We start from the raw sequence: 135,474 nt of genomic DNA, 5'->3' as shown, positions 1-135,474 counted from the left end.
GGAGCCGGCCTCAGAGCGAAACCAGCCCGGCTCCGGGAGCCTCATCTGGCCCGGGACTGGAGGGCAGCGAACCGGCGGTGCAACATCCTGGCCCCAGCCCAGGGACACACACCGGACGGGGGTCACCCCAGGGCCCCGGATCCCCCCCAGGGCCCCGGCTGCCGCGGGCCAGGAGCGGGCAGCCCACCGCTTCCCAGTTCACTCCCAGGGCGGGGCCTGGCCTCCCCCCTTCATTACCTGCTGTGAATGAGAAAGGGGCGCTGGGCCTGGATGAAATCCTGGGGCTCACCCCGCTCGCCCTCGCCTGCGCAGCATCCCACTGTCCCTAGGGCTTTCCAGGGAAATCACCCCAGAGACCCCAGTCCCAGCAGGCAGACTCTGCCCCTCCGGCCCGGGGCAGGAACAGGGGCTGCGACGATTTGGGGGCTCTGGCTTTGTACAACACTCTTCTGAAGTCTGGGCTTCTGGAGTCGCGGGGATGTTCTGGACTCTCTGAATGTGGATGCGGGTGGCTGCCGGCGCTGTGTTCCTCCGGCGCTGGGGGCCTGCTTCTGAGCGGCCTGGGGGTGAAGACCGGCAACAGAAGGGCTGAGCAGGCCCTGCCCTCCCAGAACAAAGGGTGGCTGTAGCAGCTTCCCTAGGGGAGAGGGAAGGCTGGACAGAGGTGTTCGTGCAGGCCCGTAAAAACGCAGACCTGGAGAAGTGAAAGGAGAGAGATGCCTCCTGAGCGAGGGCGACCCTTTGACTGCGGTGTCGTCCGAACTGGAGGAGGCTGTCTGGCTGTCCAGGTCAAAGAGGAGATTCTCGCCCGGGAGCTGGAAGAGTGAGGTCTAGGAGGGGGAGCTAGAAACCGGAGGGGACTCTGACCAAATCCCAGAGACCACTCAAGAGTGTTGAAGACACCAAGGCAGGATTTACTGTTTTGCCTAGATGAATATAAATCCGAAGGTAGGGGGTGTAGAAAATTGATTGGGGAAGCAAAAGGACACAGAAAGCTCTGGCCTGCAGAGTTAAGGAAAATGAGGAATTCTTAAAGTATTTTAGGAACAAAAAGAATCCTAGCAATTCTATTGGTGCATTACTAGAATGATCAATAATAATGCAGAAAAGGCAGATGTGTTCAATAAATATTTCTGTCCAGTATTGGGGGTGGGAGGAACAGACGATGTAGTTGTATAACAACACTGTTTCCATTCTACTAGCACCTCAGGGGGAATCTTAAAGAGCAGATTTAAAATTTTTAACGCTAATTTTAAAATCAAATTTACACAAGTTAAGAAGGAAAGTACTGTACATCTAGGGTCAAAATCAGCAGGTCTGGCTAACTTGCACTCAGGGGGTTAGAATATTTTAATGAAAGAATGAGGAGGACTTGTAGCACCTTAGAGACTAACAAATTTATTAGAGCATAAGCTTTCGTGGGCTACAGCTCACTTCATCGGATGCATTCAGTGGAAAATACAGTGGGGAGATAGATATAAATATATATACAGAGAACATGAAAAAATGGGGGTTGCCATACCAACTCTTAATGAGACCAATCGATTAAGGTGGGCTACTATCAGCAGGAGGGAAAAAAACTTTTGTAGTGATAATCAGGATGGCCTATCTCAAACAGTTGACAAGAAGGTGTGAGTAACAGTAGGGGGGAAATTAGCATGGGGACATAGTTTTTAGTTAGTGTAATGACTCATTTTTAATGTATTTTCATGTTGCAAGCAACAGGATTTGTGCTGCTCTCCTATGGACCAATTTGAGTCACACAAACCTCCTTAGGAGGGGAAGTTCCCTGCGTGTCCAGGTTAAATTTGTCTTTGCCCAGAATAATACACAATCCTAATGAGAACTCTTTGGACTATCCCAGGAAGAGCATCAGACCTGCCTAGTTCTATGTACTGCTTTGCACCACGATACCCAAGGCCCTCTCAGCATTACAGGCCTCAGGAAGCCATTCCAACCAGAAGCCCCAGCCCCCCAAACCTGCAGGCCTCAAGTGGGCCTCAAGTCCCTATTTAGACTCCTAAATTAGGGTCCTGCTCCGTGGAGTCAGTGGGAAATGGTCAATTCTCAGCACTTTCAAACATTTGGTCACTTCCTTGAGGTGCCTACTGATGGATTTAGGAGCCTAATTTTAGGCACTTAGGGGCTAGAAGCTTGGCCAGAGGTTTTAGTTCCCTCTCTCAGCAGGGGTCTGCAGTCACCCCATCTCCACTCTCTCCCTTGTCCTTTAACAGCTGCTGGGGGGTTGGAGCCAAATCCTGCCCTGGTTGCTGCAGCAAGGAGAAGCAGAGGAGTAGCTCCGGTCACTCTCTCCCCGAGATCCTGCTGCCAGGACCCTGTGGATTCAGGGAGCACTTTGCTGCTGCTCAAAACTGGGGCAGCGTGTGCATCACTACCCAGCGGTGCTGGAACAGGAGGGCCAGGGGGCAATGGCCCCTCCCACTTTTTACTGGCCATATGAGCGAGTGAATGGGGGGAGGGGTCTTGGGGGGAAGAGGTGGGGCAGGACCGTGGCTTCAGGGGAAGGGGCATTCCCAGGGCAGGGCCTCACGGAGAAGGGGTGCTGCAGGGGCAGGGCTTTGGGGGGCATGGTGGCACAGGGATAGGGCCACAGTTCAGGCACCAGTGCCCCCCCCCACCCACAGTTAGGGAACCTTCCTTTGGCCCTGGCTCTATCTGCAAACTCCGCATTTGCTGTTGATGGTAACATAGACACTAGTGCATGGGGGCTCAACCTGTTTTCCCATTTGCAAACCCCTTTGGAAATGTCAAGTGGAGGCGCGGCCCCCTCTGGAAATCTACTGTCTGTATATAGAGTTGATGTCTGTTCAGTCAGTCTGCAGACTAAGTCTATCGTGGACCCCTTAGACATAGTCTGTGGCCCCCTGGCAGTCCACGGAGCACAGGTTGAGAACCACTGCTCTGATGCAGCAGAACGAGATCTCCGGTCTCGAGCCCAGGGGTGAAAGTAAGTCGAGTGACTTACCAGGATGCTGGGGCCAGCTCTGGCCCCCAGAAGGGGCGGGATTGAGGGGGTCAGAGCCAGCCCCAGACCACCCTGTAAGGCAAGTGCCCCCCCACCCACCGGGGTAACAGCAGCAGCCCAGGGCTCCGGGAGCTATTTAAAGGGCCAGGGCGGTAGAAGCAGGGGAGCTCTGGGCTCTTTAAATAGCCACCGGAGCCCTGCAGCCGCTACCCCAGGGCTCCAGCAGCGGGGCTCTGGAGGCAATTTAATTGCCCCCGGGGAAGCCGGGCTGCCCCAGTACGGTGCACTGGCTCTTGCTGGTACGCGTACCGGGGCATACCAGCTACTTTCACCTCTGCTCGAGCCCCTAACAGGTGGGCCAGGGCCCTGCTACCTAGTCCCACTTTCTAATGCACTGTAGCAAGATCTGACTCTGCTGGGGACAAGACTCCTTATGGTCCCCCCCCACACACACACCCCAGCATGCTCAAGAGTGAAGCACAGGCCAGGACCAAGTCCTTTCTGCATGCTCAGCCACACCCACCAGAGCTAAGGTTACCAAAATTTCCATCAAAACCCCGTGTGCACACGCTGCTAACCTACTCCCTCCCCTGGGTCTAACGTTTTCCATGGTGGGGCTGTGCCTGAAGGAGAAATCGTTCTGGGAAGTTTGAGATAAATCCCATCCTCTGTTTTCCAGCGGCAGGGGAGGGAGAGGAAACTCTTCCAATTATACTACTGTCACGGAGTCCCCGGGCGATGCTCTGGAACTGCTCCCCATGAAGCCAGGCAGGACTCTGGTGGGGTCTCCTCTCTGGGAGCAGCCTGTCTGCAGGGCGCACAGCTCACACAGCTTCCACCTTCCTGGGTCTGACCTCGGAGCATTCAGCCTCCTCTGCCCCTCCGTGCGCTTCCCACAGCGAGTCCGCTCAGGCGGAGCTCCTGGGGAAGCCAGAGGGTCCTGCCCCCCAACTCCACAGTCAGACGGGACTCTCAGCCAGCCAATAAAACAGAAGGTTTATTAGACGACAGGAACATGGTCTAAAACAGAGCTTGTAGGTGCAGAAAACAGGACCCCTCAGCTGGGTCCATTTTTGGGGGCAGTGAGCCAGACAACCATGTCTGCACTTCACTTCATGTCCCCAGCCAGCCCCCAACTGACTCCCCCTCCAGCCCCTCCTCCTCTGGGCTTTGTCCCTTTCGCGGGCCAGGAGGTCACCAGATTCCTTTGTTCTCCAACCCTTTAGCTCTCACCTCGCAGGGGGGAAGGGCCAGGCCATCAGGTGCCAGGAAACAGGGTGTCAGCCATTCTCTGTGTCCAGACCCCTGCACACACCTGCCCTCTAAGGCTCTGCAATGATCAGACACCCTTATCCCACCACCTAGATACTTAAGAACTGCATAGGGGAAACTGAGGCACTCCCACACTATTCAGAGGAAACATTCAGAACAGTCCCGCTTCGTCACATGTGGCTCAGTCTATTACAGTGAATGCAGTAACACATAGAAATGGATCCCCTCAGAGAGAGAGCGGCGTGCGATTTTAAACACTGCATTACCGGAGGCTGTTTGCAGGAAGCACCCACAGCTTTTTGCAGGAAGGATTTCTCCTGGAAGTTTGAAAGTGTGTCACACATCACGACTCCAGCAAGTTCCTCTTCATAACAAAAAGCTTAATAGGCTCTAATGCAAGGCTGGAAGCATTCTCCATCCACTGTGTATTACCAAGCAGCCATAATCTAAGTAAATCCTGTTTTGATGATTTCATGATGGTATTTTACAGGAAGACAGGCCATTGGATGTACGTTCCCATCCCCACAGTGGAAAATATATTATTTATAGTGAAATAAGATAACTAGGCAGCATTAGGCTCTCACAAAGACTAGGCAATAACTCTCACAGCCCTGTTTGCTTTAGCCATGGGGATGCTGCATGATCCCAGCCAGCACTGGGGCTGAGCACAAGCCAACAGCTCTAGCCCGGCCCTTCTGTAACTAGTATTGCAACGCATTGTAATGGTGCTGGGGACAGCACGGGTACGATCCTGAAATCCTCACTCCGGCAAGGCTCCTGTCAGCAGCAGTGGGCCTGCTGTCCGAATCAGGGCCGCAAGGTGTGGCTCACACACAATCTAACGCCCGGGGGAGTAAGGAGGGACACTTTGCACGGTGGCACTTTCTTGATATAAAAGATGTTCAGGAAATTATTTAACACAATGGGCCTGATTCTGATCTCATTTACACCCACGTACATCTAGAAATAACTCCACTGACATCAATGGCGTTTCCCCAGGTTCCACCAGTGTAAGGGGTCAGAATCAGGCCCACTCAGGGGGCCTGACCTATAACTTCTGTCGACCTGCTCAAAAAAGGTAACGAAACCACAAATAGGAGCCTGCAGGCAAAATATCACCCATCTAAATACCAAGCTTCCTCTCCAAGTCACAGCTACTGTCTTCACGGCTATGATGGTCTCTGTTACTGCACAGGAATCCAAATGACATTTCCTCTCCCGCTGAACAGGCAGAATCAGATTATGTCAGGTATTGCTGAGAGATGACAGACACCTCCCCCCACTCTTCAAAGAGATTCTTCACTTTGGACTTGAAAATACAACAGTATTTCGTCACCCCTCGCTCAGTGGGATTTCTCCTGCAGGAGTGGCAAGAGTATTTTTCACATTACCACCCTGGAAGGCCAGGTCCCTGGAGGTCTGGCTAAAACAAGCGCTGTACTCTAGCCCGTGTAACTACTGACAGGGTGGTACCAACATTACAGATCAATAGGTTTAAAAAAATTCTGCATTCTGCAACGTTTTCCACATGTCAGAATAAATCTCCCATAAGAACAGACCAGATAGCATTGATCTCTACTCAGGTTCATTACTCCCTCTAGGATTTTGGGTGTCGGGGGCAGGAATCAAGTACAATAATTGATCATCCTGGCCAGCTTGTAGTTTTGTATCTTATGATGCTCAGACAGCTGGTTGCCGTTCAGAAGGTTCTTGCTTTGTAACATCAAAAGTGCAGCAGCAGCAAAGGCAGAGCTTAAGGAGTTCCCGGTGGATAGGTTCTTGGAACCTCGCCGCAGCCTGAGCAAGTTTAGGGAGATTTAAAGTTTTAAGCAGATTACGGCAAAACCTTGGGAGTCACTTGTCTCCGAACTTCAAGGGAGGCCTTAGCTGTAGAAAAGTGAGGGCATCTCCATTGCATCAGTCCCCTTGTGCAGGAATCCCACTAATTTTAAATCATTTCAATAGACTCCCACTTCAGTGGCGCATTTGCTGCACTTGACCAGATCACCGAATACGGGGGTGGAGGGCAGGGTCTAGCGAAAGCAGAAGCCTGCCCCGCATGTGCAGAGATTCAGAAGGCAGCGAGAATAAGTCTACGATCATGTGACTAGCTGCAGCTAGTGGCACACAGAGGAAAACTTCTCCCCAATCCTGGCAACAATCACTTTACAGCCAGAAACATGAGCATTGGTTGCCTTTAGCCAAGTACAATTGGAACAAGAAACCAGCAGTGTGGAACAAGCATATGGCAGTGTAGCCTCAAGCGATGGGCTGGGGCTCAGGAGACCCGCTTCTGGTCCTAGCTCTCCTGCTGGCCTACTGGGTGCCCTTGGAAAAGCCACGTCAACGCTCCATGCCTCAGTTTCCCCATCTGTAAAATCTGGATAATGATTCAATTATTGGATAATGATTCAATAATGGTTCAATAAGGATAAGTGCAGGGTCCTGCACTTAGGATGGAAGAATCCAATGCACCGCTACAGACTAGGGACCGAATGGCTAGGCAGCAGTTCTGCGGAAAAGGACCTAGGGGTGACAGTGGACGAGAAGCTGGATATGAGTCAACAGTGTGCCCTTGTTGCCAAGAAGGCCAATGGCATTTTGGGATGTATAAGTAGGGGCATAGCCAGCAGATCGAGGGATGTGATCGTTCCCCTCTATTCGACACTGGTGAGGCCTCATCTGGAGTACTGTGTCCAGTTTTGGGCCCCACACTACAAGAAGGATGTGGATAAATTGGAGAGAGTCCAGCGAAGGGCAACAAAAATGATTAGGGGTCTAGAGCACATGACTTATGAGGAGAGGCTGAGGGAGCTGGGATTGTTTAGTCTGCAGAAGAGAAGAATGAGGGGGGATTTGATAGCTGCTTTCAACTACCTGAAAGGGGGTTCCAAAGAGGATGGCTCTAGACTGTTCTCAATGGTAGCAGATGACAGAATGAGGAGTAATGGTCTCAAGTTGCAATGGGGGAGGTTTAGATTGGATATTAGGAAAAACTTTTTCACTAAGAGGGTGGTGAAACACTGGAATGCGTTACCTAGGGAGGTGGTAGAATCTCCTTCCTTAGAGGTTTTTAAGGTCAGGCTTGACAAAGCCCTGGCTGGGATGATTTAACTGGGAATTGGTCCTGCTTTGAGCAGGGGGTTGGACTAGATGACCTTCTGGGGTCCCTTCCAACCCTGATATTCTATGATTCTATTCTATGATTCTATGATGTTTACCTCTTCCGTAAAGCACTTTGAGATCAAAAGATGAGACATGCTTTACATGAGCTAGATATTATGATTATAATTTAATTAAGGTAATGGACAAAGCCTCCCAATAGGTGAGCGTATTGAATACCAGTAGGAATCCTTGTCCCTAGGTACTGAGAGCCCAGTCCTGCCAGGTGTTCTCTTACCTGGCTGGTCCGTACCTGCTGAGTGACATGCAGGGAGCATACATATTAACGGTCTGTCTTAGGAATCTGGATACCGACGTTGTATAATCACATGTAAATGGCCGAAACCTGCTAAGATCTTTTATTGCATAATCAAATGTCTTTAAATCATGCCCTGAAGAAGCAATGAGAGCATACATTTCCTCTTAAAGCTCTGAACATCTCCAGTTGTAGAGCCTGAATTAAGTTCCATTTCCTGATGATTTTCTGTCTCCACAGCATGATGATTAGTGGACAATAAGTCTTCCGTGCAGCTGGGCAAGCAGCCTCACAGAAACAGAAAGGGAAAATGGCAAAACTTCACTTTCCACCCTGATGGGAACTCACCAGTGAATGGGACCAGGCCCCGCCCCGCCCTCTGGTGCACTGACAGAGCCCTGCTTTAGCCAGTGAGGTCACCCAGCGCGGTCACCCAGCTATGAATAAAAAGAGCAAGGAGGCCTTGTGACACCTTAGAGACTAACAAATGTATTTGGGCACAAGCTTTCGTGGGCTAGAACCCACTTCATCAGATTCATGCAGTGAAAATACAGTAGGAAGATGGTTTTAGCCCACGAAAGCTCGTGCTCAAATACATTGGTTAGTCTCTAAGGTGCCACAAGTCCTCCTGTTCTTTTTGCGGATACAGACGAACACGGCTGCTGCTCTGAAACCAGCTATGAGTAAGAGCAGGATTTTCTTCCTTAATCCCACGCCTCTCTCAGCCAGGCACAGGTGGCAGGCATTCACAATACAAATAGGGTCCCTTTATCTGCCCATTCTGTATTTTGCTTTTCAAACCCGTGGGCACGCTTATGCCTGTTTCTAGTGATAATGGAACACCCACTGCAGCCTACTCTCGGGGCTGGAGCATTTCTTATTTCATTCAGTGACAGATTTCCCGCCCTCTTTCCAATTTCACAGGTGCAATGGATTCTGCTCACAATGTGCTCATCTGCAAAATGGATGAGCACCAATAATCATTTGCATATGCAAATCAGACAAGCGAGCTCCGAGCTGCACAATTTTCGTATGAAATTGAAAGCTTTGCGTGTGTAGCACTGGTGGGCATCCGCTTCTGAGTACGCAGGTAGCTGAGCTTGCGAAAGTGAGTGTGCAAAATCGGAAGCTGAATTTGAAACAGTCTAAATATTTGGACAAAAAATAGAAAACTTTTATGTTTGGAATCACGTTACCTGCAACTGAACTCAACTATGACTGCACAAGAAACTGAAATTCTCTTTGCTGCAACACACAACAGCATCCTTTCACACCAGACAAGGCTGTGCTCATGCTTCCAACGTCTTTCTCCCTATTGCAGTCAGTGTTGCTCAAAATTTCATTGCAGGAGGAAAACTGGAATCGCATCTTAACCGAGTAGCTGATTTATTTGTTATGCCTCTAAGTGCTGACAACAATTTTGTCCCTTAAATTCAGATTTCAGAATAATGTATAAGTTAATGGAGAAAAATCAGAAGCAGAATGAGATGCCATGCGCTGGGCTCAGCAATAAATAAAGACACTTAGCACCTTCCGAATGCTATCCAAGTGCAGGGCCAGAACCTCAGCTGGTGTAAACCAGCACAGATCCATTTTGCATGCGAATAACTAGGGCTCAGAAGGGGTAAGAGACTTCCACAAGATCACGCAGCCAGGCCGCTGTTCAGACGCCAGCTAACGACGTGAAAACAGCCCACACCCCTGAGAGCGTTACCCTGACCAAGTCGTCACTGACCTCCTTGTTCACACTGGGCATACCCAGTACAGCCCACCCCCCCACACACAGTTACTCACTTTCCAGCTCCGGCCTCCCTCACTCCGCTCACCCGCCAGCCGCGGCAATGGAAAGAGCAGGCCAAGGCCCAAACCTTTCACACCCACCAGACCTGGCAGCCACCTCTCATGTCCGCCTATCGCCTGGTATAGCGTCAGCCCAGAGAAATGCTCTTTCCCTACCAGTGGCCTCAAGCCCAAGAAGATATAGCTTTTAACAGTACGAAGAGGGCTCAGTGGACACAGGCCTTTTTGCAAAGCCGATTAGCATGGGCTCGGGTTAGTTTCTGCCTCTCTGTGCCCAGAACGGTGGATTGGTTTGTTCGTTTTTTCCCCGGGCAGAATAAATACCATTCAGACTGTCACTGGACCCGTTTCTGGTCCTTGTTTTGAATCTCGACAATCCCTGTTGGAAAGGTTCCTTCCACAGCTGAAGTGTGACAGTCGTGTGCTATTTGATTATTTGCCAAGGCCTGTGCGCATCGCAGGAAGGCACGTTACCACTATCTGTAAATAAGATATTTTATTACACAAACAGGTTATGACAATGATAACAGTACCATGGAGACGGCTTAGGGCTAATTTTAGTGATATCAGAAAATCAAAGGAGGGCTGTGTCGACAAGTCTGGGTACTTCCAGACAAGTGAGCACAGCCCAAAACACTCCGTGAAAAGTACAGGCGAGCGGTAGCTGTGTCTGGGAGAACACAGATTTCAATGTCAGTCAAGGGCGGGCACAGTCTCAGCATGGCATGATGAGAGTAGGGAATCAATTCAGAGGACCCAACTTCTACTCCCGGCTCTGCCACGGCTTACTCATGTGCCCATGGGCAAGTCCCTTACACCCATTCTACTGATCGGGGGAAAGGAGGAACAGTGAGGATCTCTCTCCTACCCACAGCATTACTAGGAGGGTCCGTGTCAGTAAAGCTCGTTGATCTCCTTGGAGGAAAGATGCTTTATAAACTCAGACACACAGGGCTGAACGGAGCCTTGGTTCGGGGAACAAAGCGCCAAGTGTCTGATCCAAGCCAGTTGAAGCCAATGGAAGGACGGACTCCTATTGACTGACCAGACTTTGAATAAGGGCCTCAGTGACCAATTGAGTGAACGAGTGAGGCAGCTGGGAGGGGAGGGACGTGCATCACTCTGCCTGGAGAAGCAACCCCCTGGGATCTGGCACTGACCCCAGGGAAGATAACTGGGCACTCACTGAAATCTAGGGGACTTCCCTTAGACAAGTATAAAGAGGAAAATGATTTATTGCTCCTACCAGTGCTGCAATGTCTGACCCTGCACTGCCATCTCCCTGCTGCCTGCAAACGGGCGTTGGGGTTCAGTATGGACTCCAGAGGAAAACTGCCCCTGCTAAGTCTCCCCCCGGCCCCACCATCCGGCAGTGTCTAGGCCTGGCCCTACTGTGAGGGGATGGGCTCACAGCCCAAGGTGGTATGACAGGAGGAAGAGATGCAGGAGTGCTCCACAACTGATTTACCGACTGTGTATTATAGAGCGAGCAGCAGGGCCATCGTTCGAGTAGCAACTTGTCTTCCAATATTAATCCAATGATCGACCCCCATAACGGGGAGAAGATCTCTGACCCAAGCCCATGCAGGAAAAAGTGCAGGGCCAAAGGAGGCTGCTGGTCTCTGTGTAAAGAAATGGACCAAGCTTTTCTGCGTTCTAGGGGAGAGAAAAGTCTCATGTTGCCAGCTTATGCGAGGAGTGCCCACTATTCCTCGGGAGAGGGGAAGGGCTCCTCTCTAGAGTCATTCTGCGCTTTGAAAGGACCCAAGACCATTGTCCTGAGCCCGCACCACTAGTAGGTGCTTGATAGAGAACTGAACAAAAAGAAATCCATAAATCCTGCGAGAGGAAGGACGGTCTTATAAGTAAGGCCCTCGTCTGGGACTCGGGATACCTGGGTTAAATTCTCTGCTCTGTTACAGTGTCCTTGTGTGACCTTGGACAAGTCACTTTCTCTGAGCTTCATTTCCCATCTGCAGCATGTTGTTAATACTTCCCTACCTCAGAGGGCTGAGGCGAGAGAGAATCATTAACTCTGCAAAGTGCTCACACACCGGGGTGGTGGAAACCAGCCAGCGGTACAGTTTCAGGTTGAAGGCCAGAGCCAGCAGATCCTTAAAGATTATGTCTTTGCTACGTGAACATTCGCCAGGAAAAGAGACAGCCAGATTAAAGTCTTCACAGCTGCCCTTTATCTAGCAACTGGAAGTCCCCAGACAGCTTGACAGAGACTGAGGCGTAAAGGGAGGAGCACACACGGTCTTACCACGTGTGCAAGTGCACCCCACTCTGGCCATAAAGGCTTCTCTACGTCTCACAGATCTGACTGGAGCAGCCCACCTCCCACGCAAGATTATCCAAACCCTAGAACGCTCCAGACAAAGAGGCCTTGGTAAAAGACCCTGCCTTTCTTTAGGGATGATTCAAGTTCATTTTCTGTCATTTAACTTCTTCTTCTCCAAAACCCACCATCAATGTCCCGGCAGAGAAAGGGCTGTCACGGGGTATCAGTGTCATTTCTAGGATTCTTTCATGTTTCCAGATCGTGATTTTAATGGCCAGAAATGAAACATGAAAGACTCTTCCTCCCTCCCCCCAGTGCCTTTTCTGGTTTATTTACTGCTGCTCAAGATCTCTTGGAAAAATCCCTAGTGTAAGTGACTGTTTGTACGTCAGAAGGTTTGGTTCTCAATTCTGACAGTGTCTCTTTGTATTTAGTGTTGCCTTGGTCCCTGTACAAGGATGCCAAAAAACATTCCTCAGTCATGATTTGTACTCATCTCACCCCATTTAGAGATGCTAGCAAGCTGTTCGGGGGAGCCCAGTCGGAGATGCATCCAGACCCTCGGTGAACTCGGCTATTACTGTTCTGTGCACACCAGGGTCCCCCTCAGAGCTTCTGCTGGGTTCCCTCTTGCAAGGAAATCAGAGAGGTTGGGTTGCTTTAATTTGAAGTCTTTCCAGGTGCCATTAGCTCGTCCTGTTGCTCAGTGAGAGATGCTCTAACCCAGCACTTATCAGACTCCAAGGTTGGCGTGTTCCAAAATGTCGGCCACTTGCTTTCACATAGGGAGTTGCACCCAGCCCGCGTTTGCCCGCAGGACCTTATGGCTTCCGTTGCCTAGACCCAGGCTCTGCATTGGCTCCCGTAGGAGCTGAGTCCGGCTAAGGATGGGTCTGTAGCACTGAATGCAAATGAGGCAGAAATTAAACATTAACAGCAGGCTCCCCACAGCCGCCACAATGGGGCTGGGGAAGCAGCTACTCCTCCCCTGCCCCCAATGTAATACCTCCTGTAGGCGTGGGGCACCACACCGGGAACACTGATCTCGTGTGACGTGCCATGTTCTGAACTGAATCGAAGTGTCCAGGGAGGAATGGGGCGGGAGGTCTCATGCCTCGGAAGGGGCGGTTGACGTCAGCTTGCAGGCAGGGCTCTACCGGTGGCCACGTGGAGCTGGGCTCTGGGGCTAAGATCACCCCCCATCTCGCCCGCCCGGCACCTCAACCAGCAAACCCTTATCCACGCTGCAAGCAGGTCACCTCACTGCCGTGGGGGAGCAAAGAGCCGGGGGCCGGGATAGCACTGGAGAGAGGCAGGGACAATCTGTTCCAGCAGAGCCCTTGTTTCCCCTCCAGCCGTCAGCAGCCAGAAAAGAGGCGGATTAGGGTCAGAGCTCCCCCAGCCCCGCCGAGAAGACTCCCACGGCCGAGAGCCAAGTGAGACGGCGCACAAAGCACCGTGCAGACTGCTTGCAGCAAGGCAGACCCTGCCCGTTAGCCTAGACTGTCCAGGCCGCCCCACCCCCGGGTCGCACCGCTTGGGCCTGTGGGTGGTGAAGGTAAGGATGTGTTCCCCGTAGCCCTCTACGCTGGGAGATGGGATACATACCTGCCCCTGGCACGGGGGCCTTGGGGAATGCTCTGACCTGGGGCAATTAACCCTCTTATCCGTCTAGTGGGGGCCTCAAAGCTGGCAAAGTGCTTTGAGATCCCTGCTCTGCAAATGCAGATTTATTCTCCCTGGGGCAGGAGGCGGCTCTTGGCCTTTGGAAGCCAGGTTGTGATAACTCCAGCCTTCCTTCCGCACGGGCACGCAGGGGCCCAAAGCGCTCTTCCAAAGCAGGCCCCGGCTGGCGGGACAGGGCGGGCAGGCCGCATGTTCTAGTCCCCTGCCTCGAGTGCGATTTAACCAGCTCCAGTGCGACAGAGCCCCACCCCCCAACTCCATGGCCAGAGCAGGCTGCAGGGCAGCTGGGTGGGCCCTGCCGTGCGGCAGACACGGCCAACCTCTCGCCCTGGAAGAGATTCCGAAGAACAAGGGCTACGGTGCTGGGGGGGTGGGGGGAAGGGCATCGCACCAGCCGCGGAGGCCCCCCGTCTCCCTTCTGCTCGAGTGTAAGGAGTTCCCTCACCTCCCAAATCACCACAAAGTGTCTCATCAATCATGTTCCCTCTAATTAACTTCCAATTTACCTCTTTAGTCAAGTCTGTTTACAATCGGAGACACGAAAACACGACCCAGAGCGAGGTGCAATAAATCGGTCTCTCTCCCCGCACGCTTCGCCGCCTCTATATTATAAATCAGCTCCAAGCTGTGCTGAGCCACTCCGGCTGGGGGGTGGGATGCCCCAGCCGGCTGGTCTTACCAGAGCTCCGTGCTGCTCGGCCTGTTCTCAACCCTCCGACCCCCTGCACAGTCGAAGGAACATGGAAAGGGATGGTCTGATCCCCGGGCACCAGCGAGCGAGCAGCAGCGAGCGCCGCGTTCTGAACGCCAAGCACGCGGCAGCGGACAGAGGCCCCGGATTCCGGAGCATGAATCCACGTGCCCCGGGCTAGCAGAGGCCCAGCTGCTTAGGACAGGAGCCCAGTGGATTTAAGTTACGCTGTCCACAGGAGTGTGGCGTGAAGGGAGGGGAGCAGTGCCAATGATGCTGCTCCCATCTGTGCCAGGATGAGCACGGCAACAGGTGCTTCTAGCCCGGGGCCCAGCACGGACAGCACAGAAAAGCGAGAGGAGTAATTTCCTTCCCTGGAGCCAGCACCGTTAGCCTGGCCTGGAAGGGTGCAATGCAGCCGCTCTACATCCCTCAGCCCACTCGGGTCCAGGCGTCTCCGGGCTCTGTTCCCAGCTCTGCTGTGACCTTGGCCAAGTCCCAGCCTCTCCATGCCTCAGCTTCCTCGTGTGCCGGGGGGGTTATTCCTACCCGCGTGGCAGGAGGTCGCTCGTTACTGAGCTGCTTCGACAGCTGGGCTGCTACCCTCTGTCCTGCAAGCAAGGGACTGCCCCTCGCGCACCCCTCCCAGAACCTGCCTCTGTCCAGGCAGGCTTCGGCCCAGACACACACCCGAGTGTCCCCTTCGCTCCAGCGTGGTGGGCTCAGGCTCAGCTGCTCTACAAGGCAGGGTGGCTTCCCACGGATTTCTAATCACGGAAATAAAGGGACCCTGCCCCCACCGCCGGGGCTGAGAATCCGAGGAAATGGTTCTGGCTGCTGGAATTGGACAGGAAGCCGGGGGGGTCAGGAGAAAGGAGGGAACTGCTCTGATCCCAGTATCGTTAGCCACGCTGGGGGGGGGGGGGGGGAATTCCCTCGTGCAGGTGAAAAGGGGAAAGCACAAGGACCAACCGAGCACACTACAGGTGGAAACCCCCACCCTACCCCTCTCCTGCAGTCCTCCGCCCCCAACAACTTGTGACCAAGAGTCCCAGAGCTTCCTGCTTCAGGGGCCTTGGGTTATAAACTGGGTGTGGAACTAGGTAACCAAAAACCAGCACGTTTGCACCAGTGGGAAGAGCAGAGCTTGGCTCAGCTCCCTTTATTTCTATGCTCCATTAGCCGCCTCCGGCGCTGCCTGGGTGGTGATTGTGCAGCGTGTTGGTTAAACTCCAAGAGACCAGGTCGGAGTCCCAAGGGATTATCCCTTACATGGCATCAGAAGTCCACCCCTTGCGAAGAGCAGGCGAGCTGGTTTACCGGCCCTCCCAGCCGGCCCTCCGCGCGACCCTGGTGCGTCACGGCTAGGGCTGTATTTAGGGCCGTGAGTGCAGCCAATGCAGTGGCTCGGTCCTACGCCCGGTCACGGTGCTACTTGCCCTAGCCACCCCGCTGTACTAAGGTCAGCACTAATCTTGCGATTCTAAAGCTCCAGATACATCAGGAACCCCAATGCATTTCCCAAACGAGATCCCCACTGTCCTGTGCAAAGCAGCCTCCTCTGGGGCTAGAGGGGGGCGGCAACCACCCAGCACGAAGCCTGCGCCAGAAAAGGAACTGTGGGATGGGAAGTCTAGGCCCAGACACCAGCACAAGGCCCTTACACAACAAGCTGGTGCAAAGCCTTCTGCTAGGAAGAGAGAAAAGTCCGTCTGCAGCCAGGTAACACGGCAGATGGCATTCCCATGCCACTGGACTTCCCTGGCATGGCACACCGAGGCAAGAGTTGCCCAGATGTTCAGGAAAGAGACAGGCCCTTCCGGCGTCTGTTCCAGGCAGGTGCGAGCCACCCGTGATCCCAGGTGCAGCACCCACCCCTGATTACAGGCAGCTGGCTCCGCAGCGTGACGCTGTCTCTGCCCTTTCCCCCAGGGGCGAGTGCCGTTTCTCTCATAGCTTTTGGCCGAGACGTCTGCGGATTCCGGACAGTCCGAGACGTCTCTCTCACGCTCCTTCCGCCTTGTTCTTGGGGCTTTCATGCTGCGCTGGTGGGGCGTGGCCACCTCCAGCAGGGTGGTCTTGAAATGTCTGCCAAAGGCCCATAAAGGAACGAGGCTCTTATTTCCTCTGTGAGGATAGGTTCTTCATCGTCTCCTGGGGCAGCTCACGCTGGGGGACAGTGGCTCTTCCCCTGCTTGGGACTTAAGTCCCTATTCACTCGTCACGATTAGCATAATGCATTTAACACACACAGCCCTGCTGTCCATTTATTTTTCGCACAGCTACTATTGCATTGCCCTCTGAACTTTAACCCAGGGTCAGCAGACCGAGACAAGTTGACTGGAGGACAAATCCCCGTCCTCAGCCCACGATTTTTCCATTAAGGAAGTTTACTATTAGCTCAACCCTTTAAACCCCCCAATGACGACAACAATATTTACCCCCAGCTGCGCAGACTCTTCGTGCCCGGCTTGCATCTCCACGGCTTTCCTGTGCCACTGAATGTGAGTGCAGAAGTGACCCGGCGTGCAGCTGGAGCCCGTTACGCTGCAGAATGATCTGAATTAATAACATGGGGCAGAGGAGCAGGCATCTCCCTCCTTGCCCTGTGGTAAGAGGCTGCATGCACGCCATGCCACGCCACTCCATGCACAGCAGCTTAGAGGGGGCTCTGGCATGTTGCTGGAGGGAATTCTCTTGGCTAGTCTATCACGGCCACTGGAAGTTGAAAGACGCAAGTGCCCAGGTGCTGCATGGGCAAATCCTGCGGGTGGAGAAGCTCAGCTCGCAGCAGGTCCCAAACTCAGACCACAATTTATTGCAGCCATTCCTCTCCCACTGCAGCTCCCTCGTCTAATGAAAATTTAGTGCAGGTGGGAAGATGACTTCCCAGCCCCACAAGACTCTATTTATTCACGAAGATATTTATGTGCCGGGTGGTTCTGCAGGCACAAATGCCAGCTAGCTGAAGAGAACCCAGAAATTAACTCAGCGGATACACACTGTCCTTTTAGCATATCTCGAGAAAGGAGCAAGGATCCTGTGACTTTATCTTCAAGAGGAATGGTGCCTAGTTGTACCAGATTTAGGAACCTCCTATGGCCTCACTGGAGTCCCCAACATTTCAGACACCTGGGGACATTTGTGCAAGATGGCTTCTCTCCGGTTTCCACCTTCCCAGGCTTTATGTGGGCTTCGCCAAGGCAATATAGCAACAGTCCTTCTCAGCAGAGAAGGAGCGTCTTGTTGCAATAGAATCACTCCACTGTTTTAAGAAAGCCTGTACCAAGATAACAAGCTCTGTGCTAATACCTCAGTGACATCTGGACCACTCTTCTCATCTATCACAAGGAAGAGACACTCCGATTGCTGTGTGTGCAGATAAGCACTGGCATTTTAACTTTTTATAATCCCCGCAGACATTTCTTTCACTGGGAAAAAGAGTGAAAAATCCGCAGAATTTACTCCTTTCTTGAAGTCCAGATTGGCCTGTTTGTGCCTCTATTGACTTCTAAATCAGGCTGCTTCTGAATCTCCCTGTAAGCACAAGTCCCTGTGATGGTTTTACAGGTCAGATAAGGGTGCTCCGTGACAGCCCGTGGTCTTGGCTAGCAGATCAGCAGACAATGCAGAAAGAGCGTATTACAGCTCTGGAGGATTTAGGCTGGAATAAGTGGTGTGATAAGGCTCCGACCTACCCCTTGGTCTGCGCCCTGATTCGCTATTCCAGCCAAACTAGTGCAAGAACTAGGGGCAGGGGGTGGAGGAGGAGGAAGGTGGAATTACACCTCCCCAGTTCTGGAGCTGGTTTGGCTCTGATGTAAGTCAGAGCAGCCTCAAGGCTGGTCTAATTTACTTTCTGCTGCAACCGTTGTCAAGAGGCTGTTGCAGCAGCTTGGAATGGACAGAGCCCCATGTGCTCCAGCCCCAGCTCCACACTTCCCAAGCCACAACCCTGCACTCAGGGTGCATGGGCGGGAGAGTGGGGGGCAGACTGCACGCCCTTTTGCTGCCTCTGCAGCACCCGGAGGGGAACCCCCTCCCCCCAACACTCCCCTTACGCCCTGCGTCTCTCAAGAGCCTGGTTCTGCCATCTTTTCAGCCCAGAACCAGGGTCTTAATCTCTAGCTGCTCCCACTTCCAAAGTGCCAGGTGCGCATCTGTGCCGAACCCTAGAGCTGTGAGAGCAGCTTCTGTACCTCAGCCAGCCACCAGGAGGCACACGAGGCAAAGCCTGAGCACTGACCTGCCAAGTCAGCTCCTCGGCACTCCCGGCTCTTCCCACCAACATTCACTCGAATGCAAAAATGAATTCCCTTTGCCCATCCCCCCCTCCATAAACATTCAGGGAAGGAATTCGCAGGCACGCCTGACTGTGGAGACAGCCCTGGGAGCAAAGGGAGAACACGCACCAGCGGGGGCTGTGAAAGCTCAAACACGAGTACTTGCACCAGACACCTGTTCTACGGGTGACTTTAATCTAGTCAGGGGACAGAACCCGTATCAGGTGGCCAAGCCACAGCAAACCCAGCTGGCTGCAGGAATTTGATATTGAGCCATTCGCAGACTGAAAGGTAGCTGGCAAATAGCTAATCAAGTCAAGAGAACGTTTCACAAAGAGAAAGGCTGTTTAATAAAACGGTCACTGCCCATGTTCTCCAAGTGCCACGAACAGCAGCACCTCTGCAAACACGGCAGCCAATAACCGACAGAGCAGATAGCCCTTTGGTATCTCCCAGTCCTGGGTCTCCACACTTGATGGCCCAGCTAAGGCCGTGGGTCTGGAAAGAGTTAAAGGAAACAAAATATTCGTTAGCTGTAAACTAAGGCCGCTCCACAGCAGTGAGATTGGAAAGCTGCCCTCATTCCTGCCACAGACATGGTGGACGAATCTTGCCCCTCTGGTAGGCAGCAGAGTTGAGAGGTGCGACAGCACAGAAGGCTACCTAGCTTGCACCCACAATTAGTGTGATTACAGGCACAACTTGGGTCACTGTGCACAGAAACAGCCAGTTCTGGTCATTTGTGCGCACAGCTCTCTCTTTTGGGAAGGCAGCTGCAGTAACTGAGTGCAAATTATGTGCACAATTGTATATCTAAACTAACAACCTGGCCTCTACTCAATGCTTCACGTTACTCTTTTCTACTAAGCATATTCAAAACCATGTCTCTCTCTCTCCTTTTTTTTTTTTTTTAAAACATGTAGCTCTTAGTTTTCAGACAGATTCCTTTCATTACTACTATCCCACGCCCCGCTACTCCACCCAGCTCTTTTCCCATCCCCTACCCCGTTGTTTCTCTGGTGCAAAATGCAGCTTAATGAAGGACCAACATGGTTTCCAGCAGGTCATCTTCCAGTATTAAATCCCAAAGCAGGAATTCGCCGCAGACAGGGAAGAATTCCAGGGCACAGCACTGTCAGGAACTGAAGCCACCTCTGAAAGGAGAAGGTTAAAGCTCCTCTTTTCTACAGGGGTCGAGGAGGAGGGAGGAAAACAGGCAGAACAGATCATTTCTGCACCACAAATGTTTTTTTGCAGCTTTGTGCAGCTGCTGCCACCCCGACTCCCATGCTGATCCCTAAGTAATGGCATTCAATACAGCCAGGCCAGTGGTGCCGCCTGGAGTCATGATTGAAGGAACCCTTTAAGCTTCCCTAACAAGACATTTTTCTGAGATAAAAAATGAATGCTGCCAGCATGCAAATCTCTCTAAATTAGGCACGGCCCAGCTTACTGGAGTTCTGCTGTTGTGTGATGACCGTCATTAACTCTAGCAGCACAGAAAAGCAAGAATGCTCTCAGCAGGCTCCTGTCCCAGCTGGGGGCCACGGCTCAGAGAAACACTTGGGTTTGGCTGGCTGACATCTGGAATTACACTGCTAGTGAAGAAGGGCAAGTGAGAAAAGGGCTTTGGTCAGCTTCTTTGTAATCAGCAATTCACAGGCAACCAACCTGCCGTGACTCCCTGGAAAGGAACGGAGACCTGCACAGTGCGGCTAGGACAATATGCATCTGGGGTTCTCCTTTCCACCAGCATTGCACTCATGGATGTGAAGTCCCAGATCGATAGCTCAGGGGCCCGAGTCCTGTTTATTTACAGATCAGGGGGGACAGTAGGTTGAAACAGGAGGGTGAGTTGTGGAGGGGCACCGTTTACCCAACTCAGAGCAAGTGCACTCTCCTCTGTTCCCCTTGGTTTAACCCCTGGTACAACCCAGGCAGGGCTCTCTAAGCCTCCCTAGGAGAGGAAAATTCTGTCTCCATGGCCCAGTGAGTCTGGCAACAAGAGCACCCAATCAGGGCCACTTATGGAAGCTTGCGTCCCACGGAACTTGTCTGAGACCATCCCACAAGCTGCTGAAATGTGGTAACATTCCTGACCAGTGTTGCCCTGGACTGGATTTGACTCTGCAACCTGGAGGTGAGCGTCTCACTACCAGTCCCCAGGGCTAACCAGGCTTCCCCTCTACTCTGCTGTCAACCCCCTCAGGCTGTGCTCATAGGATTGCTTTTCAACAGTATGCAGGAGAGAGGCCACAGGATGAAGCTGCACTAGTGTCTGCGATGCTCTCACACCCCTCTCCAAGGTTTCTTGGCAGAAAACATCAAACAAGAAATAAAAAAAATTAACTTTTAATGTCTCAGAAATCCCCATTAGAATGGGTTTAACCGAGAAGTCATTTCTGCTGGGTAGCTGATGGTGGAAAGGCTCAGTGTGCTGGCTGTGTCCTTGTTATGAGACACAGATTTCAAATCCAGAGTTCTCAGAAATTCTCCAACAGCTCCAGAATCCGCTTCTGCTCGCTCTCCCGGAATTCCTGGTTCTTCCCGTCCCCAATGTTCTCTGCATACTCTGCAGAAAAACAAAAACAAACCCTGAGCAAGATGCTGACATCAGTACCTGACAGGAGAGCTAGCCAAGGGACAGCGATGGACTCATTTTCCTGGTGACTAAAACTTTACATGTTAAACATCTACTGACTCCCCATTAAAAGATTTTTTTTTGAAAGGATGGGGCACTAGAATAGGTGCTCCTGCTCTTCTCCCTCATTCCTTAGCACGATGGACATCAGCAGGGAGACCAGAACTTTAGTCCAGAGTACATCCCCCGGCCTCATCATCTGGAGGGGAGACAGTTTAGGAATTGTCCCCAAGCCGCATTCAAAGCCCTCCCATTAGATCTGGGTCAGAGCCAGAGGCAGTTCACCCTGCATCTTTACAAATTATTACAAAACAAAAGGCAGATTTGGGGCTGAAGACATGAGCATCTTAGGGAATCAGAAGCTGTCTGCCTAGGAAGATGTTTTCCAGCCTCTGGCTCCTCTCATGCATCCCCTTTTTCCCAAACAAACAGAACAGCTTGTATTCAGTGTCTGAATGGCAACGCTGCAGAAGAAAGTTTGCTTTAATATTTATGTGTTCAGCATTGCTGCACATTTCTGAGCTCCATCAAAGCCCTCATTATAAGAGCACTGAAAAGGCTGAGGACAGGGAGAAGCTAGTTGGTGTGGGAGCCTTCTCTCATGCACACTCCCTGTCTCCACAAACAAAGCAGAGAGCTCTTTGCCAAAGCCCCTGGGATAAATCCATTTAATATTTATAAACTACTATAGTCTGTGCAATGGGAGATGCCCGGTGCCACCACCGTTTGCTGCTAGTGGGTCCATCGACTGGCATCCTGGAGACAAGGCGGTGGCAGGAGCACCCAGTGACAGAGGGCTCTTCTGCACAAAGCAGAGAACAGCCCCTCCCCCCCGGTGGTTAACAGCTCAGATCCTGTTCCAGCTGCCCTGAGCTTGCACACTGAGCCGCAAGGAGCCATTAGTGTAACGGTTGATGGAGTGAGGCTCCGGGCTCCCCGGCAGCCCATGCCCTCTCTCTGCTGCGAGGCTCTCAATCACATCCCGGCCTGGCTCAGCAGAGGGGTGCATCTTGAGCAGTGACAGCACAGCCCACTCTTAACACTCCTCTCCTGGAGGAGACCAACGCCAGGTGCTGAGCTGCGGAAAGCGGGCGGTTGCTTTCTCCAGGAGACAGTACCAACGGATGGCAGTGTGTAGCTCAGTATTCCTGAGTGCATTCCGCGTACCGGCCCCATCCCCTCAGGGCAATAAGCGGAGGTGCAGGTTCTGCCCTGAGCAGGCCATTTCGCTGGGCTTTGTGCCTCTCAGACAGACGCTGCAAGTGGCCTGGCCTTTGTTCACTAGCAGCCGAAGGGGAACTCTGCACCCTGTCTGAGTGCCAGGAGGGACTCCATCCCCGAGCGTACTGCCCGGTGGGGGAGCTGGGGGACAACACCAGGCTACTCAGATCCTCTCCCTTCAAGCAGGACCCTGTGGCCATTTTCTGCGGAGCGGGAGGCACTAGCAGAGCCGGACCATAGCTCGGTTAGATATTAAGGGTTGGTTCAAGGAAAAAGCATCTACAGCACTTGCCTCCCGCGATGCAATTGCCGCAGGGGTCGCTGACTGCCACCCCCACCCCCGCCCCGAGCCAGTGAAATCTCCCCTGTGGGAACAAGTCCGACATTTTCTGGGTTTTGCCCAAAGCTCGGCACTTTTTTCTTTTTTTCTCCTAAGCATTTAGCACTGTAAGAGGAAGCCTGACGACGACGGGCTGGGAAATTGTTTATGAGGTCACTAACAGCTGATGACACTAAGTGAAAAAAAGCAGATAAAAGAACCAGATTCAAGCTTTTTTTCTTTAATTACCCAAAGAGAGTGGGTTTTAATGTATTTATTTAAATGGCGTGTGTGAACTCCCGCCTCACCAGCGCTTACACAGAGCTGTACGCACTGCCATTGCTGCGCAAACGCAAAGTGCCTAAGATTGGCTTTTGCTTCATTAGACAAAAGAAAATACAATGGCTACAGAACGTCCAAAATCAAGAGGGAAATATTTCCAGGTTTATAAGAGGATACTGGAAACAGCAGAGAACATACACTGAGGGAACATGGGCCAAATTTTGTGCAGTTATAAAGCATTTGCTTTTCTCTTTGGTTTAACTTTTAATACACATTCCTCCCTCCCAGCTATCTTACTAGCGGGCCCATCACTAGCATCTAGGTGCTTTTGATGTCTCACTCACCAATCAGGACATCATTCTGAAACCATGATAGGGCCCACGGGGGGGGCTGGGGCAATGGCATGACAAGGGGGCAGAGGCAGGACAGAATGGCCCCTCTATGGGTCAGCAATCACCAGTCCATGTTCCTCCCTGTAAGGGCAAGTGTCCCTTTTTATACAATTGTTCTTCCAGGGGAGATCAGCTTAAATAACCACGATTTAATACAGCACTTTTCATCAGTATGTCTCAAAGTGCTTTACAAAGGGTCACGAATTCCACTTTACACATGGGAAAACTGGGGCAGGGGCAGGGCAGTGACTCAGCAAGGTCACCCAGCAGGCCAGTGGCAGAGGCATAAACACAACGCAGGCGTCCTGCGTCCCAGTCCAGTGCTCTATCTACTAGGCAAAACTTTCATTCCAAAAACTGCTCCCTCTCAGTCCACGTACTCCTGAAGACCTGAGGAGAATATGAATGCTCCAGCTGTAAGTGCGGCTCGATCTTCAGGAGAACAGGTTAGGGGGCTGCCTGATCAGTCTGCAGAGATTCACGTATCCCTTGCCCACTCCTCCCGCACTGAAAAACCACCGGAGGAAAAGAGGCCTACTGCTTCACTTGCATCATAAGCAATTTGCAGCAATCCCCAGAGACCCATCAGATGCCAGAGAAACATTGAGAATATGTAGGCCATAAAACCAAACTAAAAAGCAGGCACCTAATTAGTATGCATAAATAGAAAATAAAAATGGAACAAGAGAAACCCACGGAGTGGAGAGCAAGACTATGCAGGGAAGGGGGGATCCCAGACTTCGCCCATCCCGAGAGTGCACCAGACAGTGGGGGGGAAAGGGGGGGGGGAAGAGGAGAGAGAGGTGGGTGGGGGGCTTCAGCAAGGACTCAATCCACAGGGATGGTGCTGGAGTTACGCTACTTTGCAGTGCAGGATTCCTGCTCCCGCTGTGCCAAGGGCTAGAAATCCTCCCCCTCCCTGTCACTAGCCTCTCAAGGGGGACACGCAGGGCTAGTGTGTTGGACCCCCTGCAGACTAAACCCCGTACTCCAACTAGCAGGCAGCTTTCCCCAAGTTCATTCCTGCGGTAACTCCTGTTAAGTCAGTTGAGTGACACCAAGGATGAATTTGGCCCAAAGTGCATCTAAACACCAGCATGGAGTGCAGATTAGCTCCTGCTATTCCTACATGTGCGGCTTCTGCACCACGGCTGCCAGCACCCCAGCAGCTACACAGCATCCAGGGAGGAGTCCCTAATCGCCTCAATCTTTTCCCCACTGCACCAGTGCACTGCTCACTCCCTCGCCCTCCCCTCTGCACGGTAGGGAGGGGTGTGGGTGCAGAAACAGCTGCTCTCTCTCTTCCTGTCCGCACCGACACTGTCGGGTAGAAGGGACAGGCCAGCAGCTGTTCTTTGCTCTGGACTCAGAGCCAGGAGAGCCCAGATCAATGCACAACTCACAGCCCCACACCACGTTCGAGACACTCCCCCTCCCCTCAGAGGGAACAGACTCATCCCCCAGCACCCACAGATACCAACCCAGCTCCTCAGGACCAGCCAGCCATGGCCACGCTGTACAATAAGGAATTGCACCCTGGGCTGTCAGGGAATTTACAGCTGTTTTAGCCAACTCTTAACAGACCAGCCACCTGGAGTGGCAAGTCAGAGGAAATTTACTGCGGGGGATCATCTCTGCAGCCTGCTACGTGTCTCTGCCCTCCTACTCCTCAATTCAGTTGACTATTTATGTTGGAGAAGAGACGGAATGGCCTGGAGCTGACATGGTAGAGCCCAAATAAGCATTGCTTTAATTTAATGCAAGCATTATAAATTGCAAACACTCTATTAAAGCTAGGACTGCAAATCACAACAGCTACATCTTAAAACTGGAGAGCGATATTTTAACGCCCTAACCCATATTCCTCTTTCGCTAAGAGCAAGACGAACACGCCATGGACATGGATATGCTACAGATGGTGTGGGGCGGGGCAATGGGGACAAAAGATGAGACTCCACAACACTTCCAGGGACCCTTCCCAGGAGCTCTCAGATCTCACATGTCAGAGGGTGCTGTGGAGTCTCACCTTTCATCACCAGGGCGCAGCACTGCACGTAGATGCTTCTTCTTTCTCCCCTCCACGTTACAGTCACCACCAACAGACCTGGCTGGGACGCACTGCAGAGCGAGGCGTAGCTCTCACAAGAACAACTTTCTTCCTCCCCAGTTCACAGGGCTGCCACTCTGTAGCCCTCAGCTGCTGCCACCAAAGGATGCAAACAGCTCATGAACTCAACTAGAACTTTGCTAAGTCTGAACAAGCTCTGTCTAGTCCCTTGTTCTCAGGGAGGATGGCCCTGGGCAAAGGCACGTGACTAGGGTACTACAAACCAATGAGCAAGAGAAACTCACCCTTTATGATGTGCCGAACAATCTTGATGGAGCTGCCTCTCATGTTCAGAATCTGATGGACTCTCTGACGAATCTGGTAGGGAGAGAAGAGAGGACAAACAGACACCATTCCCAGCACAGAGACCATGAATGTCTTATTTTCTTGGCAGGAGCGCAGAAATCCTGAGTGTACTAAACTCCCATCTACCTTCAGAAGCCCACTTCTCACAGTGCACAGCCAGGCAAGTTTTGAAAGACTCACCCAATGGGTTTGCAAAACGTGTGCCCACCCCAGCCCACAAAGCTCTATATTTGTGTGCATCAAGGACCGTGGCATATCACATGGCTTGAGACCCCAAGCCAGAATCAGCTACGGTGGGAATTCACAGGAGACCTAGGTGGTGCCTACATGAGACTTTTGGGAAATTGCACTACCTCCAATGGTAAGACAGGGCACCAACATTTCTACCTCTGGGACTGCTGGCCCTACTCACAGCTGGTCTAGATGATGTGGTGGTAACAGTGCTGGTATTCTTGGCCCACTAGTGCAACTGTGATGGGAGATTTCTCAAAAAAAAGTCTAGTGAAGAGAAGTTCCTGTAGGGTTGAGGAGCAGTGGAGGGGATTCAGAGCCCTGTGTGTGTCATGGCTGGAAGCCCAGGTGAGCACGCCATCCTTCGCCTGAAGCAGGTGGTGTCTTTACCTGGGGGACACTGGCATTGCAGATCTCTGCCATGATGTAACAGATGAGCTGTAGAACGAAGAGACCAGCATCTAGGCGACGGAGGTAGAATTCATCCTCCATGTCATCGTCTATTATCTCCCCCCGGCGCACCATATCCTAAAGGATGGCACAAGGAGGAGTTATCAGGTGGATCAAGAGAGCGCCCTACCCCCATATTGCTATGGTCCATGTAACAGAAGACTCAAAGTATCTGGCATTTTTGTAATCTCACTATAGAAGGTTTATCTGCTTTGCCGTATATTCATAGCTTTCCCCCACTAGGATATGGAGTCTCTGACAGAGCTCCTAGGATCTGATCCCTCTGCTTTCCCACTCCCCAAACTCTTGAACTCAGCTGTTGTGTCCACCATCCTTCTCCAAGCCAAGACATTTCCCCATAAAACAGACTGTGCAAAACTAGGAAAAAGTGGGAGGTGGGTTCTTTAAACAAAAATAGTCCCAATTCCACTTCATAGGATTTTGCACTTGCAAAAATTTGCCAATACTCTTTCATTGAATATACTTTATGTATCAAAAACTGCAAGTTCTCATTTACTTCTCTTACAAAATTATACTTCTCTGGAAAATTAATTTAATTTCACTCAATTCCTTTCACTTCTGAGCAAACTTTCACCCTTTGTCTCTAAAATGTGCTCACCTACAAATGAGCACGTTTTTCTTTTTCAGTAACAAGTTTATAAGAATTTCAAAGTCAGGCTGATTTCTGATTCCACAACAAAATGGGGGAAAAATCAATTGCAACTGTTTCCAGTTTTGATGTGAAAAATGTGCATAGTTCTTTCACAAAGTCACTTTTTAGTGAAGGGCTGCTACTAATCCTCAGCAGATCAAAGACATATCTATTGGAGCTCCACGTCCTTATGGCCACATGAACAAGACAGAACCAAGCCTAGAGGTCCTACCCAGTATGCAGATTCACCACCACCAAACTGTTGGCTATTCCAGCTTCATTCACTGGGAACATTCAGGCAGCAGATCATCAGCTGGTATAAACAATCATAGCTCCACTGGCTTTCGTGACAGCTGCACCTGCTGAAGTTCTGCCAGATAGTCCTGGGACAGGACAATGACCACGGGGGGGGAAGAGGGGGGGTCGATGCAGAACAGCACAGTAAGGAATGCTATCCAAAGGACTCATTTCAGCATGATCAGGTCCTGTTCAGGACAGGAAGAGCGCCTGGCATAAGAGAAGAGTGGGGTTGGATTTTTTGAAGGGGCCGGAGGAGGATCCTTTGGGAACCTCTCTCATCCCCTTTTACTCCTCCTACTCTGAAAGGTTTTACAGCACAGTGATTTCCTGTCCTATAAGGAGGACCAGATAGAGCTTCCTCTCAAAGCCAGTCAGTGCCCCCTTCAGTCAATGGGGGTTACAGAGAGCAACTTGAGCACTACTTCTCCCTCTCTTCCCCAAGGCTAAGCATCTGGACCTGTAAGCAGACCTCTGTGGGCCCAGAGCATGTGTGCTGTGCAGACAATAGATTGCCAGGCCCAGGCAATAGCAATGTGTAGGGGAAGTTGCCAAAGGAAGCTCTCACTTTTCCTACACACAGGGTACGGATGTTAAAAGGAGGCAGCTGCCAGCATCTCACCCATCTCCATGGAAAGTCATCACAATGCGTATACAGAACATTTTCTCCACAGCACTGCCAAAGGATAACCCAGCAATAAACTCACACAGTCCCTGCCTGGGGAAGGCCCACCAAACCCATCCCCATATGTTGGTACCCTCCATTTTCAGAGAGACCAGCTGTAACTCATGTCTTGTGTGACCTTTCACAATCTTCACAGTAGAGGTTTTTTTTAGAAAATAAAGGAAGCAGCCTGTCAGGCCCTGCTAGCTCTCTGCAGCTCACTTGATTTATTATGCAGTGGTCTGGCAGGTGGGCACAAACCAGCAGAGCAATATTTCCTCATTAGAGCCGTCACCAGCGAGTACACTCTACCTGCAATGCTCAGCAAGGAGAACGTCCTCTGTGTGTGTGCCGCAGACAAAGATGCACACAAGGTCACAAGTGCCACAAGCTGATTTCGGCTACCAACTTTTTCTGGCTTTCTGAGCCTACCTCTGCAATGCAATTATAGGCAGAGTCCCCTAGTCACCAAGAGGAGAATTAACCCTTCCCACCTCTGCAACAGACTCTCACATTACAAACTCCTGAGCATAACTTCTGCAGGAAACGTGCTCAGATAGGACACAGACAGTTCTCAGGAGGTGTCCCTCAGCAGATGCCTCATGCATAGCCCCTCTCTAACACATCTATCGGGAAGCAGAGTGTGTGTCCTGGTGAGATATTTAACACCAGGCCAGCATCAGTGGATCAAGCTACCAGGGCCCCACAGAATCCTGTAATGGGTGTGGGGGGGCGGGGGGGGGGGCTAAGCTATCCATCTCACTCCTCCCCACTGCCCAAAATACTAATGGGATCCTAAGGTGTCTGTCCACAGGTTAAGTCCCTACCCTGCACTTAAGAGTCTTCCTCCAGGACCACCTCTGCCCTAGCTCCTTTGTTGTCTCTGGGCCCAAAGAGAGACTCCCTCCACCTTCAGTTCCCAGCTGGAGCTAACTGTGCCCACCTGTCAGACTGGCAGAGGCCTGGTGTGTACTAACCGATATTGCCAACATCTCTGTCACTTAAGAGTGTGGTTTAAAAAACATCACACTCCTGACGGAGATCTTTGTGCTAGACACGGTTACGATGGCAGTAACCACTTATTTTGTTCAGGGAACAGGTATAAGCTACACCAGCAACAGAGCTCTTGCCGGGATAAACTGTGTCTCTAGGAGCAGGGTTTGCCATCAGAGCTCTGCTGGCAGACCCTTGCTAGCACAGACAAGAGCTTAATATTTACCCTGCATCTTACCACAGGGTTTCAGCATCTTAATCTAGTGTGACTCGAAACCCAGCCCTGCTTTCCTACGCAGGGCCCTACAGTCTATTACCCTCTTAGTCTTCCTCTTCCAATAGTCAAGGGCTCTTCTCAGTGACTGCTCTACACGCCTTAGACACAGAACTAGGACAACTCAACTAATGCCTCCAAAACGGGGAAGGACGACAAATCTCCTGACTTGGCCATATGTGGGATGAAATAAGTTAGTCCTCTCTGACGGACTCAGTGTGTGAGACTCAGAACAGGCTTTAACATCGACTGGCTTATCGGCACCATAGGGATGCCCAAGGGGCAGTAAACCATGGACTCTAGCAGCCCCAGGTAACTTTAATACACTCCAGCTCCCTGAAGAACGGGCCCGGACACGGCTGTGCAGAGTTCAAAAGCAGGACGTTGCTGCCTGTGGAAAGGCTTCTGAACGTTATGCAAGCACCGAGTTCCCTCCCACTCGAGTTCAGGAAGTTGGCACTAGGACAGGCTTCCTGGCATCTTGCAAACACCTTCTGGAGAAGTCGACGGATGCCGCCAGGCCTCACAGGCCGAGAGCTCGTGACGCATGGCAGCACTGCGGAGTGGGGTGTTAAAGCTCTATCTGCTGCATGCAAGTCGTCACTCACTGGCAATCCCGCAAAGGAAAAACAACTATCCTCGAGCCCAACTAAAACAAGCCTGATCGGGAGATGGACAGCAAGACCGACTCATGCAGTGACAAGCCCATGCGGTAAGAGGCGCTCTGCGGCAGCCCCAGCAGGGGACGGAGAACTTTCCAGATTTAACGCTACGCTCCTATGGCAGCCTTTATTCCTGAGATCAGGGGAGAATCCCCAAACTGTCCTGAGGCAAACGCTTCTTCCTGTTTCCCCTCTACACTTGCCCACCACCCCACCAGCACAAAGGGCCCCAACAGCAGAACCAAAGTGAGTGCTCCTGTTTGAGGTGGGGGGGAGGGAGGAGTGGCAGTTATAGTGGGTTATAGACTGTGCTAGGGGCCTGGCCACCCCGAAATACAGCTCTTCAGGAACTCATTGTGCCACAGGACGTAGGGTCTTTGTGGGTGGGGAAAGCTTGTGGCTACACCACTGTGCAGCATGCCCAGACATTGCCCCCTGTATAGCAAGGGGTGCTGCAGCTCCAGGTTTACTGCACGCCTGTGGCTGGAGAGCAACTGTTGCCATTCAAATGTCTGGGATCCTAGAATCATAGAATATCAGGGTTGGAAGGGACCTCAGGAGGTTCTAGTCCAAGCCCCTGCTCAAAGCAGGAGATGCTCAGGGGGGACTCCTGACAGCCCGCTCACAGCTCCTATGAAACGTCCCAGGACGCCAACTGGCCACCTGAAGCATACATAGTCTGTTAGGGACGTGCTGGCCCTTTAATTGCTCTCAAAGTTCGGTTCACAGCAGCTCCTCCACCACCCCTGCAGCCTATCGCCCTTGACAGCACTTAATTCTCACATTGAGCACAAAGTAACGGGTAGGACTTTCAGATTGCCAGGGCTGCAGCCAGTCATGGATTTGCAGGGGTTCGACACCCCAGCCTCTACACAGTCTCTTTGGGAATACCCCATCATTCACTAGGACCTCGGTGCAGCTTTTTACAGGGGCAAGCCACAGGGCAACACCATGTGGGCGTTCGGACGACAGCGCCTGTTTCTCACATGACTCTCCACAGAGTCCAAAGGAGTTCAGATTCCTCACAGAGATCTGGTCCTTTTAGGGAGCAAGGCAACCAGTGTCTGCAAGGAGACAGAACAGCCTTTACAAAAAAAGGCAGCATTTATTAGCCAGCTGGACTACAGCATAGGAGGGTCCAGGTTAGAATGGCACAGTCAAGTGTAAATCAGAGTACATGATAACAGAATCATCTCCCCCACTCTCACGGAGCCTCCTGGGTTTCATCAGTCACTCTCTGACCCTCAATGTGCAGCAGCAGCAGCAGACTCTGTCTGGTCACTCCTGGACTCTGTGTCTCCAGTTGCAGCCACGCTCTGTTCATAGGGTCAGCTTCTTTGGCTCCCAGTCATTGAAAGCCACTGTTCAGTCACTGGAACGTCTGTTGTCGCTCCAGGACACACTATTCACCTGTGCTGATTCCAGTCAGTTCTTGACAAGGTAACTGGCTCCAGCCCAGCCAGGCGTACATGATATCCACCTGTTCACCTGCCCCATCCCGGAGAGAAATTAACCCCTAACATTCAGTGGGTAGGGATACAAAGTGAGCACGCAGTCCCACATTGTTCATGAAGGTATTTCAAAAATTCCCCTATTCTCCGCATAGAGGCAACCTCATTATTTCTCTTATGTACGTCACTAACAGGAAGACTTGCTCTGGGGAGCAGCATTCAGCTCTTTGCTGGATTATGCAGGCAGCAGCAAAGAAGATGGCTTGTCCCTTCCTTAGATATCACAGGCTCTGCAGCACAGACAGGGAGGCAAAATTGCTGGGTACCAGTAAATTAAGCAGATACAACTCATGAGACACATCGCAAGGAGATATGTACAGTACTAAGGTGCCATTTTTTTTACAGTCTTTTTTAACCACAGCCACCTTTAAATGTTAATCTGTTTCGCAGTACAACACCAAATAGCCACCTTTCCACTTTGTCCTTCTCTGAGCCGTCGAGTTGCTACCCTCCAAATGAGACTCAGATGCCATTTCTAATCTGCCACCAGTATTCACTGAGATGCCCCTTGCTGATGGGAGAAGACAGCAAGAAGATGGGCTCCTGTGAAACTAGAATGAGCTCCTCTCACACTAATGAGGGAGAACTGACAGGCCTAGAGTGTCACGTGAAGACTGAAAATCTAAAGAGGATGACGGATCTGCCACTACAATGTAGAGAGATCACATTTCTCTGCACAGTGTGGCAAAGTGGGCTTAAGAGATGCTCCACACTCTTCTCCTCACATGCGTGTCAGTTCATCTCTCTCATCCGAGGAGAGCCAGAACTGACGGTGCAGAGCAGTGTGGGAGAGAACCAGTTCAGACTGTCAGGAATGCCATCACACCATTCTGGAGGTCCGTCTACACTTAAACCGCTACAGTGCCTCAGTGTAGACACTAACCACACCAACAGGAGGGGTTCTCCCGTCAGCACAGCTAACTCACCCTCCCAAGAGGCGGTAGCTAGGACGATGGAAGAATTCTTCCACTGGCCTAGCACTGTCCACACCAGGGGGTAGGGTAGGTCAGGCTCAGTACAGGTACGTCTTTCAGGGGTGTTTATTTTTCACGCCCCTGAGAGATGTAACAATGCTGAGGTAAGTTCCCAGTGTAAACCAGACCTGAGTCAGCCCTGACCAGCCTAAGAAAAGTGTAGAGCTAAAAGCCAGAACATTATACATCACTTCAGGCACGGAGATGAAAACTGCTGTTAGGCCTTGGATCCTGCACTCATGTAGGCAGCTCATCCCCTCGTTCCCTTCACCCTGCTGTGTTGGGCAGGTTCACATGGGGAGAGGCGAAAGGCAAAGAAGAAGGATGTCTGCCGCACTCCTGAGGTGATTTCATGACTGAGGTACTTGGCATGTCCTGTGAGTCAGGTAACTCACTCACCATTAAATGTCTGATCCAGCCTAGCACAAAGAGACAAGCCTGTGGGATGGAGAGCAGAGTACATGCGTGTAGGTTTGGCAGGAGGAGCCAGCAGAGAACTGGGGTGTAAATCAGTCACCAGGAGGATCAGGAATGACCAGGACCAAGTGTAAAGATTTGCAATTTGCTCTCAAATCACAGCAGCCCAATTGCACAGTGACCTGGAACAATGTCCAAAGCGCAAGGAGAGCAGGGAAGGCAGATAATACTACAAAGACCTGGCATTCCATCCCCGCATCCCAGTAGGGCCCAGCTATGCTGCTGTGACCCACATGCACTAGAGGAGTCCTATAAGCCCTCTCTAAACTGAGATTTAAAGGTGAAAGGTTACGCTAATGCACACGTTCTAAAGCCAGGTGTAGTCAAAGCAGTGTGTTCTTTAACACATACTAAGGTGGCCAAGTGAAAGCCTAGACTTCCCCTATGGAGCCTCGTCCCCACTAGAGTTTGAGAATGTGTTACCTAACACATCTTTTATCTTGGTTTGGACGGAATGACGTGGTTTCAAAAGATTGCAAAGAAACAGTGTTAAGGGCCCTGGTAAATTCACTCAGAGTCCAAAAGGTGCTTGAGGCCCATACAGTGTTACCAAAGGAGAGTGACTTGTTCCATGCAGCCTGTGTTCTTGAACAATATGCCAAAGATGCATTGCGACTGTGTTTTATGCATCCTGTCATCTCAGTGAAAACAGACACTCTGATCTCCCAGCTGCTCACACACACTTATTTGCCATCATGTTCCTTGAAATGCAGGATTGGGACTGACTCCTGGATGGGGTCATAGCTCCTACTGCAGGAAAAAGAGAAGGTCTACATCTAGGTCATGTCAAGGTGACAGCTGAGTTCTCAAAACTGCATACAGAAAGCAACTGCACTGTCTTTTGTGAAGTTTTCATTTCTGCCTACATGCCAAGTCGTGCTTGTGCATCTGTAAACTGAGTGGTCAATCTGCAATAGCTGAAAAGCTCACTGTTTGCTACAATGCCTAGCACCTCCATGGAAATCAGTAAACATAAGGCTGCAACTACAGTAAGCTTTGGGAGCTAGAAATGGCAAGTGCGATGGCGCATTCAACATGACTTGACCCAGCAATCCCAGTAGGGGAGTTTATAAAGCTCACTTTAGCCTCCTGGCTTGCTCCTGAAGAAGCTCACAATACAGACAGCAAAAGACCAAACAACTGTGTAAATGTAGCCAGATTCTGCAATCTGCATGCCCTCCAGTGAACATAGTTACACTGCTTACACTTTACATTAACCCCCCTCATTATCTCTGGCCCTCAATTCAATTCCATGCAATTCAAACTGAACTCAAATGCCAGACTAATACAAATCCCCATTTAAGCTATCAAAGTCTGTGGGCACTGCCTCAGCTCTAGCTCAGTCCATCCTGTCCTTACAAGGGTGGAATGACTTAACTGTAGCACAATTAGCATGTAATGTGTAAGTCATTATAGTGCAAAGTATCTGGAGAGAACATTTTATTGAATAAACCTGCTGAGCATAATTTTCTGTGGAACTAAAAAAAAAAATTAAACCACCTCTTGCCTTTTTCTTCCCCTTTCAAAGCTCGCTGTGGTTACTGCTGCCTATAATTATATCTCCTTCTAGATTGAGCTAAGAGCCCAGGGGGTTCTGCACCTTTTCCTACAGAAGGGATTAAAGCGCTGGAGAGAGAACAAGATACTTCCCTCACGAGCCAAGGCTTCGATATTTTCTAGGCTTTATTTGCTAGAGACTCAGCTGAAAAGCACTAAGACGAACTGGTGTTGGAAAAGGAAGTTTGCGTGGACTGTACTCCCTGGCTTCACGTGGGTGTTGGGTGAATGCTGTTAACTCATCCCTGATCACTTCCAACCCCGCAGAAAGTGCATAGCTCCGCCATACTGACATGAAGCCAAGTCTCACACTGGGCCAAATTCGGCTCCACTAAGTCAGCCTCTCAAGCTCCCTGCATAATGTGGCTTTCATCCATCTACGGAAGGAGTAGATCGAAGTCTCATTTACCCCAGCCCAGGCGGTAGTGAACCTGTTGGGGGACCTGGACCTGTAGATCCAGATTCCCTGGGGACAGGGCCCTTCACTGCAGGAGATTAATCAGGAGCATGAGTGAAGCCCTGCCTAGGAAGTTACCAAGAAGGCAAAGCCCAAGAGGGCTAAGCCTTTTTAAGTATGGAATCCTAGCAAAACCTTAGGCAGCTCCCCTCATGCCGATCACCTCGGTGAAGGCCTCGGGCACTATGTTGACCCTGAGTGGCAGAGCAAGTACTGAAGGGCCAAGCACCAATGTCAGATGTTTGATGATTGATGTACAATAGGTACGTGCAGATACGTGTCCTGTGGGTATCAGTGTTAGGGGAGACTCTGTTCTCTTTGCCTACTTCTACAACAGTAAACTCCCTGAGACACTTCAGAGCCAAATGGGGCTTACAAAACAAAGCAAGCAAACACCTCTAAGCCTTTCCCAGTTCCCACTTCTGCAGATTTTAGTGTCCAATGCTCTTGTTTTTTTCTAGGCATCCAGAGGGAAGACAACTTATTTCTGGGAACCAGAAGGAGAGCAGAAACTTATTCCATAACCCCTGTGAATAACCACTAATGCGCACTGTGCCTGGGGTGACGGACTCACCTGCCTCCCTGGAAAGTGGGAGGGACACAAGAGGGCCATGAATTCAGAAACTGTCTGATGGGGGCATTTGCTGGCAGAATCATCTTGAAATGACCAGCTGAAGGAAGATGCATCTCTAACCTCTATCTACTGTCCCTCAGCACCTGGTCCAGAAGGGGAGGCAACTTTACACATAACTGGAAGTTTCCCATAGAGGGGTGGAGTCATAGTGCCCTTCTTGGGTTACTGCACGGCATGCCATAGTTTTTGCCAAAATCTACAGCCACCTTGAGCTGTCTTGTGAAGAAAAATGCTGGACAGGACTTTCTGGGAGGGGCTGCCGGGCTTCTGCTACTCAGTTATGAGCTTGGCAGCACAGAAAATGCACAGATTTAATATTACAGTAGCATCTACAGATCCCAGCCAGGATTGGGACCCACTGTGCTGGGACCTATAGGACACACTTATTAATGTAACAGATTCTACACAGCGTAAGGCCACAAGGGACCATTCGATCATTTAGTCTGCATAATACAGGCCAGTCAGTTTCACCTGGACACCCCTATGCTGAGCCCAATGACTTCAGTTAGACTAACGCATTGCAGTCCTCAGGAGACTAAACTTATGTCCATAGGCAGAGAACAGGAGGGACCGAGGTGCTACCAAGGTCTGAGGTCCCTACAATGGCAGAGAAATTGTTTAGGTGAGATGCCCACAGGAACCTAACAGGCAAACCACATTCACTGCTGCCAAGGAACCCAGTGTTGCAGCCAGCATGACCAGGGCAGGAGGGGAGAAGATTCCTTTCCCACCTCAAATCGGGTGACCAGTTTGACCTCAAGCAGGTGAGCAAGACACACAAGCCAGGCATCAAATAAAGGATTCTCTGTATACCTCAGAGAACTGGTCCACGCTGGCTTAGGCCGCATCTCCAACTTTGGCCAATCTTTGATGCTTCAGAAGAAAGTGAAAAAACCCCAGAATGCATTAAGGCAATCGTGCATATGAGGGTGGATTCCGTCCTGACCCCGCAGTATGAGATTTGGTTACAGTCATGGTCTTAATGCAGAGTTGCGAGGCTTATGAGCATGTTCGGGACAATGCAGGCAATCCTGTTCTCCCCGTGGCCCACGAAGGACAGGTATAAACAGGAGGATTCAGAGAGTCTCAGAATCCCAGGCTGAAGGGACCACCATGACCATCCAGCCTGACCCCCTGCACACATACGCCATAAACTTTTCCTAGAAGCTTACAGTATAAAATGTTGGAAAGATCTCTCATTTCAGGGACCTGGCTGCTGCCCAGAGGAGCTTACAATACAGCTTTCAGACCAATTATTTTAGCACTGTGAGTGCTGCAATTAGGACACCTCATAAGCCTCCACATGCTTCCACTGGGACCTGTCTCTACAAAGGAAAAGAGGAAATCTGAGCTGCTGAGAGCATGCAGAGGGTGCTAAAAATCTGTTAGGTACTTAGACCATCAGAACGGTCAGACCAAAGGCCCATCTAGCCCAGTGTCCTGTCTGCCGACAGTGGCCAGTGCCAGGTGCCCCAGAGGGAATGAACACAACAGGGAATCACCAAGTGAACCATCTCCCTTCTACGGCCCCCATCACCACAGGATCTGAGCCAGTCACAATCTTTAATGGATTGAGCTTCACAGCGCCCCTGGGAGGCAAGACAGAGCTATTCTCCCCATTACACAGAGGAGAACAGAGGCCCAGAGAGACTGAACCACTTGCCCGAGGGGACACACGATGTGTGTGGCAGAGCAGAAATTGGACCCTGGTCTCCCTCAGCCCAGACTAGTGCGCTAACCACTGGACCATCCCTCACCTGGTCACCTTTTGGCTCTGCTGCTGCCTGCCAGCCTTGAAGAGGTGCAAACTAGTGCCCCCTGGAGGCAGAACACATACCTATTGCACAGGGATGATCTGCAGCATAACTTAATACCCATAAACGGCTTTGCCATGCTCAGATGGAAGGTGCTGCAGAAGATCAAAGGCCATGGGGGACATTTCTGCTCTCTCCCAAACATCCCTAGAGCTAGGGGAGGCAGGGTAAGAAGGAACTATTTATTCTAGCCATTCCAAACTATGGGGAGCTGGCATGGGGGAGTGGTGAGAACACTGCAGGGAGGGTACAGTCTTTTGCTAACGGAGGATCTGAGCTGTAAGGGAGACCCCTTTTCCCATGCCCCTAACACAGGTAAGTCAAGCAGCAGAGAGAGTTGGACATAGCACAAATGGAACAGATCGGTCACAAACGTGCTGAGCTGGGTGAATACACAGGACTTCCTAATGCCACTCATCTCTACGTAGGAGAGGCCCAGACCTGGAACAGCAGGGAGTGGTGCACACATCAAAGGTGAAATATTAGTACCTTTGACAGGTTCAATTCAGCCCCTCATCATTACCATGTAAACGAAGTGAGTCCCGTGCAGTTTAGCTACAGGTGCTGGCTGCTCTCCATGGATGCTGAGGAACCCTGGTACTTTCTGTAAGGGAAAGGCCCCCACCCAAGTATCCTGGGCCCCAAGTTCCCCTCTCCCTTCATACCATGTGCTGACTGGCTGCTGCCCTCCAACTGAGGGCGAAAGGGATTCTGCAGGTGTAATATTCATGAAATGCTTTGAGATCCTTTTGGATGAAAGACTCTATAAATAGCTAACAGAGCCAGTGGGGGGAGGGAGGAGGAAGAGGACTAAGCAGCAGCTGCCCACACTCTGCTAGGCACCAGACAGTACCCTTAGCTCTGCTCTTTGAGCTCTGAAACCCACCCACCAACACTGAAATGTACAGAATCAATCATTTCTTGCTGCGTTTGAACAGGAGCAATGGGAAGGGCGGGGAAGGAAGGGAAAACACTGTTTTGCTGCAGGCCTCTGTTCATTTGTGAAGCTGCAGCTGTCCATATGGAGCTTGAACGCTGGCAGCGGATGTGATTCAATTAATCACTCACCCCTGTGCCTTTTTGAGCAGCCATGAAGCTGCTGAGCTCGAATGCCCTCAGAATGTTTGCCAGTGCCCAGTGAACTGGCCTCGGCATTGAGGAGACAGATGTTTGTCAGAGACTGGTGGGGGGTTTGCAGCCTGTGTCATGCAGAGCCAGCTCATGTGCTGGGGAGAGCCACAGCCGTGATTACTCTCCGTCAGTGCTAATCAATTTCACACCCTCTTCAGTGCTGATACCGATAATCTTGTGGGAAGCGGGCCAAACTCACTAACAGCTCTGCAAGCTGCTTCCTGACTCCAACAGCTCGTCCTCTCTTTCAGAAAAGTCTGTTTCAGCTTCAATTCCAAGAAAATACTACATGATACCAAAGCTCATGTCATTCAGAACGATCCACTGTAGGTATTTAGAGCAAACACCAGTCTTTGGCTACAGCCCCATCTAATCTGGATAGAGGCTCCCTCGCAGCTGATCAAGACTCTAAAGAGGCGGGATGGAGGCCTTGAATATTACCATGTCATTGTCACACTGCATTTCACTTACTCCCCCCATCTGCCAGCCCCAGTAATGTTTCAGACTAGTAAAAGTGAATGCAAAGAGAATCACAGCTACTGCAGTCCTAGACCCAGGAATCACTGTGTGTGTACACACATATTTACGCACACATACACAACTAAATAAATCCAAATATGTTAATTCAAAATCCTTTACACCTAGACCCTGCGCACGGTGGAAGCACTGCCAAGCTAGTTACACTTGTGTTGAAACGCAGCGCTTGCTACCAGGTCCTGCTATCACAGCTTCCCTCGCCAGTGAGGACAAGAATTGTCAGCAGAGAACTCTGCGAGACAGCTGTGCTGCAGAGTAGCCAACCCAGCCCAGCAGGCTGTAGCATGATTTTACCATATGGTTCTAACCTTGTTTCTCAGACAAAAATACCGCTGCCCCCCACTCAAAGTAGTCGTGCTGGGGCATTGCTAGCAGTAGCTGTGTGAGCACCGTGAGGATGCCTGTCTGGAGAAGGCTAATGAGGCAGGACGGAGAAATGCTGTGTTACAGAGCTGGAAGCGAATGAAAAGCAATGGTGGAGCCATAGTTGAGCAGGGAAAGGTGGCTGCCATTTGAACGGTGTGGTGACAGGCAGACAGTTAGAAGTTACAGGGGAACAGGGAGGAAGGGAGGCCGGGCACATTTTAGAGACAGGGTTAATCTAAAGCAGATATGGAACTTTTAAAAATATGGTAGAAACAAAAGAAAGTGACTCCAGGGCAGAGCTTTTGGTAAATGAAGACCTCCTCCCAAACACAGCACACTGTGGAGAGGAGGCAGAGGAAACCATGGTGAGAGCGGTCTCAAAGCCTAAGTCTCAGCACAGAAACGAAGGCTCAGTGCACAGCATTGACTTGGCTGAGCCAGGAATTCGTTGCTATGTTAGTCCCAGAAACAACATGCCTTCTCCCAGCAGGCAGAACGCGCTGAGCTCTCTTTCATTACCTGCACAGTACAAGCCCTTGGAATTACACAGCTAGAGTCTGTGTGAGTGACACAAAGTAGCCCACGAGGCACAAGCACAGGTGCCTGTCCTTTGAGTGGTGAATTGTGTTGCCAGAGCTCGGGGATTCACTGTGGTCTGGCTGGAATTCACCAATTTGGCTGCTGAGCATCTATAGACAGGAACATCTGCTGCTTACACAGAGATTCAGGTCTTCCTTGCCCAACAGCAGCGTGCCAGTCAACCCCTGTGTATAACCTTGTCCCAAAGGATACCCGCCCCGCCAGAAGAAACTCCTCTGCAGGCAAGCAGGCATTCAGCTGTTTGCAAGGGTGGGTAGAAGGCAGCCAAGTCAAAAACGTGCCATGTGCAGGACATTAAAAAAATACCTTCATGGCTGAGGGCTCAGAGTGGGAGGAAGAGGAGAAGTTAGAGACATGGGCTGGCAGCACAAGGAAGAGATACATACATGCTTTTCTCCTTCTATCTTCTTGTCAGCCACCTGCATTGCATCCAAATATTTAAAATGCAGTTCCATCAGCCTATCAACCTGTGAAGACAGGAGAGACACAGACCTAAGTGAGAGAAAGGCCCACTCCACTCAGTATTCAGCCCTTCCTACTTCACTGTTCATCCTCCCAGAAATCTCCCAAAGCAGCTTGCAGCTCTGCCACTCCCAGGAGAGACACGGGAATGAGTGAGAACGGGAAGGGGCCAATGCTGGACAGGTGAGTGCTTTGGATTGAAATGCCAGTGATCTCTACACCTTATCACAACGTGATCCAATCAGCTCCCACTAGAAGGTGGGCAACCAGGCCATGAGCTCAGCCCACTCTTCTGATCTGTCGTCCTCCAATTTTCCCAGCTCCCTAAATTCAGCTGCATAGACGGCAGGTATAATAGGCCAGGGAAGGCTAAGCTGCGGAGTGCCAGGTTGTGGGTTTTTACTTATAATTATGAGATATTGAGGTTCCAGGGCAGCTGAGGAGACGGTATCCGCTATTCAGCTTCCCGAGTTCATCAGTAATCTCCCTGGACTCGAGAGAGATTACTGATGAACCCTGGGAAGCTGAGTAGCAGATATCGGCTGCTCAGCCACCCTGGAACCTGCATGGCGCATATAAAAAGCTCAGCGTTCTTCTGCTGGACAGCTGGGAGGTCTCGGGAAGGGAGGCATGCCGCCTTTCCCATTCTCCGGGTGGCTCAGGCCAGCCCGGGGCTCAGGTGTGCTGGCTGGTGTGGCTGGAGCTGTTTGGGCCAGCACGGCTGGGGCTGGCCCGGGGCTCCTCTGACGGTGGAGGGGAGTGGGAGGGCTTGGGGTTCTGGGCAGCCCGGGGCTTCTCTGGCCGCAGGAGGGTGGGGGTGGAGGGCCTCAAGCGGAAGGCTGGGAGCTAGCCTCCCCAAAGGGAGGGTGTCCACCCGCCACCCACGTGTGGCTGTCTGTCCAGCCAGGCTGCGACCACTCAGACCACTGTTACACATTAGACGCTAAGGCTGCCCTCTCTCCGTTGTACTGGATTAAGCAATTAGACAAGGCCTTTCAATATGAGAGACTTTCTGGAGTTGCGAGAACCAGTTACGGGGACAGCATGTTGAGGATTTATGGTTGTGTTCTGCACAGAGAGACCAAGATAATCTGTAAGGGTGTGGTGGGCTGTGCGCTGAGGCAGTACTGGGAATTCCTAGATGCTTGGTGGGTGGCTCTTGCTCACATGCTCAGGCTCAGACCGATCGCCATTTTCAGAGTCAGAAGGAATCTTCCCCCAGATTAGACTGACAAGGACCATGGTTGTGTTGGGTGTGGGTCACTGGCTGGGATCAGCTGGGTATATCTTGCTGGGCCTTGGGCATTCGTGCACCTTCTTATTCTCCCCCTGGGGCACACATCAGTTTAGTCTCCTGAGGCCTGGCATGCTTTAGTCTAATCCAGGTTGCTAGGATCAATACAGGGGAACTGGGTGGGTTTTAGTGGCTGTGGAGTGCAGGAAGTCAGACCAGATGACCTGATGTTCCCTTCTGGCCGTAAATTCTGACTGAATTTACAATTCCCATTGGAAGAACTGGTTTGCAAAAGCTGCTTCTTTGCAGATGGCTACCCTGGCTACCTATCAGCTGGTGGTACTTCGGGGACAATTCCATGACCAAATGCCACTCCTGCTAAGAAGGATGAAGCACTCTATGGAAGGGGGGAGGGATACAAATGCAGAACCTGAGAGCACTATCCTATGTACTGGCCACCCGCTAGCACAAGTAACTCTGCTACTCGTAGGGTGTCACGGAGTGTGGGGGAGTCCAGGCCCTGCACCCCTCTTCCTGGGATTCACTGAGACTCTCAGCCAGCCAGTAAAACCGAAGGTTTATTGGACAACAGGAACACAGTCCAAAACAGAGCTTGTGGGTACACCCAGGACCCCTCAGTGAAGTCCTTCTGGGGGAGCAGGGAGCTTAGACCCCAGCCCTGGGGTTCCCTGTGTTCCTCCACCCAGCCCCAAACTGAAACTAAACCCACCGAGCAGGTTCCCTGCTGCAGCCTCCATCCACATTCCTGGGCAGAGGTGTTACCTCCCCCTCCCCCTCCTGGCTCAGGTGACAGGCTCTCAGGTCTCCCGTCCCCAGGGCACATTCCCAGGTCAACACTCCCCCCTCCCTGCTGCGTCACATCGTCACATCTCTCCCCCCTTCGAGACTGAACTGAGCGGGGTCACTGTGACCAGTGACCTGGGGAAGTTCGGGGCCCCCTCTCCGGGACAGCGCATCCGCTATCAGGTTGGCACTTCCCTTCACGTGGACCACGTCCATGTCGTAATCCTGCAGGAGCAGGCTCCACCTCAGGAGCTTGGCGTTGGCTCCTTTCATCTGGTGCAGCCAGGTCAGGGGAGAGTGGTCGGTGTAGACGGTGAAGTGTCGCCCGAAGAGATAGGGCTCTAGTTTCTTGAGGGCCCACACCATGGCCAGGCACTCCTTCTCGATGGCCGCGTAGTGTTGCTCCCGGGGTAGCAACTTCTTGCTCAGGTACACGATGGGGTGTCTCTCCCCCTTTTCATCCTCCTGCATTAGCACCGCCCCCAGTCCCGTGTCGGAGGCGTCGGTGAACACCACAAAGGGCTTGTCAAAGTCTGGGTTTGCTAGAACTGGGCCACTGACCAGAGCCTCCTTCAGCGCCCGGAAAGCCTCCTGGCACTGCTCGGTCCAGACCACCTTGTCTGGCTTCCCCTTCTTGCATAGCTCAGTGATGGGGGTGGCTATGGCGCTAAAGTGGGGCACAAATCTTCGGTAGTATCCTGCCATCCCAATAAAGGCTTGGACCTGCTTTTTGGTGTGGGGAGCGGGCCAGTCTCTGATCACCTCCACCTTGGCCGGTTCCGGCTTTAGGCGGCCGCTCCCCACCCGATGGCCCAGGTAAGATACTTCAGCCATCCCCACCTTGCACTTCTCCGCTTTGACAGTCAGCCCAGCCCCCTGGAGTCGGTCCAGCACTTGTCTAACCTGGGACACGTGGTCCTCCCAGGTCTGGCTAAAGACACAGATGTCGTCAATATACGCCACGGCAAAACTCTCCATCCCCCTCAGGAGCTGGTCCACCAGGCGCTGGAAGGTGGCCGGCGCTCCCTTGAGGCCGAAAGGCAGGGTCAGAAACTCATAGAGCCCCAGAGGGGTGATAAAGGCCGATTTCAGCCGGGCATCTGCATCCAGCGGCACTTGCCAGTAGCCCTTTGTAAGGTCCATGGTGGTAAGGTACCGAGCTCCTCCCAGCTTGTCTAGGAGCTCGTCCGGCCTGGGCATGGGGTAGGCATCCGATACAGTGATGGCATTGAGCTTCCGATAGTCCACACAGAACCGGACTGACCCATCCTTTTTGGGGACCAGCACCACCGGCGAGGCCCAAGGGCTGGCCGATGGCTGGATCACCCCCAAAGCCAGCATGTCCCGGACCTCTCTTTCCAGGTCCTGAGCAGTTTTCCCTGTGACTCGGAAGGGGGAGCATCTTATCGGCGGGTGCGACCCTGTCTGCACCCGGTGGACAGTCAGATTAGTGCGTCCAGGCTGGTTGGAAAACAGCTGTCGGTACGGATGCAGCACCCCCCTGACCTCAGCTTGCTGGGCAGGGGTGAGCTGATCCGAGAGGGGGATTGTTTCCAGGGGGGAACCAGCTCTGGTCCCAGGGAATAGATCTACTAAAGGGTCATCTCCCTGCTCCTCCCACTGACCACACACAGCTAACACCACATTCCCCCTGGCATAATATGGCTTCATCATATTCACATGGTACACCCGGCGGTGGTGGGCCCGGTTCGACAGCTCCACCACATAGTTTACCTCATTGAGCTGCTTGACGACCTTGAACGGGCCCTCCCAGGCGGCCTGTAGTTTGTTCTTTCTCACGGGGATGAGAACCATCACCTGATCCCCGGTGGCGTAGGCACGGGCCCGCGCCGTGCGGTCATACCAGACCTTCTGCTTCCTCTGGGCTCTGGCCAGATTCTCCCTGGCCAGGCCCATGAGTTCAGCCAGTCTCTCTCGGAAGGTCAGGACATACTCCACCACTGACTCTCCATCGGGAGTGGCCTTCCCCTCCCACTCGTCTCTCATCAGGTCCAGGGGGCCCCTCACCCTCCTTCCATATAACAGTTCGAAAGGCGAAAATCCGGTAGACTCCTGGGGCACCTCCCTGTACGCGAACAGCAGGTGAGGTAAGTACTTGTCCCAATCCTGCGGGTGCTGGTTCATAAAGGTTTTCAGCATCATCTTTAGCGTCCCGTTAAACCTCTCCACCAGCCCATTGGACTGGGGGTGATACGCTGAGGCCCAGTCATGCCGGACCCCACATTTCTCCCACAAGCACCGGAGCAGGGCCGACATGAAGTTGGAGCCTTGGTCTGTCAAGACTTCCCTGGGGAACCCCACTCGGCTGAAAATGGTCAGGAGCGCATCTGCCACGGTGTCTGCTTCAATGGAAGCTAAGGGCACTGCCTCGGGGTAGCGGGTGGCGAAATCTACCACCACCAGAATGTATTTCTTCCCCGACCGGGTCGTCTTGCTGAGAGGCCCCACGATGTCCATGGCCACCTTCTGGAAAGGCTCCTCTATGATGGGCAAAGGTCTCAACGCCGCTTTCCCCTTGTCCCGGGCCTTCCCCACCCTCTGACAGGGGTCACAGGATCGGCAATACTGCCGGACGGTGGTAAAGACCCCGGGCCAGTAAAAGTTCTGTAGCAACCTCTGCCGGGTGCGCCGGATTCCCTGGTGCCCTGCGAGGGGGATGTCATGGGCCAGGGACAGGAGCTTGCGGCGGTACTTCTGGGGGACCACCAGCTGCCTCCTGATCCCACAGGACTCCCCTTCCCCTGGGGGAGCCCATTCTCGGTACAGGAACCCCTTCTCCCACAGGAACCTCTCCTGGCAGCCTCTCCTCATGGTCCGTCCCTCACTGAGGTCGGCCAGGTCCCTGAGCTTCTGCAAGGAGGGATCTTTCCTCAACTCGGCCTGGAACTCAGCGGCTGGGGAAGGGATGGGGCCCGGTTCCCCCTCCGTGGCCAGGTCTGAGGCCGCAGCCTCTCTGAGCCGTGCCCCTCGGCGCTCCCTCCCCACCCGAGTAGGGTCTCGCGCCTCCAGTGTGGTACCCTCCCCAGGGTCAGGTCGCAGTGCCCCTCGCCGGCTCTGGCTACGGGTCACAACCAGGGCGGTCTGGGGGTCGCTTGGCCAGTCCTCTAGGTCTCCCCCCATCAAAACTTCAGTGGGCAAATGGTGGTGTACCCCCACATCCTTGGGGCCCTCCTTGGCCCCCCATTTCAGGTGTACCCTTGCCACGGGCACCTTAAATGGGGTTCCGCCCACCCCCGTCAGGGTCAGGTAGGTGTTGGGCACCACCCGATCTGGGGCCACCACCTCGGGCCGGGCCAGCGTCACCTCCGCGCCCGTATCCCAGTATCCATTGACCTTCCTCCCATCCACCTCCAGGGGAACAAGGCACTCTCTCCGGAGGGACAGCCCCGCACCCACCCTGTAAACCGAGCACCCTGAGTCCAGAGCCTCCAGCCCTCTGGCGGGGCTGGCTGGGGGTACTCTTCCCTCCTGAGCAGGTGGCAAACTGGTAGCCCCCCTTTCCTGGGTCGCCTGCCCCTCGTCCAGCTGAGTCCCTACCCAGTTAACCCTGGGTAGGTTGGGTCTGCTCAGTTTGTCCCTGAGCCCGGGGCACTGGGCCCGTACGTGGCCTCTCTGGCCACAGTGATAGCAGCTCAGGTCACGTTGGTCCCCTCGAACGGGTCGGAGGGGCCCGACACCAGGCGTTCCCCTTTGGAGGGGGTTCTCCCTATTTCCCCGCTGGGAGGCCCCATGGTGGCTCTCTCTCTGCATCGGGGGGGGCCTGTTCTTTTGGGACTCCTCCCGGCTACCCCCTGACCGACTGTTCACAAACTCGTCGGCCAGCTGCCCTGCATGCTGGGGGTTCGCGAGCTTTTTGTCCACCAGCCACAGCCTCAGGTCGGAAGGGCACTGTTCATACAGGTGCTCCAGTACAAACAGGTCAAGCAGGTCCTCTTTAGTTTGGGCCCCCGCTGTCCACTTGCGGGCATATCCCTGCATCCTGTTGACCAGTTGTAGGTAGGTGACCTCAGGCGTTTTACGCTGACTCCGGAACCTTCTCCGGTACATCTCGGGGGTCAGCCCAAACTCACGGAGCAGGGCCTGTTTGAACAGTTCATAGTCCCCTGCCTCTGCCCCTGTCATCCGGCTGTAGACCTCCACGGCTTTGGGGTCCAGTAAGGGGGTGAGGAACTGGAGCCTGTCTGCAGGGTCAACCCTGTGCAGCTCGCAGGCATTCTCAAAGGCCGTCAGGAAGCTATCTATGTCCTCCCCCTCCTTCCGCTGGGCCAGGAAGCACTTATCAAAGCTCCTTGCAGTCTTGGGTCCCCCCTCACTCACCGCAGCCGGGGCCCCACTGCTCCTCAGCCTGGCCAGCTCCAGTTCATGCTGTCTTTGTTTCTCCTTCTCCTGCTGCTCATGTTGACGTTCCCTCTCCTTCTCCTGACGCTCCCTCTCCTTCTCCTGACGTTCCCTCTCCTTCTCCTGACGCTCCCTCTCCTTCTCCTGACGCTCCCTCTCCTTCTCCTCCTGCTCATGTTGACGTTGTTTCTCCTTCTCCTCCTGCTCATGTTGACGTTGTTTCTCCTTCTCCTCCTGCTCATGTTGACGTTGTTTCTCCTCATGTTGACGTTGTTTTTCATGATCCTCCAGCTCCCTCATTTTCCTCTCCCTCTCCCATTCCAGCCGCATCCGCTCCAGGGATGGGGAGCTCCGCTGGGAGGATCCCCTGCTGGCTGCTGGGGTCAGGGGGCCCTCGGTATTCGCTGGGCTTCCCACAACCCCTCCCCCAGGCATAGGTAGGAAGGGTCTCGGGGTGTCCTGGGCAGCAGTCTGACCCCTCCCAGCCTGGTCAGGCCCCAGGGCCCACGCTGCGTCCGCCGGGCGGCTTCCCTCAGGGACAGGGATCGGGTCATCCAAGCGATCCCTCTCCTCCAGCTGGGCAATCAGCTGTTCCTTGGTGGACCTCCCGACGCGCAGCCCCCTCTGCCTGCACAGCTCCACCAGGTCGCTCTTAAGGCGTTTAGCGTACATCTCCCGGCTGGCCACTCGCAGGCCGGGCAGCTGTCCACGGTTTCCAGGAAAAGCCCCTAGTGTGCCAGTCCTTCTTGAGGTCACCACCTCTTTGCCAGGGTCGAGTTGCAGACTCCTCCGCCCCTGGGACCGCTCGCTGCAATCCCCCGGGGGACCCTGTTACTGCAAAAGTCCTTCTCTCTGGTCACACACTCCCAGGGGTTAACCGCCCCCTGAAACCGTCTCTCTCTCTGAATCTTCAGCACGCCTGGTCCCCGTCAATCCCCCTTCGTTTTACTGTTCCCCAGTCACTTACTGCAGGAAGCGCCGTTCACGGGGTGCAGTAGATCCCACCGCTGCCACCAGTTGTCACGGAGTGTGGGGGAGTCCAGGCCCTGCACCCCTCTTCCTGGGATTCACTGAGACTCTCAGCCAGCCAGTAAAACCGAAGGTTTATTGGACAACAGGAACACAGTCCAAAACAGAGCTTGTGGGTACACCCAGGACCCCTCAGTGAAGTCCTTCTGGGGGAGCAGGGAGCTTAGACCCCAGCCCTGGGGTTCCCTGTGTTCCTCCACCCAGCCCCAAACTGAAACTAAACCCACCGAGCAGGTTCCCTGCTGCAGCCTCCATCCACATTCCTGGGCAGAGGTGTTACCTCCCCCTCCCCCTCCTGGCTCAGGTGACAGGCTCTCAGGTCTCCCGTCCCCAGGGCACATTCCCAGGTCAACACTCCCCCCTCCCTGCTGCGTCACATCGTCACATCGGGTTTTTTTTCCCCCCACCCCCGGAGATACAGCAACTTAGACCCATTTTTCAGGCTGGCCCAAGGCCACTGAAACGCTGGCACCATGCCAGTTCTAACCATCTTCCCCTGCCCTGTGCTCCAACAGCGGGAGCACTGTTGGACATCCAGAGCACTAACCTTCTCACTGTCGTTCTCCGTGAATTTATTCAGCAGCCGCGTTCTCTGCTGCCCTCTCAGATTCCGCAGCAGGGAGGCCAGGATGGAACAGACGTGCTCTGGTGGTGAAGAGAGAGAGTTGCACACAGGTCAGGAGTATCAGGTCATTTCCTCTCTGGGACAAGGTGTAAAAGAGGCACACCTTCAGTTCCAGCTGCAGGGGTTTCCTGTCCATCACATGAGTGATCTGGGGTGTGGTTATAAAAGATGGGGAAGCTGTTGCAAGAAAGGGTCCCTAGGTGTCTCGTATCTTCTCCCAGCTAGCTGAAAGCTGGAAAGGCCTCTAGGCTTTTATCAAATTTTTGTGTTACTTTGAACCTATTTTGGAATCTTCTTGCTGTTAATTGCAGCTCTGAAAAAAAGGGATGTTATAAAATAAAGTCCAAACCCAGTTCAGTTTAACTCTCCTGGGTGAGGTATCTCTCAATGGTTTTCACTCTCCTTTTGGCACTTCCTATCCTAGCTAAGGGGACGGCTTTGCTGCTTCTTTCACGGCTAACGGCCATACTGGACCCAAACCAGGCTCCATTCAGAAGCTGGCACTGTCAGCTGAGTGACCCTTACGTTACCAAGCAGGGAGCAGTTGTTAGAACAGCATAGCTCAGAAGAGAAGCACGCCAGAATACAGCTCCTGCAGAGATTTAATTGGCATTAGCTAGAGCAAAACCTTCAAACAAACCTCTTATTTACAGAAAATCCTGTGTATGGAATACAAATTCAGCACAACACACAAGGAAATAATGAACAAATAAATCTGCTCTACAGCCTTCTAGATTCTACTTAGGGGTCAAAATTTTCACAGCCCAACCCTGGAACAGAATAAAATATTAACTGGGCAAGAACACAAGAGGCAACCCAAGTTCATGTTCAACCCCTCTAAATTTCAGAGTCTGAAGGGCAACTGAACTAAGTGCCTCAAATTTGTACTGATTCTTTTCTTGTGTGTGGCAGGTCACAGCTTCAAGGTGTTCTCTTTATGAATAGCCATGCAGATGTCCGAAAGATGCTATTCTCCAAAGCCACAGGAAGAATAGGGTTTTCAGTGATGGGGGAGAGCATGACATAATTTCTTTCATTCTTTACAAAATTTCCTTCAGAAGCTCTTTCCTGTCAAATGTTACAAAAGAATCTCCTCTCCAGATCCTTGCTAACAAGACATGGCAGCAGTCTCACTCCCAGGGCCTGATTCTGTAAAGCACTGGGCACCTTCCATGGGAATTCAGGTCACTCAGCATCTCACAGGAAGGGAAAGCTCTGTTCTAGGCCTCTTTGCTTCTAGGCTGTGTTGTGGCTCCCTAATGCTGGTTTTCAAGGCTTCCCAGGAGCTAAATTAAGTAGAAAAGAAAGACTCCCTGCTGGCCCTGGTTCCCTTAGAAGGAACACACATACGCAGCCCCAACCTTGCTTGAGGCAGAATCTGGTCTCACACAGAGCCTGGTTTTCAGCCTGACCTTAATTGGGCTTCCCTCTTTGTGCCTACAGTTTACTTCCTGTGGGTATTTAACTACTCAGTATGTACCTGCCTGAAAGACAGGTTGTGCTTGCATATGTGCAGAGGGCTGGACTAGATGATCTGACGAGATAACTGGCTCTGCAGATGAGGGAAAAGCAGTGGACGTGTTGTTCCTTGACTTTAGCAAAGCTTTTGACACCGTCTCCCACAGTATTCTTGCCAGTCAGTTAAAGAAGTATGGGCTAGATGAATGGACGATAAGGTGGATAGAAAGCTGGCTAGATTGTCGGGCTCAACGGGTAGTGATCAATGGCTCCATGTCTAGTTGGCAGCCGGTATCAAGTGGAGTGCCCCAAGGGTCGGTCCTTAGGCTGGTTTTGTTCAATATCTTCATAAATGATCTGGAGGATGGTGTGGATTGCACCCTCAGCTAGTTTGCAGATGACACTAAACTGGGAGGAGAGGTAGATACGCTGGAGGGTAGGGATAGGATACAGAGGGCCCTAGACAAATTAGAGGATTGGGCCAAAAGAAATCTGATGAGATTCAACAAGGACAAATGCAGAGTCCTGCACTTAGGATGGAAGAATCCCATGCACCGCTACAGACTAGGGACCAAATGGCTAGGCAGCAGTTCTGAAGAAAAGGACCAAAGGGTTACAGTGGACGAGAAGCTGGATATGAGTCAACAGTGTGCCCTTGCTGCCAAGAAGGCCAATGGCATTTTGGGATGTATAAGTAGGGGCATTGCCAGCAGATCGAGGGACGTGATCGTTCCCCTCTATTCAACATTGGTGAGGCCTCATCTGGAGTACTGTGTCCAGTTTTGGGCCCCACACTATAAGAAGGATGTGGAAAAATTGGAAAACGTCCAGCGGAGGGCAACAAAAATGATTAGGGGACTGGAACACCTGACTTATGAGGAGAGGCTGAGGGAACTGGGATTGTTTAGTCTGCGAAAGAGAAGAATGAGGGGGGGATTTGATAGCTGCTTTCAGCTACCTGAAAGGGGGTTCCAAAGAGAATGGATCTAGACTGTTCTCAGTGGTAGCAGATGACAGAACAAGGAGTAATGGTCTCAAGTTGCAGTGGGGGAGGTTTAGGTTGGATATTAGGAAAAACTTTTTCACTAGGAGGGTGGTGAAGCACTGGAATGCGTTACCTAGGCAGGTGGTAGAATCTCCTTCCTTAGAAGTTTTTAAGGTCAGGCTTGACAAAGCCCTGGCTGGGATGATTTAGTTGGGGATTGGTCCTGCTTTGAGCAGGGGGTTGGACTAGATGACCTCCTGAGGTCCCTTCCAACCCTGATATTCTATGATTCTATGATCTCTAGAGGTTCCTTCCAGTCCTACAATTCTGTGATAGAACCTGTGTTTTTAAATGTATTCCAAACTAAATGTGAATTAAACATCTCCATTCCTTTCTAGCCAAGTTCTCCAATTGTAACACTTTCCTCGGCTCCTCTGTCTTGCCCATCCTTTATTTCGCCCATTAACACATTGACAATGGCAGACTGCTGTGCTGACAGAGCCTGGATTCACATATATTTTGGGGCATAAAGGTGGGTGGAAGAGGAGACAGAGATTCATGGGAGGCTGTGAAAATAATAACAGTGGGGTACACACTGTATTGACTCACATGCCCTGCATCACCCTGCTAAAGGCCTGGTCATTGCAGAGGGTGCAAATCATTTGCAGAGTTTGTGCCAATGTCAAATATGGGGCAGTGCACCAAAGGGCAACATTTAAATAAGGGCAGATGAAACCAAGCACAAAGCCACAGAGCAAATGACAGCCTTCACCTGCTCTCCCTCACTGAATCATTTGTTATCGCTTCCTGCCTTCCAGTATGCATTAAGTACAGACTTCAGGTTTCACACATTTCAATGTATTCTAAACTAGAACTTCTCAATGATGTCTTTGCTTTAATCCTGTTGATTAAGATTGATGAGAAATAGTGGCAGTAAAAAATCTCCTCCGTTGCCTCACTGACGGGAGAGGGGTGTCAAGGTTTGTTATTTTCACAGAAGAAAATGCAATATACAGAGAAGAGGGATCGTCTTCTCATTGCCATCAAACCAGATTAACATGCATTTCCACAATTCTGCCTAGCCTGCAGCCAAGAGAAGCCTCACTCAATTGCGCTGGTGTACAAAGAACAAACGACAATTATCTGTTTGCATGGCACTTTCAAATAAACTGACAGCTCATCTTTTCATTAAAAGGCTGCAGTCACCTAAGCAATCAGTGTGCCATGCCCCAATCTGGGGCCTGCCCCTTTGTACCACAGGTTATCTGCGTGCCACATAAGGGCAACAAAACAATCACAAAAACACTAGATACACACAGTTTCATTTGCTACTAATAAATGTAGCTTCCTCAGGAACAGATTTCTGCCGGAGGTGGTGTCAGTTTTTCACGCACCAAGGAGATGTGGAGAGCTGCTGGCAGGAAGAGCAGAGGAGATAACAGGTTTATCTGGTGGCCGGCACCGTTCAGCTGCTCTGTCATTTCGACAGGATAAAATGGAGGTGAAGGATGGCCATGGATAAATCAGTGCAGCCTGTGTGAATGCAGGCTCACTGCAGAGGGGCCTTCAGGATAGCAGGAGCCAACTACACCACACACACTGTATCAAATGAGTTGTTCATGTAAAAAAAGGATTACAAAAAACCCCAAATGCCATTGAGCCCATATTTCCTTAAAATGAGGACGACGACGACGTTCAAAAAAGTTGTAAATGTCCTAGCAGCTTGTTCTGCTGGCTTGGAAGAAAGCCAGTGTTCCCAGGGTGCCAGAGTTCACCTGCTGCGTGGCTGAGAGGGGAGGTTAGGAGCGGGGCTGCCAGCGCAGTAAGAAGCTGCTCCACTCCTTGTTGTACTGGAGCTGCCTGATCTTTTCTAATATGAGGACCCCTCGCCCTCCACTCCTGCTTCCATGTACCAGTCTCACTCTCTCCTGTGCATCACCTCCCTCTTTAGGATTTGTAGTCAGTAATTGAACACAGAGCCAATTTCTTCAGGAATACAGACCAGGTGGATTTGTCACTGATACGCCCTAGGGTCTGTCTACCTAGCTTCACAGATGTATAGGCCAGAAGGGACTAGTATGATCCTTTGTCCAACCTCCTCCATAGCCCAGGCCATAGGACTTCACCCAGTGATTTCTGCATCAGGCCCATTATTTCTGGATGAGCTAGAGTACTTCTTTTAGAGACACATCCAGTCTGGATTTAAAGACTGTAAATGACAGACTCCACCACATCCCTTCATAGCTGGTCAATGGTTAGTTCCCCTCACTGTTAAAAATGTGATTTCCAGTTTGAATGTTTCTACCTTCAACTTCCAGTAGCTGGATCTTGTTGCTTTTGTCTGCTAGATTTAAGAGCCCTCTGTTATCAGCCCTCTCTAATGTAGGGTACTTACACACAAGGACCAGGTCATCTGTTACCCTTCTCGTTGATAACCTAAATAAGCTGATCTCTTCAAGTCATAAGGGAGGTTTTCCAGACTTCCCATCAATTCTTGCAGTTCTTCTCTGAGCTTTCCTTTTTTTTACAGTAGGGACACCGTATTCCAATAGTAGTGTAACCAACGTCATATGCAACTGAATGTCATCCCCCTTTTCCTCCTCAATATTCCTCCACTTAAAAATCTACATTTTAGCCACAGCACCTCCCTGCAAACTCACATTCAGTTGGTTATGTTTGAGGACCCATCAGACCTTTTCAGTCACTGAATTTATGGAGAACCGCAAGGACACTGAGTCATCTTAAGAATGCTTCAGTGTTTATTCTTTGGCTACACCACCTATCCTGTCCACTTTCTATAGCTTACTCTACAGACACATGGATGTGAAGTCCTATTTTACGATACAATGCATGAACAAACACTATGAGCCCAACCATACAAACACTTACTAGTGGGTGTAGTGTTTACTACTGGGAGCAGTCTCATTGACATTAATGGGCCTATTTTTAGTAGTGAACACTATGCCAGCACTGGCAGGATCTGGCCTTCTCTATTTAATCTCTCTTCCCAAATGATGGTACAATTATTCTCCAAGTCTAAAATATTTCTGAGCCAAAAGGAGGAGTCTTCACTTGCTTGGCCTATTTCCGATGAAAATGTTCCAATGTGCCCTACTGCCCAGTTAATACCAGTACCTATGGGCAGCACCAGAACACAGCTAATTGAATTGCCACAGACCGTTCCTGGCTTATTTTAACCCAAACTTGACATGAAGCTTGGCTGAATCCATTAATTAAATCAAGGTGCCTTCAGGAACAATGAGCAGTACTAGCCCAAACACATCTACATTTCTGGGCACCACAGGGTACATTCACAGCTTTCCAGGAACCTGCAGCACACTATACGTCACACCCATTGACATGTGTCTGTGTGTGAGAGAATGTTCTCACACTTGGTTCTTCCTTAAGAGATGATTAGAAACTGCTGCTGCTTTGAGTCCATCAATAGAGGACCCTGCAGCTGATCAGCTTTGTCCGCATCCTACATCTACTAGGCCATACTTCATCACTCCCTTGGTCACATATGGGCCTCAGACTACACCTAAGGCAGCTCAATCAACTCCATGTATAATGGTCCTGTTATCTGGAAGCTTTGCAAAGTCTGAACGGAAAATGTTGGTCCGGGGGAGGGAAACAAGAAGGTTAGAGGCCAAAGCTGCTACCTACCCTGATGCCACACCCAGAACAATCACCTTGCAAGACAGGCCTAGATGCTTCTCTTTTGAAAAAGTGTCAAACCCAGACCCACAAAAGCCTTGTATGCACCAGGGAAAAAAGGTGTGCGCTTACCATTACTAGCCAACCCACAATAAACAACAGGAGGTAAAATCAGAATGAAGATAAGGCCTGTTAGAAGGTTGAGGTAAATAGTAGGCTCACTTCTACTGTTTCCTTTGACCTGCTAACACATCAAAACTACCCACCTTTTTTCCTAGTGTGGATGCAACTGATTCCCAAGAGTCTGCAAAGACATGCATGAATGCAAGGCAGAGCTGGTCACCAAAAGCTTCTGCTTTGGACTCTCAGCTATCCTAGCAGATAATGTTGACTTCTCCAGTGTACTGGGCAAGATGTGATTAAACAGTCAAAGTCCTAACCAATGCTCTGACTTGCCTTTGTTTCTGAGCAACACACAAGGCCCATTAGTCTTCCTTTGTTCCAGGTAGGTCACATATGGAACATGGTTCCCCACTGCACCAGAGATTCTTCTCGGTCCAATATCACTTTAGAACCTCACAGACCTCCCTACTCCTCCCTAGACAGATGGACATGGAAGATTTAGGATGCAAGCAGTTCTTAAAATACCTAATTAGATCGATCTTGACTTTGGAAGTGGTGTGTTGGAATACAGATTAATCTAGTCCACGGCTGGCACTGGCATCTGCAGCAGCAGGAGGTCCTGTCAAACCAAGCCATAACATTACACTCTCTGCCTTTATTATTATTTCCCCCCCTTTTTAAATTTCATTAGAACGGACATCTGGCTAGCAGGGCAGGGAGCTGACAGACAGCCGCGCACAGACACAATCCAGTGGAATGCTGATGCAGATTAAACCAGCATCATACCAAAGACAGAGAGCTGTACGTTTTGGGGGTATCAAAGCACTGACAGCACCCACTTGGTGGAAGGGCGAGAAGAAAGGAAGGGGCAAGAGCCCTCTTGGCACTAATTCTGATGAACCAGTGGAACAGGTTTAACAGAGTTTTAAATCGTTTAAAATCAAAATTAGAAAGATCTACAGGATATGCTCTATTCAGTCACCAGTTATTGGACTCAGTGCAAGAATCACTGGGTGGAATTCTAGGGTATATGTTACGCAGTCACAAGGAGTCAGACTACATGACAATAATAGTCCCGTCTAGTCTTAACATTTATTCATTTATGTTAATACTTTGCACTTTTACAGAGCCCTCCAGCCACGATTCTGAAAACGGTACAAAGATGAATTACCCCTTGGAATCCCAGGGTGGAGGAGGGCATCACTGTGATTTTACTGATGGGCGAAGTGAGGCCCAGAGAGCCAGTTGTCCAGGGCACATGAGAGCCTGTAGCAAGACAGGATTAGAGCACCACACTAGGCAAAGTTCCCCTCACACACTTAGCAATGTTATTTTCCAGAACAATCTCTTTATTACAAGAACCTTAAACGAAGTTTTATCTTTAAAACTAATTAAACCCTATTTTAAAACCCTAATTTAAAACATTAAAACTAAGACTCATTCACATAAGAGGATCCTGTTGTATTCTGAAAAGTTGGTGGTAAAATAATAAATTGGTGCAATAAATTGGTTTAAACAGATTGATTTCCTTAGTAGGCATTTGCTTTGGCAGACCACCGTGTGAAAAACATTTTCTGCTGTCTCACAGATGATGTTCAGTTAGAAGAACTACCGGTAATCCTTATCAAGTCAGTTTTCTATTTGTATTTTACCCTTTCCATGCCCTGGGAATTTAGTCACATAGCAGATACTCATTTTAAAGGGTATTGCTACATTTCAGGGCATGTTACCATGGATCAAGAGAGCATTTTTAGTAAAAGAGCTATTCCTCTTAAGGAAAACTGAAAAGCTGCGTCACTCTAATTCACTTCTTTTTATTATGGGGCACACTGGCAAAATGCCCAAACTACAGATACTTGGTAAACAGGAAAGCGGGTGAACTTCTTCCAAAGTTAGAAAATAAATTACTCTTAAATAAAACTGACATTTGGGGAAAGTGAAGGCAGTTGAATTTGGATGACTTGGTATGAACTTCCTCCTAGCTCATTACGATCTCTTGGCGTGCAAGGAAGATATTGTTCTCTCTCAGGTTGGGCACACCAGCCAACAAGTGGGTCAAAAGATTTGCTTCCCTACAGGCAACCTGATGATCCACAGAGAGGAAGCCCTTGCCTCTCATACCTGAATTTGTGTTTCCTCCACTTTAACCCACTGAGTGCGTTCAGGAATTTTAAACCAGTAGATTGCTCCAAAAGCAACAGCCCAATAGCACAGTTTGAAGATCAGCATACAGGCCTCTCATCCATCCCTAGGGCATGCTAAGGTGTCCCATCAGACTCCTGGCTTTTTTTGCCAGATGAATACGCTATTTTATTCAGCTTTCTGAAATGTAGGAGTGTTGCTTTTTTTTTAAAATGTTAATGTTCTGCACTCACATACCCACATTTCAAAATCCAGTCCGTCGTCAACCTTCTTCACAGAATTACCAAACTCTGCCACATTCCATTTCATTCCTCAGCTCCCTTATACTCTTCAGGTATCAGACGTCACTGCATCTTCCTCTCGGTCTGTACACAGTGGTGGGGCATCAGTCCTCCTGTGACGACCCACCATCTGGAACAGAATTCCTGACTTTCCTTCACAATTTAAGTCTCACTTTAGCATCTTCGTCTCCTTGGTTTATGATTCATAGCCATCTTTTGATTCACAAAACAATCAAACCCTAATCTGAAATTCAGTTTGCTTCTGATCAATCAATTCCCCTCAACCCTGTCTACAGATGCTAGCTGTAGGGAATGTCATACTTAAACGTATTACTTGCATTTAGCTGAATAGATTAACAGCCTGAGAAAGGCCATTACCAACCCACACTGTGTTGTAAATCATGCATGGTATTCAGTCATCTACCGGGATGCTCATCTGGATTACACGTCTACAGGAATCGTAATCCTTAATCAAGAGGATTATGGCAAATAGCTAATCCTAAAGAACAAACACAAAGTGTCTAGTGGAATTAAACTTCTTTTCCTACAGAGCCCATTTCTCCTCCCTTTCCCTTCCTTGTGTCCTCAGTAATCTCAGACAATATCTGGAAGGGCTTGGTTAACTAGGTCCAAGAACATCAAGACCTTATCTACTATAGGGGAAACTCTCAAAAACATTGCTTTTTAGATAACAAGCACCAAACCAATATATTTCTATTTTTTGTGGCACTACAGCGAGTAGAGAGGGCACCTCAAATAAAAAATTCTCCACTTCCAGATGCGTTCCACCTCCCTTCATACCTCAAATACTCATCTGGATCTGGATACAAAAATCAGATCACATTAATACAGAAGTAGACTGGATTGCAGTGGCTTGCTTGCAATAATAAAATTCTAAGTGTTCGCTATGATCAAATATAGTCAGCACCTCTCCTTCACAGACTGAAGATGACTACATATACTATTGTCTTCAGTTTTAGCAAGACAGAAGAAATTTGTTTTCATTAAAGGCAGTTTTGTTTGTATGCAAAAATATCAAAGATAATGCAAACAGCAAGACTCTTGATAATGTAACGTCACCACACAACGTATTAACAAAATATCAAAACAACAACATGTAACAAAATAATCGAAAAGATAACAAAATACTTAAAAATTCATTGCATGAAGACTAAAAGTTTTGCCTCAGAAAAGCCTAAACTCAACACTATTCTGGTACCAAGACACACACACATGTAATATGGTTCATAGGAATAAGTTTTAAAGCAACCACAGGCCTTCGCCAAAACACAACATTAATGGTAGGCCTGCTGGATGAGGCAATAGCCCCCAAAGATCAGTTGGATTACATTGCAGGTGTGTTACAGTCAAAGTTACATATGATTATGTCCCAGAAACCTCAGTTGTAAGATCCACCGTATAAATCAGGAAAGCATATCCCATACCAGAATTTACTCTGGCAGAAAACTGGAGATTAGAACAAGAGTAAATCCAGTATAGTCAATTACACAACGTGGGTCAATCTTTGAAGTTTAAGTGATCCATCAGGACTGAAGTACAAGGGGTCTCTCATCATTAGGACCTATTTTTTTCCTTTTATCCCTTGTTATATAATGTATAAAAACCACACCTAACCCAAACTATGAATGAGACCCCTTACAATACAAATCACCCTTTAGGCACCATATAATTTTTATTGGTATCAATACTATAGAAAATTAGAGACAAAAACGTAGTTATCCCAATCACCAGAGTTGGCACCTTCATGCTAGTTTTTAAAGAGATAAATACATTATATGAAATTGTTCCTATAAAATTTAATTTGGACTATAAAATTTTCTGTAATGAATGAAAACTAGCCAAGTTGCACTGACAAAATAATAAATACTCTAGTAAAAATTCCATATCCAAAAGAAGAGTTTTTAGAGATGAGGATCAACACTATTTTACACATGAACTCCTAAGTGAAAAGCATATTACTAGTGTACCCATAAAAGTAAAGTGAACCTTCAATGAACATTGCGAAATATCCAGATACAATTCATGCAGAGTCCTCAGCCTGTGTGTCTTTCACACATCATAGGCAAAGCTTGCCATGTTCATTAACTCTGTGCTCCAAAGCCTGCAACAGAGAACTCTGAAGCACCATGAGACCAAGCCTTGAGGCAACATGCCAGGGTGTCAAAGCATCAGGACAAGGACATTGAGATGCCAGTGCCACAATTGTTATTTGTGTTACCATACCACCAAGGAGCGCTAGTCATGGACCAGGACCCCACTGCGCTAGGCACTGTACAAATACAGAACCAAGACAGTCCCTGCCCCAGAGAGATGACAATCTTAACACAAGACAAGACAAGAGATGACAGGTGGAGACAGACAGACAGGGGAGCACAAGGGAACAATGAGACGACACTAATCAGTATGATGGGCAGTGGTCTCAGCAAACTAGCGGCCTAGCCACCACAGAAAAGGAGTGTTTTAAGGAACCACAGAACTAAAGTTCCTGCAGAGTCCCTGGGAGGTGGGAGCCTGGGGCATTATTGGCGCTGCTAGAGCAAGTGGTCACCACAATAAAAAACAAAGGAAAAGAGGACCCAGGCCTAACTGGAAGGCTGGGAGGGAGCAGAAAAGATCCCAGGAAGATGTGCCAAGTGGGAAGGCGACGTACACCTACGCAGGTGCTGATCTCAGTCAAGGAGAAACAGACTGAAAGGGTCCAATGGCGAGAAAGTTACGCTTCATGGTGGCATGTGGCCATGGGAGGGAAGATGGCTTGGGCTCCTACTCACTACCACTGTCTTTTGGGACCTTCAGCACTTGGACAGTCCCACTCATCTCACGCCACAGAGCAGAGATACATCAAGGAGAACTCTGCACCCTGGGGTTTCTACTGTCCCAGGCAGAGAGAGAGAGACAAAGCTGAGGGGACAGAGGACAGATGATAGATGGGTCTGAGAAAAGAAGTGGATTCAGAAACCACACAGTAACAAGGTTTCCAAACAGCAAGAAAAGCATCAAACACACATTTTAATCCTTGTTTAACCAAGTGCTTGTTAGCGAATGGCTTAACCCATTCTTTAAATTAAATACCATTTACTCCTCCCACTGCTCATTGGTTAAGCTTCCACAGCAAGGCAGAAAAATCCCTTTTACAATTTCAGGCTCAGGAAAAACAAAATGGAGAGCAAACACATTCTCTGTGTAACATGTTTCACCAGGTGGTTTATTTTAGACCCTCAGATGTGTGCTAGATCCCTTGCAATACAGATACAACAGAATCCCAGCCCCAAGAAGTATCCAAACCCGCTTGAGACAAGATGCAATGGAGATGAAGGGTTAGAAATGTAGTAAGGATGGGTTGGAGGGTAAAGGACTCTGCAAAAGCCAGTGCACAACACAACAGAGCAAGGCATTTCTCTCTTAAATAAATGTTTTAATTTGCTAATTTCTTGAGGACATCACAAAGGAAGTGGGTTTTACGGAAGAGAGGACAGTGGCCTTTGGACCAGCTCAGAAAAGAAACCTCATGGATCGCTTGGAATAAAGCCCAGAGACCTTGCGGGAGAGGTAGACAAATGAGGTACCTAGACTGTCACTGTTTGCAGATGGATGGGATAAGTGACCAGGATGGTTAAGTAGGGAAGGACAAAGTAACGCAGGGCCTTGAAAGGGAGGAAAGGAAGCTTGGACTGGAGGTAGCGGGGAAAGAGGGACCAGAGTGATATGGCACAATGGTAGGCTACAAAGAAGCTCTTTGTACAAAAGCAGTTCTGTTCGGGATGGGGGGGCCCAGAGCATGTAGAGAGGTTAGCATGAGGTTGTAGGACAATCAGGATGGAAAGAGAGGAATGCTGGACAGAAGGAAAAAGGTCAGAGCTTAGAAATGCCATGGAGAAACATGCACTGAGCCTCATAAGTGTTGAAGCAGATCCTGCATCTGTCCTAAGGGCCCTCCTCCAAAAACCAGGAACTCTGTCTACAGGAGGAGTCTAAAACAAACCTACATCCAGGAGAAAAGTAAATTTAAGAGCTGTTTTTTACTCCATTTTACCCCCACTTGCAACCACAGCAGAGCTTGAGCCAAAACCCAACTGTAACGCTTCCCGTCCCAAACTGGATGTGGTGACTGCAACGTTCCTGACAAGGTGCAGCTTTCACCCCCACATCTTCAGGGACTCTCAAAATTACTACTAGCACAAACCTACAAACCCACCTTTCCATTCTATTGTCAACTACACTGCTAGGGCTCTGCCATAAGCTCCTGGCTCTTTTCTAATGGAAGAGCGGCTCCTATTCCTACTCTCCTGTTTGATCAGCTCCCACAGCAGAAACTTTCACCCCTGATAAAAACTCCATGATTGACATGTGCCAGCAAGCAAAAAGCCCTCAGAAATCAATACTTCTGAAAGCTGCCACTCCACTCCCAAGTGGCACAAAGATTATGAGAACACCACTGAGAAAAACATACTGCAGTGCCCTGAGCATGCCCGATAACTGTCCACTCCCATCTGGGCAAGCAGGGGGCACACAATGAGGCGGCATGGCTCAGGGATAACAGAGCATAGTGAAAAGAAAAGGAGTACTTGTGGCACCTTAGAGACTAACCAATTTATTTGAGCATGAGCTTTCGTGAGCTACAGCTCACTTCATCGGATGCATATCTGTTTGCATTTGGAAAGGAAGATGATGTCTGTCTGTATCTGTACAAGTTTTTTCATGCAGTTGATAGATTTCCACTCCATACGGCTAAATGCAGTGCCTTGCTTAATGACAGGTTTCATAGTAACAGCCGTGTTAGTCTGTATTCGCAAAAAGAAAAGGAGTACTTGTGGCACCTTAGAGACTAACCAATTTATTTGAGCATAAGTGAGAATCAGTCAGGGCACTAGGAGCGAGCACACTTCCCCCTAAGACTAGTGTGCGTGTGTGACATTATATACCTTGGGGGAGCGTACTGTAACCCCCATATTCCTCATTTTCATATAATTGTGATCTCACATATAAAGCATGCCTTCTAAAGTATCAGGAGAAAGGGTATGATCTGCTGAAAGTCATTTCTCTGTCCATATATGTGTATCATTAACGCATATGAAGTTATGAGAATTGTGTTGTATGGTGGTCACTAAAATACGCTGTAAATTGGGGAATCAGCCAGATATTAGCTCTATTAGGAAAGTAGCCAACACCCGGGCAAAAACAATGAGGAGTCCGGTGGCACCTTAAAGACTAACATTGATTTAGGCATAAGCTTTCATGGGTAAAAAACCCAGTTCTTCAGATGCATGGAGTGAAAATTACAGATATAGGCATAAATATACTGGCACATGAAGAGAAGGGAGTTACCTTAAAAGTGGAGAACCAGTGTTGACAAGGGCAATTCAGTCAGGGTGGATGTGGTCCACTCCCAATAATTGATGAGGTGGTGTCAATACCAAAGGAGGGAAATTGCTTTTGTAGTGAGCCAGCCACTCCCAGTCCCTATTCAAGCCCAAATTAATGGTGTTAAGTTTGCAAATGCCTGGACGGGGTGTCAAACAACCCATCAATAGCCACTGTCCAGCAAGGGAGCTACAATGCAATGACTCACCTGCATGAGGCCACATCAGGGGAATTGCTCAGCCTTGCTTGGAGAGACTCAACAATGCCCCCCTGACATGCCTGGATTTGTGGTCCCCAAGCACATGGACTGAGGGTATAAAACAGACAGAGTGGACACACACTAGGCCCTTCTCCTGCCCCCACCTACGCTGCAAACAACCAAGACACTGAGAAGAAGACAAGACTCCAACGCAGGAGATTGTTCTTTAAACCTGGGCCAAACCTGTATATTAAGGACTGCGATATCCAGTGGGGTGAGAAAAACTGCTTAATCTAGTTGCTGCCCAGTCTAATAGGATTGAGAGTTTAGACTGCGTGCTTATATTTTATTTTATTTTGGTAACCACTCTGACTTTTTGCCTATCACTTAATAACACTTAAAATCTACCTTTTATAGTCAATAAATTTGTTTATCTTTACCAGTGAGTTTGACTGAAGTATGTGGTAAATCTGCTCAGGTTTGACAAAGGCTGGTGTATGTCCACTTTCCATTGCTGAAGTGGTGAACCAATTAATAAATTTGCACTGCCCATCCTGAGCAGTACAAGATGGTATATTCCTGGGGTACAGTGCTGGGGGAATTTGGCTCTGGTGCCTCTCTCTGTGTGATGCATGAGTGGCTCTGGGAGCGTTCATGCAAGCCAGCCGGGTGTGGGGCTCGGCATGCGGTTGTGCCGAGTGATCACAGCGCCTGGAGGGGTTTGCTGCTGGTCACTAGCAAGGCATTGAGAGAGACAACCCAGGCTGGAGACAGTTAAGGGGGCATAGCGGTCCCGCGGTCCCACAGTCCCAGCTGCACCCCGGGGATCTCATCACAGCGTGGACACCACAAGATATTTCAGTATTCCCATTCTATCAGTGGCTCACAGTGTCTGTCCTCAAGCCGTGTTACCCCCAAAGCACAGAACCACTACTGGGTTGCACTGCTGCTGGCAAAACATTTGGCAAGGCACAGGCACATGTACACACCAGGACAATGGCCCTGACAGGATCCAGGGGAACCCTGTTACACATCTCACTTAACTTAAATTGCTATAAACCCAATAACTCACCTGCCCAATGATGCAAAACATAGAAAATTGGACTTATGGAAATAGGTTTTTTTAAAAAAATCTCTATAAAAATAATCTCTGGACTCTCATCTCTCTCTGTCCCTCATTTCCGCTGACCAATAATGATCTAGAATTATGTGAACAAGGAGCCCAGTACATGCTACTCCCCTTCCCCCAGAAGACAGAACTCTGCTTCACTTTAAAATATAAATAATAATTAATAACCTAGCCCTTTTGCAGGATTTGCAATACACTGGCTAATCCTCACAATACACCCATGAGGTAGGTAGACAGGCATTGTCCACAGACTGAAGAGGAAGAAACTGAGACGAAGGTTAAGTGACTTTCCCAAATGCACGAATCAAATCAGTGGCACAGCCAGCAGACCCAGGTCTCCCTATTCCAAATCGCACAACTTAGCATAGTGATTAAGGTTCCTCCATAAAGGGAATGCGGCAATTGTTATTTCCTCCTGGGAATAAGATTCCAAAACAGCATCAAATCGATCATCTGAGTGTCTCACCAGATCCCTCTCTCCAGTTTTATTACGCAAATCCAAGTAACAATGTAAAAGAGCATCTCTTCCTCACCACCATCTATGAAAAACAAGGACCATGTATATAAATAGCTAATGGAACCTGAATTGGCCAGCCTTCATATAAATCATAACTAGCCCTGGCACTGCTACGTTGGCCTGCAAGTAAGCATCCTCCCCACATCAGAGACAAGCAGCTAGGAAAGCAGCAGCCACACCAGGCCTGCATTTCTTGCTTTGTTTTATCATCTCCCTCTCCCAGTCCTGTTGTATTCAAGATGCAGAGCTCATCACAACAGCTATTACAGCCCAAACATGCCTTCCAGGAGCTGTCTTGCCAAGCCATTGCCTTCATTAATATAATGTTATCAAATTTCTAATGTTGGTGCTCTAAAGCAAATGTACTGTTACAGCTCACTCCTGGCACATTTTTCAGGAGGAAAACAGCTGCTCGTTGAATCTGTCGCTTTTATTCCCTGCCATCCAGACTCCCTCTCGAACACAAACAAGTACAGACTCCCCCCTACCTGGCTGCTTTTCAGCATTGCTATTCTGACCATAGTAAAAACTCTACCCTGACTAGAGATGGCTGAAGTTAGTTCAGTGTGGGGTCTGAGCCAGTAGCAGGTAATGTAACACAGTCTTGGAGGTGTCATGGTATTCTCCAAATCAAATTGAAAGAATGTGAAGAGCAATTAGATAAAGACAAAAAAACCAACAGCAAAAAATTTGTAAATACATCAGAAACAGGAAACCTGCAAAACAACCAGTGGGGCCACTGGCTAATCGAAAGGCTGAAGGAGCACTCAAGGAAGACAAGCCCATTGTGGAGAAGCTAAATGAATTCTTTGCATTGGTCTTCACTGCAGAGGTTGTAAGGGAGATCCCCACCCCCGAGTGATTCTTTTTAGGTGACAAATCTCAGGAACTGTCCAAGCCTGAAGTGTCAGTAGAGGTGGTTTTGGAACAAATTGACAAATTAAACAGTAATAAGTCACAGGATCAGCTGGTATTCACTCAAGAGTTCTGAAGGAAATCAAATATGAAACTGCAGAACTATTAACTATGGTATGTAACCTATCACTGAAGCCCCCCAACCTAAAGCAAATACTCACCAGCAACCACACACCACACAACAGAAACACTAACCCAGGAACCTATCCTTGCAACAAAGCCCGTTGCCAACTCTGTCCACATATTTATTCAGGGGACACCATCATAGGGCCTAATCATATCAGCGGCTCGTTCACCTGCACATCTACCAATGTGATATATGCCATCATGTACCAGCAATGCCCCTCTGCCATGTACACTGGCCAAACCAGACAGTCTCTACATAAAAGAATAAATGAACACAAATCAGATGTCAAGAATTATAACATTCAAAAATCAGTCGGAGAACACTTCAATCTCTTTGGTCACTCGATTACAGACCTAAAAGTGGCAATTCTTCAACAAAAAAAAAACTTCAAAAACAGACTCCAGCGAGAGACTGCTGAATTGGAATTAATTTGCAAACTGGATACAATTAACTTAGGCTTGAATAAAGACTGGGAGTGGATGGGTCATTACACAAAGTAAAACTATTTCCCCATGTTTATTCCTCTCTTCCCCTGCCCCCTCCCCCCACCGTTCCTCAGACGTTCTTGTCAACTGCTGGAAATGGCCCACCTTGATCATCACTACAAAAGGTTTCTCTCTCCTCCCACCCACCCCCAGCTCCGCTCTCCTGCTGGTAATAGCTCACCTTACCTGATCACTCTCGTTACAGTGTGTATGGTAATACCCATTGTTTCATGTTCTCTGTGTATATAAATCTCCCCACTGTATTTTCCACTGAATGCATCCGATGAAGTGAGCTGTAGCTCACGAAAGCTTATGCTCAAATAAATTTGTTAGTCTCTAAGGTGCCACAAGTCCTTCTTTTCTTTTTACTCAAGAAACAGTTTTTGGAGTCAGTATAGATAGCTCTCTGAAAACAGCTGCTCAATTTGCACCAGCAGACAAAAAAGCCAATAATATTAGGAAGCATTAGGAAAAGGATAGATAATAATACAGAAAATATCATAATGCCACTAGATAAATCCATAGCATGCCCACACCTTGAATACTGCATGCAGTTTTGGTTGCTCCATCTCAAAAAAGATGTATTAGACATGGAACAGGTACAGAGAAGGGCAACGAAAAGGATTAGGGGTATGAAACAGGTTGCGTATGATGAGAGATTAAAAAGAGACTACTAAGGGGAGATATGCTAAAGGCCTATAAAATCATAAATGATATGGAGAAAGAAAGAGGGAAGGCTTATTTACCCCTTTGTGTATCACAAGAACTAGAGGTCACACAACTAAATTAATCAGCAGCAGGTTTAAAACCAAACAAAAGCAACTACTTCTTCATACAATGCAGTCAACCCGTGGAACTCATTGGCATAGGATGTTGTGAAGGCCAAAATTATAACCAGGTTCAAAAAAGAATTAGATAAATTCATGGAGGATAGGTCCATCAATGACTATTAGCCAAGGTGCCTAAATCTCCAACTGCCAGAAGCTGGGACTGGACAACGGGATGGATCACTCAAAATAAGACAGTTACCTATTTAAGATCCACTCATACTCTTCACTGTTTTTTCCAACCGTTTGAATTGCCCCCTGGAAAGTTCAGCTAGGAAATCTCTGGTACAAAGCCCAAGCATCACTGTCAGTATTTACAGTTCTCCTGCAAGATGCATTTCAACTATATACAGTATACAGAAAAAAAATGACAACTGACAGCAGGAGGAGGACCAGACCCAGCTCAGGTTACAGGGTCCTGGAGTACTCTACTGAAGCATTCTGTAAAGCAGGGTCTCCCAGAGGAAAAAGGAAACAAAGAGAGGAACTTTAGCTGTTACTAGTTTATTTCTGCAATGCCTGATGTTCATTGAGTCACACTTCAACGCTCAGAGCCCTGAAAACACTGCTTTTGAGGTGACATTTGTAGTTGCCTCATTACTCTTTTCAAAAGAGTTTTGCATCAAAGAGACAGATCTTCAAACAGCAGACACATGTACACATATACAATAACTTATTAACAGCCACACGGGAAATGGAGCCACTCTGAGCTGCTGGTACTGAAATAAGCAAAGCATCTGTGTGAACAGCTAACACGGCACCAAGAAAAGGAGGACTTGTGGCACCTTAGAGACTAACCAATTTATTTGAGCATGAGCTTTCGTGAGCTACAGCTCACTTCATCGGATGCACACTGTGGAAAGTGTAGAAGATCTTTTTATATACACACAAAGCATGAAAAAATACCTCCTCCCACCCCACTCTCCTGCTGGTAATAGCTTATCTAAAGTGACCACTCTCCTTACAATGTGTATGATAATCAAGGTGGGCCATTTCCAGCACAAATCCAGGGTTTAATAAGAACGTCGGGGGGGGGGGGGGTAGGAAAAAACAAGGGGAAATAGGTTACCTTGCATAATGACTTAGCCACTCCCAGTCATTATGCAAGGTAACCTATTTCCCCTTGTTTTTTCCTACCCCCCCCCCCGCCCCCCAGACATTCTTGTTAAACCCTGGATTTGTGCTGGAAATGGCCCACCTTGATTATCATACACATTGTAAGGAGAGGTTTCAGAGTACTCCTTTTCTTTTTGCGAATACAGACTAACACGGCTGTTACTCTGAAACACGGCACCAAGGTGACTACACAGGCTGCTGTGTATGTTATGCTGCGGGGGAGCAACGAAAGGGCTGGTGTTCTATCCAGAAACCCGCATGGGCTTTTCAGAAATTTACTTTCCCCTTCCACCTCGTCCTGTAACAGGACAGACTCTGGCTGAGTCCTACCTTCGTGTTCCTTTTCAGTTGTTCCGACTTTTTTTATCTTCTTTGGAGACTTCATGAAGAGTGGGAAGATAGTCCTCAGACCCAGGATGTCTACAAACTTGTGACAGTTGTCTGTGCCCTCGGGTCCAATCATGGCATGGTCCAGTACCTTCAGAGCACTGCTGCGAGAAATCTTTTTTTCTCTGTGAAAAGAAAGTATCTGTGTTCAGGATGGGAGTGATGCATAGAGCTATGGAGTAAAGCTTCATTTATAGTCGTTGGAAGAAGTGGTGTGAAGAGGCAACATTAACATGGCAAAAACAAGTGAGAAGAGTCTATGCACAAATTCCTCTAAGTGCCTTGTTTTGCGATAAGCAGAACCGTTAGCTCCCTGGATCTCTCTCTTTCAAATCAACAATGAAGGCAAAACAGACTTCACGCTCTCTTCTGCTACGAGAGCAGTCTACCTCCAGGCTGTCTTAGAAGCGGCCACCCAAAGAGCATGGCGTTCCGTGTGCTACACCAAGTACGGTTAACCTTAGGGACCAGGATTCCAACTGAGCGTGAGGTCAGCTGAGAGGACATGAGCAGACTAACCTCCGTTGGGTTCCTGTTGGACAACAGGTTTCAGAGTAACAGCCGTGTCAGTCTGTATTCGCAAAAAGAACAGGAGGACTTGTGGCACCTTAGAGACTAACCAATTTATTTGAGCATAAGCTTTCGTGAGCTACAGCTCACTTCATCGGATGCATACTGTGGAAAGTGTAGAAGATCTTATTATATACACATAAAGCATGAAAAAATACCTCCTCCCACCCCACTCTCCTGCTGGTAACAGTCTATATCATGAAAGCAAGGAAGGGTTCCCGGTGATGTGAACAAAACCACCACTAAACCTGCCACATTCAGAGGCATATGGAAAAGGCATCTCTTTGTGCAGGTTTTCCTAAAATAGTATGCTCGTTTTGACAGCCTCATTTGCAGGCCAGCCAACAGAGGGGGCAATTGCCATGGGGCCCTGGCGATTTAAAAGGGCCCGGGGGCCCCCGGCAGCACAGCAGCCCTAAGGCAGGCTTCCTGCCTGCCCTCGCTCCACACAACTCCTGGAAGCAGCCAGCACATCCCTGCAGCCCCTGGGGAGGAGGTGTCTTCACACACTGCCCCCACCCTGAGCACCAACTCCGCAGCTCCCATTGGCTGGGAACTGTGGCCCATGGGAGCTGCGGGAGTAGGGCCTGTTGGCAGCGGCGTGTGGAGACCTTCTGGGCCACCCACCTAGGAGCCGCTGCCAGAGGGGTGTGCCAGTCTCTTTCGGGAGCCGCCCGAGGTAAATGCTGACCCCCGGACAACCTCCTGCACCTCAACACCCCCTGCCCCATCCTAGAATCTGCACCCCACACCCAAACTCCCTCCCATAGCCTGACCCCTAACCCCTTCCTACCCAAACTCCCTCCCAGAGCCTGTACTCCAACCCCCTGCCCCAGCCTGGTGAAAGTGAGTGAGTGTGGGGGAGACCAAGCAACGGAGGGAGGGAGGATGGAGTGAGCAGGGGTGGGGCCTCGGAGAAGGGGTGGGACGGGGGCATGGGCTCAGGGAAGGGCAGTGCAGGGGGCGGGGCCAGTGTCTTTGGATTTGCGCGATTAGACAGTTGACAACGCTACCAGGCGGGCATGGGGAGATAGATGTACCACAACTAAGGTACTGAAAAATAAACTGCCTTGCACAAATTGACCCAAAAAAATAACAGCTCTGTTAAATACATATTCTATGCAGAGTAACATTTAATAAGAGAGTCCAGGCCTCAAAGTATTATGCTAGGCACCTTAAAATGTCCCCTCAAGGATATAAACAGGCCTCTCTCTTAGCAACGAAGGAGGCTTGAAAACGCTAACACGTGCCACGCTCACCTGAGGTAGGAATCTGGCTCTCGCTATGATGAGATACTAAAGGCATGTTTAGGTGTCTGCATCTAGTATGTTCTGTTTACTCTAATAACCCTGTAAACACTTCGGAGCAGGGAGCATAGCTTGGGGAAAACTTCTGTTTCTTGGGGTACCACACACAGACCAAGTCAGCATTTAAATAATTAAAGAATAAACTTAAAGACGTTTCCCACACAACAGTGGTAGTGGAAAGAATAATGGTTACCATTCCATAAAGCAACTTTTTTGGCTAAAGCTGAATTAAGAGTCTTTACCACACATGCCAAGTTCCCAGTTTGGCCTTTCTATGACAACAGTTAACATCATCAATAGTGATGAACACACTAAATTTTTTCCCATTGGTGATGTCAAATGTAGCAGAGAAAACTCAGTCCCCTTAAATCATGTCTTGGAAGAAAGCAGATGGATTTTCAGCTATTTGGTTTTAATAGGAATTTGTAATTTTAACGTTTGCAATTCACATTGTAGGCAGGCACCTCAGAAGTAGTATTTTAAATTCTATGCATCTCACATCAGCAACATAATCGATCACAGCATATTTGGTGATACATTTTAAAAAACCTGTGAAACATGAACTGAGAAAGGAGCCATAGAAACATTCAGCTAGCAGACCAAGTGGATCAGATGAACACGTGCAGGGACAACACAACCTGAAGAACAAAAGAATCCATGCAGCCCCATCCAGCCCATGCTGCAGAACACTGAGGGGCTGGCAAGAATGCATACTCAGGGCCCAAGTCTGCATTCTTGTCATACCCCAAACCACAACGAAACCCGACAATGCAGGATCAAGCCCTTAACTGGTAAAATTCTCACTGCCTCTTAATAGACCCATACAAATGGCCAGAGCAGACCACGAGTCCATCTACTATATTATCCTCTCTCTGACAGCAGCCAGGATCAGATGCTTCAAAGAAAGGTGCAAGAAACCCCATTGTGGATAATTACAGAATAGTATGGCTACAATGGAAGCTTCTTCCTAACCTCTGTGAATTAGTGGTTAGTCTCTAAGGTGCCACAAGTACTCCTTTTCTTTTTTCTGAAACCTGTGAATTAGTGGTTATCTTATACCTGAAGCACAAAAGTATATAGCCCAACCAAAAAAAGTTACCCTGCCAAGTGTAACTGTGGATGTTTTCAATATCCAGTAAATGTCTTTTTTTAAATTCTGCTAAGACCTTGGCCTTACTCATGCTAGTTATGCATTAGATTAAATATATATATATAAAAATTGAGATTTGGGGGTTCAATCTTTTCCCTGTCCTGTTTGTTACCTGCACACCCTTCCCACTTCAAACTCTTCCTCGCATTCTGGGTCAAAGTAACAAAAAGCTAAAAAATAAAAGTCCTTTTTTTGGCTGAATAGCCTAAGAAATATTTTCAGAGGGAAGTAATTGCCTATTGATCAGCATTTAGGCAGGTTGCACAGAGCTATCTCTGGAATATTCATTGGATTTAAGTTCAGGCTTTTAGAGATCAATAGCTGTTTGACTGGACTGTCTAGGGTTGATTTTATTTGAAATATTTATTCTACTGGAGGGCAAGTAGTTTATCTTAGTCTCATCTGGGTTTATTGAAGTATCTTTTAGCTGAGCACTAATTCAAACACAAGCAGACGTGCAGCCCACCAAATAGAGAGTTATCTTAGTTTAAAAGAAGGACTCTGAAGCACTATAATGCATATAGCACCCTGTGGTTTATTCCTTTGATGCTGTTCGATATAAGAGAAGTATCCTTTGTAATGTCTATTTCTTTAAAAGGATAGTTGCCAAGGTTTTCCGGACCCCCATTAGCATAAATGTAAAGCCAATTATTATAAACCCTGTCTCTATACATCATCCTGTCTCTTATAAGCAGGGTTTTCTGAAGTCATTCAGTCCGTCCCATCCCAGCCATGCATCTCTCCCATTACATTACGCAGAGGTCAGAGTACACCTTGTGCAGAGAAGACCCCCCAAGAGCTGTAGTGTTATTTTTAATGGCAGCACTTACTGTCAGAGTAACAATCAACCTCCTGTGCATACCGCTTATGGTCAAAGGCACTGTATGCATCTACCAGGGCCACTACATGTGCTTCACATTCTCCTTTCTAAAAGATTTTCATGCTTCAAATTTGTATTTTCCCCATATACATCAAGAGAAATAAATAATCGTGGTTTTTGTAAAGGAAAATCATGCATCACCAATCTACTAGAATTCTTTGAGGGGTTCAACAAGCATGTGGACAAGGGGGATCCAGTGAGTATGTTGTATACTAGTCATTTGAGAATCATAGAACTGGAAGGGACCTCGAGAGGCCATCTAGTCCAGTCCCCTGCACTCAAGGCAGGACTAAGCATTATCTAGACCATTCCTGACAGGTGTTTGTCTAACCTGCTTTGAAAATCTCGAATGATGGAGACTCTACAACCTTCCTTGGCAATTTATTCCAGGGTTTAACCACCCTGACAGTTAGGAATTTTTTCCAAATGTCCAACCTAAACCTCCCTTGCTGCAATTTAAGCCCATTGCTTCTTGTCCTATCCTCAGAGGTTAAGCAGCAGTAAAGCATGCTCAATGGACTAACGGACAGACCCTGTGAGGCAAACGCTGGGTAAAATGTCTATGCTTAACAAAAAAAAAAGATTCAGCAAGGAGTCTAATTCCGAGCTTTGAAGGGATCATTGGGCACAACTGGACTAGTAAACATACGAGAATGTTAAGAGCCATGAAAGATGCACCTTGAAAGGACTATAGACAAGCTCTGTGGAGCTGTGCACTCACAGATGCATGTGTCTGGTTTTGGGCCTTGTACCGCTCACATTCCACTTGTTTATGCTGCACAGTCAAAGACTGTTTTTGCACAAGTTAAGCAAAGCCACAGTGAATTTCTTCAGAATAGAAATGTCTGTCATTCAAGCAATGGAAATTTCTGTGCACCCTCTTTGCTGCATTTGTCTGTGTGTGCATGGCTGCACCTTCAGTTAATAACCAAGATAGATTCACTTTATTCTTGCTACACAACAGAGATCCCTCTCAACATGTCCCTTGAGAACACGGTGGTCGCTTCTCTTCCAAGCCCTAACAGGGTTTTACAGCAAAAGTAATCAGCCTCATGTCAATGTTTTCAAGGAAGCTGACAACACAATTCTGGTTTTCTCCCTGTGTTGCCTTTTTAAGTAAACTGAACCTTTTTTGCTCAAGGCAGCGCCTGAGATTCCACACTGCATAAAGTGCTTCCTGGCCAGCAGAAACCTGAACTGTGCTCGAAGACAGACTTTAATTGAATGTGACATTTCTAAACCTCCTGTGGTGGCCACCATCTTGCTGATAAATTATCTCATTCATGAGAGGCAGCCCACAACATAAACAAGGCTCCAGGCTTGGGCACAAGGTGCATCCTCAAGAATTCTATCTCCTCTAGGTCTCACCTTGTCTCTGACCTCTCTTCTGTCTCCACTGCCCACAATTTCGGTCACCCTCAATCCTCTGTTCTCCTGCTTCTTCCATAATTGCTTTATGCAAATCTGTTTATCCCCACCTCTGCAATATCAGCCATCTGCACTTCTCCTGAAGTGCTCATCCTCCTGATCTGACTGGTGCAACTCCCTTCTCGATGACTCCCCCGCCCCCCAGGCACAGATCACAGACTTCAAGAGCAGAATGCTGCCACCCACCTTCCCACACGTACAAAGGGCGATGCCCACCGCAGGTCTATTTTTGAATACCACTGCTGGCTCCCCATTAATTCAAGCCTCAGTTCAACACTGCCCTCATTACTGAAACAGTTACCTTGTGTGCATTGACTATTTCTTGTTTGCTCCGTCCTCTCATCAGCTACCCATCTCCTCTCTTGCCACTGTCAGAATAAGAACTTTCTCTGCAGTTCCTGCCATATGGAATAGCGTTCCTGTATCACTCTGCTTTGATTCGCCACGTCTTTTATTTTTAACTTTAACTATATTAACCCTGTGGAACATTTTAGCAGCCAATTAGTTAAGCAGAATAAAGGTGTATCATACAGACGCCCAGTACATAAGGGCTGAAAACGAATTTCAGCTCTGCTTTAAGAAGAACATTTGCCCAATTTTTGTTGAATGTGTCACTTAAAAATACATTATCTGAAGACACAACACTGACTATGGTTTGCTATTTAATGGGAGAGTAGATGAAGGCTATGTGCAGTCCCTAAGGGAAGTAAGAAAACAAGTTCACACAAGGTGCAAGTTTCCTTTGCTGGTAGATATATAGTCTTAAATCTCAGCATAAGTAACCCAGACCTGTTTTCATTCCTTTGTCGTCCATGGGAATCTCTTGGGTCACTTTATCTGCTAAACTAACCATTCAGCTGAAGGACACCACACTGTCTGGCAGCTCTGGATATATAATCTCGCTAATGGAGCGGTTACACCAGTGATACAGACCTGCTAACGTGCTTGGAAGCAGGAGACAAAGAATGTAACATACTCCTCAGAAATAACCAGGAGTCAAGCCACAGAACATTCCTACCTAGCTCTTCTCTCTCACACACCAGGTGATGAAACATCTATTAGAACTTGGGAGTTGTTAGAACTTTTTAGAGCTGTTAGAACTTGGGGGAGTGTAAGGGGGAAGCTACATACACTTAACATTCCTTAAATTCTTCAAACTTTAGCTAAAAAACACCGCCTGAAAAAAACAAAACAACAACAAAGGAATCAGCTGCAGGAGTAAAAAGAGAATGTAGTCAGAAGTCCAGCAACAGAGTGGGGGCAACCCAGTTAATTGCACCCAATGCACTATGTATGATTACCTGCCCTATGGGCAGATGGCATACGTGTGCGTGCAGTGCAAGAAGCTCCTAGCCCTTAGAGACCGTGTTCATGCTTTGGAGACCAGGGAGGCTGAGCAGGAGCAGCTAAGGGAGATAGAGAGGTACACAGATGAGACTTTCCGGGACACAGTAGAAATGTCCCACCCCCGGTCTGACAGCCTCTGTACTGTTGAGAAGGATGAAAGCCACAGGGAAGGAGAACATCCAACCGGAGCAGAGGGAAATGATCCAATAGTTGGGACCCTCCTTCCATATGATCTTGTGGTATCCTCTCGCACTGAGGATACCACTCCGGGGGTAGGGAACTCCAGTTATTACGAAGAGACAGGTATTAGTAACGTGCGAGTCGATCATTAGAAACATAGATTGCTGGGTTTGCGATGACCAGGAGAACCACATGGTGACTAGCCTGCCTGGTGCAAAGGTTGTGGATCTCAAGACATCTAGATAGGCTTATGTGCAGTGCTGGGGAGGAGCCAGTGGTCATGGTACATGTAGGTACCAATGACATATGCAAGGATAGGAGAGAGGCCCTGGAGGCCAAATTTAGGCTGCTAGGTAAGAGTCTGAAGTCCAGGATCTCCATGGTATCATTCTCTGAAATGCTTCCAGTTCCATTCATAGGGCCAGTGACACATGCAGAACTGCAGAGTCTCAACGCGTGGATGAGACGATGCTGTAGGGAGGAGGGATTTAGATTTATTAGGAACTGGAGAAACTTTTGGGATAGGGGGAGCCTATACAGGAAGGATGGGCTCCATCTAAACCAAAGTGGAACCAGATTGCTGGCATTAAAATTAAAAAGGTCGTAGAGCAGTTTTTAAATTAATGGCTGGGGGAAAGCCGGCAGGTGCAGAGGGGACAGACACATCCCTCAGGAGAGGATTTACTAATGGAGATTCTCTATTTCCTAGTGAGGAGGAGAGGACGGAAGAAAAAATACAGGTAGGATCTGATGAGAAACAGTCAAAAGAAAAAAAAAGTCTCATTCAATTACATCATGTAATGGTAGACAGCTAAAAAGTGATATGTTTTTAAAGGTCTTATATACAAATGCTAGAAGTCTAAACAATAAGATGGGTGAACTAGAGTGCCTCGTATTAAATGAGGCTATTGACATAATTGGCATCACAGAAACTTGGTGGAATGAGGATAATCAATGGGACACAGTAATACCAGGGTACAAAATATATCAGAAGGGCAGAACAGGTCGTGCTGGTGCGGGAGTGGCACTATATGTGAAAGAGAGCATAGAATCAAATGAAATAAAAATCTTAAACGAACCAAACTGTACCACAGAATCTCTATGGATAGTAACTCCATGCCCTAAGAAGAAGAATATAGTGGTAGGGATATATTACCGACCACCTGACCAGGATGGTGATAGTGAAATGCTCAGGGAGATTAGAGAGGCTATTAAAATAAAAAACTCAGTAATAATAATGGGGAATTTCAACTATCTCCATATTGACTGGGTACATATCACCTCAGGACGGGATGCAGAGATAAAGTCTCTTGACACCTTAAATGACTGCTTCTTGGAGCAGCTAGTCCTGGAACCCACAAGGGGAGAGGCAATTCTTGCTTTAGTCCTAAGTGGAGCACAGGATCAGATCCAAGAGGTGAATATAGCTGGACCGCTTGGTAATAGGGACTATAATATAACTAAATTTAACATCCCCGTGGCAGGGAAAACACCACAGCAGCCCAACACTGCAACATTTAATTTCAGAATGGGGAACTACACAAAAATGAGGAAGTTAGTTAAACAGAAATTAAAAGGTACAGTGCCAAAATTAAAATTCCTGCAAGCTGCATGGAAACTTTTTAAAGACACCACAATAGAGGTTCAACTTAAATGTATATCCCAAATTAAAAAACATAGTAAGAGAACCAAAAAAGAGCCACCATGGCTAAACAACGAAGTAAAAGAAGCACAAGAGGCAAAAAGGCATCCTTAAAAAGTGGAAGTTAAATCCTAGAGAGAAAAATAGAAAGGAGCATAAACTCTGGCAAATGAAGTGTAAAAATATAACTAAGAAGGCCAAAAGAGAATTTGATGGATAGCTAGCCAAAGACTCAAAAAGTAATAGCAAAAAATGTTTTAAGTACATCAGAAGCAGGAAGCTGCTAAACAACCAGTGGGGCCACTGGACGACTGAGATGCTAAAGAAGCACTCAAGGACGATAAGGCCATTGCAGAGAAACAAAAATGAATTCTTTGCATCGGTCTTCACCCTTGAGGATGTGAGGAAGATTCCCAAACCTGAGCCATTCTTTTTAGGTGACAAATCTGAGGAACTGTCCCAGATTGAGGTGCCATTAGAAGAGGTTTTGGAACAAATTGATAAACTAAACAGTAATAAATCACCAGGACCAGGTGGTATTCACGCAAGAGTTCTGAAGGAACTCAAAGGTGAAACTGCAGAACTACTAACTGTCGTCTGTAACCTATCATTTAAATCAGCTTCTGTATCAAATTACTGAAGGACAGCTAATGTGCCGACAATTTTTTAAAAGGGCTCCAGAGGTGACCCCGGCAATTACAGGACAGTAAACGTGACTTCAGTACCGGGCAAACTGGTTGAAACTATAGTAAAGAACAAAATTGTCAGGCACATAGATGAACATAATTTGTTGGGGAAGAGTCAACATGGCTTTTGTAAAGAGAAATCATGCCTCACCAATCTACTAGAACTCTTTGTGGGGGTCAAAAAGCACGCGGACTAGGGGAATGCAGTGGATATAGTGAATTTAGATTTTTAGAAAGCCTTTGACAAGGTCCCTCACCAAAGGCTCTTAAGCAAAGTAAGCAGTCCTGGGATAAGAGGAAAGGTTATCTCATGGATTGGTAACTGGTTAAAAGATAGGAAATAAAGGGTAGGAATAAATGGTCAGTTTTCAGAATGGAGAGAGGTAAATAGTGGTGTCCCCCAGGGGTCTATACTGGGACCAGTCCTATTCAACATACTCAAAAATTATCTGGAAAAAGGAGTAAACAGTGAGGTGGCAAAATTTGCAGATGATACAAAACTACTCAAGATAATTAAGTCACAGGCAGACTGCAAAGAGCTACAAAAGGATCTCTCAGAACTGGGTGACTGGGCAACAAAATGGCAGATGAAATTCAATGTTTATGAATGTAAAGTAATGCACATTGGAAAACATAATCCCAACTATACATATAAAATGATGGGGTCTAAATTAGCTGTTGCCCCTCAAGAACGAGATCTTGGCATCATTGTGGAGAGTTCTCTGAAAACATCCACTCAATGTGCAGTGGCAGTCAAAAAAGTGAACAGAACATTGGGAATCATTAAGAAAGGGATAGATAAGACAGAAAATATATTGCCTCCATGGTACGCCCATATCTTGAATACTGCATGCAGACGTGATCGCCTCATCTCAAAAGAGATATTGGAATTGGAAAAGGTTCAGAAAAGGGCAACCAAAATGATTAGGGGTATGGAACAGCTGCCATATGAGGAGAGATGAATAGGACTGGGACTTTTCAGCTTGGAAAAGACGACTAAGCAGGGATATGATAGAGGTCTATAAAATCATGACTTGTGTGGAGAAAGTAAATAAGGAAGTGTTATTTACTCCTTCTCATAACACAAGAACTAGGGGCTACCAAATGAAATTAATAGGCAGCAGGTTTAAAACAAACAAAAGGAAGTATTTTTTCACACAACGCAGAGTTGACCTGTGGAACTCCGTGCCAGAGGATTTTGTGAAGGCCAAGACTATAACAGGGTTCAAAAAAGAACTAGATAAGTTCATGGAGGATAGGTCTATCAATGGCTATTAGCCAGGATGGTGCAGGGATGGTGTCCCTACAGGGAATGGATCACTTGATATTACCAGTTCTGTTCCTTCCCTCTGGGGCACCCGGCATTGGCCACTGTTGGAAGACAGGATACTGGGCTAGATGGACCTTTGGTCTGACCCAGTGTGACCATTCTTATGTTCCCTTCATCTTAATAAAAAGCAGAGACTGGGGGACAAGTGTTAATTCTGTCACTATAAATAAAGACAAAACCCCAAGTGCTTCTCCATGATCCTTTCAAGGAACTGAATGAAGTGCACAATATTTCACCCTGTGTGGGGTTGCTATATTTCCTCAGTTTTAGCAGACAGTTATGTCCTTTTTGCCAGCTCCTTCCTCTCGTTAGTGAAGGTTTGAAGACAATGGACTGGAATGTTTAGTTCTTTATTGGCAGTGCTGACATGCAGTTTCTGCAGTTACCATGTTAGATCACACACAATTCCTGCACTAGCAGCACTGTCTCACTGGTGAAAACTGCAAAATTGTGAAATCTGTCAGCCTAGCTCATGGGATCTCCCAAGGATTAAAGATTACTGCGTAAATACTCACCGTCTGGTTAATTGGAGCCACAGCACACATTTCCTCACTCTTCCTTGATGGCAGCCACAAAACCTCAGCAGAAGTGCTCTCAGTAATACTTCCCCACACCTCACAGAGGTAGGTTTCAACGCTTAATTAGTATGTACAGTGCTTTGTGATCCTTGGATGGAAGGTGATCTGGAAGGGCAGACTTATTATATCTTCTGCCACCCCCTTATTTACGCAGGTGAATGGTCCTTCATCGTAGGAGTTGTGAGTGGTTACATATGTCTGGGTCATTCAGATACCTTTTCCTTCCTTTCAGCTTCTTCTCCAAAATGGAGTCTTTTCCCTCTTCCAACACCTATCACCAACACTCACTACCAGACAGGCTAGTTAAAATCCATTTTACACAAAGCCATCACCTATAGTGTATTTCCAGGGCACTTAGCACTAATATTACCCATTCTCCTTTGGTCTCCTTTACAGTCAGAGACTGTAAATAAATTGGTAGCTAGCTTTATGGGTTCTAAGTGTGCTAAGACACACTTGGGCTCAGCACCACAGCCTTGCAATTCCGAAGACCTAAGTTAAGGAGTCAAATGATACACACACAACTGTGTGTCGTAGATACGGGAGGTTTGTCCACAGCCCCAGATCCAAACAATGATAAGCAGCAATACTCCGCATATCTGCTCAAGAGAGGTCCAGCAGTGGAAGCTTCAGCATAGCAAGCAGGCACTAGGACCCCGATCCAGCGCATGAACCAGCTTTAAGCAGGCGTGTAGTAAGTTCCATTGACTTCAAGTGCTTAAAGTGCTTTGCTGGATGAAGGCCCTGGCCATGCTCAGATGTGTTCTGCTATTTTTGCACTGTCATGAACACTAAACTAACAAAAAAAACTAGGGCTGTCAATTGCAGTTAACTCACGCAATTAACTCAAAAAAATTAATCGCGGTTTACTCGCACTATTAAACAATAGAATACCAATTGAAATTTGTTAAATATTTTGGATGTTTTTCTACATTTTTAAATATATTGATTTCAATTACAACACAGTATACAAAGTTGACAGCGCTAACTTTATATTATTTTATTACAAATATTTGCACTGTAAAAAATGATAAACAAAAGAAATAGCATTTTTTCAATTCACCTCATACAAGTACTGTAGTGCATTCTCTTTGTTGTGAAAGTGCAACTTACAAATGTAGATTTGTGTGTGTTACATAACTGAACTCAAAAACAAACAATGTAGAACTTTAGCGTCTACAAGTCCACTCAGTCCCACTTGTTGTTCAACCACGCTAAGAGACAAAAGTCTTTTTACATTTACAGGAGATAATGCTGCCCACTTCTTATTTACAATGTCACCAGAAAGTGAGAACAGGCATTCGCATGGCACTTTTGTAGCTGGCATTTCGAGGTATTTATGTGCCAGATATGCTAAACATTCATATGACCCTTCATGCTTCGGCCACCATTCCAGAAGACATGCTTCTATGCTGATGATGCTCGTTAAAAAAATAATGCATTAATTAAATTCGTGACTGAACTCCTTGGGGGAGAACTGTAGGTCTCCTGCTCTGTTTTACCCGCATTCTGCCATATATTTCATGTTATAGCTGTCTCAGATGATGACCCAGCACATATTGTTCATTTTAAGAACACTTTCACAGCAGATTTGACAAAACGCAAAGAAGGTACCCATGTGAGATTTCTAAAAATAGCTACAGCACTCAACTCAAGGTTTAAGAATCTGAAGTGCCTTCAAAAATCTGACAGGGACGAGGTGTGGAGCATGCTTCCAAAAGTCTTAAAAGAGCAACACTCTGATGTGGAAACTACAGAACCCAAACCACCAAAAAAGAAAATCAACCTTCTGCTGGTGGCATCTGACTCAGATGATGAACACGAACATGCGTCGGTCCACACTGCTTTGGATTGCTATCAAGCAGAACCCATCATCAGCATGGACGCATGTCCTCTGGAATGGCGGTAGAAGCATCAAGGGACATATGAATCTTTAGCGCATCTGGCACGTAAATATCTTGCAACGCCAGCTACAAAAGTGCCATGCGAACGCCTGTTCTCACTTTCAGGTGACATTGTAAACAAGAAGAGGACAGCATCATCTCTTGCAAATGTAAACAAACTTGTTTGTCTGAGTAATTGGCTGAACAAGAAGTAGGACTGAGTGGACTTGTAGGCTCTAAAGTTTTACATTGATTTGTTTTTAAATGCAGTTTGTTTTTTTACATGATTCTATGTTTGTAAGTTCAACTTTCATGATAAAGAGATTGCATTACAGTACTTATATTAGGTGAATTGAAAAATACTATTTCTTTTGGTTTTTAGTGAAAATATTTGTAATCAAAAAGAAATATAAAGTGAGCACTGTACACTTTGTATTGTGTGTTGTAACTGAAATCAATATATTTGGAAATGTAGAAAACATCCAACAATATTTAAATAAATGGTATATTATTGTTTAATCGCACAATTAATCGCGATTAATTTTTTTAATTGCTTGAAAGCCCTAAAAAACATACCAAAAAGGTTTTAAGAAACACGCATTAGAAATGAGAATCATAGAACATGTCCACAGCACAGAAAGAGTGAACTGAGTATGTTCAAGTTCTTTTATATCATTTAAGAGAGAAGTAATTATTTTAGAGTTAGTGAGAGGGTCGGACTCCCAGCCCATAGAAAGTTAAACAAAGCAAAGGTGGCAGCAATAAAAGCTCCCACTCGGTGCCCTTAACCTTGACCTGCAGGAACCACTTTTAGTGAACGGTGAGTAGTTCGCTCTCCAGGCCCAGCCAGTCACTGCTCCCTCTGAAATGTGCAACAAGGAGACAAATCGATGCCACGTGTGATGGTGGTTTGGGGATGTGAGCATCTGTCTAGAAGGAATCAGGCAGAACACCAGCTCCTGTTGCCAGGTCAAACAGCCAGACGACAATGATTTCTGATTGCTGTTGACCTGTACTGGATTTGAATAGTTCAAGGCTCTACCTCAAGGGCAATCCAGTCCCCGTTATCATTGACTAACATGTGCAGATCCAGAGCCCTGCTCAAAATTTGATAAGTCCTACTTTTCCCCTTTCACCACTCTACCCTGCTCCACTTCGGATGAGGAGCCATATTTCCAAAACTGCAACTCTTTCAGAGGCTGCAGCAACACCACAGATGTTGCTGGCAGTTTAATTGTGCTTTGTCCTTCATTGCTCTTTTATGGCAACTAAAAAAAGAAAAGTGTCAAGGGAAAAATTTTCCCCTTGTCATAGCTTTCCAGCTGGGATCCTGGTGAAGGGGATGGTAAACATCACAGTCCAAAAAAGGGAAAAAAGCCATTAAAAATCCAAATGGTAATTCCCACCCATATGGCACAAGTACTCCATATATTTAGTTCCGCAAGACTAGCCTAGCCACTTAGTATTAGAAACAACCTAGAGGCAGGGGAAAGCTTCCCCCTTGTCGTTAGCTTTGGAGTTTTTCTTTAATTAGCCTTAAGAAAACACAGCATTCCTATCTGAACAATCCACGTTTCTGGTTATTTATTCAGTTCCCCACTGCTGCACATTACCCAGCCATACACTGCAGGAATACATCATTTCTCATTGGCATTTGCTAGCAGCCTCCACAGGCAGCTCACCACACCAGGGGGAACTGGACAGACAGCCTCCTCAACATGCAATTGCAAGGGCTGGGCAGAGCCCAAGTCAAGTCGGCGGAGATACGCTTCACCAGCAAAGAGGCGGGGAGGAGGACTGGAGAGTTATGGTGTGACACAAAACGTACGTGGATAGGAAATGCACATTTATATCCATTTTCCAAAAGCAGTTTCACCTCAGTTTTCACAAAAAAACACCTACCAACGTGGTCAATCAATATTGCGAGGATAACATCTGGATACAAAGAAAAACACTCTGTTCAGAGGCCCCCACAACCTGTAGTCTGTCTTTGTAGGAGTCCAAATTCTTAGTGGGTTAGTGGGCTGACCTATAGTGTCCTTTCACCTGGTTGTCTGTCCAGGACAGAATTATATTTGCATCTTCCAGCAGCTACTTTATCTCAATAATGCCTCACTAGGGGAAGTTTCACCAAATAAATAAATAAATAAATAAATTTAAAAAAATCACTTTTTGTGCATAAAATTCAGAACTGGGATTGTGACACAGACCTATCAGGGATGTGAGATGGATGGAGCATTATATCAGTGAGATATTCAGATGCGAGAGAGGGACTGGATGGAGACACAAGCACAAAGTTAAGAATCTCTGGCTATATCAAAGGGGAGTATTGTGTTGGGACAAAGGGGTATCACCCAAAAAGGAATGTGTCCTCCAAACTAGTACCTGGATTAATTACAGGTGCATTTAGCAAAAAGCTGGCAGGGATACACCACCCAATTTGTTTCACTAGCAGTTGTACTTGTTGGCACCGCTGGACATTTTTCCAACTCCTCTTGTGGCAGAGAGGTTGCCGGTGACTAGTAATAGAGTGTGTGGTTTTTCTTTTTGGCTTTTTTAGGAAGAGGATTTATAGATCTGAGAAGATCCACGTAAAACAGAAGGAAAAGAGAAGAGGCAGAACATGAGGACAGAGATGTCTGAACACACGTGCATGTGTTGTTGGGGTTAAGTATGAATGAGATCAAGAAGTCAGATATATGTACCTGAGCATGAGGTTCATCAGCTGTAGCCCCTCCCCTTTCAGGAAGCGATCACGGTTGGAGCTCAGCATTAGACAGGAACAGAGAGAGTCAAAGAGGTTCTCCATCATTTCCTGCTCCTCGGCCGTGCTTGGATTGTGTCGTTTAAACACCTGCATGCCAAAGGGGACAAAAAAATGTAAGCCCTTACTTGGTTGCATATGGACACTGACATCAAATGCAAATTAACATTTTGCACGGCAAAACTTCAGAGTTTAACTTGTAAATTACAATTTTGCATAAGCCTGCAACTGTAATGGTAGCAACCACCCCCTCAGTGTATTACCCCTCATATCTCTGCTCCTTTCTCACCCCATGTGGCGTGACTGACTGTTATTGCCACATCCCAAATGGCTGCTAGCAAATGGGATTAGATCGAAAGCACAACAGGAGGAAGTGCTGGAAAAACGGGAACAGGTTGGTTACCTGACCTACAGCGCAATGAGGTTACAGCTGATTACCAGAGGCATAACTACTGCTGACTGTGTACTCAGATGACCTCCTCTTTGTGTTCGTTTGTGTACTAAAGAAATCTATGATCACTTGAAATAGTCACCCTACCACCACCCTACTAGCACCCCTTGATAGTCACTTATGCCATTCCTGACCTCCTCCCAACCAATCTCTGCCCAACAATTCCACATAGTTAGTTTTTCCTATGATTTTTTTCTTCTGCACCCCAAAGACAGGGCCTCCCCTGTTGTCACTAGTCTTTACGCCTTGTTTTTTGCTTAGTTTCTTCCTCAAACCTTCCCTGTATGCAAGCCTCACATGACTACAATACAGCTGAACAGTCCTGGATAGTGAACACCAGAAGCAGTTGCTGAGTGAAGCAAATATAAGCCTGCACAGCAGCACCCTAGACCTTACCCACGCATGTCACCATCACTTCAGCGAACAAGAAGTCATTAAGGATACAAACCTGAACAAACCCCCTTAAAAACCCCCCTTTAAAAATAGCCAGAGCCTCGCGAACCAGCTGAGCGTCAGCGAACCAGCTGAGCAGCGGGGACAGCAGAGCAGCTCACAGCAGGAGTTTGCCTGGGAGTTCGCCTGGAGTGAGCCCAGTGAGGCTTACATCTTGCAAACGTCTCTGAGGAAGCTCATAGTAGGTAGGTGATATGGAAGGGGGGGGTTCAGCTGTTGTGACCTGCACTGGATGTGCCATGTTTGTCTTTCTTCCACAGGACAGAAGCGACTTTGTCTGTACAAAGTGCAAGCTGGTCTCCATATTGGAAGAGAAGATTGAAGGTCTGGAACAACAGATAACGACCCTGCGTTGCATACGAGAAACTGAGGATTTTCTGGACAAAACACAGGATAGGCTTCTAGGGGCACAAAGCTCTAAAGATATAGAGCAGGTTGCACAGAGGAGCCAAGAGGCCAGTGAAGAAGCTTGGCAACATGTGACCTCCAGAAGAGGTAAGCGGAATGTCCGGGTTCCAGTAACACAGACACAGGTAACCAACCGCTTTCATGTTCTCTCCACAGGTACCATTGCGGAGAGTGGACCAGATGATATGTCTGGGGGGAGAAAGCAGAAGGAGACTCCGCTGGTTGGAAGGCATGAGATGTGATGTCCTGAGGTTGGGGGTTCCACGACCACCACTCCCAAGAGGAGAAGGCGGGTGGTGGTGGTCGGGGACTCTCTCCTCCGGGGGACTGAGTCATCTATCTGCCGCCCTGACCGGGAAAACCGAGAAGTCTGCTGCTTGCCAGGGGCTAAGATTCGCGATGTGACGGAGAGACTGCCGAGACTCATCAAGCCCTCGGATCGCTACCCCTTCCTGCTTCTCCACGTGGGCACCAATGATACTGCCAAGAATGACCTTGAGCGGATCACTGCGGACTACGTGGTTCTGGGAAGAAGGATAAAGGAGTTTGAGGCGCAAGTGGTGTTCTCGTCCATCCTCCCCGTGGAAGGAAAAGGCCTGGGTAGGGACCGTCGAATCGTGGAAGTCAACGAATGGCTACGCAGGTGGTGTCGGAGAGAAGGCTTTGGATTCTTTGACCATGGGATGGTGTTCCATGAAGGAGGAGTGCTGGGCAGAGACGGGCTCCATCTTACGAAGAGAGGGAAGAGCATCTTTGCCAGCAGGCTGGCTAACCTAGTGAGGAGGGCTTTAAACTAGGTTCACCGGGGGAAGGAGACCAAAGCCCTGAGGTAAGTGGGAAAGCGGGATACCGGGAGGAAGCACAGGCAGGAATGTCTGTGAGGGGAGGGCTCCTGCCTCATACTGGGAATGAGGGGCGATCAACAGGTTATCTCAAGTGCTTATATACAAATGCACAAAGCCTTGGAAACAAGCAGGGAGAACTGGAGGACCTGGTGATGTCAAGGAACTATGACGTGATTGGAATAACAGAGACTTGGTGGGATAACTCACATGACTGGAGTACAGTCATGGATGGTTATAAACTGTTCAGGAAGGACAGGCAGGGCAGAAAAGGTGGGGGAGTAGCACTGTATGTAAGGGAGCAGTATGACTGCTCAGAGCTCCGGTACGAAACTGTGGTAAAACCTGAGTGTCTCTGGATTAAGTTTAGAAGTGTGTGCAACAAGAGTGATGTAGTGGTGGGAGTCTGCTATAGACCACCGGACCAGGGGGATGAGGTGGATGAGGATTTCTTCCGGCAACTCACGGAAGCTACTAGATCGCATGCCCTGATTCTCATGGGTGACTTTAATTTTCCTGATATCTGCTGGGAGAGCAATACAGCGGTGCATAGACAATCCAGGAAGTTTTTGGAAAGCGTAGGGGACAATTTCCTGGCGCAAGTGCTAGGGGAGCCAACTAGGGGGGGCGCTTTTCTTGACCTGCTGCTCACAAACCGGGTAGAATTAGTGGGGGAAGCAAAAGTGGATGGGAATCTGGGAGGCAGTGACCATGAGTTGGTTGAGTTCAGGATCCTGATGCAGGGAAGAAAGGTAAGCAGCAGGATACGGACCCTGGACTTCAGGAAAGCAGACTTCGACTCCCTCAGGGAACAGATGGCCAGGATCCCCTGGGGGACTAACATGAAGGGGAAGGGAGTCCAGGAGAGCTGGCTGTATTTCAAGGAATCCCTGTTGAGGTTACAGGGACAAACCATCCCGATGAGTCGAAAGAATAGTAAACATGGCAAGCGACCAGCTTGGCTTAATGGTGAAATCCTAGCGGATCTTAAACATAAAAAAGAAGCTTACAAGAAGTGGAAGGTTGGACATATGACCAGGGAAGAGTATAAAAATATTGCTCGGGCATGTAGGAAAGATATCAGGAGGGCCAAATCGCACCTGGAGCTGCAGCTAGCAAGAGATGTCAAGAGTAACAAGAAGGGTTTCTTCAGGTATGTTAGCAACAAGAAGAAAGTCAAGGAAAGTGTGGGCCCCTTACTGAATGAGGGAGGCAACCTAGTGACAGAGGATGTGGAAAAAGCTAATGTACTCAATGCTTTTTTTGCCTCTGTTTTCACTAACAAGGTCAGCTCCCAGACTGCTGCGCTGGGCATCACAGAATGGGGAAGAGATGGCCAGCCCTCTGTGGAGATAGAGGTGGTTAGGGACTATTTAGAAAAGCTGGACGTGCACAAGTCCATGGGGCCGGACGAGTTACATCCGAGAGTGCTGAAGGAATTGGCGGCTGTGATTGCAGAGCCCTTGGCCATTATCTTTGAAAACTCGTGGCGAACGGGGGAAGTCCCGGATGACTGGAAAAAGGCTAATGTAGTGCCAATCTTTAAAAAAGGGAAGAAGGAGGATCCTGGGAAATACAGGCCAGTCAGCCTCACCTCAGTCCCTGGAAAAATCATGGAGCAGGTCCTCAAAGAATCAATCCTGAAGCACTTACATGAGAGGAAAGTGATCAGGAACAGTCAGCATGGATTCACCAAGGGAAGGTCATGCCTGACTAATCTAATCGCCTTTTATGATGAGATTACTGGTTCTGTGGATGAAGGGAAAGCAGTGGATGTATTGTTTCTTGACTTTAGCAAAGCTTTTGACACGGTCTCCCACAGTATTCTTGTCAGCAAGTTAAGGAAGTATGGGCTAGATGAATGCACTATAAGGTGGGTAGAAAGCTGGCTAGATTGTCGGGCTCAACGGGTAGTGATAAATGGCTCCATGTCTAGTTGGCAGCCGGTGTCAAGTGGAGTGCCCCAGGGGTCGGTCCTGGGGCCGGTTTTGTTCAATATCTTCATAAATGATCTGGAGGATGGTGTGGATTGCACTCTCAGCAAATTTGCAGATGATACTAAACTGGGAGGAGTGGTAGATACGCTGGAGGGGAGGGATAGGATACAGAAGGACCTAGACAAATTGGAGGATTGGGCCAAAAGAAATCTGATGAGGTTCAAGAAGGATAAGTGCAGGGTCCTGCACTTAGGATGGAAGAATCCAATGCACCGCTACAGACTAGGGACCGAATGGCTAGGCAGCAGTTCTGCGGAAAAGGACCTAGGGGTGACAGTGGACGAGAAGCTGGATATGAGTCAACAGTGTGCCCTTGTTGCCAAGAAGGCCAATGGCATTTTGGGATGTATAAGTAGGGGCATAGCGAGCAGATCGAGGGATGTGATCGTTCCCCTCTATTCGACACTGGTGAGGCCTCATCTGGAGTACTGTGTCCAGTTTTGGGCCCCACACTACAAGAAGGATGTGGATAAATTGGAGAGAGTCCAGCGAAGGGCAACAAAAATGATTAGGGGTCTAGAGCACATGACTTATGAAGAGAGGCTGAGGGAGCTGGGATTGTTTAGTCTGCAGAAGAGAAGAATGAGGGGGGATTTGATAGCTGCTTTCAACTACCTGAAAGGGGGTTCCAAAGAGGATGGCTCTAGACTGTTCTCAATGGTAGCAGATGACAGAACGAGGAGTAATGGTCTCAAGTTGCAATGGGGGAGGTTTAGATTGGATATTAGGAAAAACTTTTTCACTAAGAGGGTGGTGAAACACTGGAATGCGTTACCTAGGGAGGTGGTAGAATCTCCTTCCTTAGAGGTTTTTAAGGTCAGGCTTGACAAAGCCCTGGCTGGGATGATTTAACTGGGAATTGGTCCTGCTTCGAGCAGGGGGTTGGACTAGATGACCTTCTGGGGTCCCTTCCAACCCTGATATTCTATGATTCTATGAAATGGTAAACCGGCAATGCGGTCTAGTGCACTGAGCAGATGACACCAGGAGCACCCGAGTTCTAATCCTCGCTTTACCTTCAAGTCTTTATGTGGCTTTAAGTAAACCATTAACTTCTCTCATGCCTCAGTACTCACATCTCTAAAATGGGGACAACCCCCACCTGTCTTAGAGGGTGAGCTCCCGGTGGAAGTTTCTAAAGTACGATGAAAGTGCTGAAGAGCGAGCATTACAATGCTACAATGTATACAAGATGCCAAGACAGAGCAATACCTAGCATCTCTTCCACTCCGGTTACTCTTTTTGCTCACCACTCTTTTCAACCCCAATCAGTGAGTCTCTCAATGGCAGACCAGAAGCATATGAATTACTCACAGATAACTGCTGAAGCAGCACATCGATCCCATCCAGCTCCCCAAGCAATTCCCTGTTGTCTAGAGGAGAAAAAAAGAGAGGAAAAAATGAAGCTAACTGTCAGATTTTACAGCCGTCTAACACTGATACATCAGCAAACAAAATCAATACAGCTTGACAGAGTACAAAAGCTGCAGAGAGAGAGAGAAAGCAAGGGGAAGCCAGAGGCAGAAGAGTGCTGTCATGATCTGAAACAAGCCTGGATCCTATCCTAACAGAATATCAATAGCAGGGCTGCATCTCACCATCATTATTCTGGAGCAGAATAGCCAGCACCTCACTGCAGTACAGCTTATTGGCATCAAAAGGCATCTTTGCCTGTTGGAAAAAACAAGGATGAGAAACCCATCAGGGGCATTGCTCTGGGTGTTTATTTTGATTTAGAGAATGTGCTAAGCAGATCACTCAACACATGAGCAATGATTAAAACTAAACACAAACAGCAATAATCTTACAATCTGACTCAGTGCCAAGAAAAAAAATTAATTCTTCTCACTGATTTAAAAAAAAAAAGAAAAAATATCAGATCAACTCTGATCCTTGCCGATATCTTCAGAGGCAAAAGCTTGCGTAACCAAGTATGCCTAGCAAAGTCTACAAACCGCGAAGCTGAACATAGCCTGCCCCTGGTTGCTTATGGGGAGAAATGTGTTAGGATTTTCCATACCCACCTACAGAAATAAAGATTATACATAGGTATGTATGCACGTATCCTCACCCCATTGTGAACAACGTACACCCACCTCACCAGAAACTGAATTAGTGTCAAATGAATCACAATAAAGCTACCCAGTGGCAAACGCTGACCTCATACACCCTGACGAGGGCCTGAGATGCATCAAGCAGGGCAGCAGGCAAGACTCTTGCACTGCCATGGTCCAGACTGTATCGGGGCTCTGGGTCTCAATCCCACATCTTGCACTAACACTCCAGTCACTCGGACATGATGAAAGCGAACAGGCTGGAACTCTTTCTTGGAAGAAAGGCAAGACCCTTGGACTGGGATCATGAATCATGCTTAACTCCCCAGTTTTACCTACCAGGCAGTTTCATTTGAGGGAACAGTTACAGACTGGACAGTAGCAGTTCAGAAGCACTAATGTGGGTCAGTTCACTAAAGGCATTTACAAAACAGGCAGCCTCCTTTAGGGCTTTTACTTTCCATTGTCTGGCCATTAATCTTCCCTTGTACACAGAGAAAAAAGTAGTAACACAAAAAGGGTTAGGTTTAAAATAGTGTTTGTCACCAGCCACTCTCTGCCTGCCATACACAGCTCCTGCAGCTTCACTAAGGGAGCAGTCACTACGCAAGGTGTCCTCTGGACCAATCAACTCAGTCTGTTGCCACATTAGAAAGAACAAGAGAGATTAATATCAGATGACACTAATGGAAAGTAGGATGCACCAAGGTGTTTCAATGTACTGTTTACACTAAGCCTTTTCCCCAGAAAGATCCCAAACCACTCTACAGACTGCAGTTCTCAATACCAATCTGCCAGCTCTGGAGACGGAGCATGGCAGCCATTCTGGGCCATCTGTAACAGTAACCAATGAAACCGGTGCATTCCAACTCCCTGTGGAGACAGGCACTGTGAAATAACAGTCCGTCTCTTACCCACACTCCTGGGTGAGACACACACTATACACTAGCTCATAAAAATTGTATTGTGTTGCAAGTAAAATATAACTTCTCCCCTTGAGGGCGTTTTGATGGACAGAATGCAATTAACTAAGTTAGAATACAGTCAGGAAACTACAGCTCACACATCTTTACTCTTGTGAAAGAGCCAGGTCTCTTTAGTGACCTTTGGCCAGAGCCTTTGTTCTACGTCCCGTCCTGAGGATGGGACCTCCAGCAGCACAGAGCCCTTACCACACGTTGAGGCACTGGCTTAATACTCTTCTCCTGGAACCAGCACTATCTACTAACTCACCAAAGCCACTTCTTGGGAAAAACAAGATTCTGCTTGCAGGTGCTGACTGGACAAAGACTTCTTATGCTTATCCCAGCCCAAGATGTGGTCCTGGATCAGCACATCTGTTTGCATGCAAAGGGATAACGCATTTGGCTCAAAAGAAGCCTGAATGTGTTCAGGGAATAAATCAGCAACACGCTCTCGAGGACTGCGATGCAACTTAACAGACTGAGGGCTCACTCACTGACAACAAAAAAAGGGAACCAAACGCCCACACAAAGCAAGGAAGGTATTTCCCATCCAATACTGAAGCAATGCGAGGGGGCAGGCGTGTGTCTGCGGGGGCAGAAACGTTCAAATCAGCCAAGTATTGCCAAAAGCAAAGGTCACTGAATAAAACTTCATTAGTGTGAACCTTCCCACAATGACAGCTGTAAGCAAGAGTGAACACTGCCTGACCACATTGCACTCACACCTCGCAGAAATTAAAACAGGTCAGAATGAAGACAATGCCTGCCTTCAGCACCAGGCTTTCCAGGCTGTCAGCGTTCACGTTTGGCTGCACTAACCAGGGGAATCCAAGTGGTGATTATTTTGCTTTCCTAAGTTTCTAAGTCTTTCAGCTGTCAGAGTAATTACATAGTAGAGAGTAGGTCTGCATTTAGTACATACTTGCCTGGAATACAATTAGCTTTACTTTTTTTTTGTTTTTAGTCAAACGAAACATAATTATGTTACCACCTGCAGTCAGAAATTATAGGTTACTCCTGCTAACAGCTAAGTAGGGGACACAGAGGAACATCTGCGGACTTATGCAATTGGTGGAATATATTCTGTGGTTCAGTTACCTTTTGACTACTAAGGTGTTCTGTGCGGCGGGGCGGGGCGGGGGAGTTCTCCACTGCTGGAGGTGCTATCTTTTGAATGAGACAAAGGCAAGGGCTTGACCACTAGCATGCCCTCAGCGTATGAACATGGCTGTTAGCTCACTGGCTGCAACAGCACTCCCACAAGCCCCTTTTGAAGGGAGACTCACCTGCTATTTCATATGGGATGTTTGCATGCACTCTCCATTGTTTTCAATAGACTCTTCAAGGTTAACATCATCTCAGCATTTTCCTTGTGGGCATCCAAGCACTGAATCCTTCTGAAACTTACCCCAGCCCAAGGTGGGTCTTGGGCAAACACTCCTTTGCATGCAAAGAATTAAGTACTTGGCTCTTCCCTTGAAGTATTTATTTCCCCTTCCTACCCCCTACTGGTTTTTCTGCAGAAGCAGCTAACAAGGCTGCCTTTTCTTTAATTGTCCACCAGCATTACCAGGAGGAACACGCATGACTCAGAAGACAAAAGTGCTTGCTAGTGTGTAACAGCAGTGGAGAACGTTAACATGTGGTACCAGTGGTCTGGGTTTATTTCTTGGCAACAGTGTAATCAAAACAAAAAACAGATCCTTCTTATTCAGAGAACATTCCCCACCACATCCTAATAGTTACACAGAAGGGAGTTTGGAGCCTTAACAAGTTAAAATCACTAAAATAGGCCCCGATCCTGCTATTGCAGACATCAGGGTGGACTACTACACCCACGCAGAGTCCTGGTCGTATTCATGGGGCTTCTTGCAGGCACAAGGGTTGATCTACATGGGCTCTTGTTGCAGGATCAGGGCCATATTTACCAAACAGAACACATGAGAAAAACAAAAAAGCAAAGTCTCAGAAAACACAAATTATTACAGAAACTCTACCAGCCTGAGACTCAAATTGGAACACTTCCCCACAGACTTCCTAAGCCCCATGCACAGGTGCTAGCATACAAAATCATGTTCTTCCAATTTTTGGTGCTCCACAAAAAATTCAAGAGCACATTTTCCAGCCTGGAAGAGGGAAGGCTTGAAATCTATTGCATTCACAGGTGTTGGGAGTGGAAGGGAAGGAGAAATGTAAAGAATTGTGAAATCTGCATTAAATGGGAGAGTCAATACTACTAGCCCCGGGCTTTTGGTATTTATGCCAGACATCACCTGAAATGCAGCAGATTCCAGGTCACTGGCTTGTTGCTTATTATTCTGATACCTCTTGAAGGATGAAAGGGGAATAAACTCACCTTCAGTCTCTTGAGCAACCATTGTATGAGGCCCTGCTGCGCAGCTTCCGTACACATCTCTGGCCGGAACTCTGCCATGTTCTCAACGATCGCTGACAAGAAAGACACAGATCGCAGCCTGAGCCCATTTCCTTTCCATTTGTGCTCCAGTCCTCTCCCAAACAGAGGCACCTCCCCCATCTCCACACTGCTCTGTCAGTTTTAATGTCCTTCCAAGGGTTGCAGTTCTTGTTTCAAAGTTAGAGGTCTTATTTAAGCTACACTAGGTATAGGGCACTGTCTCCATTTTCTCATTTCCACGGTGATCCATCTTCAGACCATATGTTACCAGCTCCTGCAGGGGGAGCCTGAAGAAGCTGTGAACTACCTTTCCCTCATCCCTAGCCAGAGTTCCTGCACCATCCCATGTAGCAATTCCTGCTGGGAAAGGCTGAATTACAAAGATTAGTTCTCAGCAGTGATGTGAACAAAACAAAGATTCCTACTTCCAGCCTCACATTCCTCCAGCTTTCAGAAAGGATGCAGAGCCAGAGAAATGACATCTTTAAATGAGTACCAAAAGTCCCTGACAGCACAGCTTTGAATGTTCTGCAGGTCATTCGAACTGGCCACAGAAGCGTGTGTGTAAAAAATGAAATGGAGCCCACCTAATGGATTACTCTAAAGAAACAGAATTTTTTCAGAGAACAGCCTCTCATTCACTTTAAGCACTGTGCTTTACAGAGAAACAATAACGAGCATTTAAAGTAATCATATACCTCAACTGTTAACAAATTGTAGCCCCCAGAGACATACGTGGATGGTCACCAGGTACTAACACCCCCTGTTTTCATTTGCATGAAGAGACAAAACAAAATATCTATTTATTTTCCTAATATGAACTTGACATGGAAGCCATTGCTGTCATTGCCAACGGGATACTATGCGACTGTGAGAGGGGAAGGTGATGACACAATGGAAGCATTCTGCAAGACAGTTGCCACATTGCGCAAAAGTTTGAGGGCCCATAAAGTAATGTTGTTACAGCAGTGGTTCTCCACCAGGGATGTGTACCCTGGGGGTACTCAGAGGTCTTCCAGGGGGTACATCAACTCATCTACATATTTGCCTAGTTTTGCAACAGGCTACAGAAATAGAGACATGCACGGATACAAAATTTGTATCTGCATCTGATCTGCGAAACACAAACACGGTCAGCAGATATCCGCAGATTTGCAGGGCCCTACACATAAAAAGCACTAGCCAAGTCAGTACAAACTAAAATTTCATACAGATAATGACTTGTTTATACTACTTTATATATTAGTGGTTTTCAAACTCCAAGTCGCAATCCCAGTACTGGACTGCGGAACGGAAGGCACTGGGTCACGGCACCTCTGGTCAGCACCGCCAACCGCGCCATCAAAAGTCCCATCGGCGGGGCTGCCCGGCTAAGGCAGGCTAGTCCCCACCTGTTCTGACACCGCACTGCGCCCCGAACAGCCAGCAGCAGGTCCGGCTTCTTGGTGGGGCAGCCATGAGGCTCCGTGTGCTGTCCCCGCCCCGAGCACCGGCTCTACACTTCCATTGGCTGGGAACCAGCCAATGGGAGCTGGGGGGGCAGTGCCGGTGGGCAAGAGCCGCACAGAGCCACTTGCGTGCCTAGGACCTAGACCTGCTCCTGGCCACTTCCGGGGCACAGCGTGGTCCAAGGACAGGCAGGAAGCCTGCCTTAGCACCTCCGCTGTGCCGCTGACTGGGAGCCGCCCAAGGTAAGCCCACACCCCAATCCCCTGCCCCAGCCCTGAGCCCCCCCCAAACCCAGAGCCCCTTCCTGCACCCCAAACCTCTCATCCCCAGCCCCACCCCAGCCCTGAGCCCCCCTCCCACACCCTGAACCCCTCATTCCCGGCCTCACCCCGCAGCCCTCACCCCAACCCTCTGCCCCAGCCCTGAGCCCCTCCCGCACCCCACACCCCTCATCCCCAGCTCCATTGGGTCGCAGGCATCATTCTTCTTCAACTGGGTCACCAGGAAAAACGTCTGAAAACCACTGCTACACACTATACACTGAAATGTAAGTACAATATTTATATTCCAATTGATTTATTTTAGAATTATGTGGTAAAAATGAGAAAGTCATTTTTCAGTAGTAGTGTGGCTGTGACACTTTTGTATTTTTATGTCTGATTTTGTAAGCAAGTAGTTTTTAAGTTTTTAAGGGGCTACATAAGACAAATCAGCCTCCTGAAAGGATACCGTAGCCTGGAATGGCTGAGAGCCACTGTGTTATAGGATACGTATCCTGGGCTCTAGATCAGGGGTTCTCAGGACAATTTTTTTGGTGGCCTAAGAGTGTGGCCACCAACCTTCACTGGTGGCCACTCTGAAAATTTTTCCAAACCTGAGCCCCGCTGCCCTGGGTTGAAGCCCAGAGCCGAAGCCCAGGGCCTGAAGCCTGCTGAGCACACACACTGGCCCCATGTGTTTGCGGAGGTGCTGTCCGGATCCCCCGGGAGGCTGCTGATCCCCTGTTGGCGGTGCCAGCAAACACCAAGGCAGCCAGGAGCAACAGTTGGGCGCTGCAGGGAGGGGCCGCTGCTTTGCCCCTCCCCGTCCCCCATCTCCACCCAGGAGGCTGTTGTGGCTGCAGAAAAATCCCCTTGTGGCCACATTTGAGAACCACTGCTCTAGATGGTAACAAATTAATGGCACATTTATTCCTAAGAAACACAGCTGTGATAAATGAAGAAACTCTTTTGGCAGACTACAGAAAAATACATTTAATACATGAAGAGGAGGCAGCCTCTTAAAATAATACAGCTTCCTGTAATGAAGTTATCTGTTGAACAGATTTATGCTTTATTACTAGCAAGCTAAATGAAAGCAGTATTACAGGAAATTAATGCAAGGCCTTTTCTGCCCACTGTGGGAGTTCACAATGGGGACAGACTACATATGCCCGCCCCTCTGTTGACTGTGTCAAAAAGCAATACTGTACTGTAACATCCCCTTACCAAGAGTGTTATGGACTCCGTCAGCCTCCTCTTTTACACCTTCATCTAGGCGCTCTAAATTCTGGACCAGCAAGGCCACAACCTGGCCATCAACCTAAGTCATTGAGGCCACATGGAGAAGAGAGGATTGGCAGGGAGAAGGGAGAGTGGGGTGGAGAGGGGAAAGAAAGGGAAGAAAAAAAAAAAACAATAAGCACAACAGAAGCACTCCAGAAAGCATGCCTCTGATCAGGAGACATGAACAATCTTGCTCTGAAATCTCAGAGCCAGCAAAGGATTCACAAAGTAAATTCACCACTTCGTTTTTCTTAGACAATTTTTGTGTCAGATAAAACAAAAAAACATCTGGAGGAAAAATATGAACCTTGTCACAGTCTGTTATTCCCCAGATCACCTTGATTGATTTATAATCTCCCTGAATTTCCAAGTGCTAGACACTAAAAATCAACTGGGTATCAGCTGCCGGTCAGCTATAGAAGCAGCTCCCCTGGTTTCAATTGCTTGTTGCTGGTTTATCTGCATTTTTTTCTTGGCTGCCAGAAAGCAGCTGAAACAACGCCTGTGAAGGCAGCATCAAAATGTAAGGGCTCAGCAGTCACACAGGGGAAGTCTTCGTTCTAGGGGCAGAAACACAGGTTTTTAAAAAAGGATGGTTTTGGCTTCCATTATGCGTGACATCACGTAGCCACCCTGGCCAAAGCCAACTGTAAATGATTAAAAATGAATCTGACTTCCATGGCAGTTTAAGGGAAGCCTTGGACGGAGTTCATTTGGGCACTGCCTTGACTAGGGTTGAAAGGTATGAGGTAAGATCACGTTAGCCAGCTCAATCCAACGCCTGCTAAAGCTCAGTCACAACAAGGTGACTTGTACTTTTGCGCGTGCTGAGCTGGCTGAGTTAAAGCCTAGGCTCTGAGCAACGTACAGGAAGACACTCCCTGCCCCAGACAGCTTACACACTTCAACATGTCTGTACATTTCGGAGTGCAACACCCCTGTTAAGTACCTCCACTCTACATTCATTGAGATGAAATGGCATGCTCCAGGCCACACAGCAAGTCAACAACAAAAATGGGAATCCAGATTCTGAAGTTTGTGGATCCCAGCCCCAACCAAGGTCGACCCACTAAACAAACAGCATTACTTTAGTCCTGCTACTGGCTAAAGTCTAATGTGACAATCCTCAGTTTTAAATAGGAGAGTGGAAAATGCAAGCACAGTGTCATAGAATATCAGGGTTGGAAGGGACCTCAGGAGGTTCTAGTCCAACCCCCTGCTCAAAGCAGGACCAATTCCCAACTAAATCATCCCAGCCAGGGCTTTGTCAAGCCTGACCTTAAAAACCTCTAAGGAAGGAGATTCCACCATCTCCCTAGATAATCCATTCCAGTGCTTCAACACCCTCCTAGTGAAAAAGCTTTTTCCTAATATCCAACCTAAACCTCCCCCACTGCAACTTGAGACCATTACTCCTTGTTCTGTCATCTGCTACCACTGAGAACAGTCTAGATCCATCCTCTCTGGAACCCCCTTTCAGGTAGTTGAAAGCAACTATCAAATCCCCCCTCATTCTTCTCTTCTGCAGACTAAATAATCCCAGTTCCCTCAGCCTCTCCTCACACGCCATGTGCTCCAGCCCCCTAATCATTTTTGTTGCCCTCCGCTGGACTCTTTCCAATTTTTCCACATCCTTCTTGTAGTGTGGGGCCCAAAACTGGACACAGTACTCCAAATGAGGCCTCACCAATGCCGAATAGAGGGGAATGATCACATCCCTCGATCTGCTGGCAATGCTCCTACTTATACAGCCCAAAATGCCGTTAGACTTCTTGGCAACAAGGGCACACTGTTGACTCATATCCAGCTTCTCGTCCACTGTAACCCCTAGGTCCTTTTCTGCAGAACTTGGTCCCTAGTCTGTAGTGGTGCATGGGATTCTTCCGTCCTAAGTGAAGGACTATGCATTTGTCCTTGCTGAACCTCAACAGATTACTTTTGGCCCAATCCTCCAATTTGTCTAGGTCCCTCTGTATCCTATCCCTACCCTCCAGCGTATCTACCACTCCTCCCAGTTTAGTGTCATCTGCAAACTTGCTGAGGGTGCAATCCACGCCATCCTCCAGATCATTAATGAAGATATTGAACAAAACCGGCCCCAGGACCGACTCATTTGCTAACTGAGGTTTTCTAGATGCTCAGTGAGTGCAGGAACAGCAGGGTTTAGCTTGCTGTAGTAGGTAATGCAACAATCTCTACACAGGCCTCCCAAAGCTATGCCCACATCCTTAAAAGAAAGGAGCCATCTAGAAGCAGATATCTCGTGTTTTCTCGTGACATGGCTGACCTGTTTCTTTCGAAGTGAACAATCAAACCTGGCTATAGTGGGCTGGTGACAAGAAACACACAGGAAGAGCTTGTTCGATGTACTGCTTTCAGTGCATTTTATAGAAAGGACCCTCCCTATCAGCTCCCCTTTTCCATTTCATTCATCCAGCAACCCTTCTATGAAGGGACTGTAATTAAAAACATCCCAAAGGTCAGCCAGAGGAACTCAACTCAGGGCCACCGTAATTAACCTTTGGACGGCAACATTACAGCGACTAGGCAAGAGGGATTGTAGGAGAAAGAATACAGCAGTCTTCTCACCCTGCTCCTCTAAGAAACCATAATCCCCTATCCCCTTAATCTTGGCATAATTGTTAGAGTCCAAGCCAGAGTCCAGGTGTTTCACAAACACAGCAATTTATTTGGAGAAACTGCCTGAAAGGAGAATGGACTCCCATCTCTTGCATACAGTTACAACTACTTCTACTGACATCCCTTCCCTGCAATGTACTTCTGCTCAAATTGGCAGATTCTACCTTCTACTACAATGCTGTAAAAAAGGATATCCTGCCCAAACACCAAGAAAAAAGGCTATCCCACCAACACAGCAGGTGAGAGGCACTCGGTACTGTTAATTAAACAGAAAGTTCCTTCATGAAGGAAAGTAAGATGTCATGCGGTTGTTTAATCTCTATGGAATAAGGGATAATTAAACTCTCTTCCACCCTTAGAATAAGTATGTGGCAGGATGAGTTTGTCTGCTTATACATGAAGAATTTTGAGCATTTTCTTTGCTTGTGTAAAAAGAACAACGTCAGATCCACCTTGGTAGGATCCTGCCTTTGTTACTAGGCTTGAAGCAGACAATATTGGGTGAACAACTACGGGCTGCATTATGAAGGTCAGACTAGATGATCAAAATCCTTCTGGTCTTTTAAAAAAAAGTAATAAAAATCTATGAACCAACGTCAGACCTCAATTTTCCCAGTATGAGCAGATCAGAGAACTGTCCTGCTTTGCAAAGGAAGCAAGAGCATGTATCAAGTTCCTATTGAATTCAATATGACTCCGCTGCTGTCACAGAAATGACCTCATTCTCCTGCTATAACAATACAGGAAGCACAGTAAGATACGACACAGAGAAACCTGCCGTCCGCAAACAAAACAAATTAAAAACCACCTCTTCCTTCCAGATGCAGAGGAAGGACTTGCCCCAAGAATTCATTCATATCAGAAAAGAAACCCATCCTGACTATATTCACAGTATCTCAAGCCAGTCAAAAGAAAATGGATTCATCAAACAGACTAGGATCACCAAAGTGCAGCCCCGCCCTGAGAGCCACAGGCTAAGTTCCCTCTAAGCTGCACGGCCACGGAGGGCCACGCAGGTGGGAGAGGCAGCTCTCCCCTGGCCCCAGTCCCAGAGCTGGCGCAGCCAGGGGAAGGCACCTGTCCCCCAGCCCTGGTCCCGGAGCTACCGCAGCCGGGGAGAGGTGCCTCTCCCTCAGCCCCAGGCTGCTGTGGTGAGAGAGGGCTTGGGGGAGGGAGGGAGTCCTCTCTTCCCGCCGCAGCCCCAGCGTAGCCTGCACCCCAAACCCTTCATCCCCAGCCCCTCCCTAGAGCCTGCACCCCCAGCCGGAACCCTCCCCCTCAACTCCGAACCCCTCGGCCCCACCCCCGCCACACATCACCTCCATATTGGTGCACATAAAAAAATTAGAGGAAACATTGACTCCATGGGTATGAAAAGAATCTAAAAACACATCCTTCCCCTCTATAAAGTGGCCACTGATCAGTCTAATCTGGAGCTACTGAAATTGCAACTTACTAGAGCATCAATGAGGACTTCAGCTCCCTCTTCGCTCTCATGGAGTGTATCTATGTCCGTCAGTTCTTGAAGCAGATCCACCACGGCTATGGACACATGTGGGAGATGTTAAGGATAACCCAAGTCATAATCAAGACCTCATTTATCTTCATAATTGGCCCAACGTGACTGTGTTTGCTCACCAACTGCCGAGACTGGAATAGCAAGGAGCGTATGCAGAGCAGAGCAGAGGAAGACCAAGCATAAGTTCAGGCACTGCTTTAGCAGCCCTTGTTTTCATAAGCACTAAAACTAACTGATTTTAGTAACTGGGAGTAATACTGCAACATGATCATCTATTTGTTGTATTTGGCAGTTTCACTGTTCCCAGTGCCATTTGCTTTTTGTCATTTTTAAAACAATTAAATATTCTAGAGCTGGTACAACTGGTTACCAGCCATTTTACATTGTAGCAATCGTTAAGACTCTAGTTAGGAGCACAGAAAAATGTAGCAATTTGATTTGTGTGCATTATCCTCCCAAGGATACCATAGCTAACTTGACATAGCATGCACCCCACAAACAAGGCCGTAATATGACCATGGAGTGATAACCTTCTTCTGCCTGGCTCAATTAGGAGAGCATGCTTCTATAACCATGCACCCCACAGGAACTGCGAAGATCCTGCCAGCCCAATTTTCATTCATTAACACTGGGCTGCGTAACACATGGTTCTTTTGACTGCCATGCAGTTCTTTAGTACAGCCAGATGTATTCCCTCTCATTAGACCCACTTTCCTATTCTCTCAGACACACTGATCAATCCTGCCAAATTCCCACTGGGACAGAACAAGAAATCCAGTTGTCAAGATGTCCTACATAACAAAATCCTGAAGGATCTCTTTAAAATCCACATGCTAATAGACAAGTCATCCAATTCTTCCATTTGTGTAAGAATGGAAATGTATTTTTATGTACTTAGTTATTTAATAAGGTTACAGTCCTGACTTCACCAGACCCAGGAAATTCTGTAACACGACTGCCATTTCATTCCCACCTCAAACTGCTATGTCCAGGCACTGCAGAATCCTCAGATCAGTATGTGACAGTACCTACTTCACACGCGGCAGCACTCATCTAAGGGTGTGAGTTTGGCACCAGTAGGTATACCTGCACCAGCTTTAATCTAGCTAGCACGGGCAACAATAGTACTGCAGATGGTGTGGAACGGACCTCAGCTCGGGCGAAGTGCCCAAGTACAAGCCCAAGAGGGAGCCTGGGTATGCACTTTAGCTGCTAGCCCTTGCTGAAGCCCATCCTGCCATGTCTACACTACTATTCAGAGTAGCAGCCGTGTTAGTCTGTATCCGCAAAAAGAACAGGAGGACTTGTGGCACCTTAGAGACTAACCAGTTTATTTGAGCATAAGCTTTTGTGAGCTACAGCTCACTTCAATGGAATGCATCGGATGAAGTGAGCTGTAGCTCACGAAAGCTTATGCTCAAATAAACTGGTTAGTCTCTAAGGTGCCACAAGTCCTCCTGTTCTTTTTGCACTACTATTTTTACCCATGCTAGCGAGACTGAGGCCAGCTTAAGTATCACCTACCTGTGCTACAACTGCACCTTCACTTGTAAAGTAGACCTACTGGTGTGAGGCGAGACTCGTTCCTCTCCATGCAGTTTTAGGGGTAGGTTTTGGAGCCTTGGCTTTCCCTTTATACTTGCAATTGCAGACAGAAATCAAGTAGAAGTGCAACTACTTATACTTGGGCCCACAATTAGTTTTGCTGATATAAAAACACAGGTCCAAGTTATGCTTGCAAAACATTAAAGTCAGGCCTCTCCTCACCTGAACATATAAGTAACGTTTTGAAGTGTTTAAGTGACTTAGGAGCCCAAGACCCATTAAAAGCCAGTGACCAGTTCCTAGGTCACTTTTGAAAGGGTCTTTACCACTAAAGACAACACCAAATTGCTAGTGCTAAAGAAACTTAAATCCTCTAGCCACGTACGAAATGCTCCATGGGCAAGATGGTGTCCCCCAAGCTACCTGCGACTGTGCTGCAGTCTCTCCAGTGGTCAGGATAGTGGAGTTTCTATGGCATTTCCAGCCATGGAATCTCTACCGAGCTTGCCAACAAGGATGCCAGTTGTGCAGGTGAGTTCAGGACAAAGGAAAAGGCTTCTCTGGCTCTCCTGACTTTTGCTAATTTAAGTCACAGCCTAGTCATCATCTTTCACTCACATCTTTTGCACTAACAGATCACCTGGGATTTGTCCCCTCACCTCTCTCTGCATTAGCCCCGCCAAGGCACTAATCTAAATGAAGTGTGAAGAACTCGTCCTTTGGTGTTCCCTTTGGGGAAACCATTTTAAAACCTTATCCTGTTTAGTTGTAGTAAAGCCACCAGCAGACTTGAATGAAAAGCCGTTTCCTGTATGTCTAGGAGCTTCAGTTCAATCGTTTTTGCATTTTTTGCTTGAGCAGTAACCTAGCATACAGAGAGGTGTTACTGCAGCTTACAGTCTGCGTCCAACACATCTGAAAAGATTTCTACAAATCTGTAAAGAGAAATATGTTTTCTCCCAGGTTTACAGCTCGCAGGCAAAATTTCTGCTCCCAAACTAATTGGCAAACGAGTTTTGACTCCTTTAAAAAAAAAAAAAAAAAAGGGAGAGAAAGCGAGCAGTGAAGACTGACAAGCCCTGAACAAAACTGATCCCGAGACACATCTTTTTATGGCTGAAAGGACAAAAATAGCTGTGTTCCCATACGCTCCCGCTCCTAAGGTCATCAAGAACCAGCCCTCTGATCCCAGTCAAAATCCCCACAGTTTATGTTTTCCCTGAGAATGACAAATTCAAGATAACCTTTCAGTGCTGTGCACACTGTACACAAAAAGCCTGAGGTCCCTGGTGAAAGTATAAAATATTAAACCATGATGTCCATGGCACTGGTTATGCATGGTCGGCATTTCCAGCTGTACAACAGTAAATTGTTAACCACCTCATACTTGAGAATAATTTCTATTACAGATCACAGAGAAGACAAGCAGCAGTGTTGGCTGTTTTGCAGAGATCAGCATTCTACCAGACCAAGGTTATGTTAGGTGCAAGTTAAAATAGTCAACCCTGTAAATAGTGCTCTCTGATGAAAACTGCAATGCAATGAGATTTTAAAAATGTTTTTATAATATAATCACTGTATCTATTTTCAAAGATTGTATCACTATTTCTTTAAAATATAGTGTCTTAAATACAAGAAAAAAATTGCTAAAAGAGAAAACTGACATCCTTAAATCGAACAATAATAAATATTTAGCATTTTTACAGCACTTTTAACCTGGAAATCTCAAAGGGCCTAAGAAATGTGTCAGGCATTATCATCGGCTTTTTCACAAATGGAAAAAAGGAGGGGGAGAGATTTTAAGTGATTTGCCCAAAGTCACCAAGCGAGCCACTGGAAGAAACCCCTGGTCTCATCTCCCAATCCAGTGCTCTATCCTGGGACCACACTGCCTCATTAGTTCACGAATGCTGGTTCAAACACACTTCATGCAGCCTCCCTCTGGAATGGAGGAGGTGGAAGCCATTACATGATTTTTCAGGTTAGGTTAAACTAGCCATTTTAGTTTTTAGTCTTTGCCTCTCACACAGATCACTGGTAAGCCAAGCATCTTGTGTCACTCTGCTCCTAAACGGAAGGTCAGGTGTCCTGGCAACAAAAGGTATTAGTACAGTTATGGTGCTTCTGTTCGGGACAAGCAAACCACTGGTACACAGCAGACATAGGTCAAAACTGAGGTTCTCTGGTCAAACCTTTGGGGAGCAAGGACTGGAATAAAGAGCATGAACGGATGCATGCTAGCATTCAGGTGCCATATCCTCAGCAGCGTTTGTAAAGGAAAGTGCACTGCATGCTTGTCTGTGGTTAGCCCTCCACTTTACACGAGTGCCCAAGCAGAACCTTTAAAAATGAAACTAAGGCTAATTACTCAAATGAGATGACGGGTACATTAACGGTTCGGCGGGGAAAATAAAGACACTGAAATGTTCAGGAGACAGAGTAGCTGAGTAAAGAAGGGTTTCAGGTGAACAAAAGAGGACGGAAATTTAAAGCGGTGGGAGGGAAGAGAAAAAATCTCGCAGTCTGTGTGAAAATGGAGCACAAGAGATTGTAGAGGTGCCTGCAGAAAGAACATTTCTCCTGAGAGGAAGGCTAACAATGAAAGGATATCTGTATTATCGTGTCCAAGCAGCCCTAGGAGAGACTGTACAGCGTTCAGCTCCACCAGCAGGTGGTAAAGATCAGGCATGGTTGCAACCACATGCATTTCCTGAATGATGTCATTTAAATCCAGCTCAGACTCCATGAACCTGTGGACAGAGGCAGGGCAAAATTGGTCAGTGAGAACACAAGTGCATCAGCTATCCTCACAGTAGAACACAGGCCTTCCCCACACTGAGAACAAAGCAGCCACACAATCCACCAACCAAGGCTCATTTGTCCAGGCATCACAGTGCCAAATATTTCCAATCCATTCCGCAAGGGCGCCAATTCGGGGGGACGGGAGCCCCCCTCTGAGTTTTGCACAGGAGGAGTGCAAGCTCCCAGGTGGAACTCTTAACTACAGCACAGCATCCTGTGAAATGTAAGGTTTCAGAGTAGCAGCCGTGTTAGTCTGCAAAAGGAACAAAAGGTTCCCCGCTCCCCCGGCTCTCCTGCTGGAATAGCTCACCTTAAGTGATCACTCTCCTTACGGTGTGTATGGTAACGCCCATTGTTTCATGTTCTGTATGTATATAAATCTCCCCACTGTATTTTGCACTGAATGCATCTGATGAAGTGGGTTTTAGCCCATGAAAGCTTATGCTTAAATAAATTTGTTAGTCTCTAAGGTGCCACAAGCACTCCTTTTCTTTTGTGAAATGTAAGTTCTGCAGAGGAGAGGTGTCCCTGGAGCAGGGAGTAAGGATTTTGTTTACAAACAGAGGCAGGGTGATTAAGATAAGAAAGGGCTGGTGATTAAATGAAGGGTATGGAAGCTTAGCTTCTAAAAGAGGAATCCCTCAGTGATTGGGGAGAGAGGGTGTTTTAGAGGAGGTGGATTCACAAAAAATACAGCAAAGCACTGTGCGTAGGTTACATTCAGAAAAGGGGGAGATTTGGGGGCAGAGGTGGAAAGAAGGGGTCAGACCCAGGGCAGGGCTAACAGTGTATAGAGACGTGCCCGTGCTACCTATGGTACTTATGTGGCCTCATCACCACAGTATCTGAGGCCATAGGCACAGACTCTGTGGGTGCTCTGGGGCTGGAGCACCCACAGGGAAAAATTGGTGGGTGCTCTGCACCCACCGGCACCTCCCCACCCCCGCCACAGCTCACCTCTGCCTCCTCCAAGAGCACGCTGCGTGCCCACTTTTCCCCCTCCCTCCCAGCGCTTGCTGCCGTGAAACAGCTGTATTGCGCGGCAAGTGCTGGAGGGGAGCGGGAGGAGGAGGAATGCAGCGTGCTCAGGGGAGGAGGCCGGGGCGGGGATTTGGGGAGGGGTCCAATAGGGGCAGGGAGGGGACGGAATTGGGGCATGGACTTTGGGAGAAGTGTTTGGAATGGGGGCGGTGTCGGGGGGGCGCAAGCTCCCACCGGCGCCATTAGAAGTTGGCGCCTGTGTCTGAGGCTTCCCCTCACAATGTCTAACCTATTTCTCCTCCCAGCCCCTCGGTGAGGTAGAGCAGTGCTGTTATCCCCATTGCACAGATGGGGCACTGAGGCACACCCAGACTAAAGGCTAGAGTTTCAAAAGGTATTTAGGCAGCTAGTGAGATTTTCAAATGCACTTACAAGGTTTGGTGCTTTGTAAACCCCACTAGATACCTAGCTGCATCTTTGGGTGCCTAAAAGCCTTTGAAATTCTGTCACCGGCCTGGGGACAGACAGGAAGTCCATGGGGAGGGGGGGGGAGTAGAATCCAGGTCTCTCAGGGCTAGCTTCCTATCCAACAGAACAGCCTCTCTCTGCTGCATGCTACAAAAAAAGACGGATAGATGGGAGCAAATCCAAGATGGCCAGTTCTCAGAGACTCCAGCAAATGGTCCCAGGATGGATGCCAGGGTTGACAGCATGAAAAACAGCACAGAGATCCGGAAAGCTGGAGAATGAGAGTCAGATGAGAGGAGATGACTTAACTCCCCAGGGGTGGCAGGTTGGGCCCGAGGCTGGGCTGTACAGCAATGGCTACTGAGCAATTTTACATTTTAACTGAAAACCATTTTGTTCAGTCATTTTTTGTTCTGAGTTTGAGAAAAGGAAGGAATGAGAAAGTGTCATAAGTATCCGATGCGTTTATGCCTCAATTTCTTCGGGTTTCAGTTGTACCCAGGCCAATTCAAGAACAAAGAACAGAAACTGAATCCACAGAGTCCATAAAGCCGACAATTATTGTCATGATTTGTATTATTCACTGAGCACCATCTGTGTGCTCAGCACTGTTCAGAATATGCTAGGCAATGTAGTCCCTGAGCCAATGCATCTAAAATGTGTAGCCCTGGATAAGATGGCTCAGATATTTAAGGATGAAGTGTATCGTTATTGACCATACTATGATGTTTATATCTGTGAGTGGAGGCACTGATGGCAACAGAAGTTTTACTTGATTAAGGACTAGAAGATTTGACCCTCCAACTTTCTTTCGAAAGGAATAGCCAGCTGCCCAGAGCTCCTGAGCCTGTTTATTTTCCTTCTCTGCCTGCAGTGGCCCTGATAGATCTCAAACATCTCAGTTTTTTTCCCCCTCAACTTTAAAATATAGATTTTTTTTTGGTGTTTAGTTCTAAATATCCTCCTGTGAGACCTGCAACTCAGTCACTGGAGTGTAGTGTTTCAGAGCCTTCTGGAAAGTCACAAGCCTTCAAACAGAAGGGAAAGCAGTGTTGCCAACTCATGATTTTTGTCATGAGTCTCATGATAATTGTGTTCCTTAAAGCCCCAGCTCCTGGAGGCAAGTGATATGTGATGATTTCAGCCGTCATTCTTAAAGAAAAATTAAGTTTCTAGTCCTCGTGGCTGTGGAGAAAGCTTCAAATTGTGACTCCAGGGCACCCTACAGGCTCAAAAAGCAGAAGGCAAATAAAAAGAAGCTTAAATCTGTTATTTTTACATAATCTCATGATTATTGAACATTTGGGGTTGGCAACACTGTGACAGTGACTTGAAAGTGTCAGTTTCATTCCTGTTTAAGATTCATTTCTAGTCTATTATTTGTAGTGAAGTAACACCTCTAGAGCCCCAGGCAGGTGCAGTATAAACTCATGGGGGCTTGCCCTAGTCAGATGTTTCCAAAGTTAAATGATCTATTCCGTGCTTGGTGAACTGCAAAAAAAAGTGATAGAAACAATTGTAGAAAAATCTAGATGACTTCCTACTGTTGTATTCAAGAGTTAGTAACAAAGAATATACACTAAAATTTTAAACCTAACCAGTGTTCCTTAAGTGACTTGACACAAGATGTGAGAATGTTAGTATTAGAGCTGAGTGGGTCTAATATTTATTAAATCCTCTTTTTTTACATAGGAATTAGATACAGTGCTCCTATTAGCTAATTTCTAAGTTATTATCTTCAAAAAAAACAAACCCTAGTTTTCAGGTGCCTAAGTAGCCCTTGGAATCACGGTTAAAGCTGGCCCGCAACGAAAATCTGAAATGGCGCCCCTGCCATTCTCTCACATCATCACAAAGTCAGTCACTGGATTCAGACCTCATTGCAAACAGTTTGTCCCTCATTTTCTCATATCACTGCACATGGGCCCCAAAAACATTTTATGATGTGGCATTCCCGCCCTCTCTAATTTATGTATTTCAGTTTAAAAGAGTAAGTATGCAGGCTAGTTCCTGCATAGAGAATTCTTCTCCTGACTCATCTTAATGTTAAAAGTGTGTGGGTTATATTAGCTCCAGTAAGGGTACAAGAACACTTGGGTGCCTGTCTGAAACAGGGAGAATAGGGGCAGGGGCAGAGACCTAGCTCCAGCCAAGCTTAAGAGAAAACAGGTTGAAAGTTTACTTTAATTTATTTAAGTTAAATAAAGGCAATCCCCAGAAAAGGGGTAAATTTGAATCAGACCCAGCATCCCTGTACTGGAGTGAGGAAAGGAGTGGAGATGTCACTTGCTTACACTGAACTTCTCTCCTATTGCTTCAGATTCAGAAAGAAGGGTTTTGTAAACTGGCCTTGCTGAGTCTTTTCTTCTCAGTTTAAGCAAGCTCTGACCTTCAGCAGGGATTGTCTTGGGGTATGGGACAGAGACTCCAAGATGTGTGACTCACCAGTCGGGAGAAAGGGTCAAGCTAGAGGGCAACAACATAGCACCAAGCACCAACGCTGCCTGTTAAAACTGTAACTCAGACTTGCAAAAGGGACACAGATTCAGCCTGACATGTCACAGAATATTTCTTTGGCTTCACATTATCAGAACTCCCTCCCCCCTTAATGTGGCAGAGCACACATCAGCAGGGCCTGGCAAAGCTCAGGGCTGCTAGAAAAGCAGCAAAAACTAATGAGTAGTGACTGCAGCCAAAGACACACAAAGATTTCAATCCAAGAGCCTTGGACTAACTGGGGGAGAGAGCTCCCTGTGTTCAAACAACTGCAGTTCTGAGAACAAATACTTCATAGGAAGAGTCAGATTATCAACAGATTTGAACCACTCATTTTGCTCAGTGTAGAGTATTCTGAAAGTTCCCCTGATGTAAAGCAGGATTCCCGCCAAATACAAACTGTGAGCTGCACTTGGTATCTTGGAAAAGAGGAGACTAAGGGTAAGTCTACACAACCCGTAGCGATTGATATATCGGGGGTCGATTTATCGCATCTAGTCTAGACGTGATAAATTGATCCCCGAGCGCTCTACCATCGACTCCGGAACTCCAGCACCGCGAGAGGCACAAGTGGAGTCGGCGGCAGTCGACTCACCGCCATGAAGACGCCGCAGTAAGTTGATCTAGGTACGTCGACTTCAGCTATGCTATTCTCGTAGCTGAAGTTGCGTACCTTACATCGACTCCCCCACTAGTGTAGACCAGAACTAAGGGGGGATATGATAGAGGTCTATAAAATCATGAGTGGTGTGGAGAAAGTGAACAAGGAAAAGTTATTTACTTGTTTCCATAATATAAAAACTAGGGGCCATCAAATGAAATTAATGGGTAGCAGATTTAAAACAAATAAAAGGAAAGTTATTCTTCACTCAGCGCACAGTCAACCTGTGGAACTCCTTGCCTGAGGAGGTTGTGAAGGCGAGGACTCTAACAGGGTTTAAAAGAAAACTGGATAAATTCATGGAGGTTAAGTCCTGGCTAATAGCCATTAATGGATGGGCAAGGAATGGTGGTCCCTAGCCTCTGTTTGTCAGACGGTGGAGATGGATGGCAGGAGAGAGATCACTAGTTCATTATCCGTTAGGTTCACTCCCTCTGGGGCACCTGGCATTGGCCACTGTCAGTAGACAGGATACTGAGCTGGATGGACCTTTGGTCTGACCCAGTATGGCCATCCTTATGTTTTTATGTTCTTATGTAGTACAGTTATATGATTTGGCTGTGCTGAGTGTATCAAAAATTATGAAGAAAAATGGATCCATTTGGAAGGAGACACCCGTACATTCACGTTCATCCCTTCACCTTCTGAAACCCTCGACACCTACCTTTGTTAGGTAAACAGAGCCCTCTTTAGATTTTGAGGCTGAGAAGGGGCAGGGAGCAAGGTTAGAAGCCATGGAAAGAAAGGAGCATCATAGTGTGGAGAAACTGAGGGGAAAAGTACTAACAATGAGGCGAGATCAGGGAACAAAAGAGGGGACAACAAGGAAAGGCCAAATCCAAAAAGAAAAAGAAAAAATGCTTTGAAGAGAAAGTTTTAGAGGGATATCAGAAATGGGTGAAGAATTATAGGGTGGGAGCCTGAAAATACTGAGAGACACATGACATCAGTATAAACAGGAAAGTGAAAGTGAGAGAGAGCAACAAATGAAACAGGATGTTTTACAGCAAGTCTGTGGGAGAGCATTCTGTAAACTCCGATAATGGCGGTTTGGATGTTCTAGCCAAGGTCCATCTGACTTTCCAGGCAACAGACAACAAGACTGTCTGCTCCTAGGGGAGCAGCTGGGCACTTTTGAAAACTAGGACATTTATTTGGGTGCCTAAAAAAGACCTTGCAAGCCTTACTTTAAGCCCCATTTTTTAAAATTTTTGCCCAAAAATAGAATACAAACTAGACTTTTTAAATGGCAGGTTTTAATAATCTAAGGTATTATTAGTAACACAGCAAGGAATTTAATATATTTTTAAATAAAATTCAACCTGTCCTCCTCTCTTTCACAACATAGCCACTACCAGCACGAGTCTCAGCAATGCCAATTTTTAAATTAAAAATGTTATTTTCAAATACAATTTACAGGTCATACCTGCCAATAATTGCCTTTAATCACTTGACCTTTCACACAACTGAACCTGAATCTGTATCTGTGACTAAGAGATTAACTTTGGGCTCAAGCAAGGAGGGAAGGCTCATAGTGGGTGAGGCAGAAGGATTGCATGTGACCTTACTTTTCTGGATTATCTGGGAACTTGATCCGCAGCTCTTGGTTTTTGTAAGACCTCTTCTCAAAAGTAAGAATCATCTTCTTCACCGAACTTTCATCCAGAGGCTCATCCTAGCCAAACAAAACAAATACCGCTTAGCTCTCAGAGATGGACGCAACACCAACCTGGCAATAAGTAAGAGTAACCAACAAGCTGAGCCAGTCCTGGATACACTTGTGATATAACAAACAGTAAGCAGGAGCAAATGGAAATCAGAGAAGGAAGCTCACCAAAAGTCTCACTGCAGAAGGCTGACATATCCCTAGTGTGAGCCACATTTAAAGTTTAAACAAGTCCAGTTAACAAAATGTTTCCAGGAGACCCAAAGAGATTGTCTGCATAATCAAGTGCATCTACGCAGTAAATTAAAAAAGTTATTTAATGGCACTGACATGAACTAAGCTACCAAACAGGGGTCTTAGATTCTAAAGACAGGTTTCAGAATAGCAGCCGTGTTAGTCTGTATTCGCAAAAAGAAAAGCTCACGAAAGCTTATGCTCAAATAAATTGGTTAGTCTCTAAGGTGCCACAAGTCCTCCTTTGCTTTTTAGATTCTAAAGGGATTTTTAAATTCTAGCACCTTGGGCTACTGGAAAAAACAGAATCCTCGGATGATATTCTTGTTGCTAGAGACTGGGAACTTGCACACTACATGATTCCCAAGATTCTAGCCAATCAACAGGGCTTTTGCTTGATCCATTCATCCTCCAACTCAAACACTAAGGAAATCCCGCATTATCTGTCTCAATCATCAACCACAGCAGCAGCGGCAGCATCTCAACATCAGAAAGTAGAGGGAGGTTTCAGAGAGGAACGTTAGAGATGCTGCACACAGAGGACAATGATATTTTTACAAACCCACATGATTCCACCGTGGCAAATGTCACTTGTTTTTCATCAAACACGACATAGACAGCAGGAAGTAACTCTCTCCTGGATTTATAGCAATCTGTTTGTTACAGAAGGGCCAGTCCTGCACTGGATCTCTGTCTCCAAGACTTGAAATCATTTACCCTTGATAGCTGTGTGACAGAGATGGCAATTTCCTCCAATATCCCTGAAAAACCTTATTGTATTAAGTTTATGTATTACTGCGGGCTGGGACTGTATGTAACCTCTATAGGGGGAGACATAAGAACTGGGGGTATGGACTTTTGGGACAATAAGGGTTAAGTGGATTTCCAGGGAAATCCTTAGGGAGAGGTTAATGCAAATTCCCCAAATTCGGTTATGCAAAAACCCAGCCTTTTGAAGCTACTGAATATCTGTTACAAAAGTAGAAGATCAAAGGCCCAAGCTGTATAAAGAAAGGACTGAACTGCTCAGCCTTTGTTCTGGTTCTGGATCTAAGGCAGGTGAATTTCTAACTATGGGGAAAACCCAGCTGTGGGTTTGGAAGAACTAAAACCTACTGGAGCCCTAGGATGGAGTTGGTGTAATCTCTGGTAAGCTTTTTGGCCTTTCTGTAAGAATTTATATTGCTTTTTACCTGTTTTCTCAGTAATGTTTTTAAACATTAAAAGATTAAACATGCAGTGTGACAACTTATACCTGTGAGCAATACACTGGTCATTGCCTTCAGAGAGAAGGCACAGTGCAGGCGCCAGCCATCCGGCAGACTGGCTTGCCAAGGATATCACAGTGTAATACTGGGAACTGTGCAGCATTAAAACCCCAGATCAAAAGGGAACGAGACACAGGTCTCCGCCCAGGTGAAGTGACAACTAGGAAGTGCCCTTGGTGACCACAGAGGGGGGAAAACAGGTGCAGTTGCCCTGAAACTGTGCCAAGCTGCTCCCCTAATCCTGTGCCCCCCTCCTCCTTCTCTCTACAGAAGAACGTTTGCTTCTTTACTGCTGCTACAGAGCTAGCAAGAGAGGGAGGGTGGGTGAAGCTATGAGGCTGAGAGTACCTATGAAGCTAACGGATTTAGAAAATTAATAAGAACCAGAAGCTACTTCCTGTCACAAATTTTAGAAGTAGACTCAAGTAGTTTACACCTAAAACAGATTTTATATTTTGAAAGTTTTTTCCAAGCCTTCTTAGGATCTTTTGTTCATTATTTTAGAAGCCGCCTTTAAAAATTATTAAAAAGAAAAGGAGGACTTGTGGCACCTTAGAGACTAACCAATTTATTTGAGCATAAGCTTTCGTGAGCTACAGCTCACTTCATCGGATGCATTCAGTGGAAAATACAGTGGGGAGATTTATATACACAGAGAACATAAAACAATGGTTGTTACCATACACACTAACGAGAGCGATCAGGTAAGGTGAGCTATTACCAGCAGGAGAGCGGGGGAGGAAGGGAAACCTTTTGTAGTGATAATCAAGGTGGGCCATTTCCAGCAGTTGACAAACGTCCGGGGAGGGGGGGGAATAAACATGGGGAAAAAGTTTTACTTTGTGTAATGACCCATCCACTCCCAGCCTTGAGTGGATGGGTCATTAAACAAAGTAAAACTATTTCCCCATGTTTATCTCCTCCCCTTCCCCCTCCCTCCACGCTGTTGATCAGACGTTCTTGTCAACTGCTGGAAATGGCCCACCTTGATTATCACTACAAAAGGTCCGTCTCCCCGCCGCTCTCCTGCTGGTAATAGCTCACCGTACCTGATCACTCTGGTTACAGGGTGGAGGGTAACACCCATTGTTTCATGTTCTCTGTGTATATAAATCTCCCCACTGTATTTTCCACTGACTGCATCCAATGAAGTGAGCTGTAGCTCACGAAAGCTTATGCTCAAATAAATTTGTTTGTCTCTAAGGTGCCACAAGTCCTCCTTTTCTTTTTGCGGATACAGACTAACACGGCTGCTACTCTGAAACCTTAAAAATTATTGTATTCCCTGAAGGGTTAGAAATTGAAACAATAGTCTTGTGATGTTTTGAGCCCCAGGAATGAAAATGACCAGTTAGTTTAATCATCCAAGCAGATTGAAATGTAAATCTTAGGTAAATAATTGTGTCATTCATTTTCATATTTTCCATTGTTAAAATGGTTAAGAAAACATTCTCCTTTTTCCTCCAAATATTTGTACTGCACAGAGTACAATGACAGATACAATTAGAACTACCAACAGGGTTTATGGTATTGACAGTGTCCTTCTTAAAGAGGGCCCAGACAACCTTAAAGCACCCTTATTTTTCTCATTAGAAAAGGCTCTGATTTGAAGAGGTGACTACATCTCAGGCAATCCCATCCCCACAGAACACCGGAGATTTACCTCCTCTTCTTCCTCTTCTCCCTCCTTATCAACCATCTGAAGAAGTTTTTTTTTCTCATCATCAGTTTCTTCCAGTGCAGCAGCGTCCTCTTCTCGGTGGCGACTGCGCTCCCGTGCACTGGCTTGTTTCCGCCGTGCTTTGATATCCTCATCTTCATCATCACGGGGCCTTTTTGTCCCTCTGTTGGGCTGAGGTAAGAGAAAGAAGAGGAAATAAAGTGAGTGAGTCAAGCACTTTTGTGTCCCTTTATCTCAGAGCCCCAGAGACAAAGCTTATTTATTTTAAGCACAGCTAATTAGATTTTTAGATTTGCTTACAATACTTTTACCAACTTTGAAAACTGAAATAGAGATTTAGTGATGTTTAATGTCATATAAATATAAGAATAGTACCAGCAAGAGTTGTGTCAACCTTCTTCCCTATGTTGGCTCATGAACATCAATCAGGACATCACATCCTTATCATGCAAAACCCCTGGAACTTCAAACCCAAGCAGGGTTTGGTGGCCCAGCTGACTAGGCAATGGTTTTGTGAAGTGGATACATTTTCACTCGGGAACCAAGGACTTGTATCACTTGTGAGCCAACTCTCAGATGACCCAGGGTCTAGAGGTGAATTCACTGAATTTCCAATACTGCACCCTCGTCCTCTGACTCACCTAGGTGAAGACCCAATTCTGAATTATTTTCCGTACCCAAAATCCACCTTGGGTTGGATGCCCAATTAATGCAGAATCAGGCTCATCATTTGCACATCCAGGACAGTGTTGGGCCTGTAGGCGGCAGTTCAGCAGAGGCAGGACATGAAAGTTTGGGAACTACATGTGCATAGTACGTTTGCTTGCAACTGTGTTATTTTCACCCACGGTTCCCACTCACCAGGCAAAATTAAAGGGAACCCAGAGAAGGAAAAAGGGGATAGTTCTACTTCTTGTTAGGGTGGACAGAGAAAACCTGTAAGGGCTTGGGTTTGGGATTTTAGGGAAAAAAAATCAACTTCCCCTCCTTAAGAGAGGAATGTTAAGTCCTGTCTCCTCTGCTTTTTGCTGGAGGGCAAGGGAGATGGAATGAGAGCTCTCAGCCCTATATTGCAAGGACAGCAGCTGATTCTTTCACAGAAATCTTTTCTGCCAACTGTTTAACAGGTGTCTGTGTAAACTAGGTATTAATTTAAAAAAAAAAAAAAACCTAAAATTTCCTCCCCTCTGCCAGCTGCTCAGGTTTTGGTTCCATGATATTTGTGATATAATAACTCCACCAGTCTATCTTTCACCCATAGTTTTCCATCTCACTTTCTATTGTACAAAGCAGATTTATTTTCTGAAAAATCCTCTTTGGCCTTCTTAAGATATCAAAAACACAACTCTCTCCTTTGCTGGTCCTTTATCTACAATCTCAAGATCACCGCCCACTTCCACAAAGGTAGCAGCTGTTTCGCTGCAATCAAGACTCTTCCTGACTTTGAGGACAGAGAATTTAAAAATAAATAAATAAATAAATAAAAATCAGCTTTGGAGAAGAAAAAGTGGAAGTGTCACTCTCTTGCCAGGTCCCATAAGAGCACAGGCTTCCAAGTGGGAATTTGCAGCTCCACAGCATGCTGGGAACTTTAGCCCCCAGGAGGCACTAATTCTTTCAGGCTCATAAGCCAAGACCTGCTGTGATTTTGATTAAAATGAGTATACTGTTGCAGACCAGCTACGACACTGTCTCAGTGCAAAATCTCAGTGCATTTCATTTATTTTCAGAGATTCCACAGAGTTTAAGGGGCCATCACATCATTTAGTCTGATCTCTTGTATATTACAGGCCATTCCTTTTCACCCTGATACCCTATATTGAGCCCAATGACTTTAGTTAGCCTAAGCATTTCAATCCACAGGAGAGGAAACTATTGTGTCCACTGGCAGAGAACAAAAAAGAGACCACGGTGCCACCAATGGTCACAGCCCAATGGCAGGGAATTGTTTAGCTGAGATACCCACAGGATCCTAGCACACTCACTGCTGCAGATGAAGGCACAAAAAACCTTAAAACAAACCAACATCCCAGCCAATGTGATCTGGTTGGAAGGGAGGGGGACGTTCCCCATCCCAAATCTGGCAACCAGTTTCACTCTGAACATGTAAACAAGACACACCAGCCAGGTACCAAAGAAAGAGGATTCTCTGTACCATCTCAGAACACTGGTCACGCCATGCAGTTTCTCCAACTGTGGCTAATCTTTGATGCCTCAGGAGGAAGGCAAAAACCCAGAATGCATCTGGCCAATTGTGTATCTGGGGAGGGAGTAGGTGAGGGGATCCTTCCTGACCCCTGCAGGTGAGTGGGATGAGATGAAGCATGAGATTTGAGTATAGTGACTGTCCTAACGTAGAGCTGCAAATGTTATGAACGTATTAAGAGATAATGCATGGAATCCTGTTCTCTCCAAGGGCCCATAAGGACAGAGATAAACAGGGGAATTCGTAGGTTCCAAGGCCAGAAGGGACCTCCATAACCATCAAGCCCAACCACCCCACACACGCACAGAGGCCATAGAATTTCTCCCAGGAGCTGGATTAAAACATACCTTTTAGAAAGGTAACAAATTTCACTGTCAAGGCTCCAAGCAATGGTGAGTCCACCACCTCTCCAATAAGCTGATCCAATATTTAGTTTCCCTCACTAATACTTTTTTTAATTAAATGAAAGACAGGCAACTGAAAACTTGGCTGTCCACATTATGCAAAAGAGACTGGAAGTTGTGACCATGTGCAAAGTGCAAATGGAACAGCAGGCTCAACCTCGTTTTTTAATGGACATAAAAGTAGCATAGTTAGGGGCACTGTGCTGTTGAAGATGCCATCTTTGGGAGAAGACTTACAATTAAGGTCCTGTGCGCATATAATCATGAGAAATGGCTTGGCACTTCTGGTAAGAATAGGAGAGCTAAGCCCTGGTCTCCTGCCAGATTCATTCAAACTTGGTTAACTATATTCTGTCTGCCTAAATATTCCCTGCTGTTTCAACTGGTAGACAGTAGCATTTGTCTTGTGCAATTCTACTGCACACTTTTAAGCAGCTGCTGAGGTCCATTCCAGAAATGGCTGTATTTCAATGCCTGGTGCAGTAATGTATGTATACACTATAAAGCACTTCAGGATCCTCTGGACTGAAAAATGCTCTTTATTTCTAAGGGCATGGTTACACTGGAAACTTCAAAGCGCTGTTGTAGGAACGCTTCCACGGCAGCACTTTGAAGTGTGAGTGTGGTCATGCATGAGCTCCTGGTAAATCCACCACCACGAGGGGATTAGCTCCCAGCGCTTGGAGCCTGTCTACACTAGCGCTTTAAAGCACTCAGACTTGCTGCGCTGGGGGGGGGGGATTTTTCACCCCCCGAGCCAGCAAGTTTCAGCACTATAAAATGTAAGTGTAGACAAGCCCTAAAAAGCGTGCTCCTTACATGCCTTCTGGGCACATTAACAACTTAGAACACCCCACAGATCAATTTTGAAATGATGTATTGTTTGCAGCAGCCAGTAATTTAAACACCCCCCTACCGATTACCAACACTTTTGTCAAAAACAAAAATAAAAATGCTCTTCCAGCTAACACCCTCTCGGGGAAAAGCACTGGTAAACACACGTGCCTTCCATGTTGCCCTGAATGGCAGACCATGCTCCTGTTTCACAAACAGCGATTTCCAGAGACAAGGATGTTCTACTGACTCCAGACTCCTGCTGCCCAAAGTTCAAACCTAAAAACTATCAGGAGAAACAGCTCAGGTCATCCCAAACGTTCCTCTACAATGATTCCTCTGGAAACATGGAACTGAATTAGTGCTACAAAAGCCATGAAAGAGTTAAAGAAAAATCAAGCATTTTCCTTGAATGTTCCTTGTGTATCCAGACACTTTCCAACCTAGACTCCAAGTTCTCATTTCTCTCTCCCTCTTATTTTTTAAATTAAAAAGCAATGAGACCGTAGCTGTAATGAAGGGCAAATGGTCTGTCGGATGCAAGCTAATGTACCATAGTAAGAGGCTACATCACCAGAACGAATTCTAAATTAAAACTGCACCATGAAACCAACTCCAGTTCCTCTGAGCAAGCAGTCTAGATCATCGGCATTTACAGGCTGGTTCAACCTCAATTATATCATCTTTTTTCGGGAGGAGGGGGGTCTTCTCTAATATGGAGTAACAGAGTCATTATGACAAATTATGAAAATGCCTGGAGTGTAATTATTAATGCTACCAAAACATTTGCAATAGAATATAATTGAATTTTCAGACAAACTTTGTTAAGCAGGAGTTAAGGTTTAGCGGATCATAAAAAATAAAGGAAAGAAAACTTTACAAGAACTTTGCACTTATCAAACAAATATAATGAATACCCCAATAAAATCAGGGTTAATGTAAAATGTCTGGATTTCTGTTCATTTAAAAGTATAAAGAGAGAGTTAAGGTACCCAAACAACCTTAACTCTGCCCCCAGAGCACACACTCAACATCATCTCAAAGGTTTCAGAGTAGGAGCCGTGCTAGTCTGTATTCGCAGAAAGAAAAGGAGGACTTGTGACACCTTAGAGACAAGCCAATTTATTTGAGCATAAGCTTTTGTGAGCTACAGCTCACTTCATCGGATGCATTCAGTGGCAAATACAGTGAGGAGATTTATATACACACAGAACATGAAAAAATGGGTATCATCATACACACTGTAAGGAGAAAGAAAAGGAGTACTTGTGGCACCTTAGACTAACCAATTTAAAATTTCATGAAGTTGATAGATTTCCACTTCATATGGCTAAATGCAGTGCCTTGCATAATGACAGGATTCAGAGTAGCAGCTGTGTTAGTACAGAGGGGCATTGCTGGCACACGATGGCATATATCACATTGGTAGATGTGCAGGTGAACGAGCCTCTGATAGTGTGGCTGATGTGATTAGACCCTATGATGGTGTCCCCGAATAGATATGTGGACACCAGTCCTTGCCTACAGACAGCCCCCCAACCTGAAGCAAATACTCACCAGCAACCACACACCAGAACCACTAACCCAGGAACCTATCCTTGCAACAAAGCCCGTTGCCAACTCTTTCCACATATTTATTCAGGGGACACCATCATAGGGCCTAAGCACATCAGCCACACTATCAGAGGCTCGTTCACCTGCACATCTACCAATGTGATATATGCCATCATGTGCCAGCAATGCCCCTCTGCCATGTACATTGGTCAAACTGGAAAGTCTCTACGTAAAAGAATAAATGGACACAAATCAGACGTCAAGAATTATAACATTCATAAACCAGTCAGAGAACACTTCAATCTCTCTGGTCACTTGATTACAGACCTAAAGGTCGCAATATTACAACAAAAAGACTTCAAAAACAGACTCCAGCGAGAGACTGCTGAATTGGAATTAATTTGCAAACTGGATACAATTAACTTAGGCTTGAATAGAGACTGGGAGTGGATGGGTCATTACACAAAGTAAAACTATTTCCTTGTTTATTCCTCCCCCCCCACTGTTCCTCAGACATTCTTGTCAACTGCTGGAAATGGCCCACCTTGATTATCACTACAAAAGGCTCCCCACCCCCACTCTCCTGCTGGTAATAGCTCATCTTAAGTGATCACTCTCCTTACAGTGTGTATGATAACACCCATTTTTTCATGTTCTCTATGTATATAAATCTCCTCACTGTATTTTCCACTGAATGCATCTGATGAAGTGAGCTGTAGCTCACGACAGCTTACGCTCAAATAAATTGGTTAGTCTCTAAGGTGCCACTAGTCCTCCTTATCATCTCAAAGGTTTTCTCAAAACTATGTGGCTTTTTAAAAACACTTGTAAATGCTTACGGGGACTGTGTGGGGAGGCAGCGTAACACTTCACACCAGTCTTATACAACACAGGGTAGTGAGCCTTGGGTGTGCCAGCAAGTCTGTAAATAACGAACATTTTGAAGAGCCTACAACATTTCCATATGCCCAGTTCCAGCTGTGCCCATTTTCAGAGTTCTACCCTCTGATGTCAACTACTCAAGAAACATCTTCTAAGGGCTTGGCTACACTTGCGAGTTATATCGCATTAAAGCAGCCCCGGGCACCCTAACTCACGACCCATCTACACTGGCAAGGCACTTAGAGCACCTGGACTCTGCAGCTGGAGCACTCCTGGTAATCCACCTCCACGAGAAGCATAAGCGGTGGGTCTCAGCTGAAACGCCCCAGAGTCAGTGTGAACGAGATGTTGCATTACTGCACTCTGATGGGCCTCTGGAAACATCCCATAATCCCCTGAAATCAAGTGGCCACTCTTGTCATTGTTTTGAACTGGGCTGTAAGAATGTGGATATGCCCTTTCAAAGCTCCGTTTCTGACAACCAGCACGCTTATCTGCTCCGGGACAAAGCAATCATTAGTGTGGAATCTTGCTTGAGAGGCGGGGGGGAGGGGGGTCTGCTGCTGCCTGAACTTACAAGACAGCATGCTGACATGCTCTCAACCCCCCAGAAACCCACTCTCTGTCCCCGCACATACACACAACACACTCCCTGTCACACTCCACCCCACCCATTTGAAAAGCATGTTGCAGCCACTTACATGCTGGGATAGCTACAACAATGCACTGCTCTTTGTGGCCGTTGCAAGAGCTGCTAATGTGGCCACGCCAGCATGCTTGAATCTGACAGTGTGGACACACTGCAGCGCTTTCCCTACTGCGCTCTCCGAGGGCTGGTTTAACTTACAGCGCTCTACATCTACAAGTGTAGCCATGCCCTAATTCTAACCCAGGGAACTACAGGAGAACTTAAGTATGCAACAATATGGAAATGATTTACTATTTATATTGCTGTAGTGCCTTGAGGCCTCAATCAAGTCAAAGCCCCATTGCGCTAGGCACTGTACAAACATGCAGTAAATGACATTTCCTGCCCCAGAGAGCTAACAATCTAAAATTAAGTTGACAAGGTGGTTCAGAGAATATCTTTAATTGGACCAACTTCTGTTGGTGAGAGAGACATGCTTTCGAGCTTACACAGAGCTCTTCTTCAGCTCTGGGAAATGTACTCAGAGAACAGACTGTTTAGTATAAGAAGTTAATACATATTTCAAGGTGCAGATACCTGTATGGATACAAATGTATGATTTTTGAATTTAAAAAAACAACAACAGATTTTTGTATTTAAAATCAGATTTTGTAAATACATTTTTCTTTTTAAAATAAAACTGATTTACAATTAAATTTGAAATTATTAAGCCCTAATCTGTAATATATTCAAACCATTTACATTACATGAAAATAATTTTCAGGCAGTACATTTACTGCTGAAATTTTAAAGAAAGTCAAACCACTGAACCGGTGGAAGTCACCAGCTAAGCAATAGGAACCAGAGTTTGTTGAAGAGTTAAGCCAACTTTTGATAGCAACAGTCTCTTCTGCAGGTGCAGAGAGAACATATTCTTCAGTTCAGTCTATTCAACTAGTTCAGATCAATGACTAGTTTATTTAAGTTGAGGAACCACTCAAGAGTTGAAAAAAACAGGATGCTTATTTTCCTCTTCCAATGTATGAATAAAAATGAGGTCTGAGAGTATGAGATCTATTAGGTCTACCATCTTGAAGGGCATGGTGATCAGAAACTATCAGTTCAGTTTATTAATTACAGATGATACTTCCTTTGTTTAATAAATCAATTAGCTTTAAATGCAAAACATGTTTCAAAAACCCTCTTTCTTATATATACACACAGTACTTTTAAAGTAGTTCTCACTAATGAAAAATAATTTTAAAACGCTTTTTGTGCACTTTAATTGAATTCCAGTTTTGATCCAAATAGAGCTTGATACAAATCACAAGTAAAAAAAAAAGAAAAAAAAAATCTTGTAAACATAAAAAAGGAAAAATTAAGAATCTTGAATAAATAGCTATGTAAATGTTTAAATAAATGTACATAAATACAGCATATCCTCCTGGTTAGCCAAACGAATTACCAAATTTAGCATAAAGACTATATTTAGTTGCAAATCAACATGTTGTAATGGTTACCAACCAATAAGAATCAACCTTTCTTTAGGAAAATAACTAAAAAATATAAACACAAAAGAAGATTAAAATCAATTTTTTTAAATTAAGGTTTCCTGCTTGTGAATTTAATTTAAATCATGATTAAACAAGAGTGATTTAAAATAACTGATTTAAATCGTTTGGACTTAAGTCAACCCACCCTGACAAGTACCCACTTGGGTTGATTTATTCTTTTCCACAAAACACTCACCAGCAACTACACACCACACAACAGAAACACTAACCCAGAAACCAATCCCTGCAACAAACCCCAGTACCAACTCTATCCGCATATCTATTCAAGGGACACCATCATAGCACCTAATCACATCAGCCACACTATCAGAGGCTCATTCACCTGCACATCTACCAGTGTGATATATGCCATCATGTGCCAGCAATGCCCCTCTCCCATGTACATTGGCCAAACCAGACAGTCTCTATGGAAAAGAATAAATGGACACAAATCAGACATCAAGAATTGTAACATTCAAAAAGTAGTAGGAGAGCACTTCAATCTCCCTGGACACTCAATAACAGACTTAAAAGTGGCCATTCTTCAACAAAAAAACTTCAAAAACAGACTTCAACGAGAAACTGCAGAACTGGAATTAATTTGCAAACCTGACACCATCAAACTAGGCCTGAATAAAGACTGGGAGTGGCTGGGTCACTAGAAAAAATAATTTTCCCTCTGTCGATACGCACACCTTCTGTCAACTGCTGGGAATGAGCCACATCCACCCAAATTGAATTGGCCTCGTTAGCACTGACCCCCCACTTGGTAAGGCAACTCCCATCTTTTCATGTGCTGTATATTTATACTTGCCTACTGTATTTTTCACTCTGTGCATCTGATGAAGTGGGTTATAGCCCATGAAAGCTTACGCCCAAATAAATTTGTTAATCTCTAAGTTGCCACAAGGACTCCTCGTTGTTTTTCTGATCCAGACTAACACGGCTACCCCTCTGAAACCTAACAAAATGGTGTATCCCACAGAAATCTGGGAACACGTTTTGAGCCCTGGCTGCTTCCTCAACGAATCAGGAAGATTTAAAGAACACTGGCTAACTCACTTAGTTTAAGAATACAAAGATACCTACTTTGCATGATGCAGAGGCAGTAACTTTGTTACTATGGAGCCCAGAAATCATTTATTAAAGACATTTGAAAGGAATCGTCTTAAGGGACAGAGCTCCCTTTGTGAGCAAATCTCAGCCACTTGCAATCAGCTCGAAAGAGCCATCAAGAAAAACTATCCATTAGTTGTCAATTTAGAATGACTTCTGAAAGCGAGCCCCAAAATTCCAGCCATCTCTTTCCAACAACCTCTTAATCCTGTTTGTAACACCTGTGTTAAACCAGCCTGCTGTCAATCTCACTTCTCATGGCCATAACTCAAAAGAGATGAGCAATTTTAGGTAATGTGAGAGCTAAACAGTAAAAAAAAAAAAAAGTATAAGAAAAATTCACAAACACTTCGCTGGCTGGTGTGACTCACAGCTCTGGGGAATACATAGGGAAGGGAACCTGTGCACTTCAGCCACATGGATGTAGTTTAAGTCTTAATTCTCCTTTAACTCCTTTCCTCTCCCCTTTCCTGCACTAGGTGCACAAGTCTTAAAAGGCAGCTTGCTACCGCTTAAGGGGCACAAAAAGGAAAAAGTTGCGAAGTCACAAAAATCTGAAGATTTTTTCCCCACCGCAGATTGACACTGGCTAGTAAGAGCAGGAAATAACTTAAGGTGATGACCCCTGGTAAATATTTGCATGGAAGGGGGATAAAAATTGATCATACCACATCCAGTAAGTCCTGCAGTTGTCTGCCTTTGTTTCATGCTGGGGAGTGATGCAGAGATGAATGAAGATATGCCAGTTACTGAAAGACTATACCACAAACAGCTGCCAAAAACTAGAGGGCTAGCCTTTAACAGACACTGCAATCTTGCTGTAAGAGACGCATCTCTACCATTAAGATCAAGTTAATAACCAAGGCACATGATCCGATGAAGTGAGCTGTAGCTCACGAAAGCTTATGCTCAAATAAATTTGTTAGTCTCTCAGGTGCCACAAGTCCTCCTTTCCTTTTTGCGGATACAGACTAACACGGCTGCTACTCTGAAACCTGTGTACAGACCGTGGCAGAACAGGCACTGGCAAGAACAGGTTTAAAGGAACTTCTAGCATTGCTAAGACCCATCCACATGGTCAGCTGCACACTTCCCAATACTTTCCCATCTTGCATGTTATCAAAGCCTGAAAGGAGAGCAACACCCTTTGTGCTCAGCAGAGCAACCTGAAAGTTCCCAAAGAATCACCTCTAGCAAGGTGAAATCTGAACTGTATCCCAAAATAACTCTGAATTCAAATATGTTATTCTGAACCTCCTGCGGACTCTCTCATCAAAAGTTGGGTCGTTCAGCATAAGACCAGAAGCCAGTGGTCAGTTCAATCCTTGGCCTCTCTTCTGAGGGTAGGTCTGTTGCAATTAGACACTCATGGCTGGCCAATGCCAGCTGACTCAGGCTAAGGGGCTATTCAATTGCGGTGTAGACGTTTGGGCTCAGACTGGAGGCCAGGCTCTGGGACCCTACAAGGTGGGAAGGTCCCAGAGATCGGGCTGCAGCCCAAGCCCACACATCTACACCACAATTAAACAACAATTTAGCCAGAGCCTGATTTAGCTTGCACGGCCACGCGTGGATTTTTAATTGCGGTATAGATATACCTTGAGACTGCAAAAAGGAAGCCTGTTACAGTGGTTTTTGAGAGAGATAGATACAATGGCTAGACATGCATATGAGAACCAGCAACTCACTTCACATACGCAAGCAAGTCGTAAGACAGGATGGGAAGTGATGCTTATTTTAATTTTGTATTGTTTTGCTCTGGTTTGTTTCTCCTGGGCCTTTTACAAGCTTTCCAGTCTACAGGAGGGGAGGGAGACTGCCCATGGAAAGGCAGAGTTCACAGTCATATTTCAAGTTCATTCTCTTAGCTTCAGGGCATTCGCTCCTGATGAACTGGGCAACAATGAACCTTGCAAGCATTCCAAACAGCCTACAATGGCTGGTGCTGTGGACTATTACTTTAACCAGAAGGAATGACCAGAGTTGAAGTTACTGGGAACAGCTTATCAGTTGCAGAAGATGCACTGGGGTAATAAGGTTGTAAATATTCACCAAGTCCACTGCTTCTCAAGCTGCACTAATTGTCTTCAGCCTCACATGCATTCATTACACAGCAAATGAATGGTAAGTTATCTGTACACCGTCATGCACCTTCATTAATAGAGACAGATCCCACTATGAGCAAAGCTTAGCAAATTTAACAAGAGCTACCGTTTAAGAACATAACCCCAGCCAGTGCAGCCCAGCGTTACTCCACTGATTCCTGCTTTCACTACTTCCTTTAGTTTCACAAATGCAGTCTATCTAAAATCAAAGCAGTTTGTAATTTCTACATGCAGCAGTGAAATCTGCATCTGAGCAGGATTAAAGACATCTCCCCTTCTCCCCTCCAGAGACAATGGAGAGAGATGCCTGGAAACAACTGGAGCTGGCTCTGCCCCCTTAATTGCCACTGTAATTGGAAACCAGGCGCAGAGGGCATGGGCACAACATTGCTGGGCAAAACAGCAGCAATATTTAATCATTGGTTTAGGCCATCTGCAACTGGTTTGCAGCAGCGCTTGGAGTTTATGGATTCCTGAGCTCTGGATAAGCAGCCAGGTGCTGGAGTCAGTTTAATTGTATTCTCTGCTGCGAGAGATTCCTTTTCCCATTTTCACCAGCACTTGGTGCAGAATTAAAGGTATAGTGCCTGAAATCATCCCTGCCAAATTTGGCACTGAGGGAGCACAGCTTCTTGATTAAATAGGGACACATTAACTGTTCAGAGAGGAGAAATCTAAAACAATATAAGGAAAGGAATTATTATGATTTGTGATGGGGAAAGCAGAGAAGACCAAGGGACTGTGCAGAATGGCCACAATAGAACAGGATTTTAATTATGTGGCTTTTTATTTGTCAGGTGGAGAAAAAGTGTAGCTACCCCCCAATAATCATCTACTAGGAGGCACCTCTGGAGCAGGATTATCCAACGTTATCAAGATGGTTTATCCCACTAAATCTATTTCCTTTGCTTGCAGGGGTGAGAATCGGTGGACTTTGATCCTTTCCAGGTTCTGTTTCTATCAGAACAGAAGAACGGCCATATTGGGTCAGACCAAAGATCCATCTAGCCCAGTATCCTGTCTTCCTACAGTGGCCAATGCCAGGTGCCCCAGAGGGAATGAACAGAACAGGAAATCATCAAGTGATACATTCCTTGTCACCCATTCCCAGCTTCTGGCAAACAGAGGTAGGGACACCATCCCTGCCCATCCTGGCTAATAGCCATTGATGGACCTATCCTCCATGAATATAACAGAGTTCAAAAAAGAACTAGATAAAGTCTTGGCCTTCACAACATCCTCTGGCAAGGAGTTCCACCGGTCAACTGTGCGTTGTGTGAAAAAATACTTCCTTTTGTTTGTTTTAAACCTGCTGCCTATTAATTTCATTTGGTGACCCCTAGTTCTTGTGTTATGAGAAGGAGTAAACAACACTTCCTTATTTATTTTCTCTACACCCGTCATGATTTTAATAGACCTCAATCATATCCCCCCTTAATCGTCTCTTTTCCAAGCTGAAAAGTCCCAGACTCATTAATCTCTCCTCATATGGCAGCCGTTTCATACCCCAAATCATTTTTGTTGCCCTTTTCTGAACCTTTTCCAAGTCAATATCTCTTTTTTGAGATGGGGCGACCACATCAGCACGCAGTATTCAAGATGTGGGTGTACCATGGATTTATATAGAGGCAATATGATATTTTCTGTATTATTATCTATCCCGGTCTTAATGATTCGCAACATTCTGTTCGCTTTTTTGACGGCCGCTGCACATTGAGTGGATGTTTTCAGAGAACTATCCACAATGACTCCAAGATCTCTTTCTTGAGTGGTAACAGGTAATTTAGACCCCACCATTTTATATGTATAATCCAATGTGCATTACTTTGGATTTATCAGCACTGAATTTCATCTGCCATTTTGTTGCCCAGTCACCCAGTTTTGAGAGATCCCTTTGTAGCTCTTCGCAGTCTGTTTGGGACTTAACTATCTTGAGTAGTTTTGTAACATCTGGGAATTTTGCCACCTCACTGTTTACCCCTTTTTCCAGATCATTTATGAATGTGTTGAATAGGACTGGTCCCAGAACAGACCCCTGGGGGACACCACTATTTACCTCTCTCCATTCTGAGAGCTGACCATTCATTCCTACCCTTTGTTTCCTATCTTTTAACCAGTTACCAATCCATGAGAGGACCTTCCCTCTTATCCCGTGACAGTTTACTTTGCTTAAGAGCGTTTGATGAGGGACCTTGTCAAAGGCTTTCTGAAAATCTAAATATAAGATATCCACTGGATCCCCGTTCTCCACATGCTTGTTGACCCCCTCTAAGAATTCTATGTTTCAGCTACCAGTCCAATAATGGAAGCATCCCTCCCTTAACCCCCAACCCAGTTTTGACTGAAAGCTACAGGATATAATAATTTTTAATTTTTTTTTTAAAGTATCCACAAGTAGAGAACAGGTTGAGTGACAAGACTAGCAGCCAAATCCATGAGAACTGTGAGGAAGAGAGGATTTCTTCATCCACTGCCTCCCAACAGGACAGTTATATTGTCATTCAAAAATTATCCATAGCCCTGTAGAAGAAAAATCATTTCCCTGGGAAATAGGAATTCAAAAGATTTAGAGAAATCAGAGATGATATCAAATATTCCCAAGTAGATGTAAGCAAGCCCTCCCCTCTGGAGTAGAAAAGAATCAAACAGGGACCTATCTTTCATTTTCAAACAAGAAAAATGTGAGGAATAAATCGTCCTTTCCAGAACAGCTGTTGAAACAAGCGAACTGAATGAAATACAACCCAACTTTGTATTTTATAACATCTTACATACATACAAATTTCACCACAAAATACTTGGAATAAATAACAGAGCCTGAGAAAACTAAGAAGGTAGAAACCAGTGAGAAATGAATGGTTTCAGAGTAGCAGCCGTGATAGACTGTATTCGCAAAAAGAAAGGAAGTACTTGTGGCACCTTAGAGACTAACAAATTTATTTGAGCATAAGCTTTCGTGAGCTACAGCTCAGAGCCTCCTGTTAAATTTGTTAGTCTCTAAGATGCCACAAGTACTCCTTTTCTTTTTGAGAAATGAATGTATTCACTTAGGATTGGAAAGTTGGTAAAGTGGAGAGACACAAGAACAGCAGAGGGAAAGGATCTCATATCAACAGCAGCAAGACTAGTACTGGTAGTCAGCACAGACAGATGGCTCGATGGATAGGAAGGGGACTGGAAACAGGCAAGATCAGAGACACTGGAAGAGCAAGTCCACAAAGAATTTTAGAAAGGAAGGATGTGCTGAACTTGATCTGAAAAAAACAGACCCCCGTGGAGCTGTCAGAGGATGAGGTCGCATTTTGTTGAATATGCGAGAAGGTAAGCAGCACTCTGCACTTTCTGGAGTTTGAAGAGCTGGGAGATTTGGATGCCAGACCGAGGTGAAGGCAGAGGAGGAATTAGCACAGGCAGGATCCCTTCCACATCATTCGAGAACAACTCACTCATGTGGAAAGGAAAACACAGAAACTACCTAAAGTCAATGGAAGTTTTTCCTCTGTGCCTCAAAGTAACAGTACTTCAGAAATTTAAACACACCCTCACTCATGGGTGGCCAACCTGGGGCTCCGGAGCCACACGTGGCTCTTCAGAGGTTAATATGCAGCTCCTTGCATAGGTGCTGACTCCAGGGCTGGAGCTACAGATGCCAACTTTCCCACGTGCTGTGGAGTGCTCACTGCTCAACCCCCTGCTCTGTCTCAGGTCCTGCCCCCACTCCACCCCTTCCCGCAAGCCTGCCATGCCCTCGCTCCTCCCCCCCAGAGCCTCCTGTGCACTGCAAAACAGCTGATTGCGGCGGGCGGGAGGAGTGGGGAGGCACTGATTGGCAGGGCTGCTGGTGGGCGGGAAGCGCTGGGGGGTGGATGGGGGGAGCGGATGAGGGGCTGCTGACATATTACTGGTTTCAGAGTAGCAGCCATGTTAGTCTGTATTCGCAAAAAGAAAAGGAGTACTTGTGGCACCTTAGAGACTAACCAATTTATTTGAGCATAAGCTTTCGTGAGCTACAGCTCACTTCATCGGATGCCTTCAGTCGTGAGCTGTAGCTCACGAAAGCTTATGCTCAAATAAATTGGTTAGTCTCTAAGGTGCCACAAGTACTCCTTTTCTTTTGACATGTTACTGTGGCTCTTTAGCAATGTTCATTGGTAAATTCTGGCTCCTTCTCAGGCTGGCCACCCCTGCCGTAACTAATGGGCTGCCTGTGTCACAGCCAAATAAATAGAGCATATTCACAAGTGCTCCCTCCCCTACAGGTCAGAACAAATCCCACTTCCAGAAAGTTCTAAGGACTGCAGAAATAATCCACCTGAACATCTCTTAAATTGGAGTTTTATGCTTACATATATGTTGGCGAATACATTAAAGTGTCTTTTGGTTTCATACTGTACTGAACTATTAGGCAAAGAACTAGTTTGTTCAAGAATGAAACTCCAAGTCCTTATTAGCACGTGTGTGGAAATGCCTGAAGGGGGATCACTAGAAATCACCATACACGGTCTCATTCAGTTGCCCACAGCACAGTATTCCAGGCTCACTCCAGTCAGAGGAAATAAGTGATTTGCTACATCTGACTAGAAAAAGTTCAAGCATTCTCTGATAAGGCTATCCTGGTTGTAGGCCAACAAGAGAACAAACTTCAAGAAATAACACACACTACTCAAGAGGAGGGAAACTGGATTTAAAAGGATCTGGATAAAATACACTCAAAAGTGACTTGTGCAATGTAATGGCGAACAGTAATGAAGACAGGGCTTGAAATCAGCATAGGCTCTATTCAGGAAAAGGACTTAGCACAACTGTGGACAATAACTTAAAGCCACATTTTCAACAGTTAAGAAAGCAAGAACAATTGGAGATCTCAACAAAGTACAAATGTGTTGCAGTGGTCACCCAACCAACTGGGTAAAGCTTGAGGCACCAGATTTCAGGAATTAGAAGACACCCACAAGAAAGCAGCATGGGATGTCAGGGACCACAGACACAATATTAGGAAATTTTCTTCATATTTGTTGGAAGAGAGATTAGACATCTCCAACACATCCACTTCTAAAGTTGAGGGCTATGAGAAGGTAGATGAACACTATTCAAGAGGATAATATAGTACACTAAGAATCAAAAGGTCACAAACTATACATAGGAAAAGACCCGATGCCAAGTGTATGAGGGAAGTTTTATTACTAAGAATTGTCAGTAGGATTATCAGATTAAGTCTTTTAAAAACAAATATTTCCTGTGTCACAAACTGCACCACAGCATATTAGAAATGAAGGATTTTAGAAATCTAATGTTCTTTTCACCATTAATGTTGACATTTACTTTTTGCATTTCATTCATCTGGAATAACAAAAATAGACTTGTCTGTTTCACTTTCCTGCTACAATATTTGAGGAGCAAACACTACAGAAAAAAAATAAAATTTAGATAGATTGTGATTAAAAACAATTTCAAGAAAGTGTGAAGACATTGCCATTGATCTTGTAAGTTTTCTGCCTAAAGTGACCTAGCAGTGTCCCCTTACTGTGTGGAACAGACCAAAGGCACAGAAAGACACTGCCCTGTGGGGACACACAGACAAACATTAGACAGTTAAGAGAAAGGCATGCAGGACCTAGGACAATGACATGCCGGTGGAAAGATCTACATATGTCCTGTGGTCTCCTTTCATCCCAAGGCATTACACACTCTCTATATGTGGGGTGTGGGGGATGGAGAAAGGTCAATTTGTGGATCCAAGAACTTCACTACTTTGCCACGACCAATGGGAACGTCTCTTAAGGACCGACTACCGGTCCTCCCTGGGCAGCCGGCAAGGTAAGTCGCAATTTAAGACAAATTGGTGGCGCAGATGTTTACAGTGCTTTCTGCTGAAAACACAGATAATTGTCCCGGGCGGACGGACCCAAAGCACACACCACAGACTAACACGGCTGCTACTCTGCACCCTGGAAGGGTCCACGATGAACGGAGAGGTTTCGTAACGAGGGCTCATTTCCAGCAGCTTCACCTCGCAGCTCTTCATAAGGGCAGCGTCCGGCCAAAGGTGCAGGCACGCGGTAGCCAGGCTGTTGAGGCAGGGCAGGCCGGGGTGACCCCAAATCCGGGGTCGGGACGCCGGCGTGAGCGATGCCCACTCCCCTCGGCCAGCGGGCCCCTCCCACGCACCCGCGGTGCCGCCTCCCGGAGTCGGGGTCCCTGCGACGGAGTCTCCCCCAGCCCCGCCCCCCATGGCACACGGGGAGACCCGGGCCTAGCCGGGGGGGGGAGGGGGGGATCTCGGGGTCCCCAGCGGCTGGGGAAGTCCCACTCCCCCCCCAGCCCCGCCCCCCATGGCACACGGGGAGACCCGGGCCTAGCCGGGGGGGGGAGGGGGGGATCTCGGGGTCCCCAGCGGCTGGGGAAGTCCCACTCCCCCCCCAGCCCCGCCCCCCATGGCACACGGGGAGACCCGGGCCTAGCCGGGGGGGGGGAGGGGGGGATCTCGGGGTCCCCAGCGGCTGGGGAAGTCCCCCCCCCAGCACGGGCCACGGGCCCCCGCCCCGAGCAGGCTGCAGGCGGAGCCCCTCCCCCGCCCAGGCTCCGGCACCGGGAGTGGGGGGCAGCGCCAGGCGCTGTGCCCCCCCCCGGGCCCCTGTGAGACCGGCCCGGCCCTCACCTGGTAGCTGAGCAGCTCACCCACGTCCATGACCCCCGCACAGCGGCACCCAGCAACGGTCGCAAAACCGGAGGGATGGACAACACGCTGCCGTAAAGCGCGGTGCAAAAAAAAAAAAAGCGGCTTCCCCTCGAGGCAAGCAGGAACCGCGCTGCCGTAAAGCGCGACGGGGGGGGCGCGCCACACTGCTGTGAATCCTGCTGGAGCGTGAGTTACGTGCCCTCAAACGCACGCAGTCGAGGGGCGGGGCCGTGCTGGGCAGAGGGGGCGGGGCCCTACTGGGTAGGCGGGGCCGAGGGCGGGGCCCTGCTAGGCAGAGTGGGGCAGGTGGGGCACTGGGGCGGGGCCATGCTGGTTGCAGGGGGCAGGTGGGGCACTGGGTGGGGCTGGGCTGGGCAGGTGGGGCACTGGGGCGGGGCCGTGCTGGGTAGAGGGGGGCAGATGGGGCACTGGGGCGGGGCCGTGCTGGGCAGGTGGGGGGCAAGTGGGGCACTGGGGCGGGGCCGTGCTGGGCAGAGGGGGCAGATGGGGCACTGGGGCAGGGCCATGCTGGTTGCAGGGGGCAGGTGGGGCACTGGGTGGGGCTGTGCTGGGCAGGTGGGGCACTGGGGCGGGGCCGTGCTGGGTAGAGGGGGGCAGATGGGGCACTGGGGCGGGGCCGTGCTGGGCAGGTGGGGGGCAAGTGGGGCACTGGGGCGGGGCCGTGCGGGGCAGAGGGGGCAGATGGGGCACTGGGGCAGGGCCATGCTGGTTGCAGGGGGCAGGTGGGGCACTGGGTGGGGCTGGGCTGGGCTGGGCTGTGTTAGTAGCGTTCTGCTGGCTGCCCTGTCTGAGTGGGGGCGCTAGCTAGCCCTTTGCACCCCTCCCCACAACATGTGCTAATAATTAGTGGGGCCTGGCCCCTGAGCCATTTCTGGCCCAGCTTCCGCCTGGCGCCCACTCAGCTTCCACATTGCCCTGCGCGTTTTCTTCTGAGCGCGGGCGGCATGGCGCAGCCCCTGTTAGACAGCAGGGGCAGAGCCAGGGCGCAGGCCCAGGGGAGATTCTCACAGGGATTTCGGTGCTGCAGCACCTCGCAGCCACTCACAGCCCCAAGGTAGATGCCCAGGCTCCCCCGGTAGGTGTGAGAAGAGGTGAGCACCTAAGAAAGGGATTCATGGAAACCAGCAAACTGAATGGGGAGCTGCCAAAGCCAGCGCGGGTGAAATGCAGGGCCAAGGCACCAGGCCTAGGGCCCATGTTTTCAGGGGTATATGGCACCATTGATCCTGGCATTGGGTACCTGAGTGATGGGCTGGAGGGAGGCACCTCTCTCTTCTTGAGATTCCCAGCTGTAAACCCTCTCCTGGAGTCAGCCCGTTCTTATGCAGGCAGCCAATGGTCAGGGAACTCCCCAAGGAATCTGGGAGACCTGTCCTGCCTGATTTGGTGGCGGGACTTGAACTCAGGCCTCTTATGGGATGTTTTTGCTGCAATTAGACACCTGCAGGTGGCCCGTGCCAGCTGATTCCCTCGTAGACCTTCTGGCCTGGGCTCCAGCCTGAGCTCTGGTACCCTCCCATCTCGCAGGGTCCTGGCTAGCACCTCAGCTTGAACACAAGCCTGCACACGTCCACTGCATTAAACAGCCCCGTAACCTTAGTCAGTTGGCATGGGCCAGCCACAGGGTTTAAATCCAGTGTAGACAGACCCTTGCAGCCCTGGGGAGTGCCCTGAGCACCAGGCCACTGGGTCTCTCTCAGGATTGCCTGTTGAATCTGGTCCATTTTGTGTAAAGAATTAAACATTCATTGAGAGAGAAGCGGGGTCGGGGGTGAGAGATGAACACTCTGTAGTCCAGTGATCAGGGTTTTCACAGGGGAGACTCAGGCTCAAGTCCCTGCTCCAGTGAATATTTAGCTATTTATACAACACTTCAGCAGGAGAGCTTGAGTAAGCCCGACCCCAGCCTTGCCAGTAGTCTGGTGATCAGGACCCTCAGCTGGAATGGGGAAGAACCAGGACTGATTCCCCACCGTGCCTCAGTTAGAGCAGGAATTGAACTCCCTCCTCCCAAGAGAATGTCCCGACTAGCTTACCCCCGCTGCTCTTTGCACAGGTTAGGCATACGCTGAGCAACGCTATCAGATCAGACAAGATAGGTGGAGGAATGCCCAGCATGAGTGAGAATCCGGTCAGGGTTTAGGCCTGAGCTAGGGTGCCGAGCATCTCGGTGACCTCAGGACTTAGGTGGCTTTGCAAGTGCTCAGCAGGGGAGTTAGGTGGCAGCCAAGTGGTGGTTTTGGGAAGATCACTGGTGTCCAATGTTGGATTTAGGCAGCTAAATCCTTTTTTGAATCCACCCCTGATTGTCAGAAGTGCTGCGTATCCCCCACCCCATCTGAATTCAAAAAGGGCGGTGGAGATGTAGCACTGGCAACAATCAGGCCTTCGCAAACTTGCCTGATGGTACCCAGCAAGTCTAGGGCATTCTAGTGCAGAAAACAGATCAACATCTGCATGGAGGAGATGTGTCAAATCACACTGGTTACCGAGGACATGACAGATAGTCAGTTTTGCTTTTCAGCCGAATATGAAGCAATGACTAGCAGCATTTGTTGACTTTTAAACAAAGGAATGATGAAGACAGAGAGCCAAACTGTCCAAAATCTTATCCAATATATTTTAGCTGTTCTTTAAAAATCAGCTTTGAGGTAAAAATCTTTTGTAGCATAACGATAGCAGCTATTTCAGTTATCTCAGCAGGTGTCTACTCGAAGGACAGTCATGAAATTAAAAATATATAGAACATTTTCCAAGAAAGAAGCCCCTAGCATCCCCTGTTGTTTCAATAAAGTCTAGGAGATAGTCACGACAAAATTAACTCAACAAATCTGCACTCTAAAGAAGAGACAAGTAAAGGATAATTATTGGATCCTCTGCTTTCTTTTATTGAGTATTCAGATAATTCTCCAGCTGTGAAGGGAAAACACAGTCATTCTATGAGTATTGACATATACTTGTGAGCATGATATAGTTATTGGAAAGCTTGACAGCC

General features: G+C 47.5%; 1 protein-coding gene across 2 annotated transcripts; it reads right to left on the bottom strand.

Moving 5' to 3' along the window:
• Nucleotides 1-20,796: 20,796 nt before the first annotated feature.
• On the bottom strand, nt 20,797-132,593 carry CTNNBL1 (catenin beta like 1). 2 transcript variants are annotated; one of them, XM_074969487.1, is made up of 16 exons: nt 132,438-132,593; nt 114,480-114,668; nt 111,217-111,323; nt 104,851-104,990; nt 100,633-100,730; nt 96,480-96,573; nt 93,484-93,575; nt 89,707-89,779; nt 89,423-89,481; nt 83,899-84,047; nt 68,156-68,337; nt 48,405-48,502; nt 40,356-40,436; nt 26,310-26,447; nt 25,628-25,700; nt 20,799-20,992 (listed from the first exon to the last, which is right to left on the bottom strand). In XM_074969487.1, exons 1-16 carry the CDS (start codon nt 132,465-132,467, stop codon nt 20,904-20,906), a joined length of 1,692 nt encoding a protein of 563 aa, XP_074825588.1. In that variant the 5' UTR covers nt 132,468-132,593; the 3' UTR covers nt 20,799-20,903. The 2 variants fall into 2 exon arrangements, with proteins under 2 accessions (XP_074825589.1, XP_074825588.1); XM_074969488.1 differs by lacking the exon at nt 26,310-26,447 and having other exon boundaries at nt 20,797-20,992.
• Between the last annotated feature and the right edge of the window lie 2,881 nt (nt 132,594-135,474).

The sequence above is a fragment of the Natator depressus genome, chromosome 13 (assembly GCF_965152275.1).
Source record: "Natator depressus isolate rNatDep1 chromosome 13, rNatDep2.hap1, whole genome shotgun sequence".
Taxonomy (NCBI): domain Eukaryota; kingdom Metazoa; phylum Chordata; order Testudines; family Cheloniidae; genus Natator; species Natator depressus.
Note: the sequence above shows the minus strand (reverse complement) of the source record. Positions and strands in the feature narration are given on the sequence as shown.

Coding starts and splice junctions, on each gene's coding strand:
- CTNNBL1 (XM_074969487.1), bottom strand. CDS start 132,467: ATGGACGTGGGTGAGCTGCTCAGCTACCAG. Junction 96,574..100,632: donor AAGTCCTCATTGATGCTCTA/GTAAGTTGCAAT, acceptor TCAATGACTTAG/GTTGATGGCCAGGTTGTGGC. Junction 89,780..93,483: donor GGTTGCTCAAGAGACTGAAG/GTGAGTTTATTC, acceptor TTTTTCCAACAG/GCAAAGATGCCTTTTGATGC.